This window comes from Homarus americanus, unplaced genomic scaffold, assembly GCF_018991925.1.
Source record: "Homarus americanus isolate GMGI-L3 unplaced genomic scaffold, GMGI_Hamer_2.0 scaffold48220, whole genome shotgun sequence".
Classification (NCBI taxonomy): domain Eukaryota; kingdom Metazoa; phylum Arthropoda; class Malacostraca; order Decapoda; family Nephropidae; genus Homarus; species Homarus americanus.
The window spans coordinates 1319206-1463384 of NW_024755060.1; the positions used below are offsets into that span (position 1 = coordinate 1319206).

Here is a 144179-nt window from a genome sequence, read left to right on the forward strand (position 1 = left end):
ATATATACTACAAAATGGTGTAATAATTATCAATGCTTGTCTCTTGCATATTTTTTCGGTAATCCCCCATATTAAATTAACTCTTATTTACCATTTCATAATCACCAAGAGTCATTTAAATAAGTTCTATCAAATTTACATCTCATTGTAATTATTGATCAATTTAATATGTATAAGAATAATGTAGCTGTTTAATTAGGATCTGGTGGACAAGGTGTGATAGCTGTTTTAAAACCTATGTCTACTCAGTTGTGTATTACTATAGAAAAATATACTATAGTTCTGTATTACTGTAATGAAAAGTACTATTTTGAAGCCCAGTACTGGTAGACTGTTCCATAGGTCTACCTCCGTATGTACAAGGAAGTACTTTTATATTCGTCCTGCACAATGACAAGCTTAAATTATGCTCCATTGTATTGGTGATGTATAGACTTAAATAATAAATAGCTTAGGTTCATATTTTTCATCCCTTTCAAGATGAATGATAATCTATTTACTTTTCAATTTGTATATTTAGATGTGAATTTATACAACTATTGGAAGGAACTAATACAATATGGTTGATCTATTGTTGCACATTCAATACAATGCATTAGTTATATATTATTAATTATTTCCTCTCATGACTCTACAGTATACAGTAATTATACCAGAGTAACTACCTACAGTATACAGTAATTATACCAGAGTAACTACCTACAGTATACAGTAATTATACCAGAGTAACTACCTACAGTATACAGTAATTATACCAGAGTAACTACCTACAGTATACAGTAATTATACCAGAGTAACTACCTACAGTATACAGTAATTATACCAGAGTAACTATCTTATCTACAGTATACAGTAATTATACCAGAGTAACTACCTACAGTATACAGTAATTATACCAGAGTAACTACCTACAGTATACAGTAATTATACCAGAGTAACTATCTACAGTATACAGTAATTATACCAGAGTAACTACCTACAGTATACAGTAATTATACCAGAGTAACTATCTACAGTATACAGTAATTATACCAGAGTAACTACCTACAGTATACAGTAATTATACCAGAGTAACTATCTACAGTATACAATAATTATACCATAGTAACTACCTACAGTATACAGTAATTATACCAGAGTAACTACCTACAGTATACAGTAATTATACCAGAGTAACTATCTACAGTATACAGTAATTATACCAGAGTAACTATCTTATCTACAGTATACAGTAATTATACCAGAGTAACTATCTACAGTATACAGTAATTATACCAGTAACTACCTACAGTATATATCTACAGTAATTATACCAGAGTAACTATCTACAGTATACAGTAATTATACCATAGTAACTACCTACAGTATACAGTAATTATACCAGAGTAACTATCTACAGTATACAGTAATTATACCATAGTAACTACCTACAGTATACAGTAATTATACCAGAGTAACTATCTACAGTATACAGTAATTATACTCAACAGATTACCATGTTTTTCATCAACATGTGTTTCAGGTCACATTCTGATGCTATGGTTGGTGCCAGACCTGAGGAAGATGAGACAGGTTTCTAATTGAATAAATAGGTCTTTAAAATTTCACAGCATCTCCAAGATTTATGTATTTTCCGTCTGTAGGTTACTGAGTGCATTTATTTACTCAGAAACCACAGTGAGTAAATTAAATGACTGTATTATTCACTTAAGTTCATAACTCTCAAAATGTACTGTATTTTGAATATGATGCAAGGTATACATTTAAAACTCTATTATTTAATATGGGACATAGGTATCAACATTATGGAACACTTATACAAAAATATAAACTATTTTCTGCTGTACAAATATCTAGAAAAATGAGAGAGGGTTCTTTAAATTCCACTTTACTATACAGTCTAGACCAACTGACTCCTGTGTTATCAGCCAGAGTCTATGGGTAGCTATGATTAACAGAACAGCTAAAACCTTTCTATTTACAATTATAATCTTTAAAAAAAATTCTTGTTGGCATCACCTTCAGCTAAAAGAGATTACTGTCTCATTAGATCTATTCTGGATGGTCCTTACTTATAAAATCTGTAGTAAAAACATGAGGAAAAAAATGTTTCAACAACTTTCCTCAAGATCCCTGATACACTACTCCAAGCCAGCCCCTGGATTAGCCACTCGATGCAATGATGCTTTGTAACAGAGTCAAATGAGAGTTATGGAGCATAAAACCCAAGTGACAGCAAGACTCTGACTTCACCTAGACCTCTTATATTGAACTATGGTTATGAGGGAAAGGTGTTTGAACTGAATGATTGAGTTAGATTTTGGAACTATGGTTTATAATCGTTACACTTTAGCTGATGATACAGGAATCCATCTGGCCAAACAGTAGTTTCTAAAAGGTGCTGCTGATTTGAGAGATAATTCTAACTACTGTAATTTATTTCTCCCTATTCAATTTCTTCGTCTTTTATACATATATCCTCAGTTTCTTCCTTCATGGGACAACTAACATCTGAAAATGATGAATTTATTTCACTATCAACAGAAACTTCTGGTACTTGTGAACAGAGTTTGGTCTTATAATTATCTATGCTATCATGATTATCAGAGTCACAACTGAGGTAATCTTTCTTTATGTTATGACAGTTCAAGTTTATTCCATCACTTGCCTGAACATTTAACTTGTCTTCATCCATATGATCACCAAGACAAAATGAATTCTCAGCACTGCTTCCTGGGATACTTTCATTTTCATTTAATATATTCACTGTGCGTGGATTTGTATGCAGAATAACACACCGTTTAGAGGTGCTATATCCGTTATCATAAATTCTACATCCATTATCCTTTTCTCCTATGTGGATTATCTTGTGTTGCTCAAGTTCAGTTTTCATGAGGAATCTTTGCCCACAAGTCTCACACACAAAATCTTTCGGTGTTGTGTGGATTTTCACATGTCTCTTCAGTTTACTTATCAGTGAGAACTTCATCCCACATTCTTTACACTGATGAGGTTTCTCTTGTGAATGTGCTGCCAGATGCCTTGTTACTCCACCTTTCCTGGGAAATGTTTTACCACACATGGGGCAGGAATATGGCCTCTTTTGCATGTGAGTCTTCTTATGTTCAACAATATTACATTTGTGTAAGAATTTTTTACTACAGACATCACACTGGTATGGAAGAACATCACTATGCACTTTAACGTGTTTTTTAAGCTCACAGTTTTGTATGAATGCTTTGCCACATTTTTCACACTTATATTTTCTATCACCACTATGCCACTTCATATGACTTGTTAATTTTCCTTTCTGTGTAAACTTCTTGCCACACTCTTTACACTCATGAGGTTTATGACCTGCATCAACCAACCTATGCATTTCTAAAGTATGTTTATTAGTGAACACCTTCCCACACATTTCACACAAAAACTGCTTCTTCAAGGAATGAATTTCTTTATGTTTATTTAGGTCCGAGTGTGAGAGAAAAAGTCTCTTACAAATCTCACACTGATGTGGCTTCTCCCCAGTATGAGTACCTGAATGATACAGCAAACTAGACTGTTGAGTGAAGGTTTTCCCACATACTTCACACACATATGGCTTCTCTCCCATGTGGATTCTCATGTGAATTGTTAGATTACATTCTGATGCAAACATTTGGTCACATTCTGAACAAGAAGATGTCTTCTCTCCATTATGAATCTTGGAATGATATAAAAAACCTGATCTCTGGGTAAATCTTTTGTCACATACGCCACACACGTATGATTTCTCCCCTGTATGTATTCTCATGTGTTTAGTAAGATTGCCCTTTTCTTTAAAGCTTTTGTTACAGACAGAACAATCAAATGCTTGCTTTGCTGAGTGAAGTAACATATGCTTCATTAAATTTGTCATAATGTCAAATTTTTCCCCACAGAAAGAACAAGGAAAGAGTTTTGAATTAGATGAACCAACAGAGTGAGATTTGCTATCTGGTGTTGATTTACAGTCAACATTATCATCTAAACCATCTTTAGTATTATCACTGCAGTCATCATTTAATCTATTTTCTCTATCTTTTTCACTGCTAACAATACTTTTACCCAAATCCTCTTCAAGACATTCATCCCCTTCACTATTATCACATGAATCCTGTTGAATAATTACAGGTTTTGAGGTGATATTGTTCTCAAAACAATTTTCATTATTCACTTGGTCAACCCTACCGCTGTCTGCACTCTTAATATTTTCCTCAGTTGTAGATGATGTAAAAGTCATACAATTCGCCATTATATATTACTTTACAATTCTAATAACTCAAGACACCTTTAATACCTCTCAAGACACTTTTAATACCTCTCAAAACTACTAATAAAGATTACACATCACTACACCAACAGCACATCACAAAACTCCAAAGGGATGTGTAAGAGCCTCGTATCCGTCACCTACTGATTCACGGCAGCAATTCTTTCTATACGATTCTTGAGCCGCATCCCTGTCCAACCATTCTGCTTCCTCGTCTTGACCTTCATCCACACCCAGAGTATGAGAGCTTTCAGGTGATCCAATTTCCAAATAAGAAATCTGAAAGAATAATTAGTTTTAAGTATCTGTTGTCCATAATTTGATATCTGTATACTGTAATTGTCCAAATGGCATCCCAAAAATTTTAATTACTTTTTTAAATGTTAATTACTCATCGCCTATGGTTTTTCTAGGTCAATTTTTGGTGTGTTATTCTCGGTGTAGTTAAGTAGTTAGCCTCATCTTTAGTCACCATTTCAGGATGTGTTGTTCGATTCTGTTATTTTTTCCTACACATGTTCTTTGGGTGATAGTAAGTACTGTAATTAAATTATATAACTTTTTCATTTAAGTTTAAGTTTGGTAAAATTATCACTTCGGTCATCCACCGATTTGGAAGTACACTGTAGGTTAGAATAGTTCAAAACACGTCCCAAACCATCAGAAAACATAAATTCAACCTAACTTAACCTAACCCAAACCAAACCAAACCAACCCAACCTAACCTAACCTACATTAACCTAAACTTCTTTCAGACGGTGGTAACTTAAAATCCCAAAATTCACTGGATGACCGAAATGATAATAATACCTTAAGTTTTTTCCCTCTATCTTCGATCATAAACCACCGAAATGGGCTTTGTAATCGAATAAATCAATTATATGCCGTAAATGTGGAGCCGTATTGAACTCCTTAGCTGAATCCCCCTTCAAGAGACCATTCCCCAAAGAAATGACAGGTTTCACAGCTTCCTGACTGCCATCACTGTTCTCTATCCACCTTAATATTATGGTAAGTTCCTTCTGCTGAATATGCCGGGGGAGTCCAGGGGCAGAGAACCCATCTTAGGAGGTGAGGTGAAGTTAGGTTCTATTATGGTTTATTAGGGACGTTTTTAGCAAGCTGTATGTGTGTGTGTGTGTGTGTGTGTGTTTCTCATCAGACCATTCAAACATGTAATGTATTTCGGCCTTATCCACCCTGAATCATATATATTTTCAAGAGTGAAAGCTGAAACTTAGTCTTTTTATTACTGCTTTATTACCTGCCAGCTTGATTTTGATATTTTCTTAAAGCGTTATGTTGACAGCTCCCTTAGCAACACATAGCAACCGTGTGTAAGTAAATACATGTTCAGTGTTAGAAAACTACCACGGACAAAATGGCGAACCTATATGTTTATTTTTTGGTGATACAGCCAAACTAGACTTTCCTGACCTAACCGCAAACTAACATATGATCAATTTGTTTAAATAGATTAAATAATAGTACGCTTGAGTTAAATTCTTAAAAAAATAAAATGTTTTAGTAATAATGTTCGATATAATTTTCTAACATTACGTGTTGGTTTGTTTACATCGCATTCCTGCAGGCTGAGATGAGGACATTTGACTCGTCTTCTTCCTGAAATTATCTATTTGTGGCACCACCTGGATAAACAGTTATGATGCTGCAGAATATTCAGATCAGAGATGGAGAATATACCAAGACGATATATTCATTGGTTAGTATGTTTATATATTAAGAATTTGAATTGTTTAGGGTGGACGAGGTGTCTCTACCCAGGGCGAGTTATGTACTTTTTCAACCAGACTTACCCAGAGAGACAAATCGGCTGTAGGTCTGTAATATCTCCTTCACCACTGGAACGGTATCCAAGGAATCCCGTCCGTAACACTTGTCAGAGCTCTCCTTGGGGGGAGGGATGCATCAACAAAACTGGCAAAACAGCACTCCCAAATGACTGAGTAATTGAAGAATGCCGATACTGCTACATATGCAATAATCACACTGCAATGTTACAAAAGATGTTACACAGGAGATGGCAATGTAGGGTCCTAGGCTGTGAAAATGAGGGATGGACCCCCCCCTCCCCCCCCACAAAAAAAAAAGAATATTGATTCTTCACATTAATCAACCTGATATTTGAATACAGCATTACACGTTATTATGTTCATGTAAGATAAGTTATTTATTCTCTTTCAGATCAAGGAGCAGCGGTACAGTGAAGCCATACAAATACTGAATCACATTATTGAGTCTTACCCAAGTGTAAGTAAAGTTGTAATTTATAACCATTATTGCTGCATAGAATAAATACACCTTTACAGACTTTAACTGTGTATTTGTGATAGGTAAATAATTTATCCCAAGGAAATCATAATTACCTTAGGTTCCCTCCCTGGCTAGAATGGATGACTTTGTTCCCTCCCTGGCTAGAATGGATGACTTGGTTCCCTCCCTGGCTAGAATGGATGACTTGGTTCCTTCCCTGTATGCTAGACCTTGCACACTCTGCAATGAAATGAGTACACTGTCAAAGATGTTGTCAGTGGTGAAGTAAGCCCACAGTGTACTAACATTCTGCCAAGGAGGTGCAGTAATCCATTACCTGTTGCATGCTAAGAATCTGGGGATCAACACCTCCACCATAATGGGAAAACTCTTGCAAGGTTGAAAAATATGATTCCTTATTACCACATAGAAAGTAACATGGAAGATGCACATAACAGCAGTAACAGTAATGTAATTAATACTTTACCTTATTCTCAATCATAACCTGCCTCACATGTTATGAATATTAATTTTGAAGATAATACGAAGCTTCATTTACATTACATTAAGAGTTACAACTACATATGGAAGTTAACTGATGTACAGTGAGTTAGTTTGGCTGTTGTAAAGTGAGATGAAGGAAAGAAGGATGATTGTATGTATGACTTACAGAACAAACTGTATTGATATTAGCAGCGGAGGACAACATATTGAGTAATAAGGTACAATTGCAATATTGTATACAAAAGGAAGTTCATTTGTTCCCACATATACAATCATTAGGGTCAAAATGTTTCATAGATACTGCATGGAAAACACTGCAAACTTTTAACAAATAAGGGAGGCATATTTTAGCAAATTTATCGTCCACAATATAGATTAAAACAAGTGAATGCATGTTAAATTAAGGGAATATCTGGCATGTCCTCATAAAAGGTGGCTTGAGTATCCGATGGGAATATTATATATGAATGGCATGATATGATCCTCAGTTATATGGCAGATAGGAACTAAATACAGTTATGGCTTATGGCATGTCTAAAGGTATATTTCACCAGCTCTGTATCATTCCCTCACAGTAGACAACATCAGTGGGTGTATGGATATGTTCTCTATACTGTATTGTCATTAAGTTTATGTACTGTATTTATTTATTTATTTCAAAGTATCAATAGCTCTTTTTATTTACTTGTTGTAAAAGCATATCCAATTTTAAGCCCAGAATTTCTGTATATTTTTACTAAGATTTGTACTGAACTAAGATGGGCTCCAAGAATATAGGAAATTGAGAAAAAGTCTTCAAGAAAATACAGTACCATAGTGTTGATAGTTTTATAACACAATACTTGTACAGTAGTTTGTCTCTACATTTCTCTTATTGTATATAAATTGCATCTGAAGCACAAACAATATTAGCAATATATATATACAGGTATATATATACAGTATACTTGTTTTATATAATTATCAGAAATCTCTGTTTTGATTCTCACATTGTATATGTTTGCATCTGAGGGACTACCTTTAATTTCTCCCTCTACAAGATGAGCGTAAGTGCCACCACATTATAAAATTGTATACAATGATTATACTTCCTGACTCAAGCATGATTGCACCCTGTTTCCCCTTTCATATGTAAATGCTGAGCACGTTGACAGCACCGAGCACTGTCTGGATGCCTGTAACAGATGCTATAAAAGTAATGACATATAGTATTTGTATTTGTCTTAAGCATTTCTGTTGACTGAAGTGTGGGATATAAAGTAATGTTGTATTAGCCTCCTTATAAAGCTAATGTGTTTGTCTGCTTGTGGTACCTGTAGCTGTATCTTACACTTGTCAGACATGCACTCACCAAACTGACTTCATCATCTGATCTTTTCCTTACTGTACTGTACTGTACTGTACTGTACTGTACTGTACTGTGCTGTGCTGTACTATCATGTTATTAATTCCTATACTAACAACACTTACTTTCTCTTTTGTAGTTTTGTGATTTTATTCATTAATTTATAAATGATTTATGTGGTGTGTGTTGTAGCTGTTCCTCCAAGAGGTCTGCCACTTAACTAAACTCTTCTGTTTCTTGATTGCCAAGTGAAAACTCTGATGTTTATCACCTGAATTTTTTTAATGATAGGAAAAATATTAGCAGTGAATTGAGCAATGTGGCAGCATGGTGTTAAATTGTGTTTAATATTTATGGTTCTGACAACATCAAAGATATCACTTAACTTATGTTGAATAAAATACAAAATTGAAGGAAAAATTAAGTTTGTACGGTTCTGCCAACTTGACTTACTGAACATTCGAAATTTGACAAGTTATTTCTTCATAGACTAAGAAATGTAACTTGAATATTGATCACCATGTGGGAATATATATTTAATTACCTGAAAAAGTAATGTAAATATTCCTTTATTTATTATGGAAACCTTTTTAAATTACAGTACCTAGTTATACACAGTAGTACTTTTTTTATTGTGTTAAGCATCAAAGATTTACAGCAATGGTCTCATAATAATGGTATTATTTCAGTCCCGAGCTGCCTTGTCTCTCCTAGCATACTGTTACTTCCACATGCAAGACTATGCCAACTCTGCCAACTGTTATGAACATCTCACCATCATATTCCCTGAAATTGAGGACTACCGCTTATACTATGCACAAGCCTTGTACCAGGTTAGTCTACAGTACACAGTTTCATATGTAAGATTTTCGTAATTTAAGGTTTGTTATGATGCATTGTTTTGTCACGTTTGTATTTTCATAAACAAGATCCTCTGTCATGAAGTTCCTTTTATGTCAATACAATAGTTATGTGTTCAAAAGGTTCTCATTTAACTTCAACTTACAAAAAAACAAACACATTCAGGGTTTGTCATCATCATTTAACACTATATCATGTTACCCCCGTCAAGACTTGCCTGTACGAGGAGGCCATGAAAGTGACGCACCAGATTGAGTCACCAGAGTATGCCGGCCGCATCACAAAGCTTCAGGCAGCCATCAAGTACGGAGAAGAGGACCTCCCAGGTGCCAAGAGCCTGGTGGATCAGTGTCCCTCAGATGACCCAGAAACAGAGGTCAACCATGGATGTCTACTCTTTAAGGTCAGGTCAAGCTGAAGTGTGTTCAACTTGTATATGAAGTGTTGACTTATGTGTTTCAACAATGTATGTAGCCCATTTTAATTACAATGATAAGTATTATATCATCCACAAGAGGTTAGTAGAATCCACTAATGCCTTCACTACAGGTGGATGCCACTTTTAATATTTTAGTCAGCTCAGAGGGAACCCCGTACGGAATGGGTTAAACAAAAATGGTTCTACTAATATATTCATTAAGGCCCAGTTTTTTATATTGTTTATATACTAATGCTTGACTTGTAACACTTAGGAAGGACGGTACGAGGAGGCCTGTCAGAAGTTCTCCAGTGCTTTACAAGTGGCTGGCTACAAACCTCATCTCTCATACAACATTGCACTCTGTCACTATCGTCTCAAGCAGTACGCTCCTGCCCTGAAGCACATTGGTGAGGAGGGCTGTACTTATGTTCCTGTGATGCAGACCCTTTACCTCCTAAAACTATAAAGGGACTTTGTACTCTGTCTCTTTCAAACTCTATCGCACTTACATTGTCGTGATTTCTGCCCTATATGTGTAATGTTTTACCGCCGAGTCTTTTTTGTGATTACTCGTGACTTGTTTATGACAGCTACGACTCCTGTTATCACATTACCATTAACAAAAGTGTGTACAGTAGCTTATTTTTTCTTGCTTAGAGAAGTCTCTCAAAAATAGAGAAATAATTATACAAAAATTCCCTAAAACATTCACCAGTGTGGGAAAATTCGTTTATATTTTCCCTGAATTTTACCAAGAAATAATCTACTTACCAATACTCTGAAAGTTAATAAGCAAATTGGCTTTAAATTTATAGTAAATAAAAGCAAATTAAACCTTCACAAAATTATTATATTCTTCCTTAAATTCCCGCAGCGGACATTATCGAGCGTGGTATTCGAGAACACCCAGAGCTTAGTGTAGGCATGACCACTGAGGGTATTGAGGTACGGAGCGTCGGCAACACACTCACGCTGCACGAGACGGCGCTGATTGAAGCATTCAACCTGAAGGCTGCCATAGAGTACCAACTGAAAAACTGTAAGAACCAATTTATCCCTTATACAATATTACAGTATTTTCCTTTTCAGTGGTGAGATAAATAACATCTTTGCTTATAATGTCTTAAAACTTTACAGGAGTGAGCTATTAATCCTAACTGTACCTGAGTTATTTAAGAGTTTTACACTATTCAGTCTTATCTTGGATCATCATTAAGGAGAATTGTCTTCCTTTTGGTAATAATAATGTAAACTCCAGTGACAAACTCCAAACACAGCCATCAATATAACGATAATCAAATGAGCTATTCCTTAGGTTAGGTTAGGTTAGGGGTCCTCTCTATACTGAATAAATCACCTGGTGTTAGCCAAATAAAATACCAAAAGTGGTGTTCCTGTAGTGAAGGGGTTAAAACAAGATGAGCTTTGGCAAAACTTCCCTTAAAGATTTACGACTATTGTAATTCTTAAATGTGTTGTTCCTGTCCCAGATGAGGCGGCTCGTGAAGCACTGACCGACATGCCTCCTCGGTCAGAAGAAGAGCTTGATGCTGTTACACTCCACAACCAAGTACTGTACATTATCTACATTTTGTTCTGTATTTTGAATTTATTATCATTAGTACTGTACTCCATTACAAACATTGATTCTACTAGTATATATTACAAGCTAAAAACTATCTTATTTCCTTATCATATTACATGCTCCATAATTTTTATTCACATTCGCTATAGACGACACATCATTAAAGTGAACACCTAGCAAGAGTCTCCCGAGCGTCCGATTAACAAGATTCCACTGTACAATACGATCTTTTATTTTACGTGAAAACCAAAAATTAACTTGTAAATCATCATCTTCACAATCATAACAGAATTACCATAACAAGGTAATCATTTATATAAATACGGTGATATTCTGTACTATAATTCCTCTATTATTCTCAGGCGTTGATGAACATGGAAACAAAACCGACTGAAGGATTTGAGAAGCTACAGTTCCTCTTAGGTCAGAATCCATTCCCGCCAGAGACCTTTGGTAATCTCCTTCTGCTGTATTGTAAGTATGAATATTACCACCTGGCCGCTGATGTCCTCGCTGAAAACGCTCACCTCACGTATAAATATTTAACACCAGTAAGTAGTGAGATTGTGGCAGAGATGTGAATTATTTTTATAGGATTAGTTATTTAACGGTAAAAACTAAATAAATAATGATGTTATATTGACTGCAGCTAGACGATACATGATATAAATAAGTAATGATTTTTTCTTCTTCAATACTGTATTTTGTTGTTTTTACTTTATGAGTTTCTTATTATCATCTAAGTAAAATTGTATCTTTTCAGCATCTTTTTGACTTCCTGGATGCCTTGATCACCCAACAAACCGCAGCGTCAGAAGCATACCGTAAATTTGACGAGTTGGGGTCACGTCATATCGAGTTGCTGCGGAAACTGACGAAGGTGGTGCAGGAGGCCAGACAGAATCACGATGATGATCAAGTCAAGACCGCCGTCAATGAATACGAAGAAGTGTTAGAAAGGTAGTCTTATATATTCCTCCTTCAACAAGCTGTATAATTATAGGTTATAAATTGGGGTCGAACATCAAATTCTCTTTAATTTCCCACAAAAATCTCCCGTTTTTCCAGAATTCATCAAGCTTTTATGAAATTACTGAGTATCTAAGTATCTATACAGTCAGACCCCATAATTGTTATTCTCTTCTTCGACTCGGAATAATATTTAGTTAATTTGTTCGAGGATAACCAACGAAGCCACCCAAGTATTAACCAGATGCGCCATTGGTTAACTTCGCTGGTCGGATAGTAAGCGGTGTTTGAAACTTATTTTGGTATAGTTTAGTCTAATGTTATCTATTTTTTAGGTATATTCCGGTGTTGATGGCTCAGGCTAAGATATACTGGGATCTGGAGAATTATTCCCAAGTGGAGAAGATCTTTCGGAAGTCGGTCGAATTTTGTAATGAATCTGACGTGTGGAAGCTGAATGTGGCCCACGTTCTGTTCATGCAGGAGAATAAGTTTAAAGAGGCAACCGGGTTTTATGAGCCCATCGTGAAGAAGAACTATGATAATGTAAGGAAATGTGACTGGTAGTATTTGCTGTATATATATTTGGGTAATTTGAGAGCTAGCAATTAGATTATATTGTTTTAATTTCTATTTTAATTCAAGGGATATTTAAAATAGCCTTTTCTGAGTATTTTAAAACTAAAGAAGATTATTACCTATCTCTACTTTCACTATAATTAATTAGTAACTTTAATGTACTTTTCAGGTATAAGCAAATATGTCCAATACATTATCCCACTGTTATTAATGTGAGCAACATATGATACACTGTGGACAGGGACAAGTTAAGTCACAAAGAGGCTTGAGGTGCTTATACTTATTTCAAATTTCTTAAACTTTAATCGTGTTTCTGGCTTTGTGTGTGTCTGTACCTTATCTCCCCCAAGCACTTCATATGGACCTACCCAGTAAATGAAGTCTTTCTAACTCCTTCAATTATTTCCTCCTCAGATCCTCAACGTGAGTGCCATTGTTCTAGCCAACCTGTGTGTGTCCTACATCATGACCAGCCAGAATGAGGAAGCTGAAGAACTGATGAGAAAGATTGAAAAGGAAGAAGAACAACTAGCCTATGAAGATCCTGAGAAGAAGATTTATCACTTGTGTATTGTCAATCTTGTTATTGGGTAAGGCTGAACAGGTATCAGTATAGTGTGCAGTCACTCATAAAAGTCTTGTCTCCTCTCCTGCCATTCTACAAAGCATTCAGACTTAAGAACCTGATGTATTATTTGGTCCATAAATGCTTCGGATTCACAAGTGTAGAGGAGGAAAGGTGTGACAGGACTTCCATGGGGGATTGTATTTGTACTCCCTTGCCCAGTACTTACTCCCTTGCCCACATACAGTACTTACTCCCTTGCCTACATACAGTACTTACCGGTACTCCCTTGCCCACATACCTATTCCCACACCCACATACCTGCTACCATGCAGTATTTGTTTCCGTGACAAGTGCTCTTTATGTCTCCAGTACACACACACAAAGATAAGTGATACCTCTCATTCCAGGACCCTCTACTGTGCCAAAGGTAATTACGAGTTTGGTATCTCCCGCGTGATCAAGAGTCTAGAACCATATAATAAGAAGCTGGGAACTGACACCTGGTTTGTATTACCTTAGCATTTAGTTTTGTCATTCGAGATTAAATTGTTGTGGTCGGATAAGCAAATTGTCATAACATATTTTTGGGGGGTGATATTTCAACATACGGATGATTGTATTAATGTTCATATTTAAACATCATCAATAATCTGCAATTGAATGTTGATCATGTGGCAATTATACTTAAAAACTTTTGTTCATGAAAACATTAAATATGTAGTTTTGATATATAAATTCATCATGTAGTTATTACTAGTACAGTCCTGTAATAGAAACCTTTGCTATCCACCCAGTGTGTGTCTATTAACTATCCACACCTTATACTATTATTTACAGGTATTATGCCAAGAGATGTTTCCTCTCCCTCATCGAGAACTTGGCCAAGCACATGATAACTGTTAAGGATTCGGTGATTCAAGAGTGCATACAATTTCTGGAGCACTGTGAAGGTGAGATTACTTAAACCCTTTGTGTACAGTACAGGGTCGCCTCTGAGCTGAATGAAATTATCTGATGTTGGCTAAATATAACATTAAAAGTGCATCCCTGTAGTGAAGGGGTTAATATCTAGCTCCTTGCATGCTGAACTGTATACCTGCATTGTCTGTATACATGCCAAACCAATTGCAAGTTTGTATGATGACTTTACTGCATAAATATCTACATTATATCCTATGGTAATCTCTCAACCACTATCTACTATTGTTATATTATTTCAGTATATGGGAGGAATGTAAAGGGGGTGATTGAACACCCACTGGAGGAAATGGCCATCCATCCTGGGAAGAACACAGTCACTTTTGAGTCTAGACTACTGAAGGCTCTGCTTCTACAAATTCAACAGATGTAAAATAAGGGAAAACCTAAAGACCTTCCTCCATCTTAACCACACCAAAACAACCTGAAGAAGGAGGTAGCTAATCTTCAGGTGATCCATACAAGATAAAAATCATAATTGGTCTTATATTTTGACCATACAACAAACACTCAGTAGTGGCCTTTAGAGTACCATGAAGAACCAAGTGTCAGAGGGTGGTGCCAGGTAACCATGTACGGTACTGTAACATGAACCTATTGTATACCCTATGTATATCTTGCATATTTTCTGGTACTTAGTGTTAGATGAACAATCCACCTATATTTATATCTCAGTATTTATGCACAAGTATCAAAATAAATGTCAATGGATGAATTATAAAGAGAATAAAGCTTGAATATAACAACAATATTATATATGGTAAAGCGATCTCTTCCTTGTGTTCATATATGATTCTGTTTCCTTTAATCTTCATGTGCAGTATATTTTAGTATTGATTAAAATGGCTCCTTTTCTATATTAAACTATTTAATTCTTAATTCACATAAAAAATTGTGTCAAGATCTCAGCATTACTGTACTCGGTATGCCAAGTAATGTACAGTATATTTTGATTCTTCAGAATAAACTATAATTTGTTGTAAATTCAAGGAAACAGACTAGGAAGAAATAATCCAATGCTGAATGGTTCAACATTGATCACTAATCTATTTATGGGTTATATTAGGAGTTTAAAGTTGACAATTTTTTAATCTGCAATGTGTGTGAAGTATTTATTGTACAGTACGTATATACTGGGGCAAGTTTGATCCCCTAATACGACCCGTAACTCTGTGACAAAAGTGTCTTAATTGCCTTTTAATTAAATGTTTGCAGTGTATGACTAATGTATATTTTGATGTTAATCTAAAAAAGTTTCTTATTTCATATAGTTTTTACACCATAACACTGTACCTGTGATAAATACAACCATTAAATTTATGCTTTATATTATCTCCACAAAGAGATTTTTGTCATATTTATGTAAAGTATAACATGTAATATGTTCAACTAATTCTGTATACAGTACGGTAGCCTTCAGTTATTGCTCCACATAAATGACTCGGAATGTTGGGGAAAAAACTATAATATAAAAAGTGGTGTAATTCAGTACAAATTATGGGATTAGGGACCAGAGGCCCCCCCAAACAAAGCTTAAAAGGTTTAACTTGTGTTTATTTAGTAGACACAAGCAAGAACTATACTTGGCAGTGTTCTGGTACACTTCTGGGAGAGGGGATCACAGCCTACTGGCTCCGACCAACTGTGTTTCACAGAGTCTGTGGTAATACTGGACGACGGTTGTGTGCCTGTTGCACTTTTAAACCTCACTGCCTGAGCCTGTGATGCTTGGAAACCCTTGAAAATATCACAGGTCCATGCCTGTGGCACTTGAAGGTCCTCTAAAACCTCATGGGGCCAAACTTTTGAGACACCCTGTACAATTTTGATCTAGTTCAGTGATGTGTTAGTGTTGTTATTTCAACTGTGTATTAATGTAAATTCTTAATGGATTGAAATGAACTACTTCTTAAAACATTTAAAATTTGATTTATACATTTCATTTAAAAAAATTTTTGTATAGACGTTTGGATGCAGTAATCCCATCACCCGCCCATGGCACGATTAGTACCAGAGGCTCATAGTCTTACCTTCAGCAAAAATAACCGGGATACTTAAAAATAAACTTATAAAATATATATGAAAACAAAAATGATTGATGATGGTTGAAGGGAAACAAATGTCCTGGTTGTGAGGAAAAAAGAGAGAGAGAAAAAGAACACCGTTGGGGAAAGGAGAGTCTGTAAGGGCGAGTGATGATGTGTAGAGCCACTTGAAGACACTACATTTGTGATAAGTCTGTGTCTTCTCTTAGTTGTGACCACTTGGCAATACTTTAGAATAGGAATTGGACTTACATGAGTGAGGACAAAAATTACCACATAAAAAAAACCTCCATTTACACCCATCTGGTTTATGCTTTACAATAAAATTAAAAACGAATAATACATCGACTATTAAATGAACTTCCGTAGGTGTTACTGTACAAATACATTGATTCAATACAATCTGAGTGTAACTTTCGGCACAGTAAACACAGAGTGTAAGAATGTTAAAAAACATATTAACAGCTGCAAACTTAACCTTTAACTTTAATATCTTGTAAAACGACTACAGTATGTAATTAATTCCGTATATAAAAGAATAAAATAAAATATATTTTGTCCTGTTATGCATAAAATAAATTTGCCAAAAACCCAGTTAGGTAACCTTCCTCGACATATATTCACAAATAAAGAAAAAAGATCTATTTACAATCACTCATCATCATCACTAATTTAAAAGTAATTTTCCACGCTTGTGTAAGTGAGATAGTTTAACCTACAGATACAATCAATAAAATGTACTGCATAGCTATTAGTTAACTACAGCGTCTCAAATATTCAGCTTGATACACAGTGCCTTTCGTCAGTTCATTATGGGAATACCACATTTGACCCGCCAGCCAATAAGAAGTATGGTTTTGTGAGTAGATAATGTGGTGGTATTCTCTGTGGGAGCAAATTTTAGTTAGTCTACGGCACTTCATTGTTTAATAACAGGCCAAGACGAGAGAAAGTGGACAGGGCTATTTGATATTACCATAATGAAGAGACTACAGACATGAAGAATGTGGCTCGATGCACACCACAACGGAATAACACCCCACCACTCCTGCCTGAACTCGTATCTCAAGGCTTGGGGAATCTGAATGCAGTCTACTAAGCCAAGGAACCCTCACATACTTAATACTATGCAATACATTAAACATTTACAAAGTACTAATTCTTGATAAACAACGCTGAATGAAGCTCCACGAAACCTTCCCTCCCACTAGTATCAAGAATGAGGGCCACATAATACTGAGCCTTAGAGTGCACCACTGTTGTTGAAATAGTCATCAAAGCTTGAGTCACACTCATTAACATCAGCACCTTCAGGGAATGTTGGAAGCTGAAAGAGTCAGAAAGTCAACAAATTAATTACTGTTCATCCACAATAGTGAAGACTTAAGATTAAAAACCATCCTTATATCTACAAGACTGACAAGACAGGAGTATCTACCCAACCTGCCTTATCTTATTTATAACTAAACTTCTTGCTTCCAGGCACTCATAAATGCCACGAAAAATACATTATGTATTTTTAAATTACAATTGCTGTGAGTTTTTTCTCTCTGGTGTCTCATCAAACTCTGCTGCCATATTAATGGAAACAGGAGATGAACCACAGAAAAATGAGAGCATTGTATATATTTCTTGAGTCACTCTTGACCTTCAAACACTTGGAAACCAAGTACCTCATCAAAATTAGGCATAAGAAAAACTCAGCCTGAAGAGCCCATTAGAGGATGAGTGAGAGGAGCTAACCCAGTAGCCAACAGAACGAAACCTTAACTGGAAGCAAAGTGTCTCTCATAAAGTCATATAAAAAATAATGTCCCTCTGGCATCAGGTCAGACTGCACACAGGTCACCTCACTAGGAGTAATAATAACTATGCTATGAGAAGTTTTTACAAGACTTTGCTCAACATCAGTAATAATGAGTGATGGAACCACCTTAGATCAATTATCCTGAAGTAAAATAAGCGACAGTATACTAGAGATAAACCTGGCACTTAGCAGAAGATTCCTTAAGTGGTGAAACCTGATTAAGAGGATGAAGAAAGTGGTAGACAACAGCAGATGAAAGTGGAAGGAAGAAGACCAAGAGGAAATTCTCAAGTGAAAGGAACTAAAGGAAGAAAGAATAAATAGAACAAATCAGAAGAGAATCGATGCATAAGATAGAGGCAAACCCCAAACAGTTTTATATACGAGTGAAAAAAATAGTGGTTAGGTTTTTTTTTAAATACATATTTATCACCGACTTACGAAAACTAAACTTGTAATAATTTCCGGTAACCCTAACAACAAGCAGCAGGAAGTTATAGGTACATGCCAGCAGTATTGAAGAGATGGATCGAATCAGTGAGCAAGTCAATGAAAACTTGAAGTTTGTCAGTGAAATCTTGAAGCATGTCAGCAAAATCTTGAAGTGTGTCAGTAAAATATGCCAAAAGAATGTGTCACACCAATGTAAAGACAAACTGAAAATTATATTGAGACTCACGGAATGTATGAATCATGTTGATAAAGTTAATAGTTGTGAGATATTCATGCAATTGGCTCAATCACCAATCCTTAATTAATGCAACTGATATTAATTTTCTAACACTATTTTAATGTCTTTGAAATTCCTTTAAAACCTTGAGTACGAGGACAACACCTCAAGTACGATTATTCAACCCTTTGAGTACAATGACAACACCACGAGTACGGTCATTTGACACTTGAGTACGATGACTTAACCACTTGAGCATAAGGAGTTGATAACTTAAGGGAATTTACTACAAATTGTTATTATTGTCACCTCTACAGTCACCTAGGGCGGCCATCACACCACATTCTAAATAAGGCAGCAATAGACCTAAAGCTGTAATGAGTTCAGAACACAAATACACCAAACATAAACACCTTTGACTTCTAATGCAAATCTGCAATCATGCAACTCAACTCATTATAACCAACTTATGTCAACTTTTACTTTATTTTCAGGGATGACGATGTTTAACCCCTTGTGTATGGGTCCCCCTCTGAGCTGAATAAAATCGTCTAGTGTTAGCCAAATTCCCATAGTGAAGGGGTTAATATGCCTGAATGTGGTTTAAGAGTGAAAGTTAATACAATACAATTAAAAAGGTGATAAAACTACCTCTTGCCTAACACTATAAAGCATGTAGTGTACAAGGGTTAGTGCTATAACAGTGTAACCAAGGAAGATTGACTACAATAGACAGACGATACTGAAAGTCTATAAAAAAAATTAACCTACACGTATTAATCATAACAAGCCTTGATATATACTCACCTTTAGCAGTTATACACAGCAAAATGCAAGTCATACATAATTACTAAAGACTATACACAGTATTTCCTTCCTCATATAAGTCTTCCCACAAAGTCAGAAATGTATTAAACTTACCTCCAGTAGGGAACGCTTACAAGTCTTATTCAGTGAAGTCTTCGAGCTCATGCTATCTTGGAGGGCCTTCCTGATTCCTCGTGGCCGCTGCTTCTGCCACTGTAGCTGATGATACATAATCTGTAGATCACCTCTGAAATGTAACATAACAGTAACTCATGTTAATCTGTAGTGGGAAAGTTAGCTGTAGTATAAAGTTTTAGTGTAAAGCCAATTTTCTTTAATATAAGGATTCATATCAGTGGTTCAATGTTGTTCTTGAGGCTTGTGTGTAATTGTGTAGATGATTATATAGTGTGTTGTTAGTCTCAAATAGTAATGTCAAGCCAAATTATAATCACTAAGTTAACTCTTACACTTGAACAATAACTCAGTTTAGTTGGGTTTATAAATATACCCCCCAAAAATAGAAAAAAATGCACACACACACACACACACATGTCTGTAGAGTTTATGAAATCATCAGCAATTAATACATAATGGTGTTTGTTCATACCTTCTATCAACAGACTGAGGTTCATTTGCTGGGGTGCGGGTGGAGGGCGTGAAGACATTAGTGGACGGCATCTCTTCCGACAGGCGGCCGAGCAGAGATGTGCGTGGTGTAATGACCGAGACACCCACATTCTTCCCCTTCCCTTGTGGAGTCCTGATGGTCAGACTATCATCAAGTGACGATGGCATGAGGAGGTTACCCAGCTGTCAAAGATAATATTAAGAATTAGATGAAATTTCCCGTGTCTTCTGCAGTCCTAAAGAGTCGGCCAATTCTCTTACACTCTGATCTCTCTGTAACAAACTACTGTACTCGTAAACAAACTACTCGTAATGACAACTGACAGAAACACCAACATCGTCATAATTTTCCAAGATACTCACGGCTTTCTTCTTCTTGGCAAAAGCTTCATGACTGTTGAAGAAGTCGTTATCCACCTCAGCTTCCTTGGCTATGGCCCTGACATAATCTTCCCTCTGCAGCAGGTACTTTAGGGTGCCTCTTTTAGCGGTTATTAATACCTCTGTAAAATATACCATAGTCAGAGAGGGAGTTACCTACATACTATACAGTTAAACCTCTATTTAATGGACTATATGGTGAGGAAAATCCATTATATCGAGGGTCCGTTAGATGTAAAACCTCCATCTAACGAACTATATAGAGAGAAAGTCCGTTATTAGGAGTTTTAACTTACATACAACATATTAATACATCTTCCTAAAAAACAGACGAGGAATAATCTATAACATAACCTACTGCAATCTAATCTAACTTAATCTAATCCCCCCCCCCTCCACAAGTAGTGTTAGGGTGTTTATCAGATGAAATAAACTGGGGTGGCTAATCTTCTGGTGATCCTAAGTTGTGTTAAATTTTCAGTGAAAAACTTTAGTCATAACAATAAGAACGTAACACAATAATAAGACTGATGTGGACTTTTTTAAGACAGCATGACTAGACTTTTAGACCATCAATCACGTCCTCTTCAATAAATAGCAAACGTTATCATTCCCAAAACTTGACAAACATTGTACATCAGGAAAAAAATAGGCACGTACCTTCTGACTTGACCTGCTTTTGTTCCTTCTGTTTGGTATTTTCTTTAGTTGTCTTTTTTGTATTGCTTTTTGTATCTTTATTTTTCTTATTTTCTTTACCTTTTGCCTTCGTTTTGACTTTCTTTTGACTGGGGCTCATCCACGTTTCGTCGGTTTCGTCATCGCTAGTATCAAACACCCAAATCCGCTTAGACCGCTTGCTGCGCATGTGTCTGTACAATATTTCATCCTCTTGCGGTTCCTTGTCGGTCTTGGTTGCTTTGACATTCTTCGCTTCCTCATTCTTGCTCGTTTTATTGTTTACTTTCTTGCTCTTTGGTTCATCATTCTTTTGTTCCGCTTCTTTGTTTGTTTTCTTTACTTTCTTGCTGTTGTTTGCTTTATCTTTCTTTTCTTCTTCCTCGTTTGCTTTATCATTTTTCTTTTCTGCTTCCTTGTTTATTTTATTGTTTACTTTCTTGCTCTTGTTTACTTTATCATTTTCTTCTTCCTTCCTTGTTTTATTGTTTACTTTTATACTGTTGCTTAGTTTCTCATCCGTCTGTTTTAGTGATTTTTCTTTTTCGTTCTTACTTGCGTATGTCTCTCTCTGTTCACTCCTGTTTCTCTTTCCTTTGTCCTTGCTTGATTCTTTGTTTACTTGTCTCCTTTCAGATTTCTTCAATTGCAAGCTATCATTTGGTATCTCTACTAACTGTCTTTTCGAGTATTTTTCATCATTCGTTTCTCTACATTTCCTTTTGTCTCTCTTCCCTTGTTCATTCTTGTTTGATTCACTGTGTCTCTTTCTCTCACTCGTGTTTTCCTTGTCTCTTCGATCAACAATTTGTCTTAGTCTAATCATAAGATTTGTCTCGTCGTATTTTCCAATCTCATCATCGTCTTTCTCTAAGGCTGGGGTCCGATTCGTGGATTCATTCGTAATTTCCTTTAAATGAAGTGAATGTCTCATCGAAGCCTTTCTCTGGGAGTGAAGAATGCTCGACACTCCACCCTCATTCTCCTTGTTACCATCATTCTTAAGCTTCTTGTCTCCTCTTGTCTTGCTCAACAGTAAATCTCCTCTCTTCTTCCTCTTTCTTTGCGATTCCGTGCTTCGTGGATCATTTAACTCCCTCTTATGGCCTCGGGTTTGTTTTTCTGGCGTCTCAATTTCATAAACTACGTCTTTTCTCCTCGTTCGTTGTGCAGTTGTGTTTGGATTTTTCTGAGGTGTAACTGATGCCAGTCTAGACTCCAAAGCTTTCCACCGTGTGTCACTACGTAGTTTAGGCATGTGTAACTCATGTGCAGGAAAGTAAGGGTGGGTAGGGTCCAGAAGCCACTTCCCCAAAAAGAACGATTCTACAGAAAATTCAACTTCCTGCATGTTCTTCATGGTGGTTATGGTCATTCATGAATCCTGAAACAAATAAAATCTATCAATAACAATATAAGCAGAAAACTAACATACACACTCCAAGAACTAACCTAACCTAACCCAAAACACTACACATGCTCCAAACAGTATCATAATTTTGTTAGACAATATAACAATGGATGAAGAATTTTGACAACCAAGACAACAGGAGTAATGGTGTTCAATTTGAAATTCATCGGACACCTCCATAAAGATACTTCTGGGAGTTATGTACAGAATAACCTAACCTAACTTAATCTAACTTAACCGAAACCTAACTTAGCCTAACCTTGAAGACATGAAGGTCAAAGACAAATTTTCTACCTCCTGGGCTGAGTATATAGTATATGTTTATTAAATGAGGGTTCAAAAATTCAAACAACCCCTGCTGGCATCCCTTCAGTAGTGGATACAGACCCTCCTCCAGTAGTATCTGTGGAAAGACCTCAGTATTTGAACATATTTGTGTAAAAAAGTAATGAAAAACTAATTAATGTATCGAGCTTTCCATAACAATCTTTCATGGTGAATAGACACAAGTAAAGCAGCATCAAACTAGTGGTGTTTTTAAGAGGAAGTTGCTGTAATGTTGTGGCTGTGTGGCTACAAGGCTGTAATGTGGCTGTAATATTAGGCCACAGAGTTAATGTGGTATATACTGTATGAATCTCTACAACCTAAAATAATCGTGTTACAGAATACCACCGTTTATATACCTATGTAAATCTATACACCTGAAATGTCTACTTAAATGCTGTAACGATAATTAACAACTAATATACCAAAAACTCGTCAAATATATAAAAATCACAAATTATCTCAAAAGGTTTGTCTAGACGAGAGAAAATAACCAACTTAGTTCAAAAATTCGTAAGATTAATGGAGAACTACATCTTCATTTCTTCTCCATTGCCGCCTGTTTATCTTGATTTACATTCACTTTACTGATGAATTGCCCTTAAAGTATTCCCTGTTCATGTGGTATAGTTAATAAGAGAACAGTATGAGATAAACAACTTTAAAATCCAACTCACTAACATTTCTTTACACCAAGATGCCCGCGTCCGTTCGTTAATCCCTCAACTTTAATATAAAGTTTATAAAATCTCTATATACCTCATGATACTAATGTTTAAAATTATATCTAAAACAATATATTATCTGATATTTAATTATTAACACATACAGGAGTTTATTTCTATAACTTACCCCGGTATATGCATAATTCCCTATATGCATGATCACTAGTCTTATTTTAGTTTAATTTTTAGTTAAGTCAATCATTTAAAATACATCGTATATATTTAGTATAGGATTTACCCTCATATCGAGAGTTAACTAGCCCAACTACTGTACATACTGGGTTGGTGATGGCGCTGTGGCGGGATTTCCGTGAATTTAGGACAGTCATCAGAGGCCTTAACACCATAATAAATTTTAATTAGTTATTTTGGTTTAATCTTTGAAAATTGAAAGCTGTGTAATAGCTCAATTTTGATGTTTTAGTTCATGTATAAATACTGTAAAACCGGAAATAATTAAAGGTGCCAGTCATGTCTTTACTTTTACCCTCTTCGCCACTGATCGGCTTCTTAGCCGCTTGGACATGTCTCGGATTACTTTTCCTTTTCATTTATCTTCTTCACCAAAAGATCGACTCGCTAACCGCCCAGGCTATCGGTCACGTCTCTGTCACGCACTGTTGGCAAATACTGGGCATGCACCGGCTCCTGAATGTACCTGAACCCGCTCCAGTGTTGGTCAAGTCTGGTCTTGAAAGAGCTCACACTCGGTGCCGTCGCAACACTCTCTGGTAGATTGCTCCAAGAGTTTACAACCCTCACTCCGAAAAAGTTTGCCCTCACAGTTTTTTGGACTTGCGGCTTCTTCAATCTTGAGCTGTGACCCTTGTGGGGCGAGCGTCCGCCAGCTCCAAGTAAGGACACTCAACTGAGTAGTGCCCCCTGAGATGCTTATACACCTCAACTAGGTCCCCCCTTGCCCGTCTGTAGTATAAGCTAGGCAAGTTCAGGCGCTCCAATCTCTCAGGGTAGCTGAGGTGCCGAAGTGCATGTACCAGTCTGGTGGCCCTCCTTTGAACATTTTCAACCAACTGACAGTGAGATGATTGTAGGCATATTAACAATGTTTTTAGTTTTTATTTGTTTGTGATTAATTTCTATCCCATGCAAGTTATTTTCGTGTATATAATGATGGGAATGAATCCGGTGACAAAACAGGCATCTCTTATAATGCTCTCAAGTACTGTACTTTACAGATTATGCTGGTCAGGCTCACCGGTCTATAGTTGTTCGTGGAGTGACGATCGCCCTTCTTGAAGATAGGACTCATATAAGCCACTTTCCATTCACTGGGGACCATTTGTTCATCCAGGCATTTACAAAACAGGATCTTCAGGGGCTCAGCAAGCTCGTTGCACAACTCTCTTAGCACTCTAGGATGCACCATGTCAGGTCCGGGACTCTTATGGACCTTTAGCCTGGACAGTTTATTTCTAATACCCTCTTCTGTGAACACAATGTGGGTCAGTGCTGTGTCGAACCGTCTGTCCTCAAACGCAGGAAGGTTAGTTGCATCCTCTCTTGTGAACACCGAGGAAAAGCTGTTCAATGCCTCAGCTTTATCCTGGTCAGAATCTGCGTAACTACCATCCACCAGTCTCAGGTCTGATAATCCAACTCTCGTTTTCAATTTCGACTTTGCATAGCGGTAAAACGCCTTTGGGTTTGACTTGACCTCTCTTGCAACCAGCCTCTGTAACTCCTTTTCAGCCCTCCTACACTCTATGCTTGGTTTTTGGTGCTTGCATACATCCTTCTGTCTTGCTCATCGCTTGACCCAACCCGTCTTGAATTTCTGGGTTTTCTTATTTTGTCGACCGCCGCATGGTTCATGTGTAGGGATCCCCTCATATTCCTAGAAGCACTGGGTTTGGTCTTGGGTATATATTTATCGATCAAATGGATCACTTTACTAGTTATGATATTCAGCATAGTGTCTGCGTTCTTGTACATTAATGAGTCAGGCCAGTTGATACCCAGGGGTAATACTGTACTAAATACACCAAAAACACACTGCACAACATACAACACACTTGATCATACAGCACAAACCACAGTTCTGTACTTACCATGCATCCAGCCTCACGATTGGTCCTCATGGAACATTCTTAACAGCTCACAAGTGTGCAAAGAAGCCAATCATCTTCGAGGGTAATGTGGGCTCTCTGTTTGTGAAGTTAGAGAGCTGGCTAGTATGGGACTCAGAATGGAGAGAATCGAGCTCTTCCTTGAATCCTAAATAGGAGTTGGTACTTGTGCATGTATTTGTGTGTGTGTGTGTGTGTGTGTGTGTGTAGGGGAGCAAATGTCAGTAGCCAGTCAGTTCTCATTGATAAGCTACACTATAGTACCTTAATGAATCTCACCCACTTAATGTAACGTTTCTCACTGTACCATCCAACTTTGTCAATACCATTCCTAAGTGACTCGAGAGAACTGTTGAGCAGCAATGTACACATTCCAGACACCATGGGTAAAATGCTGCCATATGTAATAGTGATTATATTTGATATTATATAGTCAAAAGTAAAAGAACATTGTTTAAATATATCCAGCTCGTAATTTATCAGCTTGTGATTGTCATTCACTTGGCATACTTCAATGAGTGAGTCATAAATATTCTTTGAGACATTGATATACTGTAATGTATTGCCACCAACCTTCCTTTTCCCTATTCTTGCACAATGGCAAGAAACACAAGGACCACAAGACACACTGTTACCATTTAATTGGTCTTTCTACCTTCCTTACCACATCTTCCACCACAGTATCCCCCTTATGATATAATCCCAGGATAACCATTCATGTTATCCTTTGTTTAACCCCTTCAGTACGATGCCTTTCTCCTGTGTATTAAAGAATTCAAGAATGAGATATAAATAACTAAATTAATCTTTATTTTCCTTAATTTTGGGTAGTAAAATATATTACAGTATACTTATGATCATAAACTTCCTGTATAACAAATTAAGAAAAGTCACCACCCAATTAAATTAAAATATTTTTGATTTTGCTTAATGAAAACTAAAGAAAAAAAAATCCCTCAAAAAATGTAAATGAAAATACAAACTAAAATACTCTGCCTATGGTGTGTTACTGAACTCTCACTTGCAAAAATTTCCATAAACTACAATATTGTTATCCACACTTCATGGGATGTATCCTTGTAAACACTTCTTCCCAACTGAAATACACTTCATTACTATACTGGGGCAACATTTTAAAGTACTGTAACTACTAAGTGTATATTTTATCCATTCCATAATTGGTAAATCCCTTATTGCTGGATATGGGAAAAAAAAAAAATAAAATAAAAATCATCATAATGGATTTGTTTTTAGCCTACCCGTAGTACTTGTAAGAAAGAGTTGCCCGTGCTAATGCCTAACAGTTCCCAATCCTCGTGATTTAGACTGTGACCCACTGACCAGCAGCCACAGGGTCCACAAAGAAGTACTGTATGCTGTGAAACCTAAAAAACGACATCAAACATGCTTCAATGTCACAATATAACTAAAATACTTTTTCTACTGATTGAAATAATAGCAAAGATATTATATAGTTCCCAAAAGCCATTCGTAAATAACTTTTTTTGTAAATCAATGGACACCTGTAATGAACCGGTAACCAATGACAAGTTCTATCAGGAAGAGAACAGTGATTTCCTTTTGTACATATTCGCCAAGTAAGAGTGTCCATGTCTAAATAAGACTGCCTGGTAACACTCTCTTGCCCATAAAAAAAATAGACACGTAAGAAATTTAAAATATAAATGAATACTGTATACTATCCTCATACAAAAATACTATACAACACTGGAGATTTCCGTGTGAAGAAATTTACTCCTTTTGCCTCTTCCAAGTACAGATTCCAGAAGCTCATTCATAAGTAAAAAAAAAATTACCGGTAAGTATATTCTCAAGATATAAGCATCAACCTATAAGGAATAAGGGTTAGAGAATCACATTGATAGCAAGTCTAATAACCTGGTGCACAAATCAATGGGTTTAACGTTACAAAAAAAAAAAAAAACAGAAAACTCCACCTAAACACAATGATACAATACACACAGCTCATTAACATCTCCCAGCAACTCAGCTTCCCCTCATTTCATCAAATTAAATATAAGATTTATAGTTAACTTTCCCTTTTATAGAGTAGACTTTCTTCTCAGGTGATACAGTACTAAAGAGTAATCAGGACTAGGGTTCTTATATATGTATGTCCAGATTCTTAATTATTTCCTAATGATCACTTCCTTACATTTTGGTCCTGTTCACTTTTTGATACTGGAACCTCAGCATTATCTAATTGGAGATGTGTTACCCTCACCTCTTCAGTAGTTGTAGTTGGTGCCTCTGGGATTTTCTCACTACGTACCAATTTGTTCATACCATGTGAGATACGGTAAGGTCTCCGGGGTTTCTTCGGGACCCCATGATAGGTTTGAGCGTTGCGGGCACAAGGAAATAACAGATAACTGTCGCCGAGGGACTTCCTGTCACCCAGTTTGACTCTACGACTCTTTAATGTTGATGCTCCCGTGGCCAAGTCTGGATCCTTCAAATCAACATAAGGAGCTGAAGAGGTTCCTTCTGCCTGGGATTTGTTGTAGAAATCAGGTAAGTTTATCTCAGTCCTGGGAACTTCCTGACGAGGAAACTTGATATCATTTAATTTTACAACAAGAGAATCTGTTGTCTCAATTTCTTCAGCCTCCATTTCCACAATTTTTGGAAGATATTTGTGTTCACACTGAGGAAGTGTGCTACAGGTACTTGGCTGAGATTGAGTGCTACCACAAGAAAGGTTTGATACAGATTTTAACATAACAGAACTCTTGTCATAAAATTCTGGTCCCAAGGAATGAGGTCTGGATTCAACAAATGGATGACACTTGAAAAGGTTAGAAGAAAGCCGGCTTGCCACAGAAATTCTCTTTCTTTCATTTTTCCTAACATTTTCACTTTTAGGGAAACCTTGTGATTCTTTTGGCAGATTCCCATCACCCTCAGCATATGCTTTAGTTCCCTGTGTGACATTTGCATCCCCTTCAGCAACAATTGCTTCAGATTCAAGTGTAACAAATACAGAGTCATCTGGGGAAGTTGTCTGTGAAACCTGTGCTGTGGTCATGACCTGATCAACATTTTGCTGCCAAGATCTATCATTGTGTTTTACTGGGGTAGATGTTAGCTTTGTTCTGTTGGTGCAGCTGCCTTCCTTGATCATAGTCAGGTCTGTTTCTCTTGCTAGCGGGTCATTTAGTGTTGTATCCTGAATGAAGCTTTGGTCCGTTGGCTCAGCTGTCACGCTGTCCTCTAGTAGTGTCTGGACATTAACCATGGTCTTTCTATTTCTACTTGGATAACCATCTAATTCAAATAAGGCAGTATGTTGGTGTTCAATAATCGGTACACTAATACACCCTGGCTGTTCTTTCATGACATGTGATAGTGATCTGACCACTGATTGTTTCTTTAACTTAGGTTGTCCATTTAGATAAGCTGTCAGTTCCATTTGTTCAGAAATATCAGGCTGTTCCTTTATCTTTGAAGTTGTTGTCATGGTGGTTGTTTGTTCCATTTGTCTAGTTGGTATCATGGTAATGGTTGGTTGTTTCTTTGTTCCAGACATTACACTCATGGCTGGTAAGAGTTCCACATGTCTAGAAGGTGCTGTAGTGATGACCGGAGGTTCATCAGCTCCAGACAGTGTTGTCTTCATAGGTAGACGTGTTATATGTTCAACTGGTACCATGGTCAGCACCTTTTGTTTCTCGGGTAAAGACTGTACAGTGCTAGTTGCTTCATCTCCAACGTGTCCAAATGGTACAGTTTTGTGGGTCCTTTCTTTCCCTAAAGCAGAATGTGCTATGGTAACAGTTGATTCCACATCAGTGAATTGTTTTTCCACTGGAATAGGAGATTCGACGGCTGCAGCTGATATTTTGGGTGATATAGATGGTAGAGTTGTGGTTGTTGGCTGTTCAAGTGAAACAGATGGAAGAGTTGTGTTTATAGCATGTTCCTGAACAACAGATGGTAGAGTGGTGACTGGTGTTCCCATCATTACAGAAGGCATTGTGGTAATGACTGGTTGTTCCTGTACAGCAGAGGGGACAGTAACAACAGAATGTTCTTTTAAAATAGATGACACTGATGTGGTGGACGGTTTTCCTTGTGGATAAGAGGATACCGCTGCACTGGTTGGTTCATCCTGTTGGTCTGGTACAAGTGGTGGTACACTATCTGGTTTTAGCAAAGGAATGGATGCAGTAGTCACAAAAGGTCGTTCACATACAACAGATATATCTGCAGTAGTGTCTGGTAGAGAGGTGAATGGTAACAGTTCTGGCACAACAGATTGAGAGGTAGTGACAAGTAAGTGTGCATTTAAGTCAAATGAATCAGTTACTTGGCATTCATCATTCACTGTCTCAGTATCTATCAACCCTTTGTCAGGGCAGCAAGTGAAACTATCTTCATAAGACATATCATCATCCACTGGTTTACATGTATGTGGCTGAAAATCAGCAGTGTCCAGGGCATCACCAGCATATTTAGCTAGTGAAAGAGATAGGTTATCCCAGGTTGGTGACGTAAAGATCCTTGGTTCACTTGCATAGGTGTGGCCAACAATAGGATGAGTAGAATGTCTCTGGTCAATGGCTGTAAAAGGATTTCCTTGGCCAAACACTGTGGATGAGGAATGTCTCTGGCTATTGACAGTGGAAAAAGGATCTTTTTGGCAAACAACTTTGGGACAAGATTCTCTCTGGCCAGTGGTTGGTGATACAGCAGTGTCTCTTTGGCTATTGGATGGTGGAGCTGGATCTCTTTGGTTAATGATTAGTGTAGGGTCACTCTGGCCATAGGTTGACGTAGGGTCACTCTGGCCAGCGTTTAGCAGAGTAGGATGTTTCCGATCCGTACTTGGCCGAGTTGCGTTAATTCCCAAAACATGGGGAAATGATGTGATGACCTGGCATACTGTTGGTGTAGGTTCTACCTCTGATGTAAGTGTAGGTGCTAGAGGCACAACATGTGGTCCCTCAGGATATCCATCACTGGGTTGAGTATCCCACTCAAGGTCTTCAATCTCCGGCACAATCACCTTCAGAAACTCGTCACTGATGCTGACGCAGTCCGTTATACTTGCCGCTAAGGCCACATACCCATCAAAAACTTCCTTCAACTGTAATTTCCCATCTGCACACAACTGTAATAAAAAGATATACAAGTAAAATACCAGACACTATCCTCTTTTTTAATACAAACATTCAATTCTGTGTCATTACAGGACTTTAAAATATAATATATGCATTTGGTTATTTCCCACACTTGTATGTGATATCAATTTAGATGAGAAGGCTCGGCTAGACTGTCATGGCTCTCAACTTAATGGAATAACTGGTGCTAAGATAGCTACACTGAATTCTGTATTCCTTAAACAGTTACTTTGCAACCACCTTGGATACACACCCATATCCAAGCACACTAACCTCACAAAGAAATGGAAGCCCATCATAGTATTGATACATCTGTCCACATCAAGTAAAGCCTACCTTATTGTTCTGTGCATGGAACCTTGATACACAAACAAATTTCAAGTGACATAAGTGCTCGAAAGTATAGCAATATGTATGGCAATTAGGAAGCAGAGTACTGTACAGTATTAAAATAAATAAATAAAGATAAGAAGATGCAGTAGTGAAAGAAATCTTGGGCAGAGGAAATCAGTGTCTGCTATGGTGATGGGGACATACTGGGAGAATGGGAGATGAAAGATCTGTCGGTGACAAAGAGGATAAAAGGAAAAGGAACAAGTACAGTACAGTATATTTCAAAGATAGATGGTAGGAGAGAGAGAGAGAAAACGACGAAAGGAGATGGGAAAATAAGGTGAAGTAAGGAGGATGGGGATGTTTGTAAAGTTGGTGCTCTTGTTCACTCATACCATAATGAAAACAACCGATTCTCGTCCAATCAGCAAAGTTACATAATTGTTATTATTATTAACCTTGATTATTTATTATTACTGGGGATGGGGTAAATCTAATACAGTAATGAGGAGATATCACTTACCATACACTTGGCAGTCTTCATCCTCTCCATGGCAGTCTTTATCTTCTCTTTGGCTTTTGTTACTTCTTCATTGACCTTGGCAGACTTGTTTTCTAGTTCTTTGACATTACGAGTCACAGTTTCTAGCTGGCGACGGAGGTCACACCTTAATTGGCAGCTAACTGTGACTCTGTGTGCATTATCCCTTATGTTCACTGCTTCCATGTTTAATTTATCTAAATCTTCTTGATTTTCACAAAGAGCTCTGTAAGAAGATTGATAGTTAAGTGAGTACAGTATATGTTTATGGGTGTACTGGAGTCTGCACTATCTGGTACAGTACTGTAGTATTTGGCTTGATAAACAAAAAAGCTGACCTCGTCCAGGTAGCCTGCTTTGAGACTGCCCAGTATGTCGGGTTGGGCCAAATGTGTTCATAATACTGTCCAGTACACTAATAATAATGAAGTGGGGAAAGCGGTGTCAAAATAGAAACAGTAAATAGTAACAAACACAATACAGTATATAGAACCTAAAAATAAAATAAACATACAGTTTATGGGGTTTTCTGGGGCTTCAATTGATTGACTGATACTTATCTTCTAATTGTTGATTTTTGTGTTTACAAAAAAAATTAAAAAATCATAAATGTGAGTACAGTACAGTAATGTACTACATAAGTTACCAAAAGATATTTAAGAAGAACATTTTTTAGTCAATTTTATGAGTCTGGCACTAGTGCAACATACTCTAATATATCCACATCCCAATGCACTGTGTTCATACAGTATGTATAACTTTAATGAATATTCTTCATGTGATGATGAAGATGATAATAAATATGGATATGTTTTACACTGTACATTAGCAAGTTCTTTTTGAACACCTTAAAAACCAAGAAAAAGGGGCACTAGTGTAACCCAATTCTCTTAATAGCTAGTTTGGAAAAAAATGGTAATGCAATAATTATTTTCAGTAGTTGTGAAGCCTTGAATAATTGTTCCAATTAATACGAGTTGAAGATAAACAGATTCCCATTGAGACTGTGTAAAGCTCCCTCCATTTACAGTAGGTAACAATGGAGACTGAAGGGACACAGCTACAGTATATAAAGAGAAACAATGTCTCTCTTGAAAATATGTAACATGTATGGGTGCTACTATAGTGTGTGGTCTAAAAAGATATCTTTTGCCTACCCTAACCTAACCTAAATATCTTGTAGACTGCATGCTATAGTTGCACCCATTTATGTACTGTATAGCAACTACAATGATGCTGGGATGAACTTCTACCTCAGTGTAGACTCTAGCAAGGCCATGATCCTCTTTCCTTCCTCCCTAGCCTTCTGTATTAGCCTCTCGATTTCCTTCTTCCTCTCGTTTACTTGGGTTGCTAATCGTTGACTCAGGCTGGCCTTCTTCCGCCTTTTGGCTTCCAACTCCAACCTACTGATCTCCAAGGTGGATATCAGAGCTTCCATTTCCGACTTCCCTAGGTGAAGTTTACTAAATGCCATAACCATCTCCTCATGGACTGACTCCTGCTCCTTGATACTGCTGCCTCCACTGGCCTGTGCCTCATCTATGTCACTTCTCCCAGGTAGATCAGTCTGCAACATCCAAAATTAAGTCAATGCAATTCTATGGACAAAAAATACTAAATGAATGAAAAATAAATAAAACAATATAAAATAAATAAATACTTTGCAAACTACTGTACTGAGCTACTCTACTGTCATAAACATCTACCTAGAGAGAGAAAAAAGCTTGCTTATAAGATCATGAAAAGCGTAAATTTCTGTGGGTGTCGAGAAACGGGTAGGACACTAGTTTATTCCTACTAGTAACCAAAGACTAAAAGAAACAAACTTGATCATAAAAAATGTGATCAACCTGAAAATCTGCAACAGGAATAAATGTTATTATACATGTACAATACAGTACATACTTCTTTAAACCCGACCAGCTACTGAGCTAACCAGGGGCCTGCGTTTGAGGACAAACAGTTCGACACAGCACTGACCCACATTGTGTTCACAGAAGAGGGTATTAGAAATAAAGAGTCCAGGATAAATGTCCATAAGAGTCCCGGACCTGACATGGTGCATCCTAGAGTGCTAAGAGAGTTGTGCAACGAGCTTGCAGAGCCCCTGAAGATCCTGTTTTGTAAATGCCTGGATGAACAAATGGTCCCCAGTGAATGGAAAGTGACTTATGTGAGTCCTATCTTCAAGAAGGGCGATCGTCACTCCACGAACAACTATAGACCGGTGAGCCTGACCAGCATAATATGTGAAGTACTTGAGAGTATTATCAGAGATGCCGCAATGGAACATCTAATACAAAACAACCTTGTAAAAGATTGCCAACATGGTTTTATGCCGGGGCGCTTTTGCTTAACACAATTGCTCAAGGTATTGGATATTTAGACCCATATTCAGGAACGGGGTGATAATATCGACAATATTTACCTAGATTTTGCCAAGGCTTTCAACAGTGTACCCCACGAAAGGCTGAAAATCAAACTGGAAGGGTACGGAATTCGGGGAAATGTCCTAGCGTGGATAGAAGACTTTCTACATGACCGCAAGCAGTGTGTGGTGATTAATGGCACGAAATCATCATCTGTACCTGTCACAAGTGGGGTACCACAGGGCAGTGTATTGGGCCCGCTGTTGTTTGTTTGTTTCATAAATGACATGCCTGACGTTGTACACTCCTCCATACAAATGTTTGCCGATGACGCCAAGTTATTTCGGGAAATTAAGAACCAAGCAGACTGTGAAGAGCTGCAGAAGGACCTCTGTGGGCTCCAGGAATGGTCGAAGAAATGGCTGCTGAGATTCAATGTCACGAAGTGTAAGAGGATGCACCTGGGGCGTGCCCACGGTAAGGAGGCGTATCATATGTCCCAACGGGATGAAGAAACTGCACTAGTTGAGACTGTGTGTGAGAAGGACCTAGGTGTGTATGTTGACAATGAGCTGAAGTTCTCGGGCCATTGTGAGAAGGTAAATCAGGCAAATAAATTATTGGGTCTTATAAGAAGGTCTTCAGATATCTAGACGGTCCGTCCCTCGTAACGATCTTCAGGAGTGAAGTGCTTCCCCATCTGGAGTGCTGTCACCCCATCTGGTCCCCGAGATATGCTAGGGACTGTCAGTTGGTTGAAAATGTTCAAAGGAGGGCCACCAGACTGGTGCCTGCACTTCGGCACCTCAGCTACCCTGAGAGATTGGAGCGCCTGAACTTGCCTAGCTTATACTACAGACGGGCAAGGGGGGACCTAGTTGAGGTGTATAAGCATCTCAGGGGCACTACTCAGTTGAGTGTCCTTACTTGGAGCTGGCGGACGCTCGCCCCACAAGGGGTCACAGCTCAAGATTGAAGAAGCCACAAGTCCAGATAACCGTGAGGGCAAACTTTTTCGGAGTGAGGGTTGTAAACTCTTGGAACAATCTACCAGAGAGTGTTGTGACGGCACCGAGTGTGAGCTCTTTCAAGACAAGACTTGACCAACACTGGAGCGGGTTCAGGTACATTCAGGAGCCGGTGCATGCCCAGTATTTGCCAACAGTGCGTGACAGAGACGTGACCGATCGCCCGGGCGGCTAGCGAGCCGATCTTTTGGTGAAGAAGATAAATGAAAAGAGATGTGACCGATCGCCCAAGCGGCTAACAAGCTGATCAGTGACGAAGAGGATAAAAGTAAAAAAGTAAAAATAAAGAAATGCCGGGTAAATTATTATCACACTGAAAACCTGCCAGTGCAATTTACCATTTTCTTAACTTACTTGGAAGGAATTATTCCCTTGTAACTCCCATTAACAAGGCATAACAGTATGCAGTTTCCAATCCAACAGCATTTAGGTGTGATAACTCTAGTAATGTAAACTGACTGAGACCTGTTCAGTAGTTTTTAGCAAGATGCACTGCAAAGTTTGAATATAAAGAAGTATTAACTATATAATCCAAGCACACTAAGGTTGTCATGTTAACCAACTTTTGGTATATTAAAAAATTAAGAAAAAGAAGTTTGATCTCACTAAGAATGAATAGATAAGACTACTGTTATAGGTCACTGACCCACACCAATTTTATTTAAAAAATCACAGTGGAGAAGACAATAAAGGTAAGGGAAACGGACTTACAGTCTTGGGCAGTCGTTTGGGTAGTGTAACGCTACCTTCCCGTAAAGCATGGCAAAGTTCTTCTGCTGCCTGTACTTCTGCCTGTGGTGTGGAGGAAATGGTGTATAAAGCTTGTGTTTACTTTTTTATCAATATACATGTAATTACATATGCCACTGGCAGTAAACAATTCACATAGCCAACTCACTACTGTACTAAAAAAATTTAAACACAAGGCTTGACACGGTAGACAGTCGTAGTAAGAGTAATGCTAGACCCTTAAACACGAGGCTTTACTGCTAAGTTTGTAAACATTAGGCTAGAACAAACCTAACCAACTGACCTAAATATTTAAACCTTTCAATGATTTTTATTTATAGGTCCCGCATCAATAACGTCCATATTGCGTCTGTCTCCGTAGGCGCAGCTTGGCTGAAAATAATTAGTGTCTGGCGATGGTTTAGTTAACCTTATCATCGTACTCAAGAGAATTGGGTCATTATTCTAAGTTTTTTAATTATTTAATTACACCCTTTATGAGTTAAAACTGCAATCGCTTCCTTAATTCTAAGTTAACAGTCCATTTATAGTCGAAAATGGGTGGGGGTTTTTGTTTAACTTCCAATAACGTCTAAAATTTCCTTCAACTTTCTCACAACATATCCTAGTCATTTGTTTTAATCTAGAAATGGTTCTTACCCTAATATTTTGTCACTAAGAATTTTCCTCAGTAACTGCTAAGACGGTAACTGTCATGGCGGCTTAAAAAGTTTATACGAAAAAAAAAGTTTAAAAAGTTTATACGAAAAAAAAAGTTTAAAAAGTTTATACGAAAAAAAAAGTTTAAAAAGTTTATACGAAATTCAAGGAAAAAATAAAGTTTGATATTACATTATAACTCGATAACTGGGGCTTTCTTTCCCCGCATCGTGAAATAATGACTTTGTTTTTCCTCTAATGGCGAATAACCTGAACATTACAATATACTAACCGTAAGTTTCTCAGATTTCTCGAACATAGCTTTGAATTTCTGCTCCAGACGACTCGCAGATTCATTAATTTCTTTTTCTGTTTCATCTGATGTCTGTTTTTGCGTTGTGTTGGCTTCATCCATTGTGGCTGACGTAAAAATAAATGGAACTTGTAGCCAACTCCTTCCTCCTCGTCCCTTCAGGTTCAAACTAATTACATGTACCAACTTATTTCCTCGTTATATATTGTCAGATTTAACTCCTTTTTTCTCTGTTGTTTGTAAATTTCATAATATTTTTATTTTCTTATTGATTTTAATATAAATTAGATATTTTTAATCGATATTTTTTAATTAGGAAGTAGTTATATTAGAAATGTGGTTAATTTTGTAATGCGGATCTCACAATTGTGGCGCCAAGGCATTCCTTACTGAATTACTCAGAAATTTTCGAAGTTTAATATATTTTGGGATGAGGACTAATTATTACATAGTTATGTTACTTCAATGATATAACATAGAAAGAAGTATGTGTGTAGGAATTTGCCTGGTTTGAGAGGAATGAAAGGATTTTTTAGCCCTTTTGAAACAACGATCAACAAACACAGAAGGGTACCCAGGATTTTGTGCAATGGAACGAATGTGTTTCAATTCATCATCAAAAAATTCAGATGTCTTGAATAAAGACGAAAGGTAAGGTGCTCCGTTGTTTCCCTTTTCCCGTGTGATTTTATCAATATATATATATATATATATATATATATATATATATATATATATATATATATATATATATATATATATATATATATGCTGATAACCTTGTGGTTATCAGCATATACCTAGATCACGCACCTACAGTGATTTACTTATATATATATATATATATATATATATATATATATATATATATATATATATATATATATATATATACAGTATATATTGATATTAACGCTTGTATTATATTTTCATGTGACCTTATTTCGTTCTCCAGTCGTAATGTTTATACTGTATAAAAAAATAGCCAACACAGTGCACATACAAGCGAATAATGGTCCCCAACATGACAAGATGTTTCACTCCTTCCTTCCATCGTAAAAGTTTGAGTAATAGAAAACCCTAACTTATAGTGGTTTTAAGAGCATCTCAGTCATCTTTTCCTTTCATTTTCCTATATATTAAGGTTCTATTATAATAATAAGGGAGAATTTAGCCTCCTGTCTACGCATGTCGCATCTGGTAGCCTCTGGTATTACAGTACTAGTTGGTCAAGTCATAAAACTCTATGGCAGATTGCTCCAACATTTAATTACTAAAAAAAAAAAATACCCTGCCAATTTTCAACCTTTGGGGAGCTTACATAAGTGGCAGGTGAAATATATTCAGTGGAAGGAAAACAGGTGGATGGAAGTGGGTAATGGGATTAAAAATAGGTGCCGTGGTTTAAGTAACAAATCACAGCAGGGTGCCAGGGTGGTGCAGGTGGAGTACGGCGCCCCTCCATCTTTGTTCCGCCTAGTGACGTGGCATCAGCTCATTGGTTGACCCCCCGGGAAGAAGTGCGCCACAGATCAATGTGGCACTTCCAGGGATCCTTACTGCGTAGTTACAGCGCCTAACAGGTAACCAAGCAGAGTTCATGCTTGCCTAGTAGACTCATGCATTTAAGGGCGTAGTTCTCACGCCTTTCTTCTACATATTTGTTCCAAGCAAACACGTATTTGGGCCAGATAAATATGTGTGGCATTTAGGACTAATCAATGAACCCCGAAGTTTGGAAAAAATTCAATTCAATATATATTTCAAAGATTAAAACCAAGCAGAAAATTTTAATAGGAAAAGACGTGAATCAAGTAAGTTTTCTGAAAATTTATCATAAATCCCCGTCTCCTCGTGGAGCTTAATGTCAATAGCTAACATAGTCTTAACTTCGTACGGTGAATATTTCTCGTAATTGAATATATTAAAGACAAATCTAATTATTTATTCGGATAAAGCACGCAAAAATTAAGTACAATAATTACATTCAAATTATAAAAAAAAAAGAGTACAAAAGGACTTAGAAAACGAGAAAAATAAAACGAAAGAGAAAATGACAACGAAAATTAGTAGGGGTAACTAAAAGAAAACAAAACGACACAGAAAATGAGAAAAGGGAATGAAAGGGATATAAGAGAACAAAGAAAATGAGACGAGGAAACAAAAGGGTTTACTCCAATGGCATTCTCAACATTGAAGGGCATTCGAACCTACCCAACAGTGCCAAGGTGCCACAAGTACCCACCGAGGAGTGCCAAACTGGTCAAGGGTGCCAGGTCCAGGGTGGTACTCTAGGAACGTATACCAAATTAGTTGGTTTTAAAACTACAGAAATAAAATCCAAAATGAAATCAAAGCTACTCTGAGACTCTACCTTAACTAGATACGTTCCCTCAACACCAATTAAGGGATAGACTTAATGTATCTATGTTAATATTTATCTTGGTTTATTAATAAGTTTCGTATGTTTTTTTCTTCTAAATTTGGCTTACTCGAACGATATTGTCTGAGTGTAATATCAAGGCCATTTTGGAATCTGTTTCAACGCGCCAGCTTTTTGGAGGAAATTAACATATTTGCCTTTAGGAACACGTAATAGCTTTGGTTAAATTGCCTGTTTACCATTGTTATATACCTGCACTTTCTCAGCACACAAGAAATTTTATACTCCCAGGACCAGCGTGTACCGTTTACTGATACCAACATTGTCTGTATTTACGCTGTACTGAATAACTGTGTAGTTTATATCCCCTTTGGACAATTTTACTGAATATATTTAATCATTAAGTTTCGTTTTTTTATATAATGTGTTCAGTTAAGCGTTGACATTCGTATTAAATATCAGTAAAGTTCAGTTGTCAGAGAAAATGACTAGATCATAGCGAGATATTTTCAACTTTCAAAAAATTTAGCTCACTGCCTTTCAGAGTCCAAATCTTAAAGGTTTCCAAGAGAGAGATAGAGAGAGATTGTCAGCCAGTTACAGGGATTGCTGTGTCAGTCGCATAAAACAGCATCCCTCACTCCCTACTTTAAAAACTACTTGGTCTTGTTGTACAGTATCTCCTTTAATGGGGCCGAGTGGAAAGTGAGTCAGTGAGAACGCTCTCTCTTGTTCTCCCTCTTTATTTCCTTCTCGCTCTCCCTCTCTTTCTTTGCTTCTCGCTCTTTCTATCCTACTCTCTTTCATAATTTCCTTTTCTCTCTCGCTCTCTGTTTCCTTCTCTTTCAACCAATTGTCAGTCTTTAGAAACTTGTACGTCCAGTTACGAGGAAAAAACTGACCTTAATACAGTGTTGAGGTTACAAAATAGTATATGAGTTCTGCGTCTTAAAGATTTCATCACTTTTAGTCAGAATCTAATCTTATAGACGAGCGAACAATTATTCTCCCTTGAGGAATTAAATTTTTAGGTCATGGACGTTCCTCTCTCTATATATTCCTTAAAATAGAGGGAAATTGTATAATATTAAATATTTCTCATCATTACTAATCACAAAATCATTATATATTATCTTACAAATTACTTATTGTGGATGAATCGCAAAACAGCAATTATTCTCCACTTACATATTCTTCACCTTCGTTTATCAGAATCTATCATGAAATCTCTTTATTTTATGTTTATCTACCTATCTTACAGACATTTAATCACCCAACATCCAAACAAGAATGAATTAAACATCATCCTAGTGTATATAAATTGTGACGTTAGTACAATGCTTAAGAATAAACACCGCCTACCCGTTTCGTCACCTCTTATAAATTCTGCCAAGTAAACATCGTCATAAACTTTATTGGGTAAATTTCCAGTTTTAGTATAAATTTTGTGTTTAATCATCATGTTTTACTGTCGTTAGTCGATATTATTAGCAAGTAGTGATCAAATGTTTTTTTTTTTTAATTCAACTGTATGGTTTAGTTTTTAAATACACCAGCCTGTAAGTTGTATTTAGCTTGTTATTTCGTATTTTTGTTTGTATTTCTGTTGTTATTTTGTTATAATGAAAGCTACAGGGAACTTTATCCACACGTGTACATAAAGAGTAAAGGCACCAAGACCAAAAGGTTCCTGTAATTTTTTCCTTGAATCTTAAACCCTTTTGTGTCATGTTGTGATGCAATATGTGTGGCTAATGTGTGGTTCTCCGGTATCTATGTAATTACTTCTATGAACTGGCCCTTAACCGTTGATTCTTGAGTGGTTAATAAGCTTGGACATGTAAAAGTATTTCGTGTTTTTAGCAGCGAAAACCCAACTGTCTTTTCTGTATTTATTAAGAAACTATCTCATATACAGTTCCAAGTATATATCACCGTAACTTAATCACCGTAGCTATGAGTGTTAAATGAGGACGGAGGCTATGTTAAATAGGTCTTCTAAAATACGTCCTGTTGGGGTGAGGGGGGCTGAGTGAGAGTGCCTGCAGTAGCCGGCTTCTATGTCCTGACCTAGCATAATTACTCCTATTAAACGTTCTAAGATACTGTAATTACTCCTATTAAACGTTCTAAGATGCTGTAATTCTATTAAACGTTCTAAGATGCTGTAAATTCTGTAATTACTTATATTAAACGTTCCAAGATACCTAATTACGTCTAAATCCTGTGTCCACCCCCTTGGCAACTCGGTGAACTCTCAGGTGCCTTCGTGGCTGCCTGGCTTCACCACTAGACTCCGCAGCTTTTGGTATTTCCGCATTGGCAACTCAGTCCTAGCAGATCTACGAGTTCTTCTTGTCGTTTTTTTTAGTAGGATGGTGTAGCAGCTGGTGTTCTTTTTTTTTTACTAAGAAGGTATAAGATGGTGTAGAAGCTGGTGTTTTCTTTTGTTGTTTTTTTACTAGGATGGTGTGTGTGTGTGTGGTGGGTAGTGGTGATGGTGAGGTGTGGTATTTCTTTGTTTTCGTCATTTCAATATTACTCTATCTTCCTCTCTCCTTGCTTCTATATTCTCTTCTCAATACGTCTTCCCTCTTTCTGTTTCTCATTTACTCATCCTTTCATTCTCTCTTCCTTCACTCTTCCCTATCTGCCTTTTATTTATTTATCGTATTTCTCCTATTCTTCCATATTTCTGTCTCGTCTCTCTCTCATTTGGTATTTATCTTACCGTTTCTCTCCCATTATTTTGTTTCAGTCTTTGTTCCCTCTCTTCTCCATCCTTCTCTCTCTACTTTACTCCTTTTCACCTTTTCTCATCCCTCCCTCTCTTCCAGTATGTTTCCTTCTTTCATTCATTTCCAAACCTTCCTTTCTTTGTGTGTTTCTTTGTCCTCCATTCCTCTTTATCTGCTTTGTTCTATTCCTTTGTTAGATCAACTCACTCTTTACCATTTGATAACAGCATTGTCTTACGTATACGACGAACTAATATGATTTCGAGTTATTTTATGGAATATCTAACTGCATTTTAAATCTCTTTATCTCTGTCTTTGTTAGTGATTTTCCTCTTCTCCGTCCCTCCCTGAATTTCTCTCTCTCTCTCGCCCATCCTCGTCAGCCATCGCCCCTGAGCCACGTTGCACCACTGAGTTGCCAACAGGAAGTTCCATCACGTTTAAAAGCTGAAACCTATCACCTGTTTCTCCCTCATTACACTCTCCATACTCAACAAATCTTAACATACCAGACCGTGAATAATATAAGAAACTCCTATTTTTTTTATTTAAGGTAGATTTGAGGTATAAATAAACGATATAGGGAGAGCAAACAGCAAAGTTTGGCATTTATATTATGCTCCGCCCCTTGTGTCATGCGAGTGTTCTCTGACTCAACTTGTACTTTAAACTAAGGTTATTTTAAACTTGACTTAACCAAGGAGAAGGACACTCTTTCGCTGGCAATGAACCTCACTTCTCTATAAAATACTCCCCCCCCCGAATAAACTAAAATAGAATTCAAATAATAGACGTTAAATTACAGGAATACAAAAATTCCTTAACCACACGTCGTAAAAAAATGAAGTTCCTTGAAGTTTCTTGGGGAAAGTTTACAGTACAAGGAAGAATAAATATGACTATATGGATTCACTACAGAAGCCTACAAGGAAGAGATTAGCGAGTCCCAAGGTTTCTCACTCCTACAGATTCTCAAGGCGGTTATTCCACGAAACTAAACAAAGAAATATAGACCTAACGAATATAGCTCAAATTTAATACAAAATAGGTTAGTGTTACGTTAAGATAGATTAGGTTAGTGTTAGATTAAGATAGATTAGGTTAAGATAAATTAGGTTAGTGTTAATTTACGTTAGATTAGGTTAGGTTCGTGCTAGGGTGGTTAATCTTCAGGTGAAATGAACTTAACAACGAATCTTGTCTTGCCAAGGTTCCCTGATGCTAACTTTGTCTTCTACTTATTGTTACGTGAGTTAAGATAGAGTCCAAGTATAATTTTGAGGTTAATTATGAATATTATTTTGTGTGCTAACGATAGAGATGTATTAAAAGAACGCCATTGATATGTTTTATAGTTGCACTGTCTATGTTAAATAAATATGAAGTTGTCTGTCTATCTGTCTGTTTATTTAATCGACTTAATATTTAATAATTGTTTATATACCTACACTCTCTATATATACAAGTTTGCTGACTCCTCTCTCTCTCTCTCTCTCTCTCTCTCTCTCTCTCACCAATGGCGCCACGAGACCCTCCCAATCCCTCTATGCTCCTCAGTGACGTCACAAAGGGCAAAAGCGCCGGTTGTTTTTGTTGGTGTATCCTTGGTGTTTACTATTGTTTGTAAACCTTCTCTGTCTGTTTGTTTGTTTACCTGCACTGTCTTCCTACATACCTGCTTTCTGTACATATTGAATTAGTGTGAATTTGTATGATGATTTTATCGAATCTATCTATCTCAACAGGTGTTCCTCAAGGCCCACGTATCAAGAACAATGACGTCATCAATATAGTAAGAGGGAAATATTCGAACGCCATTGATGACCTCATAAGTAGGAACTGACTCCCTGGTGTGACGTCATACAAAGGCCCCGTTACCATTAACATCTCACAGCTGACGGCAATGGTCCCCCACCCCCTTTCCTGTGAGCAAGTAAAGGGGATTTAAAGATAATTCTATATTTAACTAGCGCTGAGGGAGGTATATTGAACGTTTAAAATAGAGACAGCCATTTATCTGAGGAATTAATGTATGGTACGTCATACACCTACAAGGCCAATCAATGTGAACAGCTGGCATCACCTTATTTCATAGTTAAATTATTTATTTATTCATATATTCTTACTAATTGAGGAGTTTACCGTTTTATCAAGTCTTTATTATAAACGAGTTGTGAGGCCGTTAGTCGCACGCCATTACCACGTGATCTTCCGTTACATCATATACCCGTGACGTCACAACTTACCAAACCGTACTGTCACGTGGTTGGACATGCAGATCGTGACGTCACATGACCCCACACGGTAACGCAACGTGACCAACGGTAAGAGACGTTACTACTTTCTCTTATTTATGAGGTAACACGGTCACAAAGATGCAATACAGTATAATTAGACAGTTATTTACCTTGAGTAAGACGGTGAGACATGATACAGCTCTACACGGCTTACGACACATCACTGTTTGTGTCTTGTTTACAGATGGCACTACAGGCTTACGACACATCACTGTTTGTGTCTTGTTTACAGATGGCACTTCAGGCTTACGACACATCACTGTTTGTGTCTTGTTTACAGATGGCACTTCAGGCTTACGACACATCACTGTTTGTGTCTTGTTTACAGATGGCACTTCAGGCTTACGACACATCACTGTTTGTGTCTTGTTTACAGATGGCACATCACTGTTTGTGTCTTGTTTGTGTCTTGTTTACAGATACCAGGCTTACGACACATCACTGTTTGTGTCTTGTTTACAGATATTCACTGTTTGTGTCTTGTTTACAGATGGCATTCTTACTACTGTTTGTCTTGTTTACAGATGGCAGGGCTTACGACACATCACTGTTTGTGTCTTGTTTACAGATGGCACTTGTTTGTGTCTTGTTTACAGATGGCACTTCAGGCTTGACAGTATTGTTTGTGTCTTGTAACAATTACTAGGCTTACGACACATCACTGTTTGTGTCTATAACTACAGATACATATAACAGATGGCACTCACTGTCTACAGATGGCACTACGACACATCACTGTTTGTGTCTTGTTTACAGATGGCACTTCAGGCTTACGACACATCACTGTTTGTGTCTTGTTTACAGATGGCACTACAGGCTTACGACACATCACTGTTTGTGTCTTGTTTACAGATGGCACTACAGGCTTACGACACATCACTGTTTGTGTCTTGTTTACAGATACCCTGTATACTACTATTTATATCTACTAGAATCAGGACACTATTGTTTGTATTTAAAGTATTGTTTGTGTCTACAGTAAAATTATAGAGCATTGTTTGTGTCTATAACTATAATATAAATTTGTTGTCTAATGTACTGAAAAATTATATACCGTGTAGTATTGTGTGTACCTCACCTAATGCCACCATACACCATTGTTTACACCTTGAATACAAAACAAAGCTTAAATCTAACATATAAACAAAGCTTGAATCTAAAAAATAAACAAACCTTGAAACTATAAACTAAAACACATTGAATACTTAGACACTATATTTTTTTTTACAAACATTTAAAATTCCTCAGTAAAAATAAGTTCTTTAAGCCTTACTGCTCCCAAGGGCGAATTTAACCAACCAAATACCATTTACTCGTTTCTCGTTTTACAAGGCTCTCCACGGGTTCAAATGACCGCGTAAATCGGTGACCAATTACTAATATATTGTGATTTTAAGGAGATAATATAGAATGGTGAAGATAATTAATGGAGATAGTCTACTAACCCCTTGTGTATATGGGAATCCTCAGTGTGTATGAATTCCTTCCCTGTTGAATGCCTGTACTGTCGTAAAGCTTCGTTCTGGCACTGTATGCAGGGAGGGGGGGGGGACTTGTATCTGAAACAAAGAGAAATGAATAAATAGAGAAATGGATAGATAAATTGATTGATAAACATGAATAAATATAATAGATCGATATAGATAGACGAATACATATATTGAGTAGAAAGGAGGGAGGGAGGGGGGGGGGGGTATTCACATGACGATCACGGGGTGTACGGATGACTCACCACTTGCCCTTCCCCTGTGTGTGTAAGATATAGACGCAGATCCATAGTAATCATAGAGAGAAAGAGAGAGAAGTAGTGTGAGTCAGCTGGCTTGCCACTAAACCAACACACTCAGTATGACTCAACCGTTTATTAGTCTGACTCACACTCACACACCTAGAAACAAACATGTAATGATTGGTTTGGGTTTCATGAGAGGAAGGAAATGACCGCTAGAATGGTCACCGGTCATGTCCTCTGGGGGGTAGGTTGGGGAAGTGACCTAATAGGGTGTGTGACCTAAAATAATGACCCTAAATGTATTACATGATGATTAGACACCCTAACCTAAACTAACCAAGTGTACTTTCTACTGACCTACATGTGTACTTTCTACTGTCCAATAAGCCTACTTTACTTTCCTGTACTTCTGCTCTCAGGTATTTGTACAGTGAACCCAAAGAAGCAGTAGATTAGTAAATTAATCTGCCCATAAATGGTTCGGATTCACGAATCTGAATCCCCGGGTTCGTGGTTCAGGAGTAGAAGCGAAGAGACTTTATTGAAGATAATGTTGTCTCTGTTACCACGACCCTTACTACGACTAATACCATTACTACTATTACCACAACAACCAATCTAAAGTTTTTATGACTATTTCTACCACTACTACTACTACTATTTCAATTACTACCATTACGTCTACTACCACAACTACTACCTTTACCACCATCGTGACCACTAGAACTATCACTACCACCCCCACCACAACCATCACTACTACCATAACACACACACAGACATACAGAATACCACAATCACCACAACTACCACCATTATCACTATCACAACCACCATCATTACCTCGTCACCACAACTACCACCATTATCCCAATCATTACCACAATCACCACCATTAGCTCATACACACACGGTAACCACAATCAACAATATATTTTTTTTTTACCAATATATCTTTCAATAACATCAAAGTCATCCTGGTGAATCATCGTGTTACCAGTCGCTATGTGCTGATTACGACTGGTGATAAGTGTGTGTGTGTGTGTTGGGTAAGAGACTGGGTGCTCTTTGTGTGTTATGTAGGGATAAAGGAGAGAGGAGGGGGGAAGGGGAGAGAGGAGGAAGGAAGGGGAGAGAGGAGGAAGGAAGGGAAGAACGAAGGAGGAGGCGACAATAACAATTACATCTATTTTTATTCGCTGTTTGTCTCTGTGGACGAACTGTCACCTGGGCGGGGGGTAGAGAAGGTGCCCTAAACATAGCCTGCCTCAAGAACCAACCTGACATAGCAACCGCACCCATTAAGGTCATCCTTGTGCTGTCGAAAACATAACCACAGGTCAATAACAAACTTTACAACCTCTTATGGTCGCTGCATGGAATGTCAGGACCCTTCTGGATACTGGCACAAGTGAGCGTCCTGAAAGAAGAACCGCTCTTGTGGCAAAAGAGCTGGCTGGGAATAACATCGACATAGCAGCCATAAACGAGTCCCGGCTCCCAGACGAGGGTCGACTCACAGAACGGGGGTCTGGCCTTGCTGCGGAGAGAAACCGTATTTATGGAGTGGCTTTGCCGTTCGCCTATCCATCCTACATAGGCTAACTGAAATACCTGTTGTGACTCAGCGACGATGCCGGCTAGGAATTTAGAGGTCGCCAGTCTGTGTGGCTTATAATTGGCGTGAACCCGAAGACTCTTGAACCTGTGAAACCGAGACATCACACAGTACCCATAGATGGCTCACTGGGTCGTGTGATGTCTCCGATTCACTTGTCTCAGGGATCATGGATGGGACACAAGCCTAACAGGACTTTCTCTGCGACTACAAATGTTTCAGTAATTGTGTAATTATGGATATCAGCTTTTTCAATCAAGTATTATTTTTTTATTTTATTTTTAGACCCAAGTTTTATTTCTAAATCCTTCACCTGTAGTTCCAACATTTATTTTCAAATCGAAGTCTCAAGTTTCATTTTTGTTTTCAGAATAAAGGTTCACATTTTTATAACCCAATTACACCCAAGTTTAATATCTAATTTTCTCTCAATGTTCAAAATTAAAAAAATAAATAAAAATAGTTAAACAAAACTAAAAATCCCAAAGGTATTAAAACTTTATTCAAATTACAAAAGAATTCAGATAATTCGGTTTACAAAAACAAATCAGTTCATATCTAAAAGATTGATTATACTAAAAAAATTCAAAATACAAGTCAGTTTTAAAGATCCTTGTTTACATTAACAAAAGTTCATAATAAACTAATTTTACTGAAAGTTCATTCAAAATAAAAGTAAAGTATAAAGATTGTTTACATCAACAAATAAATTCACAAAGTTCTTATCTAAAATACCAATTTTACTGAAAGTTTATTCAAGTTACAAGTCAAATTAAAGATTGTTTACATTAATAAATAAATTCATGAAAACATTGCTAAAAGTTTTTTCAAATTACAAGTCAAATTTAATGATTGTTTACATTAGTAAATTCATATGAAAAATTACTTACAGTATGAATATTCTAAATGCAATTCAATTTTCAAGATCCTGTTTACGTTAATAAAATGATAAAAATATTTTACTAAAAGTTTATTCAAAATACAAGTAAATTTTAAAAGATTGTTTACATCAACAACAAATCGATTCATAAAAAAATTGCTAAAAGTTTATTCAAATTAGTCAATTAAGATATATCCTGTTTACATTAACAGGTTAATTCTTATCTAAAACATTATTGGAATAACAAAACATTCCTAAATTTCAATAAAAACTAAAAAAAACTGAAATACAAGCGAGCTAAAAACTTAAACCTCAGTAAAAAAAACATTAATAAAGGAAAGGCGATCCAATAGTACTGTGATCTAGTCGAATTTCCTCATTGTGTGTGTTTACATTGTCCACTGAAGGCAGTTGGGTAATACTCTGCTTGACATACGTGGCCAGTTTTCTATACTACACTGGTCTTATCACGAACGCAAGAGTATGCAATCTATCAGAAATGGCTGCGATTTTTTTTCTGCTCCCTTCAGCAACATTAAGAGTAAATCATACAAGATAAGCTATTGAAAGTAGCCATGTTGTGTGACTTCTAGATGTCAGGTTTATGCACGCACGCACGCACACGCACACACATACATACATACATCAAGGAACAGTTCACACTATTACAGGAACATTAGGCACTTGTCTGTACAAGGAAGGTTCCCGTGATGTTCCTCCGCTCAGCTTCCTACTCGTCCTGTTTGCCTCCTTCCATCTGTTGGCCAACTGCACCGAACTGTTGTCCAGCTGCGTCATACGGCTGGCCAACTGCACCGAATTGTCCAGCTGCATCGTACTGTTGGCCAACTGCACCGAATTGTCCTGCTGCATCGTACTGTAGGCCAACTGCACCGAATTGTCCAGCTGCATCGAACTGTTGTCCAACATCACCGAATTGTCCAGCTGCATCGAACTGTTGGCCAACAGCACCGAATTGTCCAGCTGCATCAAACTGTTGGCCAACAGCACCGAATTGTCCAGCTGCATCAAACTGTTGGCCAACAGCACCGAATTGTCCAGCTGCATCAGACTGTTGGCCAACTGCACCAAACTGTTGTCCAGCTGCGTCAAATCGTCCAGCTGCATCTTGTTGCTGGGCCATTTTCTGTCGGGCGGCAGCAACCAGTTGCTCCATAGCGAGCCCAGTGGCGTACTCCAGCTGTTTATAAACGTACAGAGGAAGCTTATGTATGTCCACCTCCAACATCCCAGCTGCATCTGTTGTCATGCCAGTCACCTGCAGCACCAGCTGCCAGAACTCTGCAGCATTCAGTATATTCTGCCTGCATACCCCGACAGTTTGTTCCTGTAGGAGGGGGACAAGAGGTGGTGGTGGTAGTAGAAGTGGTGGTAGAGGTGGTGGTGGTAGAGGTGGTGGTGGTAGTGGTTGTAGAAGTGGTGGTGGTGGTGGTGGTAGAAGTGGTGGTGGTGGTGGTGTAGAGGTGAGGGTGGTAGAGGTGGTGGTAGAAGTGGTGGTGGTGGTAGAATGGTGGTGGTGTGGTGGTGGTGGTAGTAGAAGTGGTGGTGGTAGTAGAAGTGGTGGTGGTGAAGGGGTGGTGGTAGAAGGGGAAGAAGAGGTGGTGGCTCCCTTGATGATGGGTCCTTTGGTCGGACCGAGGGTTCTGATGGACCCGGCCATGGTTCCATTGATTGGGACAAGGTTACTATTGGTCGAGACGGGATTCCCAGTGAACGGAGAAGCGAGGGTTCCAGTGATTGGGAAGGCAAAAAGTCCAGTGATCGGGAAGGTGAAAAGTCCATTGACCGTGGAGGAGAGGGTCCCCTTTCCCGACTTGGGGATTTGGCAAAACGCTCCGTGACCTTACCAGGTGACCAGCTAATTAACTCTCTCTCACCTGGGGTCAAGTCATCAAAGAGATCATCACTACTTGTGAAATGTGGTCCAAAAGGACTCTCTACCTGGCTGGGTGATCCAAAAAGTCTCCCCACCTCGCTGGGTGACCCACAAAGACTCCCCACCTCGCTGGGTGTTCCAAAAAGACTCCCCACCTCGCTGGGTGACCCACAAAGACTCCCCACCTCGCTGGGTGTTCCAAAGAGACTCCCCACCTCGCTGGGTGTTCCAAAAAGACTCGACACCTCGCTGGGCGACCCAAAAATCTGTCTGAACTCACTCGAGGTAGCAAGAAGATAATCGGCTACATAACAGGCAAACTCAAAGACCCCATCTGTTACTTGGACGGGGGTGTCAGCTTCCGGTTCCATTTTCATTTCAGGGAATCCGGGCGGTGGTTCTACTGCCCTGCTTGGCGATCCAGATTTCGGTTCCACTGCCCTGCTCCGTGATCCAGGATTCGGTTCCACTGCCCTGCTCCGCGATCCAGGATTCGGTTCCACTGCCCTGCTCCGTGGTCCAGGATTCGATTCCACTGCCCTACTTGGCGATCCAGATTTCGGTTCCACTGCCCTGCTTGGTGATCCAGATTTCAGTTCCACTGCCCTGCTTGGTGATCCAGATTTCAGTTCCACTGCCCTGCTTGGTGATCCAGATTTCGGTTCCACTGCCCTGCCCCGTGATCCAGGATTCGGTTCCACTGCCCTGCCCCGTAATCCAGGATTCGGTTTCATTGACTCTTCACCAAACCCAGATGTTAGTGTAGGATTCGTTGTTTCGGACACCAACCCAAAGTCAGGATCGTAGGCTATGAGGGGCGCCCCAAGGAAAGGACTTGTACCCTTACCATGACTTCCCGGAGGCGCGTCGACTGCCCTAAAAGACTTGGGTATTGGCCTGACGATCTTGGTGGATACTGCACTTGGTACCCAGCAGGTGGGTCTTGCTGGCTGGGTACTACAAGGTGGTGAAGTCTGCCTGGGTGAGCTACTGCAGGTGAAGTCAGGTTGGGGGGTGTCTGGACGCCTAGGAGTCCCGAATAGGGGGTGCTCGGCACGGTCAGGAGACCCGAGTGGGGGGTACTCTGCATAGCTGGGAGACCAGAGTGGGGGGTACTCTGCATAGCTGGGAGACCAGAGTGGGGAGTACTCTGCATAGCTGGGAGACCCGAGTGGGCGGTACTCGGCACGGCTAGGAGACCACCAGAGTGGGGGCTGTTCTGCGCGGCTAGGAGTCCCGCGTGCGGGGTGTTCTGCACGGCTAGGAGACCCGAGTGGGGGGTGTTCTGCACGGCTAGGAGACCCGAGTGGGGGGTGTTCTGCACGGCTAGGAGACCCGAGTGGGGGGTGTTCTGCACGGCTAGGAGACCTGGAGTGGGGGGTGTTCTGCACGGCTAGGAGACCTGAGGGGGGGGTGTCTCTGCACGGCTAGGAGACCCGAGTGGGGGTGTTCTGCACGGCTAGGAGACCCGAGGGGGTGTCTGCACGGCTAGGAGACCCGAGTGGGGGGGTGTCTGCACGGCTAGAGACCTGAGTGGGGGGTACTCTGCACGGCTAGGAGACCCGAGTGAGGGGTACTCTGCACGGCTAGGAGACCCGAGCGGGGGACATTTTGCACGGCTAGGAGACCCGAGTGGGGGGTACTCTGCACGGCTAGGAGACCCGAGTGGGGGGTACTCTGCACGGCTAGGAGAACCGAGTGGGGGGTACTCTGCACGGCTAGGAGACCCGAGCGGGGGGTACTCTGCACGGCTAGGAGACCCGAGCGGGGGACATTTTGCACGGCTAGGAGACCCGAGTGCGGGGTATTCTGCACAGGTAGGAGACCAATTGCTAAACTTCTCCATATATAACTCTCCAACCTGTCCGGTCTCCTCGTTCAAGTTTAAGTTACCTAACATTTGCCTTACTTCCTCATCCAGGGTAGAGACCTTTTTCTCTCTGTCACCTTCCAGACTGACCGTTTCGCTCCAGTGTCCGTCAAAGAACTCGGCGAGGTCTAGTCCAGCATAGGGTCGTCCGTGTTCAAGTAGCTCCTCATGTTGCCTCTCCTTCTCTAACCTGACGGGGCAGTCGTAGCTCAGGGAGGTGTGGTTACCTTCACAGTTTACGCAGCGGATGGCGTCTCTGTTATGACAATTACGGGCTACGTGTCCGACTTTGCTGCAGATGAAACAGGATTTTTGCGTTCCAGTACATCCATTTTCGCCGTGGTCGTACGAGAAGCAGCTAGTACATTGTTGTAGCTTCGTCAACATCATCTTCCGTAGGTACTTGAGTTCCCTGCCGTTTGCCAACAAGATGCCAGTTTTGGAGGTGTATAGTTTGTCCGCCTCCTCAGGGCTATCAAACTCTATCCAGATCGACTCGGAACACCTCGACTTGACAATGACATTCCTGGTATTATTACATTTCTCCAACTCTACAGCCAGACCCTCGAGTGTCTTACCCCCGAGAGCTCCCCAGATGTTGTAGCAAATGAGGGTACACATGACACGGTAATGAGGCGTCTTGGCCAGCGTGAAGCCTCGGGTCCCCATGGCGTCCCTCACCGCAGGTTTCATCACCTGGAACACATCGTTGTAGCTGCGGAGGTTTAGCGTCCAGCCAGTGTAGGTGTGTTTACAGGAGACCACAGTGAGTCCTGACACAAGATGGAAGACATTCAGTAGGTTGTCCTGATCCCGAGGGGGAGTCTCGTTGTCCTGCACCTTGACGAAGGGCATGGCTGCTGTGTGGTGGAGGACGACGTCGACCGCCACGAACAACAAATGTCGCCGACAGGCCAACACTGACCACTACCCTCAGGATGGCTACAATATTCTCTACAAGACTCATTCGGCAAACTTGAACTGTCCACCGAGAGAACCGGTGCTCGAATCCCAAACCAATCCTTTAGGTACCCCCATAATCTTTTAAAACAACCTAACTAACTTCTAAAAAACAAATACCAATAATACACCACTAACTAAAAACAAATAAATAATATTAGTTCATTAAAATAATACGTATATACAACCAAATTAATTCCAAATAATTTAATGAACAAGGTGGGGTTATTTAAGCAGTAGTTATCAAAGAATTTTGTGGGTTACAGGAACTTATAGAAAATACAATGGCAATATACAGAATACCAAGTAATTTTTATATTGCTAAACACATTATACGGTGTCTCAAAAAATATATTGAGATTACTCTACAGATTTTCGAGGTGATCGCGTGAACTTTTTCATTAACACAGCAACATTGTCCTACTCACTTTTTTATATTACTGTATTATTATTATTATCGTTATTATTATTATTATTATTATTGTCGTATATATTAAAATTAATGCTCCTTTAATAATTGAATCCTGAACACATAAAACTTGGAATCGAATCATCTGTTCCAATATTTTTTCGAGGGATTGATTCGAAAAGTTTCTCAAGTCGTCATTCAGGCAGGAAATATTTTCAAACGGTAATTTTGTATCGTCTGTTTTATTTATAATTAAACCAACACGGGGATAATACTTTTAAATTATCAGAAAAGTTTTTATTTTTAATTATTTCTGAGTCTGTTAATGAGTTCTGATTTATTTTATTTTTATGTTTTTTATTTTTTAAATGACTGGTTTGACTTAACGTTGAGTGGTTGCCAGGGGTACGATAAGTAATCAAAATTCGTCTAAAACCACACTAAATAATAGTTTCTAAATCCTTTTATTATCACATATGAAAGTAAATATTCCAAACTATATAATTATATATATATTAAATGAACAAAAGTGTATGTGTGAGTGACGAGTGAGTGAGTGTGTGAGTGTGATTGACTGAGTGTGAGTGAGATTGAGTTTTGAGTGAGAAAATGAGAGTGATTGTTTAAGTGAATGAGCGTGAATGAGTGGGACTGAGTGAAAGTGAATGAGTGGGACTGAGTGAAAGTGAATGAGTGGGACTGAGTGAAAGTGAATTAGTGGGATTGAGTGATACGAATGACAATGAAAATACGAGTAAACGAGCCCAGCCCATGAGTGCATCCGAATGAGTGAATAGGGATGAATAACACTATCCCAGGAAGAATAAATTAATAAATAAATAATTATAAATAACACTACAGTTTTAAAAGATCGTTGCTACACCAGGAAACAAACTACCACCGCTAATTACCATATGTCAACAAGACCTCACTCCTACCCCTCCTCCCTCATCCCCCACTACCACAAACCTGCCTATGTGGTCAACTGGTATCACTTCCTGTACTGGGTTTCAAATTTATTGTCTGTCAGTCTGTCTGTCTGTTTATGTACGTAAAAATAAGCTGGGGTGGTGATTCTTCAAGTGAAATAAGCTGGGGTGGTGATTCTTCAAGTGAAATAAGCTGGGGTGGTGATTCTTCAGGTGAAATAAGCTGGGGTGGAGATTCTTCAGGGGTTCCCATACTATTTACTGTTCTGTTTGATTCACTTGTAAATAATGAAAGACTTGTGACGTAAAAAAGGATTTATTGGTAATTAAGAAAGTCAATTTTGTTTGGTGGAAAGCTTGAAGACTACCTACCAGGGTGTATCTCTACTCAGCTTGCTCAAAACTCGCCATGTTTGGTCTTGCGGAGGTCCACAGCCTTGGTACTAAAGCTTTGTTGTTTTAGCCAGCACGCTTTGTTGTGTGTGTGTGCCTCGGTGCTGATGAAGGTATATACAGGATGGATGTTTCTCTCTCTCTCTCTCTCCTTCTGTAAACCGGAGACCAATCGCCCCAATGGCTAGTAAGCTGATAAGTGTCGAAATTATTATTATTTTTTAAATCGTCTGTGGTGATGGTGGTGGTAGTGGGCAGACGGGAATAGTTCGTGTTGTGGATACTGGATAAAGGCCTGAGAATCACCCCTATTGAGTCATATTCCATTATAACCTTTATATCATGGAGCCATACGACCTAGAATTACATAAGACACTATCAGAGACTATAAACATGCTATTTTTACCTCTAATGTCTGTTATTCTACGTGTTATATTACCTTCCTTCTTTCATTTCTTAATTTAGCACAAGTTTATGCTATGGTTTACAAGGCCAGTTTATTCCATGACATTTGAATTAGCTCAATGATAGGACGTGCATATTAAGTCGGTAGTAATAGAAAATAATATATAATAAAGATAAGTGATAGTGGGTCTTATATCACGAGGCCAGAGAGGTAATAGTCGCCTGAGGTGGGTTGTGTTGGCGCGGGGTGATGCCAATCGACTCGACTCAACTGCCACTAGCATGACGATTCACTTCTATATCCTCTCCTCTACCACCAGTTAACCCAAGACGTGGTTTATGCTTTAGTTTATTACATTATCTCTTCATTCGTTTATATATAAGAATATTTTAGAGATTATTTGATGTTTTTCAGACCAGTTTGTACCCAGGAAGATCTGAGGAGGTGAAACTGTGAGGGCGCCGCCATGCAGATATTCTAGGAAGTGTTGTTGGCGATATGACAGGCTCATATAAATCATTCATTAAGTTTCCTGGATACCTTGCTTACTGGAACACCATGTATTCCAGTACTAAAAAATCGATTGCTCATAGAATACATTCAACCTCTTTTGCTATTTACGAACCGGAGATAAAAGATGTGAAGGTCAAGCTTGCCATCCTGACATCACATATCACATTAAACACCATACGACATCTATACAACATACTGAAAATAAACCCTGTTGAATAACATGACAAACTATACATTCAGAATGTGTATTAATGTAAGGATTGGTTGATGTTAAGTACAAGCAAACAGTATATATTAGAGCCAGAGACGAGGGCTTGGCAACGCATCACACTACGTCAGCAAGACCCCACCCTAGTGAGCCTTCGCCTTGTTGGTATGTGACTGACTGAGCACTGAGTTGAATGAGTTCCCGATACCATTGCGTCGTGTTTCACCTATAGCATAGCAAGAGCATGTGTGACGTTATATCATCTGATACGATAAGCAGTTCAAACCAAATATGGGAAAATTATGCAATTATATCGAAGCAATTGCAGTCATAGATAAATAATTAACCATGCATTGGGTTAATTTGTTTAGTTGCTAGTTTAAATTATAACAAACGACTAGACTGATGACTCACAAGCCAGTTTACGAAACATTTCAGACTAAAGAACAACCCGATTCACGTCCGGCAGGAAACGCTTGCTCAAGTCATCCGGTTTCATGTTTTTATACTTGTTTATTCTTGATGATGGTTTCAAATTTTATACATCCAGATCTTCATTTGTTTCTTTAATAGCACTCGATACTAAACAAACTAGGCTTTATGCCATAATACCTCTATCGTAACCACGGCAACAGTAAGGGTTATCTTATCCAGGTGTCTCAAAGGTCATTAAAGTTGAAGCTCTGGGCAGGTATAAGCTGTACGAAACCACAATAAAAAAAAGTAAAGTACTTTTTCTACCCCAACTTCGAAGTAACGTGAGCAGCTTGAAACTGGCATTTAATATTACGGAAATTGCGCTCTCGGTACCACTGCGCTTCTTAGAGTACAATTGCGTATGCAAATTCCCTAAACACTTGACAGTATCTTCCTATTTTTGTTTTATTTTCCGTCATTTTGGTTTTAGTTTAATCTTTTCATCACAAAATGGGGAAAATCCTTAATATAGAGAAAATCTGAAAACCTGCCGTGTCGAAGGAATTTTATCCACAACTTAACGATTTTTACACCAGCTGAAACTCCCTGATCATTTCCCCGCGTTGGTAAGGCTTGGTTGATGACCTTCACAGCTTTTTCTAATACTCATAACACAAGTGACTCAAGATCAGGTTCCACTGTTCTTGACCAATATATATAAGACCAGATGTGAACACTGACATACATGTTGTCTCGTCTAGCAAGGATACCGTGATGCAGAGTGTAATTGATTTTTTTATAGTTAAATTTGTACTTATGCTTGGTTACAACAATATAACCACAGAAATATTGCCTTCTATTTGTTGCTTCATTTACTAACAAAAAATTAATTCGCAAATATTGTGTTAAATTGTTACGAACGCCTATATCATTTGTATAATTCAACATCTAGTTAAAATAATCACGGTTTGTACGCTTGACACAGCAGCTGGGCAACTTTCCATTATAAATTTAAAATATCTTTTATTCCAAATACGCAATAGTTCGTTCTCTTGTTATATGATATAATTTAGTTAATACAAAGGGAGGGTATTGTTGTCTAGACAAGGATGGACGGAGGTGCGTGTTCTCCTTTCCTTGGAAAGTTTCAAGCCTCACAGTCAACTAAGTCTTTGACGTCATCTGATTGACGTCATTGAGTATTGTAGCAAATACTGATTGTTTATCTTGTGTCGGTTGTTTTCTTTACTTCTTCAACAACCTTGTTCTCTTACGTAACTCATTTCTGATAAGCGTTTTGTTTCTGATTAGATTCGTTTACCGGCCTCCTATAGCAAAGGGCCGTCCACACGTCCATAGCCCCCCACAACACATGTATGACCATTTACCATAATTCTTATTCCTCACAAATAAAGAAGAATGAGTGAGGGTTTTAACACTACATTCCTTTATTAACTAACAGTAAATAAATAAATAAACTACTATATCCCTTTAATAACTAAGAGTAAGCTTCATTCATAAAAAAAAACATGAAATAAGTAGATAAACTGTTTCAATATCAACATGTAATTCCCGACCTTAACACCCAAGAAATAAGTCAGATAATGACACAACAAAACAAGATTCACTGACAACTCCTGTATGACGTTTAGGGTTTCCTCACAATCATCTCATCTCAGAAACCCCCACAGGCATATTAATTACTGTTTATTGCATTTCTTTGAGATCTCCAACCCCAGTTTATTTCACCTGAAGATTAACCATGACACTATTTAAGGGGTGAGGTTAGGTTAGGAGAGGTTAAGTTATGTTAGGTCGTTAGATTAGGTTAGTGTAGGGTGGTTAATCTTGAGGTGAAATAAGCCTTGGTGGAGATTCCTCAGGTTGTCTGTGGCGTCCCGTAGTGAAGGTTGCAGGAATATAATCACAGAATATTTGACTTCCTGGCGAAAACTGATTGTTACAGCTTAACGCATATCCTGACAGCTCGGCGCAGTATTCCTCTCGTCCGTCTCACAACAGGCAGGGCTCGCGGTAACCTTGCCAACATGAACAGCTGCCTGGCCTTCTGCCTCTATTGCCCACTGCCTCAACAAGGACTACAACACTCTATAAATAGTTTAGGCTCGTCATCCACTGCCCATTATTGACCTTATAGCTATCAAAACACAGTACAATAATGCATTATACCATCAATAACAACACCCTTTACTAACAATGACATCAGAATTTGCTATGATCTGTAACTTGTATTCTCAATAATAGCTGCAAAAACGCATCTTGTTAGAGGAGAGTTTCAGTATAATTTCTCCGAGATATTTTGGACGCTTGATCGTTCCTGCATCGTATTTTTAAGTAAACATATTAATTTTATTCCTTTTAAATCCCACTTTACGATGTACAGTATAGAAGTAAAATACTGGATCTTAGTGGAGAGAAATTCCTTCATCCTTACATATTAACAATCACACTTGACCTTTACCTATCATGTATATTGATTGACTCGTAATCCGATCTTAGCCTATGATGCATGCTGATTGGTAATTTGACTTCATCCTATCATCTGTACTGATTGGCAGTATTTTGTTTCAGATGGTGATGAGTGTTTGTTGAACAATTTGCCATCCTGAAGTAGCCAGAAAAAATAGTTAGGATTAAAAGCATAAAATTACCAATCAAAAGTTAAATTTATATGATCATAATTGACTTCAAGGGCACAGTGTTAACAGTTTGAAATCTTGAAACTCTGCAGTATCATTCTATATATAAATACATCAATTATCAATCATTTAACGTATTACTCTTATCTTTATTTGAATCAACTGAAAATTTTCCACCCTAGCTTAATTTCACCAAAGATTAACCTACACGAAACCACTTCAAAGCCTTGCGATAGGCTCAAGTACTTCCCCAAACATTAATAGAGAGACTAAACTCTATTCTAGTCGGCCAGCTACTGATGAACTTGGAAATACTTGGCTAGGGTTTTTTATCCACTTAAAGTATCGTATCGTCGGTAGAGAACATACCACATAGCCAAAATTACCCGCGATCGTTTGTTGTACTAAAATGAAATAATTAAAATATCTGGGAATGGTTCTTAATGTAATTTTGTTATAGAGAGCTGTTTGTGTTAGTAACCGGAAAAAAAATGACGTTCACACCCAGAGGTTGGTTTATCCACCGTACGCATGCGCACTAAGAGAACATTGACGTGTCACATTGAATACAAACCCCAAGATTATTTAGTTTATTTCAATCAGAACTTCAGTATTATTATCTTTTTATATACAATCATTAAATGTACTCTTTTATACATAGAAGGAAAATTCGCTTATAATCTTACGTCCATCGTTTACCGGGATTTACATCAAAGTGTTGGGGGGTTCTCAGAAAGGGTGACACGTACGGCCCAGAGTTGTGACGTAGTAGCTTTCCCCACCAGCTGGCCAACACATGTATTGATTACTGGTACGGTGACACCTGCTCCCGGCGACCTGTGTGTGTGTGTGAGTGTGAGTGTACATTTAATTGTATGTACTTGACATTATTAGGGACCTGCCACGCTTTGCCATAAACAGATGAAATGTACCGGGAATTCCCCACACACACACACACACACTCATCATTCTGTCACTTTATGTAACTTGCTGGCAAAACCCATGACCCTTCAGGCCTTTACGCCTTTAATGCATGAGTCATAAAGGCAAGCATGAACTCTGCATGCTTCCCAGTTGGGCGCTGTAAACGCTTCTGCGCTTCACCTTGCACAGGATGTAAGGGGGTGCCCAATAAACTAGCCCCCTCCACCTCCTGGGCAATCTGTAATCTGTAATCTTGTATGTGTGTGCATTTGCTTGTTTGTGTGTACTGTATATGCATTTGCTTAATTTTACTTGTTTATGTGTGTGTGTATTTGTCTGTGTATGTGTGTGTATATTCGCCTGTGTGTGTGATATTACAGGTTTTATGAGTGTATGTTGGTATGTATAATAAACATTCATGTGGATGTATAATACGTAGGAAACAGTTAAAACAGTCACCCTAATTAAGACATGTAACTCCGTGTTCGTATCCGTATTTGTTTGTCCTCGCTAATTAGTTGACGTAAACAGATAACACCTGTAGATAAATCCTTATTGACTACACCTGTCACCTAACCAACGCAACAAAACAAATATTGAGGATTTTACTGATATTTATGAAGATCTATAGTTAAAATAATATAAATAACAAAATATTTACCCTTAGCCTAGTGCTTTGGTAATGAAAAATATTCATTTAGCCTTATCTATGGTTGTACTGGTAATCATATTGTGTGACCTATAAAAGTAACCTATCTCTTAACAGAGCTACGTGACCTGTTTCTTTGTTTAAGGTTATACTGTATGTTGTAAGTGCACTTTGTCACACAGTTGTGAGTTATCGTGCCTCCCTATCATGTCACCGCCACCAGAACCCAGCCACCCCTCCCTACCCCCCCACCCCCGATTTCTCACTGCTTGTGTTGCCAGATACGAGATACTTCACTGCCTGTCTTGTTAATCAATATTCAGGGCGTTTTAGGGTAGTTTAGGGGAGGGGTGAGGGTTTTAGGGCTAGCTAAGAGATTTTGGATCTATATCAATAGTAAATAGAATGATCCACTCCATCTGTAAATCTCTAACCTATGAAAGTCAACCATTCAACTCAAACTGTAGAATAGAGAACATAACTACAGTCGGTTTCAAAACAGTCCTACACAACACCATCAAGAACAATGGCCACTCCTAGCTTAGTTGGCCATGGGGTAAAAAGATATCCTGTTAACAGAAATCCAGGCCTGTCCTTGGCCGAGTCGATTTTACTGTTCACCAATGTTCATATACCTGCACTGTCTATGTATAAGTTGAAGCAATGTGAATTTCTAGAATGATTTTACTAACTAAAAAAAATAAATATAAGAGTTGTCCTTTATCTTGCTGTCTCGAAGCCTCTAGAACTGAATAAACGTGGCGTTGCATATTTCTCAGTACGTTATCTATACCTTAACCGACCAGATACCGTTCAATAGATAACAAAATATTTAACGATATTCCAAAAGGAACTCTACATAAGAACATAAGAATGGAGGAAACTGCAGTGGGCCTATTGGCCCATACTGGGCAGTCCCATTTACGCCCAACCCCTATTGCTCATATTTCCATCCAACCTATGTTTGAAGCTATGCAGCGTGTTCGAGTTAATGATGATGTTTGGTAACTTGTTCCACTCATCCACTACTCTATTTCCAAACCATTGTTTACATATTTCGCGCCTAAATCTAAATTTGTCTAATTGAAAACCATTGTTACGAGTTCGCTCCTGGTTGGATAGTTTGAGTACCTTTGTAATGTCCCCTTTGTTCAGCCCTGACTTCCATTTATACACCTCTATCATATCGCCCCTCTCTCTACGTCTCTCGAGGGAGTGCAAATTAAGATGCTTTAACCTGTCTCTATACTCAAGGTTCCTAATGCCCGGGATTAGTCTTGTCATTCTCCTCTGAATTCTTTCCAAGGATTCTATATCCATTCTGTAATACGGTGACCAGAACTGAACTGCGTAATCCAGGTGTGGTCTCACAAGAGCAAGATACAGTTTTAGGATGACCTCGCTAGTCTTGTAACTAACACTCCTTTGTATGAACCCAAGTACTCTATTAGCCTTGTTTCGAGCAAATACACATTGTTTACTTGGCTTAAGGTTCCTACTTATCATTACTCCTAAATCTCTCTCGCAGTCGAATTTCTCTATGGCATCGTTGTTCATCTGGCATCTGGTTTCCCTGTTTACATCTCCTATACTGAGTACTTTACATTTTTCCACGTTGAATCTCATCTGCCATTTTTCAGACGATTCGATTTAATTACACACCTATTTTAGTGTCATCAGCAAATTTACTTATGTTGCTGCCTACGCCGATATCTTTGTCGTTTATGTATACAATAAATAATAATTTATCAACACAAAACTGTGATATATATGTTATGGCAACGCCTTCATGACGGAAATCCTATTTGATAATGTAATCAACATAAAAACTCATAATATACACAAATTCACTATTAAAATCATCTATGTAAATATTAATAAGAAAACTAACAAACATTATATATGAAATTGATCTGAAATATCAATAAAACTCGTAAAATTCCTTCAATATACCAAATAACTTCTGACAACATCGATGGCAACACTCATCACAAAATGGTCCGAATTATAAAAAAAAATTCCATTACTCTTTTCTCCCAGTGTGTTTCATCATTTAGGTAAAACCAACACGTTGAGTTTGACAACACATTTGGTGATAACTGAGTGATAAAGCCTTATACGTAGTGATAAATTGTTACGTCAAGACGCTCACACTGTTAAATATGTTTGATCAGGCATCATACATCGCCACACACTTTACAACTAGAATGATCAAACTTCACTTGGTACCTGGTACAGCCTTGGACTGGGTGACAGCATGAGTAAGGGGGCAGCCTGTTTGCTATAAAACAGAGACCTCAAAGAAAAACTGAAAAAGAAAATTATGGATGAAGGAATGGCACAGAAAAGGACCCAAGTTCTCTCACGACGCCCTACTAGTGGTTCCTAGTATTTAGTACAATAATTGCATAGTAAATGAATTGCATAAAATTTAACTTAACTAATATTGTTACCCATTAAAAGAAAATATTCCCATTAAAATTTATTCTTTAAGAAATACAGTATCACCAGAAATATCATTATAATCTATACTGGGGATCATTGAAAAGATCCGTAAATTAATCTTGTACACTCACTCCAGGGCCAGCAGTGTTTTGTACAGAAATAATAGGTGTCTATATATTTCCCCCTGGTGAAGACCTGGTGTTGGAGGAATTATCAAAATGTGTGCCTGGAAGAGGTGTTGATGATCCGCTTAATTGCTCAATATTTGGTTCATTTATTTTCACAGAGTGCCTGTGTAAAGTACCTAAACGACCCTCAAAGAGAATGTCGTTTATTGCCTTTCTAGCATAAATTTGCTGCTGCTCACGTAATTTTCTGAATTCTGCAGCCCAACTTTTTGCCAGAATATCTATTGGATCATCACTTCGACTCAGATGACTGCATGCTAACTGTAAGAGTTCATTTCTTTTAGCCTCGGCATTATTCTTCAGTCTTTTGCTGGGCACCTGGGTCGCTATTTTCACGGAACTGCTGCTACCTCCACTTGTACTTGCTTCCTGTTAAAAGAGGAGTTAATAGGCAAATAAGGATAGATATTTTTTTTAATTGATGTTAATGTCGATGCAAAGGATAACACCTGACACTTCCTATTCCCATTGTTCACAGATGCCGCAGGTTGAAGAGGAATGGAGGCGCGCAGCCAAGTCACTTCAAGGATCGTGAAATTTCCCACACTGTATCTGGGCCGTAGACGGAAAACATGTCGAGATAACCAAGTCCTCTGGATCTGGACCATACTAATTTAACTATAAACACACATTTAGTGCAGTTTTAATGGCAGGTGTTAATGAATTTATGATGGTAGAAGCAGGAACAAATGGTAGGGTATCAAACGGAGGCGTTTTCGACAACACCAAATTCTGTAAACAGCTGAAGGAGAAAACATTATATATCCCTTTACAAAGAAGAGGACATATACAGTTACAGGGTATCATGAGCCCGTCGTGTTGTGGAAAACGCCTTCTGAATATTGGCATCTTGGTTTCGGATTCTTGTGAGTACTATCAACCTCTGTCCAGCAAGTGTCAACAACAGTCATGGCACGTCAGAGAAATGTCGCCCTATATTTGGAAGATGTAATTGACAAATACTAGGCAAATTAGAGAAGGAAGTTGGAGGAAATAAGGGATACTTATTGTAACTATTTCAATAATGTCGGGTCACTGGCCTGGTAGGAAACTAAAATTCGGGGGCATAATTGAGTTGCAGGAGTAATATTAAATGTTCTAATATAGAGCCATATTGCAAAATGTACTGGAGTAAGGTGTTCATTAATACAATTAGTACATAAACTTACAAAGTTATCCATTGATTTTTCATTTCCATTTTCCTCTTCATCGCTGTCCATGGTAGACACTCCTCCTTCCTGGATTTCTTGATCTCGCAGGAAATGTAGATCATTGTAAAACCATAGAGACGGTTGGTAGATGTCGTCGGTGCCTGCGTCAGACTTTTCACTAAGTAGAACTTTCTTTAGTTCCCTCCTGTAGCTGGTGCGGAAGGAATTAATTTTCTTAGTCACTGTGGCCTTGGTCGCAGTAGGGATGATATCTTTCATCTTTTCCACCAATTTCCCATAACATTCTTGTTTAAGGGGTCTATTCTTGTAATCTTCACTTTTTATTTGCCACAATGATGGAAACTGCTTATAAAGTTCAATAAACTCTCTCCAAAACTCGTGGGAGTCCCGTACGCTCGCCATGGCTGCTGCTACTCGACTGAGCATGTTTGATCATACATTGCCACACACTATCCAGCATGTTTGACAAACGTCATGTTGGACGAGAAAATATCAAACTTGTTTAATTTTCTTCAAACATGTTGGTCATACCTTCAAATTTGCCCACACTCTCTCAAATTGTATGATCAAACACCGAGTTTGACAAACGATAACTTGACAACTGCGTAAGGTCGTTTCATATTTTACGATAACCGTCTAGGCTTTTAGTTCCTTCTTCGTCCAGCAAAATGGTACGCGTTATTTTATAAAAGATAATATATAAGGTTATTCATTTACGATAAATTATCCCCATTCCCCATCCATCCTCCTCCCTCCCTCCATCTTCATTAACGATATTATTCACTATAAATAATAACAAAACATGAAAGTAATCAAAACAAAACAAGAAAATAACCAAACAAAACAATCAATCAAGCAAATAAAAACAAAATATGAAAATAATATTAAGGTTTACATATGAGAGGCCACAGTTACCAATTCTTATGATAGATGACAACTGATGGTGATCTGGCAACACCTATTATAGTTTAGTAGTTCATGACCTAAAACTGTTGGGTACACACGACCACGGCGCCTTAACTGGTACCCTGCTGTCTCTGGTACGTAAAGCAATAGGTATCCATTAATATTGAATTGTCTCTGGGTCTTTAAATAATAATTGGCTGGTTTCTAGATTTACACATGTTTATTTTTCGCTCTCATACGCCATATTGTTTTAATTATCTCATCTCTCATTGGTTAATAAGTCTACCAATCAGATCTCGTTTTTTTTATGGATATATCTATTGTCGGTGAATATAAATTGTCCCTCTGTTCCTATTACCAAACATCCAGTGTCGGTCAGGAGGGGAATACTGCAACACTATTGATCTTTAAGGGGGAGGGGGGGTTTGACCACTCCAATGATAGCTGTGTGTGTTGTAACAATGGTGCCAGAGTCTAGAGCAGTTGATTAGTTCTCGTGGTATGACGTCACTCAAAGCCCGCCAATCAAGCAACGCCACGTCTACCATCAGCTTAATTATGTCATCTAATCAAAGCTGACTTAAATGAATGTAACTTAACCTAAGCTGATATAACTTAACCTAACCTAAGCTGATATAACCTAACCTAACCTAAGCTGATATAACCTAACCTAACCTAACCTAAGCTGACGTAAGTTTGTCCAAGTTTTAGACATGCGGAAGAGGATTGTGGGTTACGTCCCTAAAACGCGGATGATATATTGAGCGTGTGACGTCATTGCCGAGGCTGTGACGTCATCGAGTGGTGTGGTGTGACCTGGGGATAAGCGCCTCAGGTCAATAGATTGTTTACCTGTTGGGTGCTGCAAACACTCATGCGCCTCACCTTGCAAAGGATGCAAGAGGGTGCCCAATAAAATAGCCCAATTGTGGGTTAAATCTGAACAATCCAAAGATGGATGACCTGACATTCAGCTTGTGACGTAATTATTGACCTTAACCTTTGACCTCCAAGTATAGCTGTTCTTAAGGTTGTCATATTACAAGTATGAACGCTGTAATACTACTACTACTAATAATAATAATAACATAACATAATTAATAACAAGAGTAACAACACCATTGCCAGAATAAGCGATCAACTGCTTGGCGTTTCATTTCCTTCCAGCAACAACGCCAGAGTCAGACGCACATTGGCCAGCCTTCACCCAGGGTGGAGAGGGTCCCGGCCAGCTGTGTGACTCTGGTTAGCCTTGATTTAACGTGGTTTATAAGTTCGCCCACGCCATGGGTCATTCACCCCGCCCACACACACACACGCCCAACCACGCTAAGGGTCATTTACCCCACCCACACACACGCCCAACCACGCCATGGGTCATTCACTCCGCCCACACACACGCCCATACCCCACATCCAAAAGTCGTTCACCCCGCCCACGCACACGCTCGCAGACAAGTACACATACCCACCCATACACACTCACACACACACAAAGTACACATGCCCACACACTCATACACATACTGTGTGTGTGTGTCTGTATGTGTACTATGTGTATGTGTACCTTTACCTACACTGATGTTCCCGAATTAATAAACTAAAATGACCTTTTCAGATTCACATTCAAGGTCAGGGTGTTATTTCACAGGTCATAATGTTGATGACTTGAGACCTGAAGGTAGTAATACGCCATGGTACCTGATGTAGGCCGCCGCAGCTGGCTTCTTGTTGCGTATACACCCAGCTGGTACTTACTGCGTGCTGTTGCCAGGAATAGTTTCTATATTAAAATTGTGGTTGATACGTAGATGGTAGTTTTCAGGTGTGGTGTGCATGTGTGTACGTGTGTGTCAGTTCAGGTGTACATGTATGGCTACGTGTGTGTATGCGTTCATGTGTGTGTGCCCAAAAGCCCTTGGCAACTAATCGTCCAGTTACGATGAACTCTGAGATGTTATTGTTCCCTCGCCTTCCCCCTCCCTTACCGCCCCTCCCTCCAGGTAGTACAGACAAAGACCCCCGCACCCCGAACCTCCCCTTTGATAGCGCCACCTCACACGTTGTAGACTAAAACTGTCTCCAAGGCGTCCAAACTAACCCAAGTCAAACACCGCCGTCGGAACATGTTAAATATACATGTTACACGCAGTAAACAGTCCTAATTGTTACAGAGATACGTTACATAGGGTCACATGTTTCAATATTGGAATTTCCTAAACTGGTAATGTGAAAATGCATCTAACTGTCATTCTTTTAAGTTAAGACACAAACATATCGATCAGAACGGAAGCAAAACTTAACAAAATGTGTTGTATATAATTATATTTTCCACTCACGAAAAATATATCTTCCTAACCTAACCTAATAATGGTAACAAATACTTAACTTCGAGCGATTAATGAAAGCGTTCTCTAATATCCAGCCATGTGAAAGGATGTTAAACTTAAGACCGTGAGAGCAGACCACAGGTTTCAAATACGTTTGTTTTACACTTGTAGTTTCGTTACATCCACTAAGTTAAGTAACAACACAAACCGACTGTAGGAAGCTTATTTCAAGTTCCAATTTCCGTTGATTTATTTGTTATATGATTTTTTGCAGTATTTTGATGGAATATTAATTCTTAACTCTTCCCTCTCCTCCCTTATTCTAACCCCTTTTCGTCCTCCCTTTCCTTTATTCTACCCTTTTTCACCCTCCCGTCCCCAGCCGCCCTCCCTTTCCTCCTTCCTTCTCCCTCCGGCGATACCTCCCAGGCTTCCACCCTCCTTCCTTCCTTCCATTGACAGGATGAAAAGTGGGGCAAGTCTTACGCTCCTCACGTTAACATTCGTTCATACACTGGCTAATTCTTCTGGTTGTCCTACTTTTAGTACACGATACTACGAGGAATTTCAATCGCCATCTTTGTGTCCTTTCAACTTACACATCCTTACATATCCAGATAGACGGCAAATTAAACCTACGAATCTATGTGAATCTGGAACCAGTAAATTAAGTTAGCTAATAGGGATTTTATTATCTAGGACCAATTTACTACACGAACTCAAAAATTTCAGTGTTAGTCCTACAGTTTATAGAATGTTTGGAGGTAAGAGCAACGACCCACTACGCTAGGAATGTTGTTGCGATCAATGCACACCTCAACCTACCTCCACTGTGCCCTTATTTTGTCTTCCTGTCCGCATTTCATCTCCTCTGTACTTGGAAATATTCCTAGTTCACGTGATCGTTAACTTGGAAACTGTATACACATTAACGAAATAAATGTATATTAAAATAATGCAATCAAACCCACAGAACGAACTTACATCAAACCAAAGCAATTTCTACGTCCAGTTTCAATCTTTTTAACTATTACAAATTCAACTTATTCAGTAATTTGTTCGTAATAAAAGAAAGATTTATTGTACATTGCTGAACTCATAATGTGGAGCTAAACATCGTAACCAACATACTGATTTCCAGACATGGCTACTTCCATTATGCACTTCTAAATTTTCGAATTCAAACTTTACATCAAATAACATTAAACGTCGTCTTTAAAACTAAAAATATCCCCCCCCCCAAAAAAAAAAAAAATTAAAGATGCATAGTCCGTTATGCAGTGAAAAATGGCCAAGTCTATTTTTTTTTTACAGTTATTCCATCCCATTCTGTCCCCCTTTCACACTCCTACCTTTTCACACACTCCCCTTTCACAGCTTTTGTACCTTCATTTTTCACAACTGCCATCATCAGCTTTCCGTCTGCTTTTTCGTTGTCTTTTTACCGAGCTTAATTTTTTTGTCATTCGTTCTGAGAGAGAGAGAGAGAGAGAGATCAATATTAAGTGTTGGGGAGTACTTCAGTATTTCACTACACAAGCAGAATAACATACATTACAAAACAGAAAGACCATATAAAGTTTAAATTTTTTTTATACAAGCATTTTTGTAACAATTTACATATGACTAAAGAATTCTCATATATTTATTAATCTTACATAATTACTTGATAAACTAACTTAAATCAACGCTCATACTATAAAAGCAAAACTTAATCGTGTAAAAATTAAGCAAAACAGTGACTCTCCTTTATAAATTTACCCAGTTTATTAGTTGTCATTGGCTATGTTAAGTATGTTAGGAAAAGCGATAGATACTTAGATACGAGAGAAGCAGAAGTTGAATGGAATGAAAGGTAGATGGCAGATACTGTACTTGTGAGAATTATCATACACTTCTGTACTCCTGTTACATAGCAACAGCTCAGAGAACCTGACAAGGGATACTTAAGGAAATATAAATGTGTATTCTATTCACTCTACTTGTAATTTACAGACAGCAGATAATTTACACCCATAATTTAAACTTAAATTATCGTTATTATTTGTTTGTTTGCTGTTCTTCTGTGATGCCACTGTTTTATTTTCCTCGTGCACGGAGAAAACATCTGTATTTTCAGATTATAAGCGGAGTTAATATAATACTGCTTAATTTCATACTTCGGATTAATCTAATAAATTTGAGACTGAAACAGAGGCCATATTTCTTTGTTTCCCTCCCATCATAATTATGTTGTTGGCGGGTACATACGTATTCGGGGTTCATGTTTGATGTTGTGAAGCTAATTCCTTATTACTATTATTATCTTATATGTTATATCGATAAGGGTACGCAGAAGTTTCTAGGTACTGGATATGGCGTAATATTGGAACAAATGCCAGCAGCCATGTTTTCAGCAGAACCTGTTCGCTGCTTCATGACTTTTCATTGTCTGGATTCACAGTCATACTCGTTTCTTCACGATCACAGTCTTAATCACTGCAAATTTTATGTCAAACAAATCCCTGATATACAATAAACAACTTGGAATAAATAACAGCTCATAAAGAAGTAAAATAAGATCAGGATAAGAAAATCAAATATGGTAAATTATCATACTAAGGCGGTTTGTCCTTCTGCACATGCGCCGTCGAGGATCACGTGACTAACTGTATATAATCTCGCTGCAGCTCAGCCGGCGTCAGTACAGCCAAGAACACAGACGAGAGACATAGTGCAAGCATACATTAAACATCAAAAGTTCGGTACGTCTTTTTATACGTTAGTTAATTTCTTCTTGGTGGTTTATTGTGTGATATATAGAAGGATGGATTGGGTTTAAGTAAATATAATGTATCACCGAATTACAGTTACTCATATCAGTGATATCTACTGACGGTGAAACTTGTGAACATTTTTTAAAGTATTAAAAGGATATCGTGTGAACATTTTAAAGTATTAAAAGGATATCGTGGGAAGTGAAGTGAAGTGCAACACCATTATGAACAAATAATGTCGGTATATATAAAAAAAAAACTTGTATAATTGATTGTTTTCTAAGGTTATAATCAGTAACGTTAAATCTTCGTCGTAAAGCATGTCACTGGTCCCAATAACCGCCATTGTACTTCCGTCATTGCCATTCTGTACGGAACTCTAGGGCAGAAGGTATTTATTTACACTAAATTAGTTTGATATTGTACGGTAACTTTTTTAATTAGTCTAGATTGATATCTTAATTTGTAAGAGTACTCATATTAATGAACAATGGAATATTATACCTGTATCGGTGAATGGCGTTGCTAACTCGAACTGTTCCGACGCCATTATGTACAATGTTTAATCGATGGGTTTGGGGAAAAATAAAATAATGTTTAACAATTCTGGTGTTTAACATTCTAGACGTGAAGGAAATAATTTTTGTAATGAAGACCAGATCTTTGTTTCACAAAGAAAAATTTGAATGTGATAAGCATAGAAGGTACACAATATATCTATCGGTTCAATATTGCTTATTGTAAACTTCCAGTCAAAATTGCACGTTAAATATGATGCCACGACCTGTTCGTGTCATAATGCATATTTTGACATTGCAACCTTAAATGCTAGACATTTAATTTTATTATGCTATGTTTGTATATGCATAGTTAGGTTACACCTGAAGATAGACTGCAAATGAATAAACCAGACCACCAAACATTTCTTGGGTTACACCTAATTCTGTGGAGTACATGTGTTATTGCTATACTGTATATAGGTGTGGGGGGCGTTATGTAGTTACTTTGGTTAAAGTCAAGATTTACCCGTACTGTACAGTATGTGCACAAACTATTGGTGTAGTAGTCTCGTGTTTTCATATATAATGGTTGCCTTGCTACCTGCTATGACATGCTCAACAACCTTGTAGATCTATTTAAATTTAAGATTATTTAAGAAATATACTGTGGCTAAAATTTTACTAATGAATTGTTTTCTTTGCAGTACATCATCCAGATCTTCGTGAAAACCCTCACTGGGAAGACCATCACTCTTGAAGTAGAACCTTCAGACACCATTGAAAATGTCAAGGCAAAAATTCAGGATAAGGAAGGCATCCCCCCAGACCAGCAGAGGTTGATCTTTGCTGGTAAGCAGCTAGAGGATGGCCGAACACTTTCCGACTACAATATCCAGAAGGAATCTACACTACATCTTGTTCTCCGTCTTCGTGGTGGTATGCAGATTTTCGTCAAAACCCTCACTGGTAAGACCATCACACTTGAGGTTGAACCTTCAGATACAATTGAAAATGTGAAGGCCAAGATCCAAGACAAAGAAGGTATTCCCCCAGACCAGCAGAGGTTGATCTTTGCTGGTAAGCAGTTGGAGGATGGTCGCACTCTTTCTGACTACAACATCCAGAAGGAATCTACACTTCATCTCGTTCTCAGACTGCGAGGAGGTATGCAAATATTCGTCAAAACCCTCACAGGAAAGACTATCACCCTAGAAGTTGAACCTTCAGACACCATTGAGAATGTTAAGGCTAAGATCCAGGATAAGGAAGGCATCCCCCCAGACCAGCAGAGGTTGATCTTTGCTGGTAAGCAGCTAGAGGATGGCCGAACACTTTCCGACTACAATATCCAGAAGGAATCTACACTACATCTTGTTCTCCGTCTTCGTGGTGGTATGCAGATTTTCGTCAAAACCCTCACTGGTAAGACCATCACACTTGAGGTTGAACCTTCAGATACAATTGAAAATGTGAAGGCCAAGATCCAAGACAAGGAAGGTATCCCCCCAGACCAGCAGAGATTGATCTTTGCTGGGAAGCAGTTGGAGGATGGTCGTACACTTTCTGACTACAACATCCAGAAGGAATCTACACTCCACTTGGTACTGCGTCTTAGAGGAGGTATGCAGATCTTTGTGAAAACCCTTACAGGAAAGACCATTACCCTAGAAGTTGAACCTTCAGACACCATTGAGAATGTTAAGGCCAAGATCCAAGACAAGGAAGGTATCCCTCCAGACCAGCAGAGATTGATCTTTGCTGGTAAGCAGTTGGAGGATGGTCGCACTCTTTCTGACTACAACATCCAGAAGGAGTCTACACTTCATCTTGTTCTCAGACTGCGAGGAGGTATGCAAATATTCGTCAAAACTCTCACAGGCAAGACTATCACCCTAGAAGTTGAACCTTCAGACACCATTGAGAATGTTAAGGCCAAGATCCAAGACAAGGAAGGTATCCCTCCAGACCAGCAGAGATTGATCTTTGCTGGTAAGCAGTTGGAGGATGGTCGTACACTTTCTGACTACAACATTCAGAAAGAGTCCACACTTCACTTGGTACTTCGTCTCCGTGGAGGTATGCAAATCTTCGTCAAAACTCTCACTGGCAAGACCATCACACTTGAGGTAGAGCCTTCAGACACCATTGAAAATGTGAAGGCCAAGATCCAAGACAAGGAAGGTATCCCCCCAGACCAGCAGAGATTGATCTTTGCTGGTAAGCAGTTGGAGGATGGTCGTACACTTTCTGACTACAACATTCAGAAAGAGTCCACACTTCACTTGGTACTTCGTCTCCGTGGAGGTATGCAAATCTTCGTCAAAACTCTCACAGGCAAAACTATCACCCTAGAAGTCGAGCCTTCAGATACCATTGAGAATGTTAAGGCCAAGATCCAAGACAAGGAAGGTATTCCCCCAGACCAGCAGAGATTGATCTTTGCTGGTAAGCAGTTGGAGGATGGTCGTACACTTTCTGACTACAACATCCAGAAAGAATCTACACTACATTTGGTTCTCAGGCTTCGTGGTGGTCAGTAAAGTATTCCGGATGAAATGTTCAAATTTCCTTTAATTTCTTAAAACTACGCTTATGGCATAGCTGTTTGCACATTAGCCGATTCCTTTAATATGTAGATGGAAGAGATTTAATTTCTTTTGCACATGGATATTATTTTTTACTTTTTATAATGTGCTAGCCGAACCAAATAAACACTATTAAGATTATTTCATGCATTGTTTTCTTATCGCATACTGAAGCAGTAATGACGTCAAAGGTTTTTACCTTGATTATGATCCAAGACAAGTTTGTAAAAGACGATTTAAGGGAAAAATAAGCAATTGGCAAATAACAAGGTGACCGTATATATCTATATATATATTAAATCTTATTTCATCACTTGAGTCAAAATTGACGAAACTGCCTAATATAAGTGATTACAGATGGTTAGAAGGAATTAAGTTAATACTATTCTATACTGTAATAGAGAATGCATAACCTATAAAAGTCCAACTAAGGCAGTGTTTGCCAATAGTATAAATTGGCAACTGATTAAGGAGTTGCCTGTTAATTGCCTCGCGAAAAATTGAGTAATTTGGTTTTCTCGAATGGCTAGTTTGCATTTATGACTTCTTTATACCACAGTAAATAACCCTCTAATATAAATGTGCAGCCCATTCTAGACTGAAATACAGGTACTTAATCTGAAAAAAACTTTGTAAATATAACTGCACTGTCTAATACAATACTCCATTGTAAATTTAAACATCCACTAGGAAATGTAAGCTAACAGATAATTTTTAAGATTTTACGATGCGTTTTGTATTTAATGTCCCTCCCCAACTGCTTGTGTAGACGAATGTTCTACATCTTTAGATCATGATAGTACATACTCCTCCATATGTTTGCGTATCCCGAGTACAGTACAAATTAAAATGGAGAAGGAAGTACAGATTGCTTAAGTACTATGAAATCGGGGCAAGGGTGTGAATGCAATGTAGCTGAATATGTAAACGAGTAAATCCAAACACATTTCTTCAGAACTTGTCCCACCTAAATTCTACCATGAAATAAGTAAGCTTGTATTTAGTGACCCCATTAAATGATCTGATCTTATTTAAAAGTAAGTAATCACAAGCTACCAATAAAAATATTGGAAAGGTACTACATTGCAAATGGAACAACACTTACGATATTTGTATTTATTCCTACTAATAAGAGAACCGAGCTTACAGGGGTGATAAGTTCTCGTACTTTTTATCATTTAATTACACTGACTTAATATTTCCTCCAATCTGGAAAAAGGGTTTTTCCCATTGCATAGAAAACCTCTCGACATTTTAGTGAATTTAGTTTTATAAAATTTTCTTTCGTTTACTCACAAATTAATACAGTACTTCAGAATGGCTATCTGTTCCATTTAATAATTAGTTCCCTCGTGTCAAAAGTAAATGCAAACTGATGCTAATAATAATTGTTGCAACTGTGTGTGTGTGTGTGTACTAAATTTCTTCAGTCTTTCAAGACTTGCCACAAACAAGGTTTTTTTTTAATCACGAGCCAAGACAAAATCGTTGTTTTATTTTTTTTTTTTACTGTTGTACCATGTCTTCTGTGGTTTTCCCCTTCTGTTTACCCACACAATTTAACATGACCGAACAGCACATTCATTCCCAAAACCACTTGATATCATGCTTTATTATGGGTGTTCTGTGCTATTGGTATCAAAGGTTAGATTAAGGATTAGGAAATAAGAAAAATTACTTGTACAATGTCAGGGGACTTCTTATGCTTTCATGACTAAAATAACTACCCCGGTATTTTTACCACGAAGTTTTTTCAAAGACGTAGTCAATCTGAAATATGGATGAAACAAACCCAGCGAGTAAAATAACGATATATTAAGTAAAACTTTTTACAATGCATTCAAGAAACAATCGTGACAATAGCCGGTTTGTTTAGTCCAAAAATTTACCCGTCGACACAACATACCATAATACAGTACTGTACTATTGAGCCTACAATTAAATTAATACAATATTCAATACCTAACACAATGGAACAGTTCACAATACAAACAACAATGTACTCACCACTATGGAGAAGGTTGAGACCCACAGCCAGCAACAATACCGTCCACAGTCTGACTGACTTTTTCCAGGTGGCTAACCCAACACCAAATCTTGAGTGAATGAGTTGAAGCGTTTTAACTAAAGATCTGACTCTTCCATGATGGTCAGTAAGATGGTTCAGTGAGGTAATGGTTGGCATTACCCATCACACTTTTGCCCTTAACCAATAGATGGCATTATCTACCAGAGAACATTGTGGGTGGCTGGTATATCACACAGGTAGATGAATAAATGTACAGTAGTCACGACATAAATAATAGGGAAAACTGAACACCACACACAAGATACTCCTGTGGTAAAATGACATTATTACCCCAAACATATAAATACAAGTAACAGAATATACATATTAGATTACCAAGTGACTTAACAATACAGTAATGGATAAACTAATGCACCTATTGCCTAGTCCTAACTAACCCTACCCCATGTGTTTTAATATAGAATCAACATCCTATAGTCATTGATTCCCCTTGTTACCATACAGTACTCTCCCTCATTCCATCCCACTTTTAATATATCTACACCAGCCGAGGAAACACTAATTTAATTTTTTCGTCTTATTTATTTTTGTTTATTTTATACAATTTATTCACCCCATATATTGCTCTCAACTACATAACTTCCCTCATTTGTTTTATCCTCTTACAACCATGGTTGATGCTTAACATTTGTCTAGTAATGCTGGTTCAATGTTTCATTTAGTTATCCTAATTTTTGCTGCATTTCAATGGTTCTCTATCCACTTTTTTCTTTCCAAAACCATAATCTCTGATAGAATTCTTCACTCACTGGCATATCACCTTTAAATATCTTGACACATCTCACTTCCTCCCTCACATCTCCATTCACTATAACATTAATTTATCCCTACCTCCCTTCACTAGTAACTTGTCTTTCAGCAGTATGATTTGCAAACAGCACCTAACTCAGAACCAACTTGCAGTCCATATCACAATCATGGCAACATAATACTCACTGGCTTTGCACTGCCTTATAATTTCATGGCAAACAAGATTCTCTAATACATGCTTCACTTTTCTTATAAAAACAATGGATGGCATTCAACAGTCCTTGTGCAGTAATATTAATTGATCAACAACAACTGTACATAAGTTGTTATAATACCAGACATAATAGTTCAGGTCCTCATCTTAAGGCTATGGAGCAGAAGTAAGGACACTATAGTCCATTCCCTCAAACCTTACAACTGAGGTCTTCGTCTGTCTTAGCTATACTGTATTTTCAGTCTTCATCACCATAAGAAGCAGAATACAGTATTAAAAAAATAAATAAATAAAATAAAATTATTAAACTAACCAAGACTTATACCTTGGACTAGCAGTGTGGGGAACTCCGGTAGAGGATACTTCTCCCGTTTCATTACCTTCACCAATTCAAAATATTTTGCATAGATTTAGTAATGTTACTGGCATGGTCTCTCCTGTGTTAGCAATACACTTTCTTAAGTACGAAGTTTTCACGGCATAAACCTCAAGGACATAATTTTATCAATATACAAACCTGTTGATGGAGTTTCCTTGATATTGAAGCCTAAAAGAAACTAATCCTGAGAAGCCTACATACTGAGGTTTCCATAACATATACAGTACTGAAGAACAGTTTTATATACTATACAATTCAAACACCAAGTGGAAAACATTATACCTGTAGTTGGTCCAAAATACATCCAGGAGGCAAGTTTTTCATATATAGTACAAGTCTTTTCTCCTGTAGTGATACAGGGTAGCTGGACAGGTGCTCAACTCCTCATCTTTTGGCAGAACATTACAACAGTTCACCAATGATTAGTACATTTGTTAAGTGTACAGTATTTATTCATCAGAGTACATAAGGACTGGTGTATAAAGAGGGAACATATTTCAACATAGCTGTAGTTAATTGAATCTATTATCGTTCACTCACATCAATGTTCTGCCAGCTTAACTACAAACTCACTACAGTAAAAAAAGGTAATTAAAAAGAATTAAACACCTAGAAATTTTGGGGTATAAAAACTCCAATTACAAATAACACAGAGGCATTTATTTAGCTTAGTTAAGAATATACAAAGTCATGATATCCCGCATTTGCACAATGTTTGAGGTGTTGAACAAGTTGCCTCACGGTGGTGCTAAGAGCAATGACACAAGGCATTCCTGCCAGTCGTGTAATGCATATCTCATTTGATTATAATAATCAACATTACAGGTCAAAATTCGTATGACAACATATATCTACTCCATATAGCATGCTATACAAAAGATAGCAAACCATTAATTACTTGCATAACACTACCACTCTGACCACTCAAGGAAGCCACAGAAGGACCAAGCTGCATAATGGCCGACATCATTCATTTATCACCACAAAGAGTTCCGGCAAGTTGGTTATTACACTTGCGGGTATCACATGAGCAGAGATGAAGGGTTGCCATTCTCGGTACACTCGAAGAAACACTTATGGCATGTCGGCAGACGTGGATCAATTGAAGGGGACATTATGAACATTATCCTGGACTGTGTTGCAATGATGGAGCTAAATAAACACCAACATGTTATTGCATCTCATCTACACTCACAAGTTTTACATGATAATGAAGAGAGCCTCATAAGGATTTGGAAAACATTTCCTCAACGGAAAATCTATATATTTGGAGATAGTAGCAACTTTCCAAATTTTAATTGTGTTACTTTTAACTTTATTCCAAATTACAATACACCAACTGGTCAATGGACACATAGCAGCGAATTTGGTGTTTATACAGCTCCTGTCGCTTGTGTTAACATGCCAGCCAAACCCCCCATGAAAGACAGTGAGGTTATGAAAGACAAAGTGCTCTCTGCGCCCATCCAGGTAAAAAAAATTGCACTAGACACCTTTGGCTCATGAGATCCTCCTGGTTTAGCGCACCACTGAACAATACAGCAGTAAGGCCTGCATGTCACTCCCAAGTTTATAATTACTGTACATGCATAGACATTTTGTGCTCATCATAATAAATACACACATTTATATATACGGTACTTAAATTTGGCATTTCCATTAGTTTAGAAGTAAGTAAGACATTCATTTTTTATACAATCACTGAATGTGATAATGTTAGAAACAGTACAGCAGTCCTCGCTCTTGTCCCTTATCAACTGAGCAGGCACTTGTATTGACAGCTTTCCTTCTCAGTACTGAAGATCAGTCAATACATAAAATTATGAAAATAAAATTAAATACTGAAAACTAACTAAAATACAAAAGTGATGATTAAAAATAAATAAATTCAAATGCCTGGTACAGCACTACAGTATTCATGAAACAGTTAGTTGTTCTAGTTTTAAAATTTACTGTATGATTGCTGTGTAAAATATGACTAAACTTGGCTACACAGCTCTGTACAGTACTTTCCAGGTTTCAGATCATTGCAAAAGTTGACTTATTGTGTTAATGCTGTGATAGGCTCTATGTATAATTTAATTAACTTTTTAAAAACATCCTAATCTATGCCATGAAAAGATTTTTTTTTACTTTACATTATTTGTTAAGTCATGATAAAACTTAAAATATTTACAGTAGGTACACTTCAAGTATATAAACATAAAATTTCACAAAATAAAAATGATTTTCACAATACTACCTGCTCAAAGACTGTGAAACAAGAGTGGAACACACACTGTCAATCTAATATGCATGGTCTTATATTAAAACTTTGGTTCTAGTTACATTACAAGGTTACAAACTTTCACTACAGAATTAATGGGAATCTTCAATATTGTAACCATTACAAATTAATTATGATTAAACACTGAAGAAAATAATCCATGTTAATTATTGACTTTACATTCCATGCTCCACAATAATGAATGAACATAATGACTTCATTAAAAAACTGCCCTGGTTTCTACTACAGTATTTTTGTTATTGTCAAGAATTTCAAAGTAACAAATGGCCAACTACAACAGGGAATGGTTTTCACACCATCAGCCACATCAGTCGCCCATGATGGATGATGTTAGATCCATATTTGATGCTGCCCAGCAGATAAACCTCTTTTAGTAGTGTTTATGTTAACACACTCCTGAGCACTTGCCCTTAAAGCTTTGGGGGGCTGGCAAGCAATAATAGTCCTTATGTGCTAATGGTCACACCACCACAAAGTCTGGAGAGCATTACCCTCAAATGGTACCACTTCTGTTTATTTTGAAATCCTTAGATTGATGTTACCATAAATACTGAAATTAAAGCATCAAGTCTTTTCATATTAGAGACATAACTACAGTAGTTAACTTACAATTTCAAACTTACTACTACCCGAATCAACTTTTCGACGATGCACAAGAGTACGTCAACGTTCTATAAGAGGTAGCGCGTGCCTGGAAGCGAACGACTTCAAAATGTGTCAAGAAGGTGGTATCTTGAGAACAACGAACACGGAGACCAGTGCTTGGATGACCCTACCGTTAAAACTCTACACACAGCAGCAACATAGCTCCGCTCCTCATGCCGAGGCAAACCACACTGTAACACTACTAACATAAGTCTTTACAGATACACCATGCAACTCTCGTTATAAAACGTAACTAAACAGTGGTGGGTAAAAAATAAAGACATAACGGACTTAAAAGTATTTACCGTAACGTCTGCTCTCGTAACCACGATCACAATACACAGGCCGTATAACCTTTAAATACCGTTAGGATGTGTCGAGAAGAGTGAAGGAAAAATGCATTCCTGAACAAAACCAGCACACTATTATTAATCCAAAGAGCACCACACACAATATTGTTGTGGATATAGTACATGAATGATACATATTTGCTGTTTAGTTCATTTGATGAACTTAATATTATCACAATATTAACTTTAAAAACTACATTGTTCTAACAATCAATTAGTTTATCATCATCTATGCAAATATGTTTACTAAATTTCCACATTGTGACTGGTTTAAATTAGACAACAATTTTAACAAGTTAATTCAGCGTAACCGAAACAGACGAAGTAGCGTACATGCTTCGGGCTTTACGTCCAGGAACATATTTATTGACTATATTGTTAAAGAACCTCATTAATATACAATAAACTGTTAGTGTGACAAATCTGCTCACTTACTCTACATGTTAAATACTTTTTGAAGAGTTGCTCATACCTTAAGTGACATACTATTAGGGAGCACTAGACTAAATTTCAATATAGATAATTTTTCTCTTTTTCTAGCTATGCCAAACACTTCTTAACCCATAGTAACATGTCTGTAAGCATACTCTATAACTCTTAAATAAAATCTTATGCCACTTGAATATATTTTCGATGAGAAGACATTAAATATATACCAATTTAACAAGAATAAAACGTCTACATAACTAGAAACATTTTTCCAAGTAAGCTTAGTCCATTACACTCAAAGGTAAAACAAGGCAACATAGCGGGGAAGCTTACATATCTCTCTACAGCGCTTTACTCAAGTTGACACTACCGTACATGGTGGGCGGAGCAGCTCGGGTCCAACACTAGCCTCGGCTGACACTCACGAGTTGCCTACGTAGACCCCACATCTTACCACCACCTACATATGCCTAATTTTTACAAAAGCCCAAAAATGTCAGATTTATCTTTCTCAAAATCTGCAAAGGGTTCACACAGATAAATAACTACAGTATATAACAAACATTCTTTTTTCATACAATGAGCAAATTAAAAGTTTAAATCAGTTTAAAACTTTTGTCTCCACTCATCCTAATCAATCTAATATTTGTAATTTATTTCATACACAAATGTCAAGTTTCACTTAAATCACATTACAGATGAACTAAGAATCTCCTAAATTGACTAATGATGCAGTTACACTCAAAACCATAATGAAGACGAGTTATACCATCGTCATAAAGGTAAATGAAGTTTTAACTACTGTATTCTCTTACTATAAACAACTTTCTGTATCTACAACCAACTCAAATTTCCCTCAAGAATTTTATAATATACCGTATTTTTTTATTCAAATGACCTCACTTTGTTCAGGTTTTCAGTAATTTAGTAAAAAACCATAAGTAGTCATTTCCCCTTTTCCAGACACTGTTGCATAGTCTGTCGTCAGTTTTTTGCTCGTCTGAAGGTGTAATCAACATCTTCATTTATTACCATTCTTGTAACTTAACTCCCATAACCACATGACTTCATATTATATCTCTCATTTTGCCACCTGATAAAATAATTCTGATATGACTAAGCTAACAATGACATCCCCGCCCCCCATATTGCACCGCTTAAGTGAAAGTTTCAACTTGTAGACATTAAATCCTGAGAACTGGACAGAATGTTGCTATTCACACGTTCAGAGTAAGTCATTCCCGTCAACCCGAGTCACTGTATTAGTTATGCCTCTTATTCCCAAGGAAATGCCATCTTAAAAACTGAAGAATGTCTTACACGACATTTTGTCTTTATTTCATCGACAAGGAAATGTTTTTATCGACGAGTTTATCCCCATTACAGATTAGAAAACTCTCATAACTAATTAAAAACCTTTAGTAATGTTTTCATAGTTTACAGTACTACAGTATAAAAGTGTTAAGGCTAAATCGTTCAATCCAATATATGTGGCAGTTTGAGGAGATTTACGTATAACCAGCGGCATATCTCTGCACGTGTATGGACTCCCAGGAGATATCAAGTTGTTGTATTTTAAGGCAGTGTGTGTGCTGTAAGAATGGATCTCAGCAGACAACTCCAATATGTTCTGAGCTACCAAGCACTGAGGCACAGGACAATCAAGCACAAAAAAGTACTTTCTTGAAGTTAGTGTCCTACAGCTTAAAATATTTTTTGATTAACCAACATGTTATTAATAAGTTTCTATTTATCCCTTCATCCACAACCTGCAGATTTAATTAAACAATAAGGGAATTATTAATGCATACAATGTTAATCGTCTCTGTTCTCTCTGAATGTGGCACAATGGTTAGTGACTAGACGTGGCATGTATGGATTTATATTAACTAAAATTCTTGCTGTTCAATGGTCTATGTACTGCAGTATGTAATTCTCCATATTTAAGTTATGAATTATGATCCTCTACTATTCATGCAAAGCTTTTGTATGCCAATCATTGGTCACATAAAAAAAATCAAGTTTCATAGCTTGTTAGGCCAACCAGTCCCACAAATCGTTCTGGCCACATCCTATTCACTGTCACTTCAAATCTTGTTTTTGCCAGTGATGGTCCACAAAGATCAATGGTCCCATGGCTCACTAAGATCAACCTTCCCTCTGCTAGTCTCCAGGCAACATGTTAATGTAACCAACCAATGCGGGTTTCTGGTTTGCAGCTATGACATCCAGACTCCTTCAAAAAACAATAAAAATAATAAAAAAAATTCAAATGCAGTGTATGAATGAAGTGCATACTGAGTCCTCAAGTTCAAACATCTTAGCACTAAAACAAAATACAGACACATTAAACTATCTGTCATCATATAAGATAAAACAAAGACACAGTCACACTCAACATTATGTATAACATTGTACTCCCATAAACCCAAGCTCCAACACCATTAAAAGTCATAATTACAATAAAAACTACTTTGGAATACTTTATTTAAACTTCTTAAACTTTTCTTACTGAAACTACTTAAAAATATTTACCCGGTAGAGAGACCGAAAAACTTCTAATTTCACGTCTTTACTGTTGTCAACTTTTAACGGTGAATGAAGCTTTCTGGCGTCTGGGAGTAAATAACTTGGCCACTGCTGTCCCTCCACCTGATAACAGCTAGTGCATTATAAGTCAGCTCCTTAATTACAGAATGTAGCGCTCGGATTGAAAAAAAAAAAGGTTAAATTAACGTCATCCAGGGACTTTATAAAACAACATATTTATTATATGTAAAGGAAAGAGTAGTTTGGTAAAAACAAAAATAATAAAACTAAAATAAACTTCATTGTTAGGCCTTACATATAAGTGGTTATGCTTTTTAATATCTGATGACATTATCCAAAGATACTGACCAGAACATCAAAAAATACAAGTGACAATACCACCATGCAGTATGAGATTGATGGACTAAAGTACTACAGTAGTTAATAAACGAGTTATCACTTATTTGTATATTGTATGCAGTCAGAAAATGCATATTAAATATCTCTTACACTGAATAATATCCCAGGTTCAGTATATATACAGTATATAACAATTATCACACGTGTGTATGTAGTAGATCAAGAATGACAACCTGCATTATGGGTTATTCTTACCGCCATGACTCATAGAGACGTGAGCAAACAAGGGAGCATGCAGGAGCTGAGTCAGGAATACACACATGGGGGAGCAAATCAGTGGCACTAGGAAAAAAAAGTCTCCTGTATAAAAACTATTCCTTCATTTGTCTGTGAAGGAGTCACTGTTTACACTTAATATAATCTCTGTGAACGATTGTGAAGCTCCATGACTCACTGTGATGCCAGCCACTTGTCTGAAGGCAACGGTTCTTCTGGAAAAATCTTATGTTTAATCACAATCTATTTGATCAGTGGAGAAACAATATATCACCTGGTTAATTTTAAACTATGTACAGGAAAAAATATGATATCCATTTTTAGTGTAAAAAGAACATTCCAAATACTTTAATCTGTTACCTATGCAGCATTAATTTTTTTTTTATATCTTCTACACTAACAATAAAAAGATTTGTAATACAAGATACTGTACTTGCAATATACCTGCAGCATATTCTTGTTAAACATTCACCATCATTATCTTGGCTTGGAGTAGTTACCACACCAACACATCTTGTTTCTGGTAATCTTTAAAAATTTTGTATAATTAACATAAGAGGATTTCACAACAATATCCTGCTTCTATATGAAACCCCCTAATGAAGATTATTAAACAAAAATATACAAAAAATCTCCCTAGGGTACTGTACTGGACAAACTTAGGACTCTATAAAACTCACAAGCTCACCAATTGATTAGTGAAAGTGTTCTAGGGGTGATCAGCACTGAAAAATTAACCTGAATAGACTATGACCTACAATCATTTAATTCACACTATTTGGACTTGTATTTCACTGCTACAGTTACATATACACCAGTCTGATCAACTTATTTTCTCCTATTAAGCGTTAAAAATGAGAAACTGACACCACCAGGTTTACGTTCCCACCATATGATGTTTAACGCTGGAGTGAATACCAGCAACGACATGTGGTTATTGTTGACATATCATAGAGGAGGCATCGCTATGTACAAAAGTAAGAGAAATAAAGCTGCAAGATGTCAATAACCATCTGTCATTATATAATTTTTTCTTTTGCAAAGCAGCACAAATATATCGTGAAAATGACAAGTCTGAGCCTTTATACTTTTATGAGTAGTTGTACATTATTTGAAATGTAATAGTATGAGGAAAAAATTATGCTGTGGCAGATAAACAGCTGGCTGGGAGTCTGGAGCACGAGGTGATGGGGAGGGGAGGATGAAGGAGACTGCGATGATACAGGGGTCAGCTGGGGTGGTTAGAGCTCCATGTCTTGTGCTTCATCTTCAGAAAAGTCAGACATGGAAGATTCAGAGTCTGAAGAATCAGCTTGAGCAGCTTCCTGTTCCTTCAGAGCTTCTTCTGTTGCGTATCGCTTAACATAGTCTGTGAAGTAGTACATTACTTCAGTGACAATGAAAGACATGCATGAGTCATATTATTTAGTGGTGTTCTCCCACCTGTATTGGTCCCAAATCTTGATATACTGTAGTCACTAATCTATTACAAACAAGAAGCAAAGAGGAGCTGTTCATATATGTGAATCAACAAGTACATTGACTTGCGAGAGGAGAATTAATATTTTGGATGAAACTGGTGAGATCATAGTCTGAACTTTACAAGGTTATCAACCAGAAACAAAGGGAGAGAACACTGAAAAGGGGCCTTGGAAGAGTAAGAGGCTAAAAGTAGAAGTTGGATCATTAATGAGAGGGAAACTAAGGAAGGAAAAGATTCTGTTATCTCTGTAATTAGTTGCACCATAGGCCAACATTATCTAGTACTCATTTTTCATTATCAGAAGCCACTTCATAAGAGTACAGTCCAGTAGTTAAGTCAAGGAACAAGAAAATTCCTGGGTTTGTCCACAAAACCTGAGTCACATACTCATCATTAATGTCAACCCATAAAGGGTAGAAACACAAGAGGCCATCTTGCCTACTTTTCAGGATCTCTGGGCTCAGGCACATTAAGGTTTTAACTTTACTACAGCAGATTTAAAGTGACAAAATTAGAATTCCTCACCAGTTTGTCCAAGCCAACAGAATTCAGAAATTCTCAGTGACTACAGGACTGAAATGCTTCATTACAATATAGAGTACTGCAAGTTAAAAACCAAGGCCTAGTTCAAAGATTATAGGTCTTTGGTGGACCTAATGTACAAAATATGCCTACTTGTGCAGTCTTATTGCAGTCACACCCAGCCTCATTATGTTCTGTGCAGAACTTGCCAGGTGTGGATATGTTTTTACATTTGAAGTAAACATATGGTCAATAAAACCAATAAAAATTCCAGGTTTCACAATGTAATCTAAGAAGAATCCAATACCTCCCAAAAGTATGCATATACAATACATAGATGTAAAACTGCTGCTTAAGGGTCTAGGTATTGAATGCAGTAATAGCAACAGCTTACAGAAATTAATTGTAGTATGGCATCTGAAGTCTTGATGAAGTTATGATATCCACAGGCCACTGACAGTGGTGAAGATACTTGAGAGCAGGACAGTCTAGGCAAGGATAGTCAAGAGGGTTATATAATTTTAATTTGAGTCTTCTTTCATGAATTCAATTATGACTTTACATGATTAGGACAAAGATATTCCCTCTATATACAGTATATATACTGTACAGTATATTATTTTTCTCCTGCATGGTACAGAATGGCTGGAATAAAGAGCAATGTACACTCTCCTGCCATATTCTCTCATCTGTTCTTTACCTGGTCAAACAGATGTGTCCTACAAAATGGCTCCCATCCAGTTTTTGCATTACTTCACCCAACTTACATCACCCATCAGTAACATTTCCATTCCCACATACACAGCTGATTCCCTTTACCATCCAGTACTGCCCTCACCCCAGTTTTCTGCAGTGTTGGTTTTTCCTAACAGTTTATCTATCAATTAAGTGATTCCCTAGACAGGATGCCAGTACAGTACAGTACAGTACACGGTGCATTAGCCACAAGCACAGACAATGACTTTACCTGACACTTTCTTCTTGTACTCTTCAGGCTTGTGGAGGTACATTGCGGCAGCATCCCCATTTAAGGGATCAATTGGATTTGGATATGTTAGAAGTTGAGGGAGGAAGCTTTCAAAGATATTTGACAGATCTGCAAGTAAATGACAGTGAGAAGCCATCCAAATATATGTGGTTTATTCAGTATATTTTTCAATATATCAATTTCATTAGTCTTTACAAATATAATTCATGAAAACTTATCCTACATCTAATTACATGCCTACACCAGCCATACCTTGTTGGCAGGGTGTCTTCTCATGCTACTACAGAGATTTTCATTTCAATACAGTATATAAGTTTATGCTTTCAATATACAAAAAGAATGACATACTGTATATTATTAACCAATAAAATCTGAACATGTGTGGGAGTACTGTACAGGTGAGAGCTTTTAACTTCTATAGACTGCAGAAAATAAGGAAATGAAACCAACAAGTAATCTACTTACCATATAAGGCTGTCCAGGCTTGATTTATTACGTCCAAACAAACAGTGCCTGATACCTCATCAATATTAGGGTGGTACACTTTGTTCATGAAGCCAATGCTCGGAGATTTGAAAGGATAATGTTCCGGGAGATGGACGCGAACTTTCCACACGCCTCCTTCATACGGGGCTGAATAATAGGTACAGTATAGGTCTTTTATACAGGCAACACTGGTAGTAGGACATAACCTTAACCAGAGAGAAATACTGTAATATTTATCATTACTTATGTATGATGGCAAAGAACAAAACAAGAGATATATATATATATAAAAGTATTCGCCATGCCTATACATATAACGTGAAACTAAAATCATCACAACTTACTGCCTTTGGGTCCATAAAATTTAACACAGAACTCGTTCAGCCCATTGAGCATGGTAACTTCGTGCTTCTTCTCGATACTAGGATACTCAGGTTAAGGAAAACATAAGCCATCAGGACATTAAGTTATCACAACATTCAATAAAATCACAGTACAAGTCAGCCGCCAAAAGTGTAATGGTTATCACAAATAGATTCAATAAGCTTTGTTTAATGTACAGTATAGCATGTTATTCCCCTCAAAACTATAAGGTATATTTTGTTGCATCTCTTCTTTAGGTTACAGTCACCTACCAACTCTTATCCCTGCATACCTGAGCCTTTCTTAAACACACAGTACCCTACTCCTTTCATCTCTTTGTTCTTTGGCATGAACTTTAACTTTTACCTCCATTATTCTGAAATACTGCACAACATTTTTCCGACACATCACAATCAATAATTCTAAGTACTGTATATATTAACCCTTGATATACAGCAAAACCTTGATAAAACAGACTTCCATCTCTATATAGTTCATTGGATGGAGGTTTTTACCTATAACAGACCCTCGATATAATGAACTTTCTTCTCTATATACTGTACAGTCGTTTTCAATATGATAACCTTTGAAATACCATGTACATAAAGTTTACAATATCAGACTGGTGTTTGGCCAAGTGAAAATACCCGAGATATTGTGATCGATCAATGACTTCAGGTGGATTTGATGGGTGGGAGGAAAACACAGGAAAAAGCTAAGTTTCTTTATTTCATTCTCTCTGAAGATGGGTTCTGTGTAACCTGAAACGTTTGAGAAATAAATAAACTTAGCTCTTTCTTGTGTTATGTTAGATAAAGAAACTTAGCTCTTTCCTGTGTTTCTCTCCCACCCATCAAATCCACCTCAGATATTGCTCACATGTCAAGATTCCTAGTGATAAGGGAGACCAAACAGTAATAGGGTGAACACTCATGAAGTAACTTTGAGGAATATTGTCATGTTTTTCTCCCCATCCTAACACAGTCGGTGAGATTGAGTGTAATGAGCTGTGGGTTTGTTACCTCAATCGAAAATGCAATTACTTTCAGCTATATCCATTTTGTTCAAGAATATTCAAATCATTATCTTATCAATTAAACTCTACCCAATTGGACTTCCTTAACAGCCATTAGAACGTGTAGCGACTTCTTTTTTTATTGTGAAGGAACAGACTCAACAGTGAAGGTACAAGACGTTCAAACAGCAAGAATAACAAGGAAATGGATTTAAATTACCAGTAGTATCTAAATTTTTAACAGTTGATGAAAGTAGTGAAGGAGAGTGAGACAAATTTTTATTACCAACAAGCTCAAACTCTAAAAAAACCCACATTTATTGAAGGTAAAGTAGAAGAATGTCATTTCGGTAAGTTTGTCCACAAGAAGGTTTAACTCTAGCAGTGTATTTGTTCTAGATTTTTGCCTGTGTTGGAGAGTGCAATACTAAATTAATCCCCAATTCACCAACAAAAGCAAACTGTGTGGGGCTGTAAGCTGCCTTCATCCAGCATCTTCACCTTATCAGTAACACAGAAAATTATCAAGTTTACACTTGATAATGGTTCTGTTGTACAGTATCACAATACTGTACGGTACTGTTACATTCACCAACCTTCGATACTAACCCATACTACAAAACTCCTACCTTCTATTGTTTTCATATATTCTTCATTTTATGATAAATTTCTGTGCATGTACTTTTAATATAGCAAACTGTCATATATTTTACCAAGGTGTAGATATGGTATAACTAACCTCTAGTGTAAGTGGTTCCCTCTGAGCTGTACTATACAATTGTCGAGTTGGCCAAATATATCAAGTGTCTCATCTGTTGTGCTATGTTCCTTTACTCCCCACTAATGCTGTACTGTATTCATGCACCTCCCACTATCAGCCGCCACACTCTTATGTCCACAGATCACTCACAATAAAGTACTGTATGCTGCTACTGTACTTCACTTCTCATTTACCGTCACATAATTTACTGAATATTTTCATTATTTACCTCTATGAATAAAGCTACTTTGATGAATAAAATTACAGTACTCATTACAACCAAAATTGTTACTTTCTTTGTTTTATATATATGTGTGGGATTATCATTATGTGTGAAGACTTCCATCTCTCTCTCTCTCTCTCTCGTAGATCCATATTTAATTCAGCATATGAAAATGACTGTACTTATACAATATTAAGTGAATCTGCACAAGGCACGATGTGTACGAGTCAGTCAACACAAGGTTATTTTCTATTACTGTACTGCACTTTTTAGCTAAATCTGAAAAAAGTGCCACTTATGAGTCACCAGAGATATTTGTACTGTACACATATTATGCACATTACATAACATTAATAATGCAGTCATAAACCTAGATTTATACTTGTACTGATATATTTTAATGATTTTTGTATTTAAACGTAAATGGATTAAACCGAGTCATTTAACTCCCGCAAGGCGGCAGCCACCGAGAGTGAGAGTACGTACTGTACATCAGCCACATAATCACACCTGCTGGTCTCACATAGCCGAGTACGAATCTGGGCCAAGATCCTTAAAGGTTCTAAGATATATTTTACTCGGAACTGGAGATGTGCGAACACAACTAACTGCTGCCAAATACCATCAAAATTTCAGTGATTGAAGCGTAACTTTTTTTTTTATTCCTAGTTTCAATTAACGAGCGAACTATTTGAGAATTGAGATCGTGCTGTGTACTACAAATGCCTGAGGGAATCACAGTGGGAGAGAAAGTCTGCCACAACCTCCGCCTCGCATATCAGGACTCCACCCCCCACCGTCACTCTCCAGCCGAGTGGCGCCGTCAGCCATCGTTTAGCCCCCTCTCCTTGTTTAAAGGGCCTGTTCATATGTTCAAATAGAAGCCATGCTATTTTTAGAGCAGCTTAAGTACGAGACATTATGAGTATGCCTACGGGCCAAGATAATAAGTTATAGTCATTCTGATACTGTAAGCTGACGCCTGAACAACGGAAAATACTTGAGTTTGAGCTAAAAGACGCAACTAACGTCTTTACGCAAGAGCTCCAAATACACCAAGATTTAAATCTCCGAAGTAGTCCCTTAAGCTTCGCGTTCAATGAAGCGCCCAGTGAGTTCCCAGGATTAAGTGGCCACAAGACATAGACACACACACATACGCGACCCTTCCCTGGATCAGATTATTACACACCATCTCATAATTTATTGACAGCCTGCGGGTCAATGACACGGGGCTGTGGTATGCGTGACCCCCGCCGTCTCTCCCATCTTCAAACGTTTACTAATTATCTCATCAGGTAGGGTGTGTACTCAACACATCTTTCTCATCTTTAATGATAGTTTCAGCTTGTGTAATTAACATTCTCCATATTTTGACACCGTGAAAATTCCTTGCATTTACCAACCATTTACTAGTTACGTGGAATGGTTATATCAAATAACATATTACATGTTCATTACAATTAAATAACGTGAAGTAATGTTATAAAATATATAAAAAATAATGCAGCATCGTAACAATATTTTGTAGGGTATTGCAATACGCTCCAACATGTGCTGGGTAGATGCGGTGCAACAATTTAGGCAGTCAATAATATACCATCCAGTTGGCGGACGTATAAAAGTTCCCGAATATATATTTTTTTGCGATTTGTGAATAAACGAGTGGTTCATATAAATTTTATTATGGGGAATATTTGATGATGATCGGCTACAGTATCCAGAGAGATAGGTGGTAAGCTATATTGGTGTTTCCATTAGTGTAAAATACAGAAAGTAAAAGCTTTAAAGCTACTTTCTCATTTCACCGAGCACGCGGAAGAGGTTGTCAAACAGTTGCCAGTGGGTGTTTTCTACTCCTAGTTTTATCACAAAGATGACAGATCATGCTCCCTGCAATATTTGGTGACCCTAAAGCATCTAATACACCATGTTTTAATTATATAATGTAAAAGTCAACAACATATTTCTAAGTAGAGTATTACAATGTTAATTAATTACCCAGCAAATAATTTAATACGCAATCCTCTTAGTCAACATTAACTAATCCATTGTGGGTAACGCTACATGATGTTTTAATTTTTTTTAATACTCGGTGTTTCCAGGTAAGTAACACTTATGTAAATTCGGCATGGAGACAACAAAGCATGCGAGATTTATAAATGCGTAGGTGCGCAAAGACACGTTCACCCAACCTAACAAAGACGTTGATGGCATCTCGCCCTATATAAGTTGCCAATAGTGCTGGCTTACCAACTAATATATTTGTACCTTTTGCGTGACACTTGCACTATCTACAGCTTCACAAACGTCTGCACACCATCCAGCTAACAGTTACAAATATAACTTAAAACACATGACAGCGTTAATAGAAAGAAACTATCTAAAATTGAACACTAAATTCCAATCTAATATATTTTCTTCTGACAGGTGCATTGATATGTATTACAACTAAAAATATATAAATTTCAAATGTTTTAATTTACAAAACGTTTCCAAAATGATTCACCTAAAGTATGCCCGAATTTTTGTACCCAGAACCGAAGTATCTATACACGCTTTCCAGTAAAATTCAGGGATATTGTTAAACCGATAGGAATATTTATACACAATTTAGCCATCCGTTGCTATATTTGTAAGTGTTAAAAATACTATGACACATTTGCTCACACCAACAACGGTAAGATGAATACCTTACTATCCAGTCGTGAAAATACATTCGTACCCTGAACTCGAGGAAATAAAAGAGTCCATCCAATTCCAAATCTCACAGGGAATTTAAAGTCACCACACTATGGGTACACGGAGAGATTGCCTGGCTTGGATTATTACAAAAGATGAATAATGTATTTTTGAGTCACCAATTTTAATAATTAATTCTTCCTGTGTGCATTACGTTTTCTCAATGCACAAGTAGTAAACGGGATATTTCACTGGTTTGTTATGTAAGAGATATGCGTCTTGGCAAAAATATGTCCACTCACCCACACACAATTAGAAACATCAAAAAACCTCACTTTTGAATTTTCTGATTTGAAGGGCCAGGGCAAGAGAACGAATCTAGCTAAGGCAATCTCGGTCCAATTTTGATACTATTCTGGTCGTCATCTCTTTGCAGCAGGTAAAGTGAGCCAGTATGATACATTCTCACATCCTCAGCTAGGAGATAAATTTAACATCAGAGCATCAGATTAATCCCTACTGCCTCCATGAACAAACTGCACATTACACCAGTCCTCATTAAATATATACACAAACAAGACACCTGACATTTTTGTTCATGCAAATTTTACGGTATTTAATCATTGGTTCACAGCTTTTATTATCGAAGGTTCATTACGATTAAATTCACGTTTCTGGCATTTTAGGCGCCATCTTTGAGTCGTCGCTGAAGTGAGCCTGTTATGACGTACTCCCAACAGGGGGAATTTTTTTAACATACGATCCCGAGAAACCCTGTCCAGATTTCCTATTATATAAGGGAAACTGACATCACTTTCTATAAATAACACGCCTTGAAAGAATACCCCACGACAAACAGCCTGTGCTAACCTTGAACAAGTATTGAACATTAACATTGGGACACCACATCTTACCGGTTTAGCTCTTATGAGAAGGAACAGACGATGAATAATTATATACGTATTCTGAATGCTGTGGGGATACACATACCTGGTTTCCCTATCCCCCCCCACCCGTTCCGACGTCATATAATGGAAAACTACGATAAATATTTGGAAACACAGTAATGGTTAATATACAATTATTAATCCAAATTTTGCCTGCCACTCTAAGCTTGGGTTCCATACTGATACAACCACCATATGTTTTACACTCACAAACATCTTTAATCACTTAACAACATTGATTATATGCTCTCGTCACCACATGCGCCCGGAATACAGTATACGTACCTGTACTGTAGTTCAAACTAGCTATCTTTTCTTACTTCTGTATCGCTTACAACCTTTGATACAGTTCTACCACCACTTACAACCATTTAAACAGTTCTACCACCACTTACAACCATTTAAACAGTTCTACCACCACTTACAACCATTTAAACAGTTCTACCACCACTTACAACCATTTAAACAGTTCTACCACCACTTACAACCATTTAAACAGTTCTACCACCACTTACCATTTAAACAGTTCTACCACCACTTACAACCACTGATAGTTCTCGGTACCACTTGCAGCTTCTTAAACTGCTCAGTCATCATATACAACCACAGCATTATCAAACAATTGTAATCACACACACACACACACACATTTATCAACACTAATTAGTAACTGGTTGAGTCATTACAACAAACAATTACCACGAGCATAACTTGTGTTCTCAAAAATAATGGAGGTACTATGACTGATTATGAATTAAACCTAATAATCACAAAAGTTTAATATAAAAACAAACAAAAATATACCTGCTTGTCAATTATTTAAATCTACCGTAAGTGAAAGAATAACTAAAGTTTAACATAAAAAACTAAACCAGTGTCACACAATCTGATCTGTGGGCGTAAAATGACAACAAACACCCATGAAGCCACCTGCCTAACAAACACTATTGAATTACAATGCATAGGAAACAATGCTGAAGGCAAACACTTCTGGCAATAAGCAAAGAACCCTCCTGGAGATAAACAGCTGACAGCTTTGTCGGTTATTCTTGGTCAAGTTACCTTATTGTTTACCTGCACTGTTTCAGCACACAATAAATAATATACCCCTGTACTCTACGAACTATGTGCAATGTAGACCTATACAGTATTGTCTAGTATATTCATGCTGAACTGTATACCGTAACTGTATACAGTAATTTATAAACATGCTTATCAAACTGTAAACTTGTAAGACAATTTTACTGAACATTATTGTTATTACTGTACTGTATTAACTTAAGCCAGACTATCCTATAAGCACAATAATTTTTTACCCTAAGCTAGACCCACACACAGATGAACAATGCCAAACCAATTTATCCTCTCTGCTGTCAGCATAAACTCCTAAAACACAGGACAAGTGATTTATAGAATGATGGGGTAAAGATGTGTAGGTGGGCTGGAGCCTAAATAATTCTCCTCTGATAAATTACATGTCACCTGCATAAACTTATCACTTTCAGCCTCACTCTTTCCCTTCAAATCAGCCAGTCATCAGACAAACTTCATAACATCACACATACATCGTCAGTCCTATCGTATATCACACTGTGAACCTCTATATGTGTTTCAACAAGTAACTTCCCATACAACAATTGAACTTTCTACTAATGGCGCCTCCCAGACAGACCAGTGAGATAAGGATTATGTGAGATAAAGGTTTGTTGCTAACGAGGATAGTAAAGGAATGTAATGTACCGAGTCAGTGTTTCCTGTATATCATTAATACACTAACTTAAGGCAAAACATTGGTCAGTAATGTAAATCAACTTAGGTTCTAATGAATAATGACTTCAACGAAATTAATATGGAGACAAAGTTACAGATTTATTCTACATAAAAAAATTAAATATTGGCATTTGGCGATACACTAAGAATCTTGGAAACACTGTCCTCTTTATGATACAACTAATAGAAGTATAGTACACACAAGACTCCAATATAAAACAACTTCAAAACATTCAACAAAACACTAATCATGGAGTAACTGAGCTATCAGGATCCATTTTATATACAGAGCAACGATGACCATTACAAAATCACGAATTTAGTTCATATCTACACAAGTGGCAATATACTGTACAGGACTCAAATGATGCAACCTGGATCACTGTTAATCTGATAATGAAACATCAGATCTTATCATAAGTTTGGAGAGGAATCGAATTACAAGTATATACAGTCCAGTATAGAAATATATTTGTACAGTATAATATTGACACAGTTGATTAGGTCAGTTAATCAATATGATTGCTAGGAGAGCCATCTAAGGAAATTTTTTTACAACAGTCATATTTACTGGCTGTGCATAAGTAAACAACACCGTCACTAGATGGAACGATGAGTGGAATATCACTGACTCTTTAATATAAAAGATAAACCACCGAACCATTTTCCTTAATCAGCAGATAAGATGATAGAACAGGGCATAAAAGCTAATATAAACAGGCTATAAAAGCTATTATAAACAATCAAAATAGCCAGGTCATCGCCCCATCACCATAATCAATAGGGTGAAGTACTGGAGGCTGATATATCACAAAGAGCTTCATATACAGTACTGGTAGATGGTGAACACTGCTAGAGGTACTGTATTAAAGTTGAAATATAAAAGTTTACGGATATACTGTACGTGTTGGTTATCTGTGTGTGTGTGTGTGTGTGGCATCCTACTACATTAATTATTAAGAGATTGCCAGAAACTAAACTTTACCAAGACTAAATTTAGTTAGCCTCACATGCTATCGCTTACCCTTAATTACACTTCCTGTGTTACACTCCAGCTGGATAATAATTACTGTACACTGTGGTACGTAATGGGTGATTTAAGTGAAAGACAAAAGGGAGAAAACATGTGGAAAAAGTTATACATACAAAGTTATACAATATACAACACCGAGTTGAATAATACCATATAGAAAATAATGTATCTGTTTCCCTTGTGTTCCTGCCATCCACACCAATACATACAACACGACTAGCAACAAGTTAACATGTTACGGAGCAAGAATTAAAAGTTCCGTTAACATAAATAGAACTTGGAGAAATGTAATCATGGTAAGTAACTGTCAATAAGCCTTACATGAATACACACATGGCAAGACCAATGAAGGGTCTGGCTCTCCTCTTGACGATAAACACAATGCCGAGCAGACTTGCCGATAGGTAAACAACTTGCCGTGCAGTAACATTAGATGGACTGAATACCCGTCTGGCCACCCCATAGTAGAAAAAAAATAAGTTGACACGACTGGAGAGTGAGAACAACTATATTTTCAAACCAATTCCTTTCTTCCTCCAAAATTACAATAATAAACTCATAGCTACAGTAATACACATGAATAATCCATTTCCCCAAACACTATCCATACTCCCAGTCTTCTGTGTGGTGGATCAAGGAGGAAAATGATAAAAGTACATGAATAAGACAAGACCAAACAGTGTCAGGAAACACACCAAGCAAAAATACCCAAAACATTCTAGCCCACATCCTCAACTCACGTACGTACTCAGCAAACGTAACACATACCCTACAGTATCCTAACCCCACTTTACATTATGGTACCTCTCGTTGGGGCAAAAAATGTGTATGACCCTCGATAAAACGGACTTTCTTCCCCATATAGTCCGTTAAATAGACGTTTTACTGTATATAATAACCAGCGGTGTTTTTTACCTGACATAGATGTGGTTTTTTTTTAGGTAAATAAATAAGGCGAAAATAAAGGCAGTAAAGTTAACAATATGGGCATTAATGACACTTTGACTTGATCTCCTGTCAACAAAAGCTTCGGTTAGTTACTATGGTATGTAAATTATAAACAAGACAAAAGGAAAGGTTGTAAATTATAAACAAGAGAAAAAAGAAAGTTTGTAAATTATAAACAAAAAAGTTTGTAAAATATAAACAAGAGAAAAGGAAAGTTTGTAAATTATAAACACGAGAAAAAAGAAAGTTTGTAAAATATAAACAAGAGAAAAGGAAAGTTTGTAAATTATAAACAAGAGAAAAGGAAAGTTTGTCAATTATAAACAAGAGAAAAATAAAGTTTGTAAATTATAAACAAGAGCGAAGGAAAGTTTGTAAACTATAAACATGAGGAAAAGACAAAGAAAGTAGCTATGTCAGATATAAACAGAGACAAAGAAGGTGTACATAATATAACCACAGAAGACAAAGAAAATATATACAGTGATCCCTCGGTTAACAAATTACCTTCCATAAGAATCTTCAATACGGTTAACGCGTTTGGTCATTTACGTGGCACCTTGCCAGACCGACAATTTTTATTTACACGGTTCATTCCATCATTTACGCGGGAAGCGGAGCGGGCAGGGTGAGCACAAGGTCGTCCAGTCTACAAAACATGACAGAGTTCTTCACCCGCCACCCACCACAGCCGGCCCAAGTCAGTGATAGTGAGGATATGGACTTTGAGGGGTTTAACAAAGAGGCCCTGCAAGCCTCTGTGGTGGATTAGTGATACAGGTGATACAGGTGAGGGCCAATAATCTGCCCTCTGCCTCGGAACCAACCACCCATCCCCATATGCCCAGCCATCTTTTCTACTAACAAAAGTGTTAAAAAACCTAATATTATTGATATTTCTCTTAAATATTAATTGTGTGCATACCATCATAAAATTAAGATGTTATTTTTACTACAACGTAGGTATTGTGTCAGAAAAAGTGTAGTTTGGGGGTCGGCCCAGTCTCTATTTAAATTAATCCCATATGTTCTGTTATTTCGTTTACGAGTTTCTCGTTTTACGCGGACCTCCACGGGTTCAATTGACCGCGTAAATGAAGACTACACTGTACACTATAAAGACAAAGAAACTGAAAATGTACATAGTACAGTAATGCAAACAAAGAAAGTAATGTATGTATGATAGAAAGAACAAAGAACAAATTAAACAAAAGAAAGTAGCCTAAGACACATACGACAAAGAAAGTTATGTCACTTATCAATAAAGACAAAACATCAAAAAACAAACACAAGCAAAAACAATGAACAGATGACACATACACCAACAAAAAAATAATAATTAGCATAGACAGTCAATCACAATACATTTATATCCCACAAATTCTATATACAGGTATACAGAAAAAGGACTCACTTACATACGAAGAGAATACGAAAAATTATAATAAATGCAGGTAAGAGAACGGTACAATATAAAAAAAAATCCCATGTGTGAAGAGACAATGTGATGCGAGATCAGTGTAGGCATGACCGCACGTCCAAGTGAGAGGTGAGAGAATAATACGTAGCTTCATGTATTGTATTATGACATTAAAATACATGTAGAGTACTGCACTGTATAATGAAGGTAGACGCAGATGTATGGCGATGTTACAGTCAAAATACTATCTCTATGGGTTAAAAAAAATCTCTGAGCACCATAGGATCAAGCAAGGTGTGGATTTCTGAATATTATGCACAGTTGTTTAGAGTCGTGGTGACCCCAGGTTGTAATTTCTTGTAAAAAAATAGCCTTTGAATGGTACGGCATATATATATATATATATATATATATATATATATATATATATATATATATGTATGTATGTATGTATGTATATATATATATATATATATATATATATATATATACGGGGTACATAAATAATTGATATATATATAAAGAATATGATAATGAGTGTTCTTGTGGTATGAGGTTATAGATACATGTGTATGTTGTCGTTCCATCATAATTATGCAACGTTTTACCTTTACAGTAGGTAAAACAACTATCTGTGCATACTTTGTGGGAACAATATGAGACCATGGACGATAAATTTTGGTGTATGATGGCTGTCACTAGTCACACGTAAAATTTCGTAGCATATCGACCCCCACCTGCACAGATAGTTGTTTTAGCTACTGTACATGTGATTTCTAATAATGGTGATTGTCTGGCATTTTCCCACAAGAGGGAGAGGGGGGGGAGAGGGGTCCAGAAATAAGCACTGTTCCGTTGCTTTAAACACTGCACAGGCGTTACTGACAACCTTTCACACAATGATTTAAGCCTGGCCATGCCCTTGGTTGTTTCATTGTCAGCTCAGAATTTCAAAATCATGTCAGACAGCTTCTTATATCATAAATCAGTATGTTTCTAGCATCAAGCTGTTGAACAAGTTTGAGCGCTGAAACACCCTAGTCTAGTTTTTATAATATTTTACTGTATATCAGCTTTTTGCATGATAATAAAAATAAGAGGATTACGATAACTTAGAAGCCATTGTTTGGGTAGAAAATCAAAGTCTCTAATGGCAAACAATATACTGTAACATAACAGATCGCAAGACATATTTCAGGAGGCCTATGAAAACACTACCATCACATACTGTACATCAGCCATAAAGAAAGATGGAGGAACCTACAGTACACTTAAAAAATAGTCTATCACAGTAAGACAACAAATACACTACATAAACAATTAAAAATACAATTACAAAAGATTACAAATAATAAAGACAATGTAGGTAAATGTAGCTACGAAAACTAAGACACAAGAAAACAAACAAACAAAGAAACCATTAGATACAAATACACTAACTATTTCAGAAAGCAATGACAAAAACACTAGCAAAAACATTATGCATAAACACATAAAAACAAAGAAAATACACACAAACATATAAATGAATAAATATTAACAAAGACACAAACGATGAAATGTAAAAATGACAATAAAACAAAAAAAACAAGCAACAACAAAAAATACAGTAACCACGAACAAAGACAACATTCACAAATAAAGCAAAAAGAAGAAAATATGACGAAGAAAACACAAATAAAGTTAAAACAAAAACAAAACCACATCAACAAATCCATAACAAAGAAAACAAGTGAATAATCCCATGACAGAGACAAACAAATACATCCAAAACAAAGAAATTATATTTGTAGAGACAGAGGAGACGAATCAACCGTAACGTGACAAAGAAAGTGAGGATAAGTGACAAAGAAAGTGAAGACAAGTGACAGAAAAAGTTACAAGAGACAAAGAAATGAAGATAAGTGACAAAGAAAGTGAAGACTAGTGACAAAGAAAGCGAGGAATAAACAACGAGCAAAGATAAACGACTGACCTAATTTCTACGGACATCAATAATAACAAAACAGAACTACCCATTCCCATCAACTTCAGTAAATGTTTTCAGTTAATCTACAATAATTTGGTCCAATATGTCTACAGAAACTACATCCTTAAAGGGTAGAATATATGTACAGGTATATAATTAAGACAAAATGGCTCTACTCTACTGTACACTATGTTGGAATGATTTTGTAGATATACAGTAGATAAGATTTTGAAAAAAAAAAAAACTTGTATGCTAAAAAAAAATATGTGAATAGTTCCAAATGTAAGAAAATATGTACAAAAACAATGGAAAAGTGAAGAACATTGAGACAAAACAATGTGGAAATTATTACAAATCCCAAACATTGCATTTAAAAAGAACTGTTTACATCTGGACAACAAAACAAACAGCGTTAATTCTTTTCTGATCGGGAGAATTTATATTTTTAAGATGTGAAACCAAAACAACGCTGGAATCAACAGCACCATTAAACTAAACCGACTTTAAAACCCAATAATAGTGAAGAAAATACAATTAACATTCATTAGACTAAATATGAATACCGGGTAATGGTTTAACCAAATTGACAGGTCTGGTATATTCAATAAGTTAACCATTTGTACAGTTTCATAGGATGTACTTGATGACCCACTTTTACTATGCAATACAAGCCATCTAGTTCTGCAAGAAGGTTGATTTTAGATTACCAAGTACCTTGTTATGATTCCTAGGAGGCAGATAGTTTATGGGACAACTACAGTATATGGTAAATCCCGTTAACAAAGGCCAACGGTAGTATCACAAACGATGATAGCAATAACATGACTACAGTTCGTAAAATTGAGTACAGTACTGTAATCCGAGTACAATTTTGACTGTTGTACCGTATTTTAAACCGAGTTAACCAAAGTAAACCTACATAACTATTGCATAAACTTACAATAACCAGAATTCAGCCTAACATCTTATTGTGTGGTCATTAAGAGTCACGGTACATTACATCACAGTCACAACAACTTGGTGAAGGATTATCAAACACAAGGTACAAGTGTCTAGAATGACTCAGCAGACTTATTATTGGTTGGTTTTCTTTGGAATTTTTAATAAAGTATTTGATTTAATGAATAAAATCCATATCCAGAGGTGAAAAAATTTAACAAGCAAATGGTAAGCAGGCCTCTGTACCTTTGGTGAACTAACAGTGATACTACATAGCAAAATTTTTCTGGTCTGGTAAAGTCAACTAATTTGCAAATATCATAAAAACTATACCCTATCACTTCCTTATTATATTCAAAGAAACTTATCCATTATCTGATCGAGGATTTACATCATAGTAAAACAAATGATTTAATAAAAGTCCCCAAAAAACAAACTCCTTTATATATCCCCGGTGATGTTCAAGACATTTACCCACAAAAGTACCCAATACAAAATACATGTACAGTATACTGTATTTGAATGTATTATATTATGTTATTTAATCGAATTTTGTGCCTCACTATGAAGTTGTTTAGCTACTGAGTGTCTTAACAGGTGGACGAGCACAGTAAACAATGTGTAAAGTTCTAATGATTTCATACATGTCAGGGGTCTGTCTAAACTGTAATATTCAACCAATAAACTGAAGTTCAAATAAATAAAATATTCTTTCATTTTTATATTTCCTGTAAAGATATGACTCTCATATGAAACTAAGTTAGAAATATATCCTAAAATAAAGACTCCTCATGTTAATTAATGTCCTTACTGTTAGTTTAGTAAGTTTTAATATTAATGGACCATAGTTTATCTTGACACTAATCACTGCCCAAGACAGATCACATTAACAAAAGAAGTATCATCATTATCTCCGTGAAATGATTAAAACCTGGATATATTAACTGTTTTCAATGATCATTTGCCATGACTGCAAAATTAAAATAATATTGACTAAAACTGATACTAAAATTAAAAAAAAAAAATCGAGTATTTTTGTTGTTTTAATGCATTACACACGTAACTGGAGACAACAAATATATTATACCTGTAAAATAATAAAATAGTCTAGTGTACATAAAAAAAACACCTGACAGCTATAAAAACCTTGACATAACCACATAATAAAATTTTGCTTTGTTAAAAAACATACCAACGTCAACAAGAATATATTTAATTCCGCTATACACCTCATGCACAAGCTTAGACCACCTTGCACAAAGCTTTTCAACTGTCACAGCTTCAGCTTACACATTACCAGAGTCAACTACAAAAAACCTTGATGGTAGGAATTTGAATAACATGCCATCTGTGAGAGACAATGTACGTGCTCCTCTCAACCACCCACTTCATACTAACTTACGACAATAAACGAGTCATCTGAGACACTTAATACACACTGACTTAACTACTAGTGCACAAACTCATGGTCAGGTACTCATTCATCACTTATTATTTGCTAGGAGGATCATGAGAGGTATTATAGAATGACTCAAGTGAGTTTCCTGAATACGGACCTTGGCTCTTCACTCTAACCAATGCACTACATACCACACGATACTTCTAAATTAACCCCGAAAAGGATACAGTTTGATGACATCAGTATCCATGCGACGCTTTCCTGCACTAGGTGATGACATTTTGGTAGGTGTTGAAGGGCCAAGAAGCCCTAATTCCAAGCCAAATAATGAGCTTCACCTAGTACGACTGAACACAACACACAATGGCGACCTTCTGAGACCTCATGACGTCACATCTAACTAAAAACCCCAACTTCTTCCTCAGACAAAGACAACTTGCTATAACAGGAGCTCTAGTGGGATTATTTCGCTCGGAACATGTAGAAAAAAATATCCTCTAATATATTCAGTAGATATTATAAAAAATTATAAAATAAAATGATATAGTTGATACATTTTCTGTTGTTCTTAAACACATCGATCAGTTGTCGTACGTCGCCTTCTCCTAAACTCCGCCCACTAAACTTATCGTACTTTACACTAAACTTTATCTACACGTTTGATCTATTTTAGAAATATTTTACGCATCGAGGCTAATATATCAAAGAATAAAGTAATAACTCTGTGTAAATTTAAACTTGGGTTTTTTGGTATTATTAAGTGGGTGTGAGTGTAGCCCCGCCCCCCTCAGTCACGTGACCAGGATCAGCTGGGGAGTGTAAACAAATCTGGCGTGGTCTTGTTATGGCACGTTTTCTATGTTACGTTTACCAGGAAACTCTACCATAAAAAATATAAATATAAATACTAATGTAATATTATTTGATAAATAAATGGAGAAGAATCAAACACCAAGAAATATAAATATCTGTGTCTTACATTACCCTGGAGTACTTCTGAAATTGTCTTCCGTATTTAAGGAAAATAAACTTAGTTAATAACCTTTTATGTTTTAATGTGACATAGATAAAGACTTTAGAACTGTGATGTACCATCATTAAATTTATCAATATTTGTGTTGAATATTATTTAAATGAATTTAGGTTAAGTTGGTTGTTTGAGCGTCCGACATGCAATTTTGCTCCTTAAAATAGTAGTTACCATGTGCACAATGATTGTTTCATAATATAACTGAAGTTCCTCCAATTTATTTGAATGTTTAGAATTATTAAATTGTCTTTAGTTGATTCTTGCAAATTTTAGCACAAGCTGCAGTTTCCTTGAATTACTTTGAAATGGCATCGGTAATGCCTTTTTACATATTAATTCAAAATAAACATGACTTAAAACCATTTTATAAGGTAATTTGCCATATGCATGTTAACATGTGGTTTTAATATGTTGTCAGCTTTCATGTGTTTCCGGCAGGTGATTTAAAGAAGTGTCGAGCCTTGTGCATTATGCCACTCCTGATGACGTCACAGGTGAACACAGGTGACACATGACACAACGCCCGATAACCTACTACTTTATCCTTCATTTATTATACATAAAAAGTGTTTACCATGATGTCAGTGTTCTCCTCTCTCTCTCTCAAACTTTTAGCTTTATCTATCTCCAGTCAATTATCTATTATCTATCTTCAATCTATTATCTTCCCTTGTATGGTGTGGCTCAAGGGGTATACAGAAATTGGGAGAAAATGGGTGAATATAGAGAGTGATGTAAGACAAGTGTAGAAAGTGCTTTCGTTTCTTCTATGTTATTTTTTGTAGTGTTTAAGAATGATGAATAACTACATCAATCTGTTTTTTCTTCTCTTACGTATATAAATCCTATCTACAGTAGAGGTGGGATTTAAGGACAGTACTTTCAAGTAATCCCAGATTTCATTAGTTTATTTTGGTCAATGTTATGACTCAGTATATATTGTACAATAAAAAAATATATGAATAGAAATGTTAAACAGTTGTATATCTATTAACTAGCAGAAACTGGACTGGTCTGTGTATAATGTATAATACAGTTTACATCAAATAAATAAAATGAAACCTAATTAGTACCTGGGAATAAATAAATTAAAATAAATACAATACACATTAGAATAGTATATAAGTGATCTCATGACATTGTAGTTATTTAATGATTGTTGTTAAGAGGAAAGTTAGTGAGGTATTTTAATTACAGGCATCAAGGAATGTGTACTGTACTGTTAACCTGAGTGTTCAATATTTCACGGCTAGAGAGAAGGAAGTAGAAGAATGGAAGGAGAGAGAGAGAGAAAGAAGGAAGGTAGTAGATGAATGGAAGGAAGGAAGGGGGAGGGAGAGAGGGAGAGAGAGAGAGTTACAGAAGAATGGAAAGAGAGAGAAGAAAGTACAGAAATAAGAATTGAGAGAGACAAGAGGTGGATGGGCCTACAGGCAACCATTACCATTACACATTCTTCTCATTATTATAAATTCAAAAGTGTATTTTATAAAAGAAAGAATATGACTTCATATTTTTAATTAACAAAATGAAAGGTATCCCTAGGTCTAGGTGTAAAGTATGAAGACAAACACACACTCAAACTTACCAAACTAATAGTCTTACCAGAATACTGAACAAAATACTGTACTGTAATACATTTCTTCAATACATAATCACCTGTATTGTACTGTACTTTGAAACTACTGAGTTACTGTATTTGTTGTTTAATTGGTGCAGAATTAAGCAATGATAATTTTTTGTTATTTATCATGTGTATTTATGTGTTTATTGAAAGGAAAACACAAATACTGTAAAGGTGAAGTAAAGTTATCATCTTTTCTTGAGAATATGAGTTAGTTTACAAGAGGTAAATTAAATACATTATTTAGCATATCTGGGTTTCTATACTTTTCTTAAAGACCCAAAAATCTGATATGACACACAACCACAATGAGTGTTGTTGAAGCCTTACACTCGAGTCCATTATCATGGCCTTAAGAATCTTACATATGTAAATAATTATGCACATGGGCAAATATATACCGTGTATAATATATATAAATGACAATATATATAAATATATATTTATATATGTGTAGTAGTATGGGCTTTAACAGGTATCAGGAACAAAATCTGAGATCCAAGAATCTTTGGTAGAAAGTAACTTTAGTACAGTACTACAGTCCAGTACTGTACTTTACTACAAGTAATGATTTCTTCCACAGTGGGAAACCTATTCCACCTTCTACCACAATAATGGAGGGAAACTATAACTTGTGGTGTTAAGAACATCAAGTGCAACATTACCAGCTTTACCACACAACTGCTGAGTCTTTCTTTCACTCAGGGAGACAATTTACCCAAGAGAAACACATTTTAACACACAGTACCTCTTGAAATGTGTACAGTAGCTTATGGATCCACAGCAAAAGCCAAAATATATAAAGAACAAGTCATAAATTTAGCACAAAAAGACAAATAGATGACAGTAAAAAAAAGACAATGTGACCCCCAACCTTACAGGAGGACACTACAATACAGACCATCTTGAGACAATATGATCCACTATCTCAATATTATCACAATAGTAAAGGAAGATTTATATATATACTTAAAAAAATATTAACCAGATGAGATGAGGTGGCAGTTGTCAATCATACATATTGTCATATGTGTGTTTGAACATTCACATCATGAAGTGATATCAGTATAGTGGAACACTGTAAACATGTAGGGAATGAACTAAACACCGCTATAAATACACTGCTTCAAACATTACACTTGCTTTCTCAACTAAACATCAACTTGTTAATATGTTTTTCAATTGTATGTCTTCTGTGTAAGGCTTATTATTCCCTTATGGTGTTATTATGCTCATAAATGATTAATAATACAGTACCTATAGCAGTGTTCTATCAATTACTAACCTCTCTCATTAACAGCTTGGAGACTAATGTAGCTAATTCCTCATATTTCATTAATTAATCAGGAATCCCAATACTAACACATCACTTTAAGAGAATCTGTTCACAAACATAAAAATTTCTCCTTTTATTACAGTGACCACTACCAGGTCATGTCAGCTACTGTACTATAAAATGTTTACTGTAATTAGTCTCATAAATATACCTGTATTCTAAAGTGGTATAAAAGAGCCTCTCTGACTAACCACATTTTCCCCTTAATCCTTAAATTTCCTCTATCAAAGCTCTTATAACTTTTTCTTCATCTATAAATTTTGCAAAACACACACAAACTATCTACTGCAACTTGCCCCTAATTCACACCACCTGAGAATGACTTGGACTCCTTTCATGATGTAATTATTTATCTATTACTTTCCTTTTGAGATATATACTACTGATTCATAACTATTTGTACAGCTTCCCTAATCAAAGCAACTTCTACTACAGTACTTCAAGTCACAGAAATAATGGTACTCTCAATATAGTAACACCTTATGAGACATGGTTCTACCGGGGTGACATTCATAGTTAAGTGAAAAAGGTCCACTAGTTTTAGGCCATCATATGATACAGTAACCAACGCTAATACTAGACACTCACTAAATAAGCTCAATTCTGCCATACATACACACTAAGCATCCCTTCATTACACACTGAGCATCCCTTCATTACACACAAAAGATCCTTCAAAATACAACTTTCTATAACCCCACTTCAGCCCAAAACCCAAAATCTTGTGTCTTCATTCATCTATACAGGACATTTTACAAGTAAGTGGACGTTCATATCAAATAGTTTCCCCTTCAGTCAAGACACAACCACAAGCTATAATCTACACAACCAGATCAATCAGTTAACCATCATCATTCCTCAAAAAATAACTCGACTCTGCATACACTCCTCCTCCTATCACCTTCTCAACGATTACCGACACATCCATCTTCTCTTTAAACTCAGTAGCTCACACACACAGAGCCATGATCAGATACAACGGACTCACATTTTTTCATTAATGTATAATCCCAAAACTTTACTTCATTTCTGTGATATTATATGAAGAGCTACAATTAAAGAGGCCTGTATATATGGGTGTACATGTAAGCATATTTACTAAAGAGAATTTGTATTTGCACATGTTCAATTATGTTGGTATAGGCAGGCTTATGTGCACGTGTAAGAACATTCAATAATCTGGGAATGTGTAGATGTGTACAGTTTATGTTTATGCATAAGTGTACCCTGTATGAGGAAGGATATGCATGTGAACTTGTATGTATCCACACCTTCATATGTAAATGACCTATGAGCATTATATGAGCATGTCAGCATTTATATTACAATAGCATATTTCAATCACTGACTTATGAGGAACTCGTAAATCTTCTTGTATTACTCTATAATAAAACTGAATAAACACCAACAAGTTAGACATTTCATCACATTAACGAGAGTAAATGAGTAATAACACCTGACCGTCATAAATTACATAACAAGGCTGGTAGCACAACCTTACTTCACATCCTAAAAATTATGCAACAAAGTTATATTAAATATTGCACTGTAAACAAAAGTTTGGTCACCAAGATGGAAAATTAACCGTGATGAATTTTAGTGGTTGGAAGTTAACAATAATACTCAGTAACTTTCACATCACCATTAGTTGTTACTTAACCCCTTGTGTATGGGGTCTCTCTCTCTCTGCTGAATAAAATCGCTTAGTGTTAGCCAAATAAAATACAGGTATTAAAAGTGGCGTCCGTGGAAAAAAAATCATAACTACAGTAGTTAAACCTAAAGGCTTCTGGAAAGTTAAACCCCACAGTTTTTTTAATACAGTAATATTTTTTGAGGGGCTTGTTAGGTCATATTCTCATCAAAAGAAAGGTATGATGAGTTACCCTGGTTAGTTAAGACTAGATTTAAAAAATAATTCTATTTTCTTTGCCTGCAACTCCGATATGATATAAACTGCTTCTGCTACAAGTTTCTACACAATTATTGTCCATACAAGGGAGAGGAGGAGGGGGATGGACTGAATATTACCAAGACGTCATCTAGTGCACAGTGTTCACAAGCTGTTCCCCATTATTACTAGCATATAAATGCATAATTATTGTCACGCAGTTGAATGATAAAATGGGCATATGATATGGTACTGTTGACAAAAAAGTACTGGTTAAAAATATATGTTAAGTTATCTGTTCAACTCCAGAAGATGCTACATAACTGTTGATAAGAACTTTATAATAAAGAATTTTAGTCCAACTGATCTTGGAAATCAATTACAGTACTGTACAGTAGCATATTGAAAATATTGTGGTAGGGAATTGTATTTACAAGAACATAATTAATACACCACTTACAATAATGAGAGTGTTGAATAGGTTAAAACCTTAACTCTGAAAAATTCAAACTTATTTCAGTATATTAAATATATATACTTCCATGCCGTGTGTAGTGACATTCAGTCTGTACTTACATTGAGTGCAGTATACAGTAGAGTACTATATACCAACACACGCACATACATTCAAACTCCTACAAAAATGCACCTGATATGCCAGTAGAAATCTTACAATAACAAGACATGACACATCAACTGGTACTGAGACTATAGCAAAAGATTCTTGTCCTACAAACAGATGACCAACAGAATAAACTCATTAAAACACATGTCAACACATGTCACAAACTATTACATATACAGTATATATTACTGTAGAGACCATGTTATGTGAAATGCAAATTGCAATAAAAAATACAGTACTATTTTATGTTATTTGGTTATGGGAATATATTGAGAAAATTGTTCACTACTGTACATGAAATACCATCAATGAAAACTTTATTCCCCTGAAACTGAACACCAATAGGAACTATAATATGTCATGAAAAACAAACTGACTTCTAATTCTAACCTAAAGTAACTATAACTCTGGGGTTTTCACTATACTGTACTGCAATCATAACTCAAGGAGCCAGTTTGAGTCCACAGTCCAAGGCTGGGTTCATTATTACAACAGGCTCACCACAGTTCCTCACCCTCCCAATAATGTGACGGATCAAGAACTTAAAAATGAGTCTTGTTTTGGGCTCCACAACTTGTGTTTAACTTAACTCTGAATTTCATTAACTTTAAACTAAACTTAAAGCTTTAATGTTTTGATATATCATTTACAAAGGTACATTTATTATTTTCAGGTACAAATGATCATGGCATAAATTATATCATACTGTAGAACATAGCATTACAATATAGTCAATACAATTGTGGACAAAAGTTCATTCCTCACTGTGAAACTGAGCCATGGGAACGAGTCTCCGAAATTTCTTACCCTGACAGTCATCGGGTTCGGGTATGCTGATTTATTTCAATTGGGGTCGACACTGCTTCAGTTTGGGAGGGGGGAGGAAGGGAGGGGGGACTCTTGCCCCCCAACTGTACATATAAACTATACAAACAAAACGAACCTCAACAATAAGCAATAAAATTTTCAGCTTCAACAAGAACACTTAACACAGTATAATACCAATTCCATACTTCTTCAATCTCCCTCACACATTCCAAGATCCAATAAAAATAATTTCCACTCAACTACAATAAACTATGTGAAGAAATTACCAAATATATGTACGTATAAGTATATATTGAGGAGATATAGAATCTTGTGTTGGAGTGAAGCTATAATATATATTTTCCACTTAGAGGCAATGATCATCAAATTGGGTATTAAGACAAGCTGAATATAACAGAAACACTGAACTAAAGTGAATTCATCAGTACAGTAGCAGATCTTTTTTGTTTGTAAGTTTTGTACTGATATTAATGTGATAGTGTAGAGTATAGTATGTTCTATTAAAATCTATTAATACAAGTACTTTCATTTTAAAATCAACACAGGAATTAGACCAAGTGTTAGTGAGTGGAAACATTGGATCTTTTTAGGTTATTTAGTTATTGTGATGCTGATTTGATTGTTTCTTCGCACCTGTCTACTGTATGCATAAACTATTACCCAATTTAAGCTTCACTGCAGTCTAGGGTTAATAGGTATCATTCATCATTATATTGTCATGACTATTAAACATACATAGCAAACAGTAATGATGGGAAGTATAATATAAAATCATATATAATACAAACACTCTCTAGTTAAATTGGACGACGGACATACAGTCTCCAGGTAAAAAATACATCTACAGTTTCCCATCAAATAGTACTGAAGACTGTAAGCCAAATTAATAAGAACATCAGTGTTTTGTTTATCCTTCCTGTTCTCTTAGTCAAATGAGAAGAGACATTATGAAGATTACGAGTAAGATAATAGACCAATAATCTCACAGTAGGACGAATAAACTCAAGATTCCCAATACAGTACAAAGGATCGTACAAAACCTAAACGTAACTCAAATGGAAATAAATACGATGGTCTCGATTCACTGAGGATGTATGACAAACCTTACCAGCCTCAACACACTCCTGGTTCACTGTGAAGGATACCAATGGTGACAGTTTATGTGATGAACATGTGCACATATCTGGTGTGTGATTAGGAAGTATTCATGTGATGGCTTACACACATGACAACTACTTATGAGAACGTGCACATATTTGGTGTATAAAATAAGTAAACTGTGATAGCATGTGTGTGTGTTGGTGAATGACACAGATAAACCATGCTAATGATTCTCTGTTATACATGGCTCTACTCTGGTTAATAATAAGTGTGCCTGGGTGATCTACGTTCATCACACTGGCCAACAAGACACAGTATTTGCCGTAAACTATTCTTACATCCAGATCACATAACCTGTTAATGCCAGGGGCTAAAATATATTCTCAATGCTATACAAATGAGGCATTTTGAGTGGCATTTAAATACTGTAGTTTGACTTTATCAACCTTGTAATTATAGTTTAGCTGATTTTCAACCTTATAGACAAATACTTGTAGTCAATGCTATCAGTTTTATGGCTGGACAACACACACTACATTATGGAAACTATTACCAATTCTTATATCAATATTTCCAATATCCAAAATATTTGAAATTTTAACCATCCACAATAAGGCAGAATTCACAATTATTCTATTATTACAAGACTGATTAGATAACCCAGCAGTCTTAGTCACGGCTGGGTCTTCATTACGAACACAAACAGCCTACCAAAAGCTTGAACATTATCTAAGATGAAAATGGTTAAGTACATATAATATTCACAGAGACAATGAAGTAAGCACAAAATTGAGGCGCTTCCATTGATAGTGATGAATCGACCAATGGCGTCCAAATCAGATTCTCAGGCTTCTTGTTGAAACAAGAGTCTGATTTGGGCACCATTGGTTGATTCGTCACTACCAATTGGAGAGCCTCAATTGGTACTCCGGTACTTTACATAGGGATATAGAGGTAAGCACAAGTGATAATCTAGTACATAAATTACATATATATTGATTTTTTTAGAAAATCTTCGACTAACTGAATCATGATATACTAAATGTTCACCTAATATTCCCTTCCTCTTTGATCTCCTACCATGGAGCTCTGTGATAATGTTCTTTCTTTGACTCATTGCTAAACACGTGAGTTGTCTTCATTCAACTCTTCTTAGACTGAAAGCAAGACAGTACATGCAAGGCATTTAACCACCTCAGACAAACACACACCTAATCATTCTCATGTCAGAGAAACAACACAAAATCCATTATCATCCCTTGAAAATATTTGCACTTTAGCCGATTGCTTCTAAAAGTGAAACAATCTCCGTATGCTAATCTTTCTCACATATACTGATTAAAAGTATACTTGTGCTTCCCTAGTTGGTACACAGTCAGTGCATCATATTCACACCTTTACCACTGGCCATATACCTTTGTCATGCATTGTGTCTAATCGTCACTGATGGGACAATTTGGCACAGCCTTTAAAATGTCAAGACACACCAACTAAAACAACACAGTGTTAAGTGATCACAAAATATGAATCTAAAGGAAGATAATGAAGAGATTCTAATAATAGTATTGTATAAGTAAAGGAACTCAAGAATCAATTACTAACACAGTGAAACATTAAACAACACAACTAAACAAAACAATGAAATGACTAATTAACCAAACACTCCCGAGTGCATCTTCCGAGGGCCGTCTTCAGTCAATCATTCAATGCAACAAATCTTCTTCAATCTTCAACCTAAACTTAGTTCTGGCAGTATTCATTTGTTCATATTGGCTCACGCAGCGACCCGCCATACCTTTGGTGGGGAGGAAAAATTTATTAGATGGAGAAACAGGACATTGAGCAAGACCTAAGAGCTATCAAACTCAAGAAACTAACTTAAAAAAAGAGTTAGTTACCAGAGTGTAACACATGCCAGGAGACTTACTGTTCTTCAGCTCATTATCTTTGTGTAATTCTCTGAGAGAAAACCGTAATACCATATGATAGTTTTGGTCACACTTCAACTACATGTCTACAAATGCTCAACCTTTTCAGAAGCTCACTTTCCCCCGAAGCTTGAAGAAGCCAAGCTCCGTAGCATTGTGAAGTAGAGATGCAATGCCTACATAATTCTCAATAACAATAGGACTCTGGCTGACAGAGCAGGTTGCTGCTGTATCGGGCCGGTCCAGCATGTTCTCTATGGCTAACTTTAGCTCCTTGGCCAAGCTCTTGGCATCATAGGTGCTGTTTTCACAACCTGAAAGTAAAAAGGTTTTAGTTACATGTTATCTCACACTCCGATAACAAGGGCATCATGAGGTGACACATTATTTGATAATATATTGTTCACCAATATCAAGGAAAAGATATTATGCACTTATATTTTTAGCTGTTCACCAGTTTGTACTGTTGTATCAATAACAATTATGGCAGCTTTAATATTCTGATCTTTTCCAAATTAAAGTGTAGACCAAAGTAACCATTAAGGGAGTTTATTACTGTACCTGTGTACCAATAAAGAGGATGTGAGGTAAATGTTGTGTAAGGAATATCCCTACTCCAAGGGTTCCACTTCTGAGCAAATGATATCTGGTGTCCGTTGTTCCACGTCACACGGAAACCTTGCATGTTGCGTGCCCTGAAAAAGGAATATTTGCATTTATGAAAGTACGTAACTGATACTAATTTATTTGCATTTGTGAGTTGTCATCCCAAATTTCATCATCAAAGTTAGTTCAATAATGGCAGACAAATTTTTACATATGAACAAAATTTGAGACTGATCCTGAAAAGCTATTGTATAAGTAAGCATGAATTGGTAACACACAAACACAGCATCAAGAGGTGTACAGGTTGACCCACCAGTATATCCAAGACCCCTAGCTTGTGTGACTGAGGCTAAATGCTGAAAAATCCAGCATATCATCTCTCCCAACTAAATTATAGCGCCTAAAAAGGCAGTACAGCGCATGCAGGAATCAATCAACAGCTAGGTCAGGTTAGGTAAGATTAGGTTAAGTTAGGTAAGATTAGGTTAAGTTAGATAAGGTTAGGTTAGGTAAATAATTCTTGCCTTGGCTCAAAGCTAACAGTCGAGAGGGAAAACTGGTTCTCTGGCACAGTTTCTTTCTGCGGTGAACTGGGAGCTCCGGTCGCCCGTGAGCTGAGTGTGGCTATGGTGCTCTGAAGGCGACTCAACAAACAGCTGCGGATGACTGTCACCACGCCTCCGGCAATTCCATTTATCCGACTGTCAACAGAACACGTTGTTTAAAACAAATATATCTGGATATCTGTATATTTATGATGTTTGGTATCTACGCTAACTCCAAAAAGTATCTTTATGGAAGTGTCCGATGAATTTCAAAATAAACATCACGACTCCTGTAGTGTTGTCAAAATCCTCCATCTGTTGTGTCATATTACCTCACAAAAAAATCATAGATACTTTTTGGAATGAACGTACATCTGGTAACCATTATATAGAACAAGAATAATGAGCAATTTTTTAACTAACTACTAAACATAATTATCAAGGATCATCTAACTCCTAAAACGTGTGAAGGCTGGTGGTACAAACTCACGGTACAAGAGAATGGCTCGGGTACGTCAACTCCCCAATCTGAAGATTTTCCAGTGAGGTGAGACATATGCGAGTGAACTCAATGTGACGAAGGGCGATGAAGTCATATTTGACCACTAATAACGACAGCTCACACAGAATCACCACACGTTCCTTCTCAATATCCCAGTGGTTGATCCTGGAAATAATATTCATTCTTAATGACAATATTTACTCTCGACTTACTAGTATTTAGCTTCAAAAGTGATCGACGTACACAGAGAGATTCCTATTCTAATCATATGACTAATCATTAATAAACTCCGATAAAAAACATGAAGAATAACCAATCATATTTACTCGGTTAACAACCATGCCCCTTTGATCGCCCCATCAGTCTCAAGGTCAGTGAGATGTTGGCACTCCTCCACCGCCTGCTCCAGTGCTCCAACTCTGACGGAGAAGAATTCATCTATGGCAGGTTCGCTCCCCGTGTCTGCGTGCCACGAGGCTCGTCGGGGCCGGCCTATAGGAGGTTGCTGATAAAAGGACCGACTCAAACCTAGAAAGAAAATCATCCCTAAATATGTAAAACTGATGTATAAAGTGAGTAATATATCAGTTCATATTTTCTTGTGAGGCTGATCAATTCAAAACTGACAAAAACAAGTTTCTCTTTAAGGTGATTTACACTGTTTACTTGATACAATACAAACTTTTTCCAAAGCTATTAATATTTTTTAATCTTGATATAATTCACCAAACGAGAATGACTATGGTATATTATAACTGATAGGAAGTTAGAAGGAAGAAACTTAGAGCATATATTTCTTAAGTTCTAAAGAATTATCTGTAGAGTTTGCCAGGAAAATAATTTAAGGAAAGGCCAAGAACTGTCTTATTCACAGTTTAAATTCCTGCTTCCAGACGGTCCGAATAATTACCCAAATGTACCCAAATGTAGCCAAATATAGCCGGAATGAAGTCAAATAATGGTCCTAGATGAATAAATCGGACTGCCAATCACTTCTCGACTAGTATTTGGTGTCACAAAGTCACAAAAAATTGGAAAACTTACTTTAATCTGAGTTAATAGATCGCGTGCATGTACCGACGGAGCGAGGAATTACCCAAATGTAGTCGCAATGAAGTCAAATAATGGTCCTAGATGAATAAATCGGACTGCCAATCACTTCTCGACTAGTATTTGGTGTCACAAAGTCACAAAAAATTGGTAAACTTAATTTAATCTGAGTTAATAGATCAAGTGCATGTACCTAACCTAATCTAATCTAACTTAACCTAACTTAACCTAACACAACACAATTCAGATTAAATTAAGTTTACCAAATAATAATCGAGAAGTGATTCACAGCCCGAATTACGCTTGTACGACCATTATTTGACTTCATTCCGGCTATATTTGGGTACATTTGAGTAATTAGTCGGACCCCTTCCAGAGACACAAACCTTGACTACAGTAAAAGTTGTTGGCCTGGTCGGGCGTGGGCGGAGTAACTACATCAGTAGTGGGGTCGCTGATTGCTGTACGCAGGACAGGACGGTTTCTATCATCTACATATCTGGAACGATGGTCAGCACATGAAAAACATTCTCCTCATTTATTAACTTAGTAAAAACGTCTTTAGCTTAATTTTCTGCAAAGACGTTGAATACCAATGAATAAATGACTAATTTTTACTGTATGTGTGTCTGTAAATATGTAAAGTAATCATTATGTGTTTTTGCTCCACCATACTTATATGTAATCAGCTGACTAAATAACCTGTTGCATATAGCCATGTTCACTGCACCTCTTAACTCATATTTCTTGTGCCATAACCTTTTCCACCTTCATAACCCCTCTGTGCCCCAACACCACCCAGTACTACATTCTCTCTCTCACCAGCTGCAACACTACAAGCAACTCATCCTTCATTCAGCCCGAGTTTATGTTCAACTTATCTATACCTGTACACGGAATACCGCACAAGAAATTAATGAAAATGGATGATACATTTTTATAAAAGTAAAATATGGAAATAACCAAACAAGTTTATGGTACACACACACACACGTGGTTCACTTGCCACCTATGACACACACACACACACACACACACACACAGGTTCCCAAAAAGTCATAACCGTTGGTCAGATACAAATGATAATTCCAAAACATTCCTTCAAAATCAGATTTGCAGGTGACTACAATTTTCACAAAATAAAATTGTCAAGAATTATCAAAACTAATCTATTTTCTCCCCAGTATAGTGGAAATACTATTAAATAATAATGCCAAGTTATATGGGAGTCTGCCCTCTAAGTCTCCCACTTTATTAACAGTCTATGATTCTCACATAAATAACTAACGTAGTTCAGATGTACACCTGTATTTGATACACACACACACACCTGAAGTTAAAATTCACCTGTGATTTACAGACATATCTAAGGGTCACATACACCTGTCACCTGTGGTTCACACAACTGCAGGTGACACGCACACAAGTGGTTCACACACTCGTGGTTTTCAAACATAACTTTTATTCATATACACACCTCTAGTTAACATGTACTCTTGATACACACACCTGTGGTTCATGAACCACCTGTACCTGTTGGAGGTGTTGTCACAGTTGGGGCTGACACTTCTCGACGGTTGTCCTGAGGCAGGGTCCAGGCGGAGCGTTGCACCTCTGAAATCATCAATGGGAACATCTTCTAAAATTTCCTCACCTACTGGGGAGGCCATGGCATGCGTACACACTTGGCCGTATTGATTTATGAGAGGCGCCACGGACCTACCGCTCTCTGGCCCGGACCAGATAAATAAACACACGGTAACCGGAGGAAACATCCGATTTGCAATATTATGAATCAAAATTTTTTTAATGTCTAAAATGTTTGTTATCTTGTTTTTTATAAGCTTATATATTATTTAATATATTTAATATTGATGTTTATATTATTCTATGTGAGACTTTTTAATGCAATTGAAGCGATAAATTATCTTTTATGAGGTTTAGTAATCAGAATTTTCTTAAATCAAGGAGGTTTTGACCAATAGAAGGAGAGTTTTCATTACCAGATGTTTTGAGCCAATCACAAGAGAGTTTATAAATAACAGCTGATATCTTCTCAAGTTGGATTTGACAGTTCCGCCTTGACACTATAATGATGATAATAATAATAATAATGATAATATTCAACCTATCTATCTATCCATCCATTATTATATCTATCTGTCTATTTCCCTCTATCTATCTACCGTATCTATCTACATTTAAGGTTCGCCCTTCATGAGACGACTGGACAAACGACGGGCAGAAACACAAATAAACACTAAACAATTAAATCCACTTTTAACATATATTTCCCTTCATTATAAAATATATTTCCAGTCATATAAAATCCCTAAAAACTTCTTATATATCTTAACTCTGTGATATATAATTATTAAAACTATTTTCATAACCAATCTCTCTCGTCAATTGAAATAAGTATAAAAGTATATAAGGCTATGATATATTAATTCATAGATATATTTAAATAGTTACATATGAAATAATTATATATTTAAGGGATTTTATCATTAATGGAGAGTATATAACATAATATAATACCATAAAGAAGTTCATTTTATGTCCTGATAATATAGAGGGAGGTGATGGAGACCCTAGTCAGCTCTACCCATCACAGGTACTAAAAAATCTTGTGGTTTTTATTACCTCTTCACTAACCTCTTTATCTCCTTGCTGTTCATCTCTTATTACTCTTATTTTAACTCCCAGTGTGGTGAGTTATGTGGTGAGTGTATGTCTGGTGTGGTAGGTGTGGTAATGTCTGTGTTCACTCTATAAGAATTAATTATGTTTATTGTTTGTATTTAATTAGCTAGTTATTATATGGTTATTGAGTGATTTAATATGTTATTGTGGTTTTTATTATGTTATTGGTGGTTTATTAACGTAATGGTTCCTGCTTTATTTCCCGTGTTTTTTCTTTGTTTAGTAAAGTAAGTAATTATTCTGAAACAGTATCAAAATTAACAAGGAACTTTAATTGTTCTTGGATATCTTAAAAAAACTTAGTAGGTACTGATATAATCTTGGGTTAGGATTTGGTTAGGTTAGCATTAGGGTGGTTAATCTTTAGGTGAAATATGCTGGGGTGGAGATTCTTCAGGTGAGGATAGGTTAGCATAAGGTTAGGTTATGCTAGCATTAGGTTAGGTTAGGTATGCATTAGGTTAGGTTATGTTAGCATTAGGTTAGGTTAGGTATGCATTAGGTTAGGTTATGTTAGCATTAGGTTAGGTTATGTTAGCATTAGGTTAGGTTATGTTAGCATTAGGTTAGGTTATGTTATCATTAGGTTAGGTTATGTTAGCATTAGGTTAGGTTATGTTATCATTAGGTTAGGTTATGTTATCATTAGGTTAGGTTATCATTAGGTTAGGTTAGGTTAGCATTAGGTTAGGTTATGTTATGTTAGCATTAGGTTAGGTTATGTTATCATTAGGTTAGGTTATGTTATCATTAGGTTAGGTTAGCATTAGGTTAGGTTATGTTATCATTAGGTTAGGTTATGTTATCATTAGGTTAGGTTATGTTATCATTAGGTTAGGTTAGGTATGCATTAAGTTCGTTACTGTACTCTAAAACTCTCTCAACAGCAGGATGGTTCGTGTCATCTCTGTCCACCACTTCACACGGCAGGATGTTGCAGGGTTGGAACACTCTGGTGGCCGAGGGGTCACCAGGGGCAAGGGGGACATACTGCTCGTTGGGGGAGAACACAGTGTTGATATTCGTGACCTGAAGATGGGAGGAATCCTTAACGGCAGCTTCCCGACGGTGGACCTCGTTCAACAGCTGGTGTATTGTGAGACGGGTATGTGACAAGTTTTGGTAAAAGTTTGTTTTTGACTCTATATCCACAGTTGGTGTGAGATATTATTTATTTGGTGAATTTTGGTGTTTTTTTTAATTGATTTTGACATTATTTTTTGGAGGAAATGAACCGTTCCTAACCTAACCTAACTATGCAATCCTAACCAAACCAAACCAAACCTAGCCAAACCTAACGTAACCTAACGTAACCTGTGTAATTAACACTTCTAACTTACGAACGGATAGTTTCACACGGGGTCCAGGAATATAACCAGTTGGTAACTCGGTGACTGGCAGTATTATCTGTCCTTTAATACTACTCTCTCTTGTGTTCTCACCAGGGAACTTTGTGGTGACTCTAGAGACCAAGCCGGCAAGACACGGAGGAGATCACAGATATGTTCGTGTTTACCTTCACTGGGATCAAGATAACACCAACCAACCAATGAGGGCGCGAATTGCAGGACGTGTCACCCCTAGCAGCCAATCGGGCGTCGCTAACTTGGAAATGGTAGAAATTCCTCTACGAAAACCTGCTGAATTTATTTCCTGTTGTCAGTCTACCGGGAATATCGCCGTGGCATGTGGCATTAGCGTAACTGTTTTTAAATTCTGTCAAAAAACTCATGATATGTCGAAGCTCAAGTTCATCGACTTCGAAGAATTACTTGAGTTAGACATGTCATTTATTGTTAAGGAGGTCGACATATCTGAGGATTTGATCGGCTGTGTGTCTGAATCAGAAGCCCACATATTCCAGGTGACCATAAACTCCCACCTCTTAAAGGCTAACTCTGAGGAGAAAGACTCGAAGCCTCAGGAGAAGCGCAGTAAGTCTAGATCAAAGTCTAAGACGCGCTCGGCTTCTCGCTCACCTGGTAGGAGTATTGACACACTCAGTTCTGCCAGTAGACTACGTGAGCGACGGTTAAACCAGAAAGAGGTAAGAGGTGGCAGTTAGTCATGTATCTAGCTGGCTCTTATATATATTTTTTTTATTTCATTTTATCTTTGATGTCGATGCAGTGAAGAGAATGTGAGCAATATTTCTTAAGAGAGGAACTAGAGGAGTGTTTAAGCTTCCAGCTTAAGAAGAGATTAAATTCAGTATTCATAAACTTGGGGCATGTAGGTAAAATTTCCCATGAAGTTTTCAAAAGAGTCCCCAGATAAGCCAAACTATAGGTGAAGATTATACATTATCTATCATTTTCCACCTTGAAACAATATATAATGGGTATATTGTACTACATAGATGATACTGTACCTTGTATATCCAAGAATTAACTGTTTTATTCATAGATATTTTGCTTTTCAGGAGTGTATGGTGTCTATCCGTGATTCCGATGATTATGTGGACTTGGGTGAACTGACGTGGGTTCCAACACTGTCTTATGGGAGGAAGCGCCCCACAGACGACAGCCGCATCTTACTGTTTCCATCCTTAGTCGGAGCTGCGCAGTGTGGACCAGTAGCTGAACCTGGTGAAATTATTGGTCCTGTCAGGTCAGAAAACTTGTGTATTATTGTAGTTATTTTATTTAGTTATTTATGTCTTTTTTTTTTTACATATGTACAATTTCTCGTGATTTTCTAATCCATATATTTAATTTTTTAGGAAATATTTTGAGCGTTTCCTTGGTTTGAAGTATGATAGTAGCTTGTAGGTAACCAGAATGTGTAGTGATTAATGATTGTCTAACCTACAGTATTACATAAGCTGTAATGGGAAGGTTTACTGTTAACCTGGACAATAAGCTCTTGCAGCAGAAACTATCTACTCTCTTGTCTTTTATTTTCATTTGATTTATCATATTTTGGTTTATCTCTCTAGTTCTTCGCGATGTTCCAGTGTTCGCCTAAAACTCCTGAGCGGAAATTCAACGCAGAAGATACCAGCCAATCTGTTCGAGGCGGTGACGCTCATTCACCGCCGCGCCGATCACAACAATGATCCTGATATCCCATTCTCTAACCTGAAGTTAATGGCTGTTTATGACTCAGAAGCCACAAAGAAAGGTACAGAGTGTTCATGTCTATATAACTTACAGTACAAGTATTTAATTTCTATATAACTGCCAGTACAGTACAAGTATTTAATGTGTATAGTATATAACTTCCAGTACAGTAATTACTAATGGCTGTAACCTGTTTAACAACTTAAACATCATTATTTTGGTAATATTTCTCCTTTAGAATTTATCAGATACATTATGCCTTCTTTCTAAACCAATATATCAAACAGTGTCTCAATTTTCCACTTTTTGTTCTCAGAGGGCAATGCTTCCACTTCCAGGAGGTTCTCGCACCCTCTTCTTCCCCTCAGCTCTCCACACAAAGTCGGGGCGTCTATCTTCCTCACGACCCCTCATGTTGGTCAGCTGTATCACGTCACTCTCTTCGAGGACGCTTTTAGTAAGGATCTCGGGTGATACTTGAAATAATTAAGAAATTGTCTTAATATTGGAAAATGATATTAGTTTAATCTGCCATTAGACATTGAAAAGTATCATCTCTGTGAGGATTTATAGAAGTAATGAGTTAGTGAAGGTGGGAAGATTTAGTTGACATTATTTTATTACAGAGAACAGTGTGGTGCGTGGAGGTGTGTTCTCTTATACCGCACCCGTGTACTCGGTGGCCCTAGAACCATCACTCCTTCACGCACTCACCCTCACTGGCCTGGAGACGTACACCCTGAGACCTCACCCACACATTGTTGTCTCTCATCTCCCTGAAGATCTTAATATGATTGTAAGTTTATGCTTTTATGATGGACTTGAATGGTACAGTGATGTATAAATCCTCCTTGATGTTGGCTGATAACTTGAGCAATTATTCTAGTGTAATACATGCAGAGTGAAGCCATTTAAGGTATTTATGCAGGATTGAATGATTCATTATATTGTTCCCTTTGCTTTCACTCCTCTTAGAAAAATTAAACCATTTAAGTGGATGATTAAGGCAATACTTCATGGTGTTATAATTTTCTAGCTTGAACTTTCCACCATTTGCTTGGCTGACAGTGATACAACTTTCATCGTACAGGTGCCTCCACATTGGGAAGAGACGGTGTGTTTAGTGGGATTGCGACCCTTCCTTAATGTGGAGACTCTCACTCTGACTGACTCCTGTCTCGCCCTCACCGCTGCTAATAATGAGTAAGGCTGCTGTGTATTGGTTGTTTTAACAAGACTATTGTGCAGTCCAGTCATACCATTACTTCAGCATTATTTTGATATTAGTTAGTCTTTCACATGCTGTTCAGCCACCACTCAACATAGGACTGAGTATTTTAGGAGTCCGGAAGGGTATATACTGTACATACAGGTATATCCATTGATAACGTAAAAGTTGACCATATTTTCTTGAATTATATTTTACTGATATCCTTGAAATAACAACTATCCTCCTCAGTGGATGAAAACTGTTGTATTAGTAATGGAAGTTTGGTTTATTTTATACTGTCTGATATTTTCTTTTTCATCTGGTTTAGTTGCTTTTCATTGAACAATTTAAAAGATGGTGTTACTTTGTTACCTTTACAGGGGAGGTGACAAGTCACACACAGTTTACTCTCTACATCTACCAAGTGCTGCCAGCCTCTACAAGGAGATGGTTCGTGTGGGTCGTAGCCACAGATCTGCCTCCCCATCCACTTACCTACACCTCCTACTAGAAGCTCACCTGGTCCTCACCACAGCTCTTCACCATGAACTCCCACAAGTTCAGGAGGCTGAGGAGGACCTCTACTCTCTCCTGCAGGACTCTTCAGCATTGCTTGGAGACTACTATGCCCAGTAGGTCTAATGTTGTGCCACATATTTTTGTTATTTCTATCATTCTCTCAAAAGCATCATTTCAGCTATATTTAATCTGTATCTTTCACCTGTGTCCAGAGTTTGGGTTGAATATCAACACTCTATCATTGGCTCAATTATTGTATTCATAATCACATCTCCAATCTTTGTTTCCTGCATTACAAGTTCTGTCTCTCTTAGCCTATTTTGCAGTGCACTTAATACAGTTTAGTACGTTCTTTCATTTACTTTGGCAAGAGTCAAAAATTTATGTTGCCACTGGCGTCCCCATAGTGAAGAGGTTAAGAGAGATTGTTGTGCAGGTGTGAGACTGAGGCAGAGTGGAAACAAGCAACACAGTACTACCAGGTCTCCAGCCTTAGTCCTGATGCAGTGATTGAGCGACTGGATCTTCAGTGTCCTGGCCTTGTAGCTGTGGTCTCTGCCCTGCTGCTTCACCCTAGCACACCTCCTCTGTCATCTGCACAGGTGGGAGAACTCGTCTCTAAACTTGTCCGATATCTATAAACTTTTCCGTATGTGGAGCATAACTTTTGTATTATGTATTTTTATAAAGATTTCTGTGTGAGGTCAAGTAGGTCTAGTAGATGGATTTTGAATATTTTGCTTTTGGCTGATACATTTGTTGCTTTTTATCCACAGGCAAACTGTGTTTTAGAGATGCTAGAGAAGGTTGCCCCAGAGAAAGTGTCCACTATCATTCTCAAGTCCAGCTGCCTCACTGACTATAAGAAGGATAAGGTATACATTTGGGTGTAACGACAGAGCAACATACTGTACCTTTTACTACAGTTTTTATTTAGAGATGAAAAATTTTATCCAGTGATGTTATGGAGTCACAGTAGAGGAATAGAGGGATGTCTTTAAGAGTTTTTATTTTTCCAGTTATCAGTATTTTTCTGTGTGTTTTACCACATTCATTATGATTCAGTTTAATAATGTATCATAATTAAACTCAGGATAAGTTTACAGCACTATTCTTATCCTGTCTTAATTTATTTATTCTAGATGATGCTTATATGTGACAGTTTATGATGACATCTCTCATTTTTCTTTCATGCTGAGTGTAGATGACCACTCCATAATGACTAGTAGCTAAAAGATTACACTTCCTACTACCTATACCACACATGTACTTTGAAGAGTGAGGGAGCTGGCCCTTCACTAATCTATCCTCAGTTTATTCAGCTCTGTTCATTGAGGCAGTGTGTGATGCTCTGTTAATTACAGGTACTTACGATCATCAAGCAAGAGTTGTCCAAGACAGCCGAGCCTCGACCAACGGACGTCTTAGCTCTGGCTTTAGTCTTCCTGGATCGTGGATCTCCCGAGCAGGTGAAGTAATTCTCAGTGCTGATGTTTTCTCCTGTCCTTGTGATCCTCCTTGTTGGACAGTAGAGCCTTGATCGTCCAGAATCCTTCAAAAACTGGCAGAATATCAAAGTAGTTCCATAAATTCTAACTTAGGGCAAAACACCTGAAATTTGGAACACCTGGTACACTCTAGTAGTTCCTGGTGATGGATTTTAGAAGATGATGTGAAAGTATTGACTCCGGAATGATTTTAGGATTTTTTATAAATGGCTAAATTGCAAAAGGATAAAGAACAACATGAAATTATGCTTTTGATTACCCCCACAGGTGTCAACTGTTCTGGCCTCCCTCCGGGCATACCAGCTGGTGGTGGTGCTGCTGCAACACTCACGGCTTCTGCTCACCACAGAGGAGGGGGCCACCAGGCTCTCCCCTCTCACTCAGGTACTATATAACGTAATGGTACAACATCCCTCAACCTTATGAGATTCAGTATGTAAACTATTTCATTATTTGTTGTATAATTATGTAATAAAATGTGTTTTATGAAAGACTAATTAACATTTATCATTTATGAGTTGATTTATGAAAGTTGTAGAAACAAAAACGGTTAATAAAAATCATGAAATATTGGGAAGGAACGAAATATTTTTATAATGTTGCTAATTAGGGTAACTTGTTTCAGGTGTTGGCAGAGCACAAGAAGGAGGTGTTCACAGAAGTGTTTGTCTCCCTTATTGGAGAAGGGATGCTCTCACTTAATGCATTTGTTGATGCGTTTGTGGCTGTTTATCCAATAGTATCCTGTGGACCAGAGTGCAACACACATTCCTTATGGCTGCGAGACTTTCTTGAAAAGTTTTTCTTAGAATATGCTCATAATTCTGAGGTAAGCTGTTCTTGATATTTAGTGAAGTATTTGTACACTTAAACAATGTAATATAGTACAGGGGTATTCTTATTTTGTGTCTGGCTTTTTGTGTATGCATGCACACATATACCAGTATGTGTGTCTTCGGTGCGTACATGTTTCTTGTGTTTATAAGTAGGAAGCATTATTTCTCTTAAATTGCTGCCAAGAATGAATAAATAGTTATGGTAATTGGGCTAACATCTTGAATAACAAAAGAGAACTACAGCTTCTTACATAAAATACCCTAGTGACACCTCCTCCTGAGTCACTGATCAACAGATGATACCTACAGTACCTATATCTTAACTAATGTGATTCTCTCTTTTATCATGTAAACAGATAACTGACCAGCGAGAGAGATATGACCGAGCCATCACGGTGTTGGTGAGCCTTTATCTAGCCAGTCTCATGGGAGCCTTTGGAGATAAAGTGAGTATCCACAGTTTACACATGTGAGTAAACTGTGATAACATAAGGGAACTTTTACTGGTAAGAAGTAATATGATATTTGTTAAAACTAAGACACCAGAATTCATACTTAACCAGATGACTTCTCCATTATCTTCATCAGTCGAAAGAAGATCCAAACTGGAGTGACCAACGAGCTGCCTTGAAAGAGCTTTATGCACCACGACCCATCTTCCTGGGTCTGCTGCCACCGTTTAGTAATGATCAATCACTACAGGAGAGTCAGAGTGGTGCAGCAGAGGACGGAGGAGCAGTAGAGAAAAAGGCAGGAGTTGAGGTTGAGGAAGAGGGGAAAAACCTGTCTTCATCCTTACTGCATCTTGTGGTTCTCCAGGTTAGTGTCTTGGGTGTTGTATCATGTAGGGCAGGGGAGAGAGAGAGAGAGAGAGGAACTGGAGAAGAGAATGGAGTGAGAGGAAAGGGAAAAGAGAATGGAGCGAGAGGAAAGAAAGAACATAGCTAGTCCATGGATGAGGTAGATGGAATTAATCCTCCATTTATAACACAGTGCCTATGGGAAAATGGCTTCCACTCGATGAATTTTTACTCAATATCTTACTTCTATGGAATATATCTCTTTTATACAACAAGAACTGCCAGGTATGTTTATCAGAGAATTATATTGATTGAATTTTGTCTTTTCAGAGTCTCTTGAGCTCTGACTTGCCATCAGTTGAAGATCGTAATAATGTCCTCAAGTTTGTAACATCAAACCCCACTGCCCTGGGTGCTCAGTCCTTGCGGATTCTGTGCCTGGATCCCTCACAGCAGCTGGAGTTCATCTTACAGGAATTCCCTCATGCTCTGCTTCAGTATGGAAAGGTAAGAGGCAGTAATTAATACCCAATGATTGAGAGAGAATGGGTGAAAAAAGTGATTGATGAAATGAAGAATGGAAAGCCTGGATGTTAAAACTTAAGATGATGCTGGTGTGGCGCTGGTAAATACTACAATTATGACAGAATATACTCTTCCTTCTGGCTGGTTGAAGAGAATGATTGTGAATACTTACAAGAAAGTAAAACAATGCAACTTGAATATGGAAACTGTAGGGGCCTTAAGCTATTAGATCAAGATATGAAAGTTGAGAAAAGATGATTGAGAAATTGATGTTAATGAATTGCAGTTTGGGTTTATGCTGGGCTGGGGACTACAGAGGTAATATTTATACCTAATACAATCTTTAATTATTACCTACTCAATCAATTAATTAATCCAATCTTTATTTGACAGGATATGTATGAAACAACACTTGAGTGGGAAGAACTGGTGTGTAAGCTAATAAACCACAAGTCTACCCTCACAGAACCAGACCCGACCTACCAAGTGTATTCTGATATTGTAAATGGTGAGTAGAGTATTTCAGGGCATATTTATTTCACATTTTGATTCACCCTGTAGGAGAGTTTGCTTGTGTTACCTTACTGGACAGATATGTAATGGATAGATGGATTAAATATACATCATTATACTGGAGTTAAAAATTGATAAATAAAGATCATTAGATAAGTTTGACCTATTGTGTGTCAGTTGATAGGCTGTCATTTGAATTTAAGAATGTAGAAAACTTTTGAGGGTTTCTGTGTTATCTGATCCTTGTTTTGCCGACAGATGTCCTGGGTGAGCTGGTGGTGTCGTCGCCGTTGGATGTTTTTATGCGTATTATTCCCACCAATCGGCACGAAGAGTTAAGAGGTCATATCCGGCAGTGTCACTCGGCTGCCCTGGCGGTCCATCTCCGCTCTTCCCTCATGACGTATGCTCAAAATGTCTTGGCACAAATGACTAAATAGTATATATATATAAATCCTCCTTTATCAGCTAGTCAATATGTTTTGTTTTATAATTTATTTGTGCCATCTTAGGTTTTAGATCTGTAAGTTGTTTTATAGTTTTATTCTCTTTGGTTTACAGCTGTAGAAACCTGTTATGTTCTTTTATCAGTTTTATAAATGGTGTGGGAGCTGGTCTTAGCGTCAAGCACCGAGAGCAGGTTTTATTTTTTTAACACAGTCTTAGTCTTTCTCCTTGATACAGCTGTCTAGCTTTTATCACACCGAGGCTTGTAGTACCCACAAGGTTTAGGAGAAATTTTAATCGAATATCCTTACTGATTATCAAATTTTATCTGCTTTCATTATTCTCATATTAATAGTCAATAGCTGAGGTTTACTAGCTCGATTACGCATTACATGGCCGTAGTATAATAGAAATAGCAACCCAGAGAGAATGAGGCTTGATTTGACTGCATCTCTAGTAAATCCAATCTTTTTAATACTCATAAAGGATTATATTGCATTTTTATATCCGACACACACTATAGTCATCAGCATGTTGTTTATGTATCTTCAAGTGGTGGATGAGCTCAACTTTGTGCTCCAGACTAAGAAAAAGAAGATGGAACACCATTTTCTTGCTGAGCGGTTCATTAATGTCGTACTCTCATCGGAAATAAAGGTGCTTAATACGTGAAGATTACCCGAGGTTGTTCCCAATACTCTGATAGGTTAATGGGTTAATCTATGGTGGATACAAAACTGGCCATTCTATCACGTGAAGTCCTTGGTCTATGCCTCTGGGACATATTGTTTCACCATTCTATCCTGTTGGTGTTAGTGGGTGCTGCAACAACTACACATGATGTAGTCATTGTTTCCTAACAGGACTTCAACTTTCATATAGTTACCCTTAAGTTCTTGACAATGTTTCTCTATTATTTTTTGTTATTAAGTAATGTTGTTATTTTTATGCACAAAATCGTATTGTTATTTTATGGTACTCTAGCTTATTATTTACTTAAACAGTAAAGCCCTACATATTGCATCTTCATGTGATGTAAATTTGCCAAGATATGGTACTATTGTTTACATTATCTTACCAGTCCTCAAGAGATGCAGATTGACAAACCAGATTCAAACAAACTGTGGCTAGAATGTGTTCAAAGGTGCCTTGGGTCGTGGCTTTGACTCACCCATCAGTAATTCTTTAATTTTTATCATTCACATAAAATTATTTTTGAAATGCACTCAAGTAAAAGATTTCTAGTAATGTAACAAGTTAGAAGAAATAATAAATTCAACATTCACCTACTACCTTAACCCCAATATTGAATTTATAGGTCAAATGAAATCAGAGCAAGGAAGTACAGTACAGGCATCACAGAGAGGATTAGTCATATATCAGGCCACCTTCCATTGCTAGGGGATAGTTTGCTGGTTTAGAAACTGCTGCAACTTTCACAGGGTAAAATTAATGGGGGAAACTGTTGCCACAAATTACCCACAAAATTTACAAGAACAATTGAAGAGAAACATATACCCCCTTTTTCCTATTAACCTGACACTTACAAAGGCAGAAGTTCACAAGACTTCTGGTGCTGTACTGTACTATGTCGGGTTTTACTGTACAGAAAATGTGATTTAGTATCGATAAACAAGATGTCTTAATTGTTGGTGTTAATGTTTATAGAAAAGAGGGTTAATGGAATAAAAAAAATCTGTATTGTAAGAAATCTATAATTTTATCGCTTCATCGTCGGCTCCGTTGTAAAAGATTCCCCGACAGCCGTTACTTTTTATCAGCTTTAGCATAATTTCCTGATTATGCTCTCAAGTCAGTAATTTTATCCTCTCTTATCATTCGTATCATCAGAGAATCTCAGTGTTTGAATCCCATTTGTTAGGTAATAGCTTTCTGAATATCACATCTCATCCAAGACGTTGATATGTTTTATAGTTTTCAATCTCGTATAAATAAGCTTTCAATCCTATATAAATTACTTTTCAATCCTCTATAAATAACACTTTTTGATCTTATATAAATTAAAAGTTTCAATCCCATATACATTAGCTTTCAATTCCATATAAATCTTTTAGCATCATCACATTACCCCAGCTTCATTAAAACACTCACTTAACTGCCTGACTGTTGAATGAAAAATGACCGGTACCTTTCATTATCAACTGACTGTACGTAGATGATTTGTTGGTACCAATGTTTTGAGGAGAGCAGCTTATTTGTCATCAGTAATTTGTGTACAGTTTGTTCCTTCATGTTTACCTCATCGTGTAATAGTGTGTGTGTGTGTGTGTGTGCGTGTGAGAGAGAGAGAGACAGTATGGATGACAGGTTTTGTGTGGAGGAGGTAAGCCAATCATCCTCTTAAGCTACAAGAAGCAATGTTGGTTATATTATCAGGTCAGTACAGTATTTAGTGTTGGGTTGGTTTTGTCAAATATTTGGTCACCTAAACTCTCAAAACATCAGGCTTAAAGATATATTCATGAGAAAATTACAAGTAGGGGAATTATTATATAAGACTTGAAAGATAAATTGTTAAAACCTCAAGTGAAAATACTCCCATTCAAGATAAAAAAAACCTGAATTTTTTAGACTTAGGACCAGAATTTTTGGTTAGTTTAGATCCTGACTCGTAAATAGGTACTGTATTGCCCTTTATATTGTTATATATCCTAGTCTTGTTTAGTTAGATAATTAATTGAGAAGATTTTTATCCAAGACATAACTTTTATATATGTTAAGAAAACTATCCAACAGTTTTCATGTGTTCATTTGTTTGTAAATAATATATGAGTATTAATTCCAGGTTAAAACTTGAGTGCCATAATAGATAATGATTCCTGAATGAAAGTTTATAATTGAAATAAATTGTTAGTCACATTATATGCTTTTAACTTATGAACTCATAGTTATCTGCTTTAACTTACAAGATCTTAATATATTGTACAGTACAGTATGTGGTTTGTATGAAGACATAAACTTTTCACCATTTGAGTAAGTTAATGGTATAAATATATGTGACGTAATAAAGGTAAAAACACAAGAAGTCATTTTATTGTTACTGATGACTGGGTTCATTACCTCTCCTCTCCGTGTTAAAGAACCTCTACCACCAGAAATGTATCCATATACTTTTGTGTAATAACTAGCCAGAGTGAAGAACTCAGGAGCAGTCTGGGTAACTATAATCCTTAATTGTGAGAGAGAAGTATTGCATTTTCCTATTTCTATCTTTATTAGTATTTTTCACATTGCTCAAGCCAGTAATAGTGCTTTGTTGTTTACTAAATGCTCCAGATGTGATGCTAGTAACTGCTTCAACTGTCATGCTAGTAACTGCTTCAACTGTTATGCTAGTAAATGCTTCAACTGTCATGCTAGTAACTGCTTCAAATGTCATGCTAGTAACTGCTTCAACTGTGATGCCAGTGTTGGGTTTGTTTTGTCTACTCTAGTTGTATTAGCAGTGGCAACACACCAGCTACAGCCACTTACCTGTACTTCTGTCAACTTTAAGGATGATTTTATCCTTTACATCTCATAGTTTTACCATTATTATTATTTTACAGATTCTTTGTAAATCCTGGATAATTTTAAACTCTTACTTTATATTTTACATATTTTAGCATGGCTTGTAATTATAGACACATGGCTGCAGTAGTTAGTTCCAGCTTTGTAACTGTTAGAGGGGAATGAGTGACCACATCACCAAGCTTCCCACTTCCCAAAAGCATCTCCTTTTCAGAGTGTCAATCCACCATCTGTGACATGTAGGAACAAAGACGAACTGCTGTTTCTGGCCTAACAAGCTGAAAATCACAGGAGTAATACATCCTTGGACATATCCCGGTAAGCCTTGATGGTAGGAAAAGATTGACTCCGCTGCCTAATGCACAACATATGAGCCTAGGCACTTAGTTTCTTCTCATAATAGAGGTGAGTCTTTAAGATGATGAGTGAGTCGTGTAGTGTTGCATGTCTTCATTAGTAAGTGTAGTTTCTTAGACCCATTATTAAAGGTTAGAATTGTTATGGTAGGGTTGTATAGTCTTGAGTTTGATCCCAACAGATTTTGAAAAGTAGTTGGTCATAAGGAACTTTGTATAGTGTAATGGTGTCCACACAATTCTTTAACTACCTTCTCTTAACATTAACTACAATACTAATAAACAACTGTATCATCAGAATAACCATCTCAAACTTATAATTAAAAAAAGGTGTTTTAGAAAAAGGTCTTATATCTAACATTTTAATTATTCTGTACAATATTATCTGGCGAGAATGAAAGTCAAATTTGTAGGTGTAGGAGACCATGTATGAGTGATGCATGGCCCATTGATGTAAAATTATATAGTATTCAGAAATTTACATGATATAATAATTGTATCCCACAGAAATTAGTAAATGATTTTGAGTTTAATAACCATAATGGCAGATGTTACCATAAATATATCCAAGAGTTGAGAGCTATCCTGAGTTATTTCACTAATATTGTTTTATTAAAGTTAACATCCACTAAATGAGTCAAAACACGAGCTACACCAACAGGTTCATGACCACATTTATGGTTGATCGGAGATACTCGCACGGCACCACCGATCTGAGCTATATAGGTACACCATGTAGCTTAGCTATGTCTATGGACAGATGTACAGACAAAACTATACTTAACAATCTAATAGACTGCTGTTTAAACTCTGAAATAACTGCACAAGGATCAACAAACAATATAATTTTTATTGTTAATTACTGCACCCTGAAACACTCCCTGCTCCATTATAAATTTATTAACCATTAAAAAACACTTAATAATTTTTAAGGCAAAGAAATTAAGTCATAACATTTTAAATTATGAAAAATGGAGCAGGTGTTCAGGGCCTCAACACCACACTGAGCCTTACTACTGCATATCTTGTTTAATCAGGCATTATTTTCTTCTATATTATTTTAAAAGTATCAACTCTCCTTAAATACAGGAACTGGGAACATAAATAATTATCAGGATGGTGTTATCTGAGCTTCCCTCTTAAGGAAAAGGTGTTTGGAGGGTTAATATCAATCTTGGTAACTTAACTTGTACAACTATCTTACTTCTACAACCTGTTCACAAAAACACACCTTTTGGTTGTTCTTGTACAATACTCGACCTCACCAATCATTGTATGATGTACAAGGTATAATCTTCCTTCAGTCATAGTGGAACTTATATCACCTGAACATAAAGTCAGTTGAACTACCTGGAGGGTTTTTCACTACCTGAATACAGATCTCATAAACTTTATTCTGTATTCCTCCTAAAAATATAAATCACATGAATGATCCAAAAGACAAAATGTCCAATTAATGTTTATACTAAAATACGTAATCATAGTCTTCATGGAACATTCTGGAGAAAAATCTGAAAATCTCACTCTTCACAAATGTTGAAAACTTTCAACATAACTTAAAGGTACTTATGGTATCTAAAGGTTCAGTATATAAAGGGCATATACCTTAAAGAAGTTAACAACATACTAATGCCAATAAATGTTACGGCTGTGCCTCATTTCCGCTCTGGGTGTCATTTTCTGTTCCTTCCTGTTCTCCTTGTTCACGCTTCATTTTCTTGGCTCTGATATCTGCTAATGCTTCTTCTATAGTTCTTTTGTCCTTCTTTAGTTCACTGCGAACTGGATAACATAATATACATTAGAATACAGGGTAAATACCATATAGTTTTTGTGGACTGCCCTGCTAAAGCTGGAGATCCGCTCAGCAATACAGTTGTTTGTGTGTGTGAGTCCTTCAAGTTTATTGATGTAATAACTCAGCCATCACAGGATAGAGTTTATGTGTAGTTGGTGCAGGTAAGGTAACCTTTGAACATGAGCTGCAAAGCTTATTACTGTATCTTAAAATGTATAAACTAGGTACATAATTTACCTATACTGTACTGTACTTCATTGTTACCAACAGATCACAGCATTACCTCCTGCTTATTCTTGCCAGCCTTTCTCAGCTACAGCAAAGGATGGCCAGAATCAAGAGCCACAAACTCTCTCAACACATTCAGTGTCATTCTTTCTAACTGGCACCCAGTTGAACTTCAAAACTACTGGTTGCTACATTTTCGTCATTTATGCACATTATTGCTTCTTAGAAGTCCATCTCTACCCCGTCCAATACTTCTCTCGTCCCATCTTTCCACGCCATCTCTTCTCTCACCAATTATACACTCTTAACCAATTCTTTTCTCTCCATTCTACCATCAACTTGGTGGGCTTTGCCTTAACACTACCAGAAAATTAATATAAATAATTAGCAATACATACGCACCATAGCCAAACTGTTTATTAACTTCTAAGATTCTTGCCGATTCCTTGCCGGTCTCTTTGCCCACCAAACGCTCGTACTTCTCGATGAATTTGCTAGAGCCGGGGTCCTTCTTCATCTGTTGTGCCCTCACCTTGTCCTCCTGTTGTTGTTTTTCTTTCTGATATGTCAGTAAAACAGGAGACGCTAAGTTGTTGTTAGTTTTGGTTTTATTTACTACTTATATACTGTATCTCATTTATATTATCAATTGTTACCACCCATATCATCATGCATATAAACCTGGTCGTCAAATTCTACTTAAGGAAACTTCTGGTGTAATTACAAGTAGTGCTGTTTCCTTTGCCTTCTCTGGGTCCCACTCGTCTCCATTCTTATAAGCCTCCAGTTCATCCTCAGTCAGTGGGTATTCTTTCTTGAACACCATCACATGACGGTCAACATCCTCGTTGCCAAAAGCATAGGTGGTGAGGCCAGCAACATCCGCTACGTCACGCCTATGGACAGACCCCACGATGATGAACAGTATTTATCTTGGTATAAATTAATCAAGGCAAGTAAGAGTTGTGAGTGCAGAGTTAGAAATTTTATAGTGAACCGATTCAGCCAAGAACATTAATTAATTTAAAGTACGTAATGGTACACAAATTTTTCAAAGGGAATACTGAAACTTTTAATTAGCCCATCTTACAAAAACTTGAACTTTAGGATCAGCTCACTTATGGGTTTTATTGATGTAACCCAAACACACACAAAAAAAAACATCTTAAGTTTCAATCCAATACATTATCAAACACTCAACTCTACTTATTTCTGAATTGGCACTTTTTGAAAATTCTATCATTATAAAAGCATGGAGAGGGAAAGGTCATATATATATCTACCTTGTTTATCTATCTCTGAGAAGTAATTATGGAGCTAGATTTATGGACAACTTCTGGATAGAGTTAATGGTGTGGCTGGGCAATATGTGGAGAGATAGAAGTGATAATGAAAGGTTGTGTGGTAATACTGTATTGGTGTTTTGGATAAGACTGTGATTACTGCAGCTACCGAGGACAATCCTAGCTTAAAAGTAGTCTTCTTACACAATGCTTCTTGCCACTCTCTCCATTGGTTCAAATTTCTTCTTCATTAGGGTGACATTCTGAATAAATCTATTTACTCGTTCTTCAATCTGGAATAAAAGGAATTTAAGTCTGTATTAATAAGATGTGAACAGATACACACTTCCATATTTCTTTATTTCACATATTATAACAAAAAAGTAGAACTGTGTTATTGAAAAGAAAAAACTCACATGCTTTCTGAATTGGTTTAATCTTTCTCTTTCCTTGCTTTTGGCCTCTTCAACTGCTTTCTGTTGCTCTGTAAACAAGAAACTGATATTGTAACACAAGGTAAGGAAAGCAAAGTGATCACTGATAAGCTACTGTACATTCGAAAAGACTCAGGAATTTATACATCTGCCTTTCCAAAGAAATTTATACAAAAAAAGAGTTGTCTGAAAAAAGCAAAAGGCATGACTGATCCTGAAAGCACTTTTTATGATCGAGTCTGGATCAGATGACTTGTTTGATGCCTGAGAATAATTCAGAGCAAAAATCCAGTCAGTTTTCAATCTTTGAATAAATTAAAAATGTCTCATATGCAGGTAAATTTTTTTACAAACGCCTATCATAAAGTGAAAAATATATTGAATAGTATCATTAAGAAATACAGTTTTACTGACTCCGTTAGAAGTTTTGAGATTAAAATTGTAGCATCTCCTGCATTGAAAAATATTCTTGTATTTCTCTTATAACTAATAAAACTATCATAAATGTGTGCGATCAATTTGGTTTCATTATTTAGAAATAGTGTTTTGTTGTTTCTCATGTTGGTATGGGACTTAGAGTTCAGGATTATGGTTGTAGATCTAAATAACTCAACTGTCTTTAACTCTGAAAGGAGATTAGTTAAGTTTCGTCAGTCAAGATATATTATTTGACTAAAGAATGCAGGGAGCAACATTAATCAAAAGAAAGAACTAGTGCCAGATCTAATGGTGGCCTATAACTAAACAAATCCCTGGTACTTTATCGTGGTAAGTTGTGCTTCAGGCAGGTGGCAAAATTGAACTTCAAAACCCAAATATTTTTTCCACATCGAACTTAATTAAGCTTTGTCCTCTCCGCTGACTAAATGTTACCTCTTATTAGTTTCTTATGTTTATCATTCATGCTCGGCGGCTTATCCATTTTGCTCATTATAGAGTCTAGGAGGTCCATGGTGTGAGGTAGAGGTAGTATTAACTCTTAAGGTGAGGGTCTGAGCTGCCAGGTTCAGTTAGTAAACAACTCAACGTTAACACTCACACACTCGCTAAATAAATTCCTACTTAATATTATTCCAATGATATTTTAAGATATTTAATATTTATATCATTTAGTAATTATTAATTTATGGTATATTGTGAAGTTAGTAATATATAATAAGAGTTGTATGAGGAGTAAATGATGTTAGAGAGTTGTTGTGGGTCGAGGAGGTAAATAAGTAGCGGACTTCCTCCTCCTGGGTGTGCTGGACCTCTGGGCTCAGGGACTCCACTTACAGCCTTCTAATTACTTTATTGGAAAGGTAATGTCGTATTCAAACCTCTCAATGATATTTTGGATGTTTGTCTCAATTCTGAATAACCATTGAAAAGTAAACAATGCCCAGTTAAATTTAAATAGTCAGCTGTTGGTTCATTATCAGTTGTCTAGTTTGATTTGATATTATTATTCACGGGATATATATATTGGTTATATCAGTTGGCTTATATCTCTGATTCTGATGCCGTTATAATATATGAAAAGATATGATGATTATGTTTAAACTCTTACCTGTTGTGATTATTTGAGTGATGGTTTATTTTAACGTGTTCTCAGAGGATAACTAAACCAGTGAAGTTTTTATCATTGTGGTAATCCTTCTTAATCATAGACGGGCAATCTTATATTTGGTTACTATAAATGACTGAACCATTATTATATATGCCAGTTCACCCAGAAGATTATTGATATTGGAACAGCTTATTGAGAAATGTTGTGGAAGACCATTGAGAGGAGAGTAGACAAACACTGATAAGAACACGGTATTAAGTTCAGTTTTGGCCAAGGAAGACAAATTATGAGAAACAAATGGTCAAGAATCATCCCCTCAGACACCTAGGCTTCTGTAGGTGTGGTCTTACAGGAATCAACTGCATCCACTAACAACCCAAGTAATATTATGCTCAGTTCTCACTCTATGAAAGGTAGTAAATGACAGGAAGAGCAATAATTGTAAAACTTGCTTCATGTATTGTAAACTTTATGAAATATTTATTTATTTTTTTAAATTTTATTTTCAGATTTGTCGAGTTTTTCGCTGCGTGTCGTCTAATGCAACAAAATGGTGGACTTGGGTGGGGGAACGAGGGAACGTTTCCAAGACTTAGGCACAGAGGAGCCTGATGATGTGTTGCCTCTAGACTCAACAGTGAGCTATTACTCCCACCACACATCACGACCTTCCTCGTGGCGCCAGTCACTACAGGTCAGTTCTTCCCACTGCTACAGGACGTTACCAATTTTATATCATATATTTATAGAGGCCTTAAACACAAAGCTTCCATAGTTTAAAACAAACATGAATTTCTGAAGTAATGTTTGTTATTTATGTGTCATTACAGAGATATTTTGCTGTTAAATTTTCTGAAACTATTTTGTCTTATGATTTAATTATAGCTGTGTGATATAAGGTAATGATCTCTAGATATTCCTCACAACTTTGGTTCTTGGGGAGATACATAGTCATCCATTCTTGGCCTTTTATTTATTGTTTTTGTAGGACTTTTATCATAGGTTTGTTTATAGTGTCTGTGGTTAATTTTTTGCTTAAGGTTAAATTGACTCATGATGAAGTTAAGATATTTTATCCAGATATAAGAGATTACTTGTGAGCTTCTCTCTTAGCTAATTCTCACTGACAAGCTAAGTTTCTCATCTGAAGCACATGCTGATTTGAGAGCAAAATAACATACTGTATTAATTAAATAAGAATAATAGCATTTTAATTACCTGTGGCTGTTATTAGATATATGTAAACACCATGATGCCTCTCAGCTGTAAAGTCCAGTGAAGGTAACTAATTCTCCGTCCATCCAGGGTCAAGACGTTACCGCCCGACACAGTCTTCTGGACTCCATGCATTATGACTTAATTCAGATCAAGAATGATCCTGAAAATCTCTCAAGACTATGCAACAGCAGCAGCTCCCTGGTGACTGTGCCGGGATCCTCTGTGTCATCGCTGGAGGCTGCAGAGGATGCTCGAGCAAAAGGGCAACTGCTTCAGGAAATTACCCGCGTTGCCGAGACATTCGAGCCGGGCGGATGTTACCGCAATTATACTCTAGCTCCTGATCCACCAACCCACACAGAATATAATTTACGTACGTATTATGTATTTTCCTGGGCAAGAACCTGATGCTCTTTATGTTTGTTATGTTGTATAATTAATATTCCTGGGGATAATGTACACATATTGTTTTTGAAATGTGTAATGATAGGTGAGACTACTGCCACTTAGAAAAATATAAGTTACTTCTTATTAATTAATTTAAATATTTGACGTGAAGTTTCAGACTCGCCTCAGTGGTCATGGAGTCGTGGCCCAGGTGAGGATAGGAACCTCACAGGGTCAGGAGGGAACCTACTGGTGGGGAGCAGCCAGTCCACTGACACACTCATCACCTCCCTCCAGTATACTGTTCCATCACATCTCATCCAAGACACATTCTCAGCACACCTTCCCTCCATATCTGTAGCTCAGCCGCCCACATCCGTCCCGACGTGCTCGTCTGTAAGTTCTGTTCTTCTTTTACAAGTTGCTCGGTATAAAGGAGCAGTTATATACTGTATAGTCAAAGACATGAACTTGAAGATGGAATTGCTATTGTTTTAAAATCCACATCTAAAGATTTTTGTAAAATCACATTACAAGTACATTTTGTATTCAAATACTGTATCCCTAGTTTTTGTTGATCATGAAGTACAGTATCTGCCATTAATACTGTATCATACAGTCATTGTAATCCAGCAGATGTTCTGGGTGTTAGAATTGGATATTTGATACTTGAGGAGCATTGATAACCAATAACAATTGTTTGGAAGAAATTTTGCATTAATGATTCAGACACTCTGAGAAGTATTGACTTTGTTTACATTGAAGAATATAGTTTATTTTTGTGAATATTATATAATTTGACCTTAATTATCCCATTTTTCTTCAATCCACTTATATATAGCATTACATGTAGTACTTAAATTGAGCTCCCATGAAAATAATTGTTTTCCTTCCTCAGATGCAGCGGTCTCCTCCAACATCATCAGCACTCGACCTCTCACCTGGTCCTCCCCCTACGGCCCACCAGCTACCTCCATTACAGCCTTCACTCATGAGCCAGGCACCACCCACCCATGTGTCTACCATCTCCCCTCCTCCCTCAACACATCAACTGCCTTCTCTCATTGCACTGGACATTACTCCTCAGGCTCTGTCATCACACCACACATTAGATGACACCCTGGATCTGGTGAGGAGAAGTTTGTCATTATAAACCTAGACATAAGTGCAGTCATCATCTCAGGTACCATGAGATGTATCACAATAACTAACTATTTGGACTTATGATGTTTTTATTTTGATGATATTAATTTTAAACTTTCAGAGATTTGTAAAATATCCATTTGAAATTGTTGTACAGTTCTCATTTAGTTTATAGATGCATTGCAATACTGTACAGACAGTCCTTGAGTTTTGTATGGGTTAGGTTAAAACACAACCCAGCTCATTCAAAACAACATTAATATCCCATAAATAACAAATAATGTGAAGGGGATGTTCCTGTTAGCCGGATTAATTGGTGCAGAGCTCTTCCGGGAATGAGAGATTTCCGGGTAATGAGACGACTCTCAAATCTGGAAAAATCCCACATCCCTGGAATTTTTCAGGGTATTGGGAAAATTTTCTTGGAATTTTCTAGAATTATGCATTATTTCATCCTTAGAATTTGCTCCCAGAACCAGAAATTTTTTTTGAGAGAGATTTTCCAGAATGTTCTCAGAAAATGCATCTGATTTTCAACCTCGGAAACTCGTTCACAGACCCATAATGGAGAGAATTTTTCCAGAAAAATTCCAAATCAATTTCAATTCCGGGTATTGAAGAGTTGTGGCTAACGGGGATACTAGTACTGTACTTCATAACTAAAGTGATGTTAAACAATATAAAGCACAATAATGTATAAAATGGAAGTTTAATTACAGATTTTTTGGATGAATATATTGGGATCCTGTTAGTAAGTACTGTACTGTGGTGTTTGTGTTCCTGAGCATTACTTGTTCCTCAAGAAAAATTTTTTTCTTTTGGAAGTAAAAATTTTCCTTTCAGGTCCACTCTGATGAGCTGACAAGCAGGAAACAGAAGAAGGATCCTCTAGCAGTAGAACCATCTGAACCCAAGTCCTCACATCCTGTACAAACCTCTGAAAAGACATTCTTTTGTAAACATTGTAATGAAACATTTCCCCAAGAAGAATCACTTAAGGTTTGTATTGAAATGTATCTTTTATATCTGATGTATCATGAACCACTTGCATATGGGGTTCCTTCTCTGATGAATATATTTGTCCTGTATGAGCCAAAGTGTTGTCCCCATAGTGAAGGGGTTAAGGTGTTGAACTGTGCACTCACATTATATGACACTTATGTTGATCAAAGGACTTATTAATTGCAACATTCTTGTTTACAGATTGTAGAAAGGCTCTTTATTAACACTGATGGCTACCACTAATCAAACAATTACACAATCTAGCTGTTCTTGGACCTTCATTGACCTTATTGGCTTTCCAGTACTGTACTCACACCTCAGTCCATCTAAACTGTTATTTTTTGGTCTTCAGGTATATCATCTATTACACATACAAGAGTTTGGCAGAAGAAATAAACTTTTGTGAAGAATATATTAGTTTACTCCAATTAACCATATGTTTACTGTAGATATTTCCTGTGAATTAGTAACTAGAGGTATTAATGCTCCCCACCATCACCAGGTACACGAGTCGAGTCATTCCGGAGAGCGACCGTTCAGGTGTAATGAATGTGGCACAATGTTCTCAGCTAAGGCCATGCTTATTAGGCACAAGAAGGTAAAAAAAGTAACAACTCTAATATTTTTTCTTTTCTTATATAAACTAATGCTCTTGAGGCAGTGTCATAAGTCTCTTGATAAAATTATTCATATCTCATCCTGCTTCTAGACAGTCAGTGATATACCAGTTGTCATGTGTATGTCTGTCTATGATCTGCCCCAGTATCAGTTTTTTTTTTACCCTTCTACAAGAAAACTAAAGTATATCACAGTTTAATTCTCCTATTCTTCCATTTTTTATAATAGAACAAACCTTTATCAGCAGTGGTTGTAACATACATTCTCAGTGCCAAACCTCGTCGTTAGCAATATAATCATCGATAAGGGTATGGATAGTTACATGGTAGTTATAAATATAGTACACAAGTTGTTTCTCAATAACTACACCACTAGTATAGAGAGTAATCATCAGCAGTTCTCACGTTTAACTGGGTAAGACAGGTTCAGTGGAACTCTGGGTCATTCATGGGATAACAGCCAGGGATACTTTGATTAAATTGGTTTACACACACATGGTAGTAAAGTAATAATGGCAGTGGAAGGTCACAATAACATTACTGTGTGCCAACTGAATGTAGTTGTTGTCTTGACATTTTTCCTACTTTTACAGGTTCACACTGGAGAAAAACCGTACAGTTGTGATGAGTGCAAAACTTGTTTTACTGAAGCTGGTAGCTTGAAAGTACACAAACGACTGCATAGTGGTGAGAAACCTTTTAAGTGTGACCAGTGTGATGTTGCATTTAATGGAGCCGGCATGTTGGCCACCCACAAACGAAAACATACAGGGGAGAAGCCTTACAGGTGTAACGAATGTAGTGAAACATTCCGGCTCTTGTCCACTTTGAAGAGTCACAGACGGAGGCACACGGGTGAGAAGCCATTTACGTGTGAGGTGTGCAATTCGTCATTTACTCAGAGAGCAGCTATGCAACGTCATAAAAGAATCCATTCCAATCAGAAGCCGTGGGAGTGTGAACACTGTGGATTTAAGTTTCGTGAGAAAGAGAACCTAAGGAAGCACGTTGCTCTTCACAAAATCAAATTACAACACATGTGTAAAATTTGTGGTGAAGGGTTTAACCAGGCTAAAAAATTAGAGATTCATAAAATGGTCCACAATGGAGGCGATCGACCGTACCGATGCAATAAGTGCCCGTCCACTTTCACCAACTCTAAATACTTGACACAACACAAGAAACGTGTTCACGACAGGAAAGGAGCAGTTCAGTGTGAAGAGTGTAATGGTACATTTAAGAGGAAAGAAATTCTGATCTCACACATGAGAATACACACAGGTGAACGTCCTTATGTGTGTGAAGAATGCGGTGCTGCATTCAATCAGAGAGGAACTCTAACAAAACACATCAGGACTCACAGTAATAGTGTGCCTGCCACTGAGAATGATAAATGTGATGATCTTTATGAATGTAGAACTTGTAATCATGTTTTTCTGGATAAAATGTCTTATGAGCATCACATGCACAAACACCATGTGGTGGAGGATGTTTCCTTCAGTTGTCCATCGTGCAGCCTCGGCTTCTCCAGTCAGAAGGAGTTAGTGCTGCACATGAGAGCAGACCATACAGTACAAAGAACTGCACGAGGTAGTGTAGGGTCTGACCCAGATGTTGATGACAGTAGTGAACATATTAGGGACAAATATATGTGCGAAGATTGTGATCAAACATTTTTCCGAAAGCGACAGCTTAAGGCCCACAAAAAGTATTGCCGGTGTAGTTATTCATCCCTAAAACCTGAATCCCCGGAGGATGTAAAGACTGACACATCTTTCCGGGGTGATACCAAAGAAGCTGATCCCATGAAACTTTTAACGGCAGTGTTGGCTGTGACAGATAATAGCTCTAGTGAAGGTCTTGGCTATCAACACACTGTTGGTCGAGGACCACCATCTTCCGTGGAACAACCTCATCAGCGTTACCCGTCACCATCAGTCCCTCCCACAGTAGATCAACCTCATCAGCGTTACCCGTCACCATCAGTCCCTCCCACAGTAGATCAACCTCATCAGCGTTACCCCTCACCATCAGTCCCTCCCACAGTAGATCAACCTCATCAGCGTTACCCGTCACCATCAGTCCCTCCCACAGTAGATCAACCTCATCAGCGTTACCCCTCACCATCAGTCCCTCCCATGATAGAGGAACCTCTACAGCGTTACCCCTCACCTCCCTCAGTCCCTGCCACGGTAGATCAGCAACTGCATCGTTACCCCTCACCTCCCTCAGTCCCTCCCACAGTAGAGGAACCTTTACAGCGTTACCCCTCGCCTCCCTCAGTCCCTCCCACGGTAGATCAACCTCTTTATCGCTACCCCTCACCTCACATCCTCTCTTCAGATGATTCTCTTTACAC

The 144179-nt window shown here is 37.3% G+C and overlaps 11 protein-coding genes and 1 long non-coding RNA gene across 31 annotated transcripts in view; 5 read left to right on the top strand and 7 right to left on the bottom strand.

The window, feature by feature from the left end:
- Window positions 1-1385: 1385 nt before the first annotated feature.
- LOC121856298 (gastrula zinc finger protein XlCGF57.1-like) lies at window positions 1386-6336 on the bottom strand. Of its 3 annotated transcripts, none has more exons than XM_042351758.1 (2): window positions 6109-6336; window positions 1386-4570 (listed from the first exon to the last, which is right to left on the bottom strand). In XM_042351758.1, exon 2 carries the CDS (start codon window positions 4271-4273, stop codon window positions 2447-2449), a length of 1827 nt encoding a protein of 608 aa, XP_042207692.1. In that variant the 5' UTR covers window positions 4274-4570; window positions 6109-6336; the 3' UTR covers window positions 1386-2446. The 3 variants fall into 3 exon arrangements, with proteins under 3 accessions (XP_042207692.1, XP_042207691.1, XP_042207693.1); XM_042351757.1 differs by lacking the exon at window positions 6109-6336 and adding an exon at window positions 5556-5644; XM_042351759.1 differs by lacking the exon at window positions 6109-6336 and adding an exon at window positions 5291-5527.
- Window positions 5194-15695, top strand: LOC121856296 (tetratricopeptide repeat protein 30A-like). Of its 2 annotated transcripts, XM_042351750.1 has the most exons (16): window positions 5194-5302; window positions 5883-6014; window positions 6497-6562; window positions 8110-8115; window positions 9104-9247; window positions 9487-9678; window positions 9968-10103; window positions 10571-10735; window positions 11187-11266; window positions 11644-11832; window positions 12045-12241; window positions 12586-12796; window positions 13244-13419; window positions 13805-13900; window positions 14235-14347; window positions 14618-15695. In XM_042351750.1, exons 2-16 carry the CDS (start codon window positions 5955-5957, stop codon window positions 14746-14748), a joined length of 1962 nt encoding a protein of 653 aa, XP_042207684.1. In that variant the 5' UTR covers window positions 5194-5302; window positions 5883-5954; the 3' UTR covers window positions 14749-15695. The 2 variants fall into 2 exon arrangements, with proteins under 2 accessions (XP_042207684.1, XP_042207685.1); XM_042351751.1 differs by lacking the exon at window positions 8110-8115 and having other exon boundaries at window positions 5195-5302.
- Window positions 15696-16699: 1004 nt separating this feature from the next.
- LOC121856297 (axoneme-associated protein mst101(2)-like) lies at window positions 16700-24577 on the bottom strand. Of its 5 annotated transcripts, none has more exons than XM_042351755.1 (6): window positions 24515-24577; window positions 21376-22777; window positions 20698-20837; window positions 20315-20517; window positions 19819-19951; window positions 16700-17747 (listed from the first exon to the last, which is right to left on the bottom strand). In XM_042351755.1, exons 2-6 carry the CDS (start codon window positions 22766-22768, stop codon window positions 17664-17666), a joined length of 1953 nt encoding a protein of 650 aa, XP_042207689.1. In that variant the 5' UTR covers window positions 22769-22777; window positions 24515-24577; the 3' UTR covers window positions 16700-17663. The 5 variants fall into 5 exon arrangements, with proteins under 5 accessions (XP_042207689.1, XP_042207690.1, XP_042207686.1 ...); XM_042351756.1 differs by lacking the exon at window positions 24515-24577 and adding an exon at window positions 24135-24440; XM_042351752.1 differs by lacking the exon at window positions 24515-24577 and adding an exon at window positions 23813-23867.
- A 2177-nt stretch (window positions 24578-26754) lies between these two features.
- Window positions 26755-46027, bottom strand: LOC121856353. Of its 2 annotated transcripts, XM_042351863.1 has the most exons (5): window positions 45927-46027; window positions 36073-36153; window positions 33215-33531; window positions 31944-32187; window positions 26755-31077 (listed from the first exon to the last, which is right to left on the bottom strand). In XM_042351863.1, the coding sequence occupies exons 3-5, from the start codon at window positions 33442-33444 to the stop codon at window positions 28108-28110; spliced, it is 3444 nt and encodes a 1147-aa protein (XP_042207797.1). In that variant the 5' UTR covers window positions 33445-33531; window positions 36073-36153; window positions 45927-46027; the 3' UTR covers window positions 26755-28107. The 2 variants fall into 2 exon arrangements, with proteins under 2 accessions (XP_042207797.1, XP_042207796.1); XM_042351862.1 differs by lacking the exons at window positions 36073-36153; window positions 45927-46027 and having other exon boundaries at window positions 33215-33955.
- A 2817-nt stretch (window positions 46028-48844) lies between these two features.
- Window positions 48845-65157, bottom strand: LOC121856355. Its single transcript, XM_042351864.1, has 2 exons — window positions 64749-65157; window positions 48845-50059 (listed from the first exon to the last, which is right to left on the bottom strand). Exons 1-2 carry the CDS (start codon window positions 65151-65153, stop codon window positions 49442-49444), a joined length of 1023 nt encoding a protein of 340 aa, XP_042207798.1. The 5' UTR covers window positions 65154-65157; the 3' UTR covers window positions 48845-49441.
- On the top strand, window positions 59810-64755 carry LOC121856356. Its single transcript, XR_006086954.1, has 2 exons — window positions 59810-60228; window positions 64058-64755. It is a non-coding gene; the product is annotated as an uncharacterized LOC121856356 (long non-coding RNA).
- A 5452-nt stretch (window positions 65158-70609) lies between the features above and the next one.
- LOC121856411 (polyubiquitin-C) lies at window positions 70610-73968 on the top strand. The gene is made up of 2 exons (XM_042351992.1): window positions 70610-70730; window positions 71947-73968. Exon 2 carries the CDS (start codon window positions 72181-72183, stop codon window positions 73780-73782), a length of 1602 nt encoding a protein of 533 aa, XP_042207926.1. The 5' UTR covers window positions 70610-70730; window positions 71947-72180; the 3' UTR covers window positions 73783-73968.
- A 3929-nt stretch (window positions 73969-77897) lies between these two features.
- On the bottom strand, window positions 77898-103478 carry LOC121856412 (ubiquitin-conjugating enzyme E2 H). Of its 5 annotated transcripts, none has more exons than XR_006086969.1 (6): window positions 103310-103478; window positions 87959-88035; window positions 87594-87761; window positions 87108-87236; window positions 84580-84663; window positions 77898-84350 (listed from the first exon to the last, which is right to left on the bottom strand). XR_006086969.1 is itself a non-coding variant. In XM_042351994.1 (6 exons), exons 1-5 carry the CDS (start codon window positions 103360-103362, stop codon window positions 86540-86542), a joined length of 516 nt encoding a protein of 171 aa, XP_042207928.1. In that variant the 5' UTR covers window positions 103363-103478; the 3' UTR covers window positions 85385-85504; window positions 86535-86539. The 5 variants fall into 5 exon arrangements, 3 of the variants coding, with proteins under 3 accessions (XP_042207929.1, XP_042207927.1, XP_042207928.1); XR_006086968.1 differs by having other exon boundaries at window positions 84580-85504; window positions 103310-103477; XM_042351994.1 differs by lacking the exons at window positions 77898-84350; window positions 84580-84663 and adding exons at window positions 85385-85504; window positions 86535-86628.
- A 1514-nt stretch (window positions 103479-104992) lies between these two features.
- On the bottom strand, window positions 104993-117900 carry LOC121856301 (tumor protein p63-regulated gene 1-like protein). Of its 2 annotated transcripts, none has more exons than XM_042351768.1 (8): window positions 117682-117900; window positions 116535-116647; window positions 115425-115626; window positions 115087-115263; window positions 114576-114752; window positions 114007-114140; window positions 113563-113759; window positions 104993-113312 (listed from the first exon to the last, which is right to left on the bottom strand). In XM_042351768.1, the coding sequence occupies exons 1-8, from the start codon at window positions 117816-117818 to the stop codon at window positions 113292-113294; spliced, it is 1158 nt and encodes a 385-aa protein (XP_042207702.1). In that variant the 5' UTR covers window positions 117819-117900; the 3' UTR covers window positions 104993-113291. The 2 variants fall into 2 exon arrangements, with proteins under 2 accessions (XP_042207702.1, XP_042207703.1); XM_042351769.1 differs by having other exon boundaries at window positions 113547-113759.
- A 778-nt stretch (window positions 117901-118678) lies between these two features.
- Window positions 118679-131317, top strand: LOC121856350 (Hermansky-Pudlak syndrome 3 protein-like). 5 transcript variants are annotated; one of them, XM_042351855.1, is made up of 19 exons: window positions 118679-118765; window positions 119742-119959; window positions 120300-120901; window positions 121277-121464; window positions 121793-121977; window positions 122233-122373; window positions 122543-122712; window positions 123007-123119; window positions 123507-123758; window positions 124082-124247; window positions 124422-124520; window positions 125010-125114; window positions 125421-125537; window positions 125779-125982; window positions 126346-126435; window positions 126578-126808; window positions 127120-127296; window positions 127708-127822; window positions 128086-131317. In XM_042351855.1, the coding sequence occupies exons 1-19, from the start codon at window positions 118734-118736 to the stop codon at window positions 128265-128267; spliced, it is 3387 nt and encodes a 1128-aa protein (XP_042207789.1). In that variant the 5' UTR covers window positions 118679-118733; the 3' UTR covers window positions 128268-131317. The 5 variants fall into 5 exon arrangements, with proteins under 5 accessions (XP_042207789.1, XP_042207790.1, XP_042207793.1 ...); XM_042351856.1 differs by having other exon boundaries at window positions 121811-121977; XM_042351858.1 differs by lacking the exon at window positions 118679-118765 and adding an exon at window positions 118766-118861.
- A 107-nt stretch (window positions 131318-131424) lies between these two features.
- LOC121856349 (PR domain zinc finger protein 15-like) overlaps window positions 131425-144179 on the top strand; it is a 16275-nt gene continuing 3520 nt past the window's right edge. Inside the window, exons 1-8 of one of the 3 annotated variants that reach the window (XM_042351852.1) lie at window positions 131425-132123; window positions 137963-138147; window positions 138759-139044; window positions 139231-139454; window positions 139957-140187; window positions 141045-141200; window positions 141706-141801; window positions 142414-144179. The exon at window positions 142414-144179 is cut by the window's right edge and continues 3520 nt beyond it. In XM_042351852.1, the coding sequence (XP_042207786.1) occupies window positions 138004-138147; window positions 138759-139044; window positions 139231-139454; window positions 139957-140187; window positions 141045-141200; window positions 141706-141801; window positions 142414-144179 (2903 nt within the window). In that variant the 5' untranslated portion in view covers window positions 131425-132123; window positions 137963-138003. Of the gene's footprint in view, window positions 132124-137025; window positions 137206-137498; window positions 137834-137962; window positions 138148-138758; window positions 139045-139230; window positions 139455-139956; window positions 140188-141044; window positions 141201-141705; window positions 141802-142413 lie in introns of those variants that run through there. The other 2 variants (XM_042351851.1, XM_042351854.1) reach the window with 2 other exon arrangements.
- LOC121856352 (sperm-associated antigen 7-like) lies at window positions 132510-136944 on the bottom strand. The gene is made up of 6 exons (XM_042351861.1): window positions 136778-136944; window positions 135887-135954; window positions 135675-135763; window positions 134912-135083; window positions 134590-134746; window positions 132510-133943 (listed from the first exon to the last, which is right to left on the bottom strand). The coding sequence occupies exons 1-6, from the start codon at window positions 136854-136856 to the stop codon at window positions 133804-133806; spliced, it is 705 nt and encodes a 234-aa protein (XP_042207795.1). The 5' UTR covers window positions 136857-136944; the 3' UTR covers window positions 132510-133803.

Bases quoted from the DNA above. Each gene is read 5' to 3' on its own strand.
- LOC121856350 (XM_042351855.1), top strand. From the start codon at position 118,734: ATGGAGACCCTAGTCAGCTCTACCCATCACAG. The intron at 124,248-124,421 runs GTGGGAGAACTC...TTTTATCCACAG, and splicing joins CTCCTCTGTCATCTGCACAG to GCAAACTGTGTTTTAGAGAT. The intron at 126,809-127,119 runs GTTAGTGTCTTG...TTGTCTTTTCAG, and splicing joins TGCATCTTGTGGTTCTCCAG to AGTCTCTTGAGCTCTGACTT.
- LOC121856353 (XM_042351862.1), bottom strand. From the start codon at position 33,540: ATGTTGCAGACTGATCTACCTGGGAGAAGTGACATAGATGAGGCACAG. The intron at 32,188-33,214 runs GTAGAAGTTCAT...ATCTTCTTACAG, and splicing joins TTGCTAGAGTCTACACTGAG to AGCTCTTTGTGAAAATCAAG. The intron at 31,078-31,943 runs GTAAGTGATATC...TTTTTATTACAG, and splicing joins TGAAGACTGCCAAGTGTATG to TTGTGTGCAGATGGGAAATT.
- LOC121856412 (XM_042351993.1), bottom strand. From the start codon at position 103,362: ATGTCATCACCTAGTGCAGGAAAGCGTCGCATGGATACTGATGTCATC. The intron at 88,036-103,309 runs GTATCCTTTTCG...TGAGTATCCTAG, and splicing joins GATACTGATGTCATCAAACT to TATCGAGAAGAAGCACGAAG. The intron at 87,762-87,958 runs GTAAGTTGTGAT...CCTATTATTCAG, and splicing joins ATTTTATGGACCCAAAGGCA to CCCCGTATGAAGGAGGCGTG.
- LOC121856355 (XM_042351864.1), bottom strand. From the start codon at position 65,153: ATGGCGAGCGTACGGGACTCCCACGAGTTTTGGAGAGAGTTTATTGAA. The intron at 50,060-64,748 runs GTAAGTTTATGT...CCCCTCCTACAG, and splicing joins AAAAATCAATGGATAACTTT to GAACAAACTGTCGGGGTATG.
- LOC121856411 (XM_042351992.1), top strand. From the start codon at position 72,181: ATGCAGATTTTCGTCAAAACCCTCACTGGTAAGACCATCACACTTGAG.
- LOC121856297 (XM_042351755.1), bottom strand. From the start codon at position 22,768: ATGACCATAACCACCATGAAGAACATGCAGGAAGTTGAATTTTCTGTA. The intron at 19,952-20,314 runs GTATGAACAAAC...GTTACATTTCAG, and splicing joins CCTCAGTCTGTTGATAGAAG to AGGTGATCTACAGATTATGT. The intron at 17,748-19,818 runs GTAAGTTTAATA...TGACTCTTTCAG, and splicing joins GTAAGCGTTCCCTACTGGAG to CTTCCAACATTCCCTGAAGG.
- LOC121856298 (XM_042351758.1), bottom strand. From the start codon at position 4,273: ATGGCGAATTGTATGACTTTTACATCATCTACAACTGAGGAAAATATT.
- LOC121856301 (XM_042351768.1), bottom strand. From the start codon at position 117,818: ATGGCCTCCCCAGTAGGTGAGGAAATTTTAGAAGATGTTCCCATTGAT. The intron at 114,141-114,575 runs GCAAGAATTATT...TTCCTTTTTCAG, and splicing joins ACTGTTAGCTTTGAGCCAAG to GGCACGCAACATGCAAGGTT. The intron at 113,760-114,006 runs GTACAGTAATAA...TTTTACTTTCAG, and splicing joins TCCTCTTTATTGGTACACAG to GTTGTGAAAACAGCACCTAT.
- LOC121856296 (XM_042351750.1), top strand. From the start codon at position 5,955: ATGATGCTGCAGAATATTCAGATCAGAGATGGAGAATATACCAAGACG. The intron at 9,248-9,486 runs GTTAGTCTACAG...ACCCCCGTCAAG, and splicing joins ATGCACAAGCCTTGTACCAG to ACTTGCCTGTACGAGGAGGC. The intron at 12,797-13,243 runs GTAAGGAAATGT...TTTCCTCCTCAG, and splicing joins TGAAGAAGAACTATGATAAT to ATCCTCAACGTGAGTGCCAT.
- LOC121856352 (XM_042351861.1), bottom strand. From the start codon at position 136,856: ATGGACCTCCTAGACTCTATAATGAGCAAAATGGATAAGCCGCCGAGC. The intron at 135,955-136,777 runs GTAACATTTAGT...TCTTGTTTACAG, and splicing joins ACATAAGAAACTAATAAGAG to AGCAACAGAAAGCAGTTGAA. The intron at 135,084-135,674 runs GTAAGAAGACTA...GTCTGTCCATAG, and splicing joins AGAGTGGCAAGAAGCATTGT to GCGTGACGTAGCGGATGTTG.